Source organism: Odontesthes bonariensis, chromosome 2, assembly GCF_027942865.1.
Source record: "Odontesthes bonariensis isolate fOdoBon6 chromosome 2, fOdoBon6.hap1, whole genome shotgun sequence".
In the NCBI taxonomy this organism is placed as follows: Eukaryota; Metazoa; Chordata; class Actinopteri; order Atheriniformes; family Atherinopsidae; genus Odontesthes; species Odontesthes bonariensis.
This window is the reverse complement of record NC_134507.1, coordinates 35,661,380-35,799,832: the sequence shown is the minus strand read 5'-3', so window position 1 is coordinate 35,799,832 and position 138,453 is coordinate 35,661,380. Positions and strand designations below refer to the sequence as shown.

The following is a 138,453-nucleotide window of genomic DNA, read 5'->3' as shown; positions in this document are numbered from 1 at the left end:
ATGTACTGTACTGAATATTAATATCACTATGACTATAGTATACAGTTTAATCTACTATTAAATGGGACAATAATTAATCACTGTCCTTAACTATCCTCTGCAGAGATGTGACTGAGCTCCTTGGGGGTGAGAATTATGTGTCATGCTCAGTTGTGTTACCTGCTCTCCGCCACCTAACCCGCACCATGGAGGCCTCAGATGACGACCCAGCCTATGTGGTGAAGTTCAAGGCTGAGTTTGAAAAGGACCTGTCTCAACGCGAGGATACCCTCAACCATGGATGGCTCAGAGTGGCTACAGCACTCGACCCACGTTTTAAGGGAACATGTGTAATGGTCTTCTTTTGTTTTTCTCTTTTCTTGCTTGTTGAACCCGTTTCCCTTGCCCCCCTTCTCCCCTCCCCCTCTTTTATTTCTATGGAATAACAACCAGAGGAAGCCAAGGGAAACCTGGCTTATTCAGAATTCTATAAAATGGCAATAACAAACGTCACATGCCCTATTTGGGATTCCCCACTCAAAATTGTAACGCAACGCTACTAATAACATGATGGAAACCATGTATGCCAATGAATTTCACCTAGCTTTTACTCTGTAAATCTCTGACGTGGCAATAAACCTGATTCTTATTCTGATTTTAAAGTGATACTCCGGAGTAAATTCAACCTGGGGTCATATGAACGGTGATATCCAGCCAAGTAGCCCATCCGCAGTTTTTTCGATATTGGCTGAACATCAGCTGAGTTACTGAGTTATCCCGAATAGCTTCGTACAAGGGTTAATGGATCCAGGTCCGTATCTCCAAAATTACCACACTAAAATCACATGCCATGACACCAAACTTCTACAGTAGTACAAATATGGTCTGTACTCACAAAGCGATGCATTTGGAAGTTTGAAAATAGTCCAGGAGTTTATTATTATCAACACAAGCCTGATAGCTTCTCTGCAGCTAAAGCTGCGTCGACGTCACTCCAAGGCGCCGGGAGCTTCAAAGTAAGATGAGGGTTGATCTACTACTGTAGACAACAAAGTATATGCTATATTTTACATGTTTTTTAATGAATTTTTATGTTGTAGAGTTGTGAAATTATTTTATCAATTGAGAAATTGAGCAGCCTTGCTTTGTTTTGGCCAATGTTATTTAGAGTTGGACTGAAATTTATTTGATTTCTCTTTTCTTTAAATCATTTAAACTGTTGTTGATGAATCAAAAATCTGTAATAGTCTCTGAAGCAACATAGAGATGATAATCTAATCTAGATTCTCAGGGTTTACATTCTTCTGAATGCACTTGAAAGTATTGTGTTTAACAAAAAAAAGTGTTCTAGTTTACAGGTCTACCTATAAAGCTACCTGAATTTCTGAAATTTACTTTCCTAAGTATGCTGAACTTTATGGCAAAATATGCACTGGCCTGTTCTTGGTTTTGAAAAAAATAAAAATAAACAATATTTTGTTGATTAAGCTTATGTATTGTCATTCAAAATCCATGTGAAAAAAAACAACTTCTCACTGGTCTCAACAGTGGAAGCCAAGGGAAACTGCAGCTTAACATCCAAGATTCTATATACTGTGTTTTCATGCATGCTACATTCAGATTTCAAATAGGGATATGTTCTGCGTTTGTTGAAATATTGTTGAAAATGTTAATTTTCTAAAGGATAAAGTATATGCGATTAAAAAATTTCAAAGCCTGTAGTTAACTCGATTAAAAATTTTAATCGAGTCACAGCCCTAGTAAAAAAAAAAAAAAAAAAATCAAAAAAAAAAAATCGCGATTTTCATTTTTCATAATCGTTGCGGCCAAAATCGCGATTTTGATTAAAATTCTATTAATTGTGCAGCCCTGTAATGAGCTATGACGCGGTTCGGCGAAAACCAATGACAATCCACAGATTGTAGGGGTCCGACAATCCGCGGGGTTCGCAGAAACAGACGTGTAAACTTTGGTTCCTATCCAAACAATAGTCGTTTAATCCTGAGACTGTTGCAATTGCCGTGTCGAGTGCTTCAATACAATAGTGTAGTAACCCCACGCATACCTTTCTCACTGCAATTAAGTTTTATTTCGGATTTTATTTAGAATTTAGTTTATTTTTCACAGCTGCCTCTGCTATTTCTGCTCTTCTCAGGTGTACCTAATGTAGTTTTACATAATTTGTAACGTGATGTATATCTTGTATAACAAATTGTAAATAACAACATGTTTATTCGTGTCCCTGCCCTCTCTGGTTCTGCTCCTATTTCAACTTTTCAAATAGTGCCCTCTGCTGGATGAAATCATACCTCTCGCACAGGAAACAGGCAGTTCAAATTGGTGATTTACCATCTTCATACCTCACTTCTTCGGCTGGAGTACCACAGGGCTCAATATTGGGTCCTGTTTTATTCAGCCTAAATGCCCATAACCAAATGTTACCAAATGTCTGTAGAAATATAAAGATGCAACCATATGCTGACGACACTGCATTATACTGTCATGCCAATTCAATTCAAGAAGCTGCTGCAATTCTCTCAGGAGCCACAGTGCCAGTGTCCCATTGGCTCCAAAACTGTTGTTTACATTTGAATAAAAAAAATAAACAGTCTGGATGTTTTACTCCCGGCAGCCAACAGAGGGACAGCAACCATCAGTCATGGTGGATGCAGAGACACTTGATGTGGTTCAACACTTTAAGTACCTCGGGGTAATCTTTGATTCTAATCTCAATTTTAAGCAACACGTTAAAAAAGTCACAAATACAATTAAATTGAACTTATCAAATTTCAAACATGCGAGACCCTTCCTGACTATGGAGTCAGCGAAGACTTCTACGCATGCAGTGATACTTCTTCGTATTTCCTGCTGTTATACAACATGGTCACATACATCAGAGTGCAAAATCTTGGACTTTGATAGCTATCAGCTGTTTTTGGATGTCTGTCTCATCTTTAAGGTTTCCAAAGGATTAGCCCCTCCACTATTACAGGATTTCATAAAGACAGAATCCTCTAGAGTCTAGAGTAAACACCAGAGCACTAGAGGAGACTGATGTGCAATGATGCAGGACTAAGTTTGGCCAAATGGTCCATCAGAGGAACAGTGCTGGAACACACTGCCAACTCGTGTTAGAAACTGGGAAAATTTCACCACCTTTAAAAAGACCCTTAAAGCGATACAATGTAACTTCTCAAAAAGCCCACTATGGAGCTCCCCCTACAGGCTTGGAGGTAATGTACGGTTACACTGTCGTAAATACAACACCCTTTCGCTTTCACGTTTGTTGACGAACCGGCGAGGAGTCAGAAGGTGCAAGCTATGTCGACCGAGAAGGTAAGAGTAGTCAAATGTACCTGGGAGCGTGAGAGGGGTCTATTTGTTTTTGCGGTAGGTGTGCCAGAAAGCAAGTCAAAGTACTTCCACTCAGCTCCCGGGCCGGTCCAGCAAAGTTACATAGCGCAGTTTTTCCAACTCAGACCCCCGAAGGGCATAGGAGACAGGCCAATCGTAATATTAAAACTCATTCCAGCCGCACAATTTTTTTCAAGCTGTTATTTTAAGGTAGAAATGTTACATAGTATTGCTTTAAACAGTGGTTGAAAACAGCCAGAGCTGCTCTCATGGGTCACCTCTCCGTCTTTTCCCTTTTGTGTACGGACTCTTAACTTTTATGTGAATCCTTCAAAATATTTTCTGTTTGTTTGTTTTTTAGTTTTTTGTCATGGTGTATTGTCTGTATGTTTTTATGATACCTGCCTGAGGACAACGGATGAAATTTAGATACATAGATGCTTTGCTGATATGTTGTTTAATGTGCAGTGTCCTAACCAAATAAATAAGAAATAAAATAAAAACGTCCTCCACACTGACCTGTGGCCCGGGGGACCCAGAGGATGAGCGGGCTCGTTTCCTGGTGGAGGGGTTCTGCTCCTGGTTCTGCTCCTGCTTCAGTTCCTGGTTCAGCTCCTGGTACTGCTCCTGGTACTGCTCCTGGTACTGCTCCTGGTTCTGCTCCTGCTTCAGCTCCTGGTACTGCTCCTGGTACTGCTCCTGCTCCAGCTCCTGGTACTGCTCCTGGTACTGCTCCTGGTACTGCTCCTGGTACTGCTCCTGGTACTGCTCCTGCTTCAGCTCCTGGTTCAGCTCCTGGTACTGCTCCTGCTTCAGTTCCTGGTGCTTCAGCTCCTGCTCCAGCTCCTGCTCCAGCTCCTGCTTCAGCTCCTGCTTCAGTTCCTGGTGCTCCAGCTCCTGGTTCTGCCCCTGGTACTGCTCCTGCTTCTGCCCCTGCTTCAGCGCCTGGTTCTGCTCCTGGTTCAGCGCCTGGTACTGCTCCTGGTACTGCTCCTGGTACTGCTCCTGGTACTGCTCCTGGTTCAGCTCCTGGTTCAGCTCCTGGTTCAGCTCCTGGTTCTGCTGCTCCATTCTGGTTCTCCGATTGATGGACTCTACAACAGTCAGCACATACGATAAGATCCAGCTGTGGCGTGCAGCGTGTTAAACCACACCCACTTTTCTTCTTCTCTTGATAACCTTTCTGCACAGTTTTTAACCATCCAGTCACATTCCATTAAACTCATTACTGTGCTTTTTATTTAAATCCTGTGAACTTTAAAATGTTTCTTTAAAGACCCACTAAGGTCACAGTTAAAAATATTTGTAGCTTTTTGATCAAATTCAGAAAAAAAATGTAATAATAGACTGACACCCACTGTGTGCAATATCCAATAAATCTCATCTGAGTCAGTGTAAGGCTTTGCAGTAAGACGTATTGCATCACTTCCTGTTACCTTGCTTGTGTACTGTGGAATTTCTTGCTCCTCTTGGACTACTGATAATCACTTTATTTCTACCTATAACTTACACAATTTTGCATAGTTAACTCTATAGCTTACCATTCTTTTCTAACACACTCCTACAGATCTTTATTCTCACTTTTTAGCGGTGTGTCTGGTTCTCTAGCTTAGCATGGCTACCAGTTCTCTCCCTCCATCTCCTGCTTTCACCTGCTCTGTGTGTCAGATGTTTAGTTACTCCTCTGCCTCCTTTAGCGATAATGCTACATGTAACAAATGTAGTCTTTTTGTAGTTTTGGAGGCGAGGTTATCTGAATTGAAAGTTCGGCTCTGCACTGTTGAAAATCAACCGATAGCGAGCCAGGATCCTTTAGCCAGTGTGGAGCCACCTAGCGCAGCTAGCTCAATTAGCCTCCCCCTAGCAGAACCTGAGCAGCCAGGATTACAGGGTGGCTGGGTGACTGTCAGGAAGAGGCATAGCTCTAAAGTAAAGCCCGTTGTTCACCATCGACCTGTCCACGCTTCTAACAGATTTTCCCCACTCAGCGACACACCCGCTGAGGACAAAACCCTGGTAACTGGCAGCTCTATAGTCAGAAACGTGGCATTAGAGACACCAGCGGCCATAGTCAAATGCATTCCAGGGGCCAGAGCGGGCGACGTAGAATCCTATTTAAAACTGCTGGCTAAGGATAAACGTAAATATGGTAAAATAGTTATTCACGTCAGCGTTAATGACACCCGGTTACGCCAATCGGAGGTCACTAAAATTAATGTTGCATCGGTGTGTAATTTTGCCCAAACAATGTGGGACTCCGTAGTTTTCTCTGGACCCCTGCCAAATCTGACCAGTGATGACATGTTTAGTCGCATGTCGTCCTACAATCGCTGGTTGTCTAGATGGTGTCCTGCAAACAACGTGGGCTACAGAGATAATTGGCAATCTTTCTGGAGAAAACCTAGCCTGGCTGACGCGTCCACAATCTCTATGAGATGGTGGTCTGGGAACTAGGTGTGCATTTTCTCGTATTTGAGGCGTGGTTTAAGAATGCCTAGAGCCGTTTATTGGGCGCTACGAATGTCTATCAAATGGCGTCTGGTTCTTCCCATGCTGCTTTGAGCGCGATTCATAGCCAATTGTATCACTTATACCAGATGGCGACATAAATTCGACGAGGAAGAAGAAGAAAAAAAAGTAAACTTATTTTAAAACTTACTTAAAACACTTTCTAAGGCTGCATCGAACGGTAACGTTGTGTCCGCTGCCATGTTGGATTAACACTCTACAAGCTACCAGAGGACAGCTACCTAAACTTTACTCCAGCAACACTTGTGACTCTTGTTGACAGCACTATAGTTTCAATGCGTACAGCACTGGACAATGTTGCCCCTCTGAAAAGGAAGGTAATCAGTCAGAAGAGGTTGGCTCCCTGGTATAATTCACAGCTGCGTGCTTTAAAGCAGACTGCAAGAAAGCTGGAGAGACAGTTTTTTTGTGCTAATTTACAATTAACACAAAAGGAGCAAATCCTCCTAATATCCTAATATTCTCCTGCCAGTTTGGGAGGCAGAGCCTTCAGTTAGCAGGCCCCTCTGTGTGGAACCAGCTGCCAGTTTGGGAGGCAGAGCCTTCAGTTATCAGGCCCCTCTGTGTGGAACCAGCTGCCAGTTTGGGAGACAGAGCCTTCAGTTATCAGGCCCCTCTCTGTGGAACCAGCTGCCAGTTTGGGAGGCAGAGCCTTCAGTTTTCAGGCCCCTCTGTGTGGAACCAGCTGCCAGTTTGGGAGGCAGAGCCTTCAGTTATCAGGCCCCTCTGTGTGGAACCAGCTGCCAGTTTGGGAGGCAGAGCCTTCAGTTATCAGGCCCCTCTGTGTGGAACCAGCTGCAAGTTTGGGAGGCAGAGCCTTCAGTTATCAGGCCCCTCTGTGTGGAAGCAGCTGCCAGTTTGGCAGGCAGAGCCTTCAGTTATCAGGCCCCTCTGTGTGGAACCAGCTGCCAGTTTGGCAGGCAGAGCCTTCAGTTATCAGGCCCCTCTGTGTGGAACCAGCTGCCAGTAAATGTCCGGGAAGCAGACACCCTTTCCACTTTTAAGACCAGGCTTAAAACTTTCCTTCCTGATAAAGCTTATAGTTAGGGATGGCTCAGGTGACCCTGAAACATCCCATAGTTAAGCTGCTATAGGCCCAGCCTGCTGGGGGAGCTCATCTGTCACACCTTTCCTCTCTTTATGTATATGTGACATTATTGTGGTCATTAACTCGTGTTTCCCTGTTCCAACAGGTATCCTTTGAATGGTGTTACAGTAACCCCCCCCCCCCCCCCCCCCCTTTCTTTCTTCTCAAACCCCTGCTGGTGGAGGCGGATGGCCACCCTTCCTGAGTCTGGTTCTGCCAGAGGTTTCTTCCTGTTCAAAGGGAGTCGTTCCTCTCCACAGTCGCCTCAGGCACACTCAGGACGGGAGATTGGACTAAACACAAGTTTAGGTGCAATCTGTTGGTTTCCTTAGCTAGGAAATTGTTTTTGAATTGGCTCTATATGAATGAATTGGATTATTTTATAAATAATTATGATTACAATGAATTGAATTCCAATTGGCTTGAATTGGACTTTATTATTTAAGTGCCTTGAGATGACATTTGTTGTATTTGGCGCTATATAAATAAAAATGAATTGAATTAACACGATCAACTTAAATCATTTTACTACATTAAAGGTGGGGTAGGGGATCTTTTTCTGGAACATTTTTTTTACATATTGCTTGAAATACTCTTCACAACCCCATTGCAACCAATTAATTAAAAGTTTTGATACAAATATGAAAAGTTTTAGTGGCCTCTAGAACGTACAATCTAGGAAAAACACTATCCAATCATACTGAACGGACCGTTCACAATGATTGGATACTGATGCCGTCTATCAAACTGCAATCTGCTCTTCCCTCCCCCTCCTCCCTCCCCCTCCTTCCCCCTGTGCACGTACCCTGCTCCGTCAACGAATTACGTGTCCAGAAGCTTGGCAGGAAGCTAAACTAGAGCCAGCTTGGCTAGCACCTAGCATTATTAAATGTAGTTATCATATACTAAATACGGCAACGATCGATGCTTGCTGTCAGAACAGCGCTCGTGCACGTTCATGTACTCTAGAGGCGTGCCTTCGGGGGGAAAGTGAAGAAAAGGGTTGGGACTTTTTACCTGTGTATTTTCAAAATGCAGCTTCGCTGGACTCAAAATCCAGGATCTCCTACTCTACCTTTAAGACAATGATCCTGTTTGAGGAAAGGGTCCCAATATCATCCCAAAGACTGAGGTTCAGATTCTCTCCGTTTCTAAACCTGTTCTCATTTCCAGAACCTTTTTATCATGTGCTCAGTCCTTGTTGATTCGTGGATAAAAGAAAATATTGGATATGTAAAGGAAACTGAATAATGAAGCTTTCATGAGACACTTCTGAAGAGGACAGTCAGACTGTCTTTTAATGGGCTTCTGAGTGTAAATCTGAGAAATCACACACTGATACTGAGGAGAACTGGATTTCTACTGCTCCTGTGATACTTTCCTGGATCACCCACAAGTCTTTATAATAATGCTATGACTCCTCTTCACACAACTTAAACTCTTAATGTAATTAAAGTATTTATATTGACCATAATTAAAGTGGAATTCACCTTTAGCCATCGTGCACTATTAACATGGATAATGTACTCTTACTTGGTATTTTACTTTAAAAAAAAAAAAAAAAAGATTTTGCGTTATTTTGTAAAATTGTATACAATTGCGTCTTGAGCCGTAATTTTCACTACTGTATTGATTGGCTCAACTAACCAGAATGCATTGCGTGTAACCAGGCCGTTGCCATACCAACGCGACAAGCCGAAGCAACTTGCAGAGCGGAGAGACAGCGATAGAGACAGCTATAGAGAGAGAGACTATACGACTATGACTATACGCCGGCCCCTCTCAACTTCTATGAATGGAGAATAGGGTGAGCAGAGCGGCTGGCGTATACACTTCCCATGTAGTGCTAACCAAACCAGCACACCGCACCGTGTAGCAAAGTAGGATTACAACAAAGTAAATTCAAGAATACATTATTAAAGTTGAGTTTTACCGTAGAGTTGCGCACAGTCATCACGGTGCACTTAGGAGAAAGATGGGGATGAAACTTTGGTCATTTCGATGGCGAGATGATATTGCCTGTGTTCGATGGACGAGTAGCCTACGTCAAGTCAAAATGTGAATTCATTGTGCTCCTCCGCGATCTTGTAGCCATTTTCGGCTTATTTATTTGAGGCAAAAATGAACCATTGTCATCCTCCACAACCACAACAGTTGGACTATACACGCATCAATGCGAATTGCACACACAAATATCCGACTACGGATAGTCCAGTGTGTCAAAATACATTACCGGTATGTACATCCATACTGCCATCATTTGTATGTGTTCTTGCGCCCTCTTGTGTCATCAAAGTGACATAACCGTTGTAGTTTGTTATTTTTTCTTCCGGTGATTTCATGACGTGTCAAATCACCATTTCTAAAAAATGAAAAGGTTTTATATTTAATATGAAGACATAATACCCAGTGGCAGCACAATTCACTATTATATTATGGTCAAATATAGTGATTGGGCACGATGTTGTTTAAAGGGTGAATTCCACTTTAAGTCATTTTAAGATCCAATCATGAAATATGGCATATTGTGTACGTTAAACACATCTAATCACATGTTTTGGCTGCACACTTCTATCAAAAAGCCAAATGATACTCAGATAAGTCTGGAAAGAACCATTCTATATTTGACATTGATCATCAAACTTTTTAAATCACAAAAGATTTCAGCGAAACTGCAGAAAGAAGTAAAGAAAACTGCAGCTTTAGTGGACCGGAACGATTTGCCGAAAATAGAGGCTGTGGACATAACGAGCTACCTGGTTCTTCAGACTTCTTACTACACCAAGCAACAGATGAAGGCCCACAAAAGTTTGGAGGCATACAACTATTACCACAGCGGACGGATCAGCAAACTGGGAGTAAAACGTCTACAGAATGATTGTGTTTTGGTGTTGGCCAGGGTAAGCTTGTTTTCTGTGTTGTTTATGGTGCATTATCCCAATGGGAAATGCAGTGTGTAGTGCAGGTCTGGGCAGTAAAGCAGAACTTAACATGTTGAAGGCCGAGCTGTGAATGTTGGCACTCAAATAACAATAAAAAAATGTTTATGTTTTGATAAAATGCCGAGATCCAAATGCTGACATTGTGTCTTTGTTAGCCTAATGCACGAGGCAGAGAGAGAGAGAGATTCTGTTGGCAAGAACCTGGGAGCTAATGTGCGCTGTTAGCACTTAAGCACTTCGTGGATACTACTGAAACGTGAAGATTGTGACGACGTGACAAATTTGTTTTGTTTAGATCAGCCACTCTCAGAGATCGCATGAAACAGCGATGGCGGTGTCTTAGCTCTGTGTTTGGGTAACCCATCTTGACCGTCGGAGCCCAGTCCACTGACTCAGTAGCTAACAACACGCTGGGAAAGCCTTCAAAACAAAGCCCAAACGTAGCCCGTATTACATTACTGTTGAATGGCATTTAACAACATATTACTTTACTGCACTACTACAAAACAGTTAGATTTCGCACATACCTTTGACGAAGTGGTCACCGCATATCCAGCCCCTCCAGTCTGTAAACGTATGTTAGCTATCCACTTTTTGCGGCGTTGTTCTGTGAGTTTTTTTCCATTTCTCACCTCTATGGGCGATTACCTTAGGTACTCGATAGTAACCCTTTCCCTTCTCTCGGTTAGACCGATTGCTACATCCACAAAACTGAGGGATTTTGGGCAAAAAAGTGGCAGACAAAACACAGTGTTTTCAATGGGCTCCAGCTCAGGTTGCCCACCACCACTCGCGCGCGCTCTCTTCTTCTTCTTCTTTTTTGAGTTTATTGGCGGTTGGCAACTCAACGTTTAGGTGCATTACCGCCACCTGCTGAACTGGGGTATGGATGCAAGAGCCCTAGCTGATATCCTGATACTTAACAAAGAAAAATAAAAATAAAAAATAAACGGGGAAAAGGGAAAAGGAAAAGGAAAATTAAGAAGATGTCACTAGACCCTGTGGATGAGTCCTGTATCCCTCAGAAATCTAAACACATAGTTAAAACAGATGTGACCAGAACTTAACTTTAATATATCCTTCACGTTCAGTGTCAGCTTGGCCTTTCTCAGCTGCCTTTTTAGCGTTTCTCTTTCTGAGTGATACTTAGGACAGTGACAGATCACATCCTCTACTGATTCTATCCTGTCACAAAAGTCACATTTCCCATCTGTGTGTTTTTTCAATATTGCCAGGGTGTTGTGAAGCCTAGTGTGGCCAAATCTCATTCTTGACACAACATCCTCCTCTCCCTTACTCCTGTTTGATGACCTGCATTGCTCTATTTTCCCTTGGATGTCATGTAAGTGTCTCCCTGTATTTCCACTGTCCCATAGGGATTGCCATTGCTCTCTTATTTTATATTTTACTATGCTTTTAATTTCAGTCTTGCTGTAGTCTACCTCCAGATCTACACTGCTGTTACCAGCTGCCGTCTTGGCACAGCCATCAGCAAGCTCGTTGCCTACTACACCTATGTGCGCAGGCACCCATACAAATGACAGTTTGGTACCAGCTTTTAGCAGCACATTAGAGACTTGCGCTATGTTCCACACAATGTCTTGTCTGGAATTTGATTGCCATGACTTGATACTGACCAGCGCTGCGCTGGAGTCTGAAGCAATAACTGCCTTCTCAGGCCTATTCTCCTCCACCCACTGTAATGCAAGCCACACGGCTATTAGCTCAGCTGTGTAGACAGCTAGGTCATCATTAATTCTCTTTCCCATTTTTACTCTGCGTTCAGGGATGACATATGCTACTCCAACTCTCTTGTCAGTCTGCTTTGAGGCATCTGTAAATATTTTCACGTCTTCTCGATACTTCTCATTTATGTACCCCTGTACCCTGTATTTATCCAGTTCATTGTTCTGTTTTTCCTCTATCAGCAGCAGATCAGTAGGCACCCCTTCCATAACCCACGGCGGGGTAGGGGGAATGAACACAGTTGGACTTATTTTCAGGTCGTAAATATCCATGCCTTTTACTCGGCCACTAATTGTCCACCCATAGCTTCTAATTTGTGCATTCAGCCTTTCTTGGCATGACTGTAAAACACTCTGGCACATGTGGTCAGCTCTATGGCCTTTCAGATTTGCCCAGAACACTGCTGCTAGCTGATCCCTTCTCAGATGAAGGGGCATATCCTCCATTTCGACTTGAATGGCCGCCACTGGCGTGGTTTTCATAGCCCCACAGCACAGCCTCAACGCTTGGCTCTGTACCACATCCAGTTTCTTCAGCAATGTTTTGGCTGCTGAGCCATAAACAAAGCTTCCATAATCAAAGATTGACCTTATTAGGCCTGTATATATAGTTCTTAGAGCATGTCTGCTTGCTCCCCACTCTGTTCCACGAAGGCACCGCATCACATTCAGGACTTTTTTGCACCTATCCACCATACTTTGAATATGCAGCTTCCATGTCAGCTTTTGATCTAGCCATATTCCCAAATATTTAAAAGAGTCAACCCTTTCAATCTCTAGACCAGATATTGTGAGTTTTAGATTCTCTGTGACCTTCTTTTTAGAAAATACCATTGTTTTAGTTTTTTGTACTGATATTCTGAAGCCCCATCTAATGGCCCAATTATTCACTGTAGTTACTGCTTGTTGAATTTTCTTGCCCACAAACTCAACATTTCTCCCTCTCTTCCAGAGAGCACCATCATCAGCATATAGGGCAACCTCCCCTTGGTTCTCAACTCCACTAAAAATCCCATTAATCATGATGGCGAACAACATTGGGCTGACTATACTTCCTTGTGGGATACCATTTTCTGTTGCGTATCTCTGACTTGTCACTCCGTTTATTTTCACTTTAATGGTTCTACCCGTCAAGAACTCCCTGATCCAGCTGAAAGCCCTTCCTTTAAAACCCATATTATTTAGCTTTATCAATAGACCCTCCTTCCACATCATGTCGTAGGCTTTCTCAATATCAAAGAAAACTGCTACAACAGCCTCTCTATTTGCCTGCGCTCTCCTTATTGCGTCCTCCAACACCACCAGTGGGTCCATTGTGCCTCTGCCCCTTCTGAATCCACTCTGGTAACTTTGTATCAATCTCCTTGACTCAATTATATAGCTCATTCTGTCATTTATCATTTTCTCCATCGTCTTTCCCATCTGAGAAGTTAGAGCTATCGGCCTGTAGTTACCTGGGACTTGCGGGTCTTTACCAGGCTTCTTGATAGGAATTATAATGGATTCCTTCCACGCTTTTGGAATAATTCCCTCTACCCAAATCTTATTATAAAGGGCCACTAAAACTTCTTTTCCCTTGTCAGTCATGTTCTCCAACATGGCATAGCATATTCCATCCCCCCCAGGAGAGGATTTGCCTAATTTCCTGAGAGCATTATTCAGTTCAGAGATTGTGAACAGTGCATTCACTTCCCATCCAGTCACTGCTGCATTACTATTTGCCCTTACACCGTCCTGCTGATATTTCTTAACTGTCTCAGCTCTTGCTGCCCTTTCCTGTTGTGAGAGGTTGTCAGAGCTGTGAACTTTGATTAGCGTCTTTGCTATAATCTCTGCTTTCCCAAGGTTACTTGTGATTACAACATCCCCATCTATCAGTCCAGGATATCCATATAGCTTCCCATTCCCTTTCATCCTCTTAACCATACTCCATACTTTCCCCACTGGGGTGTCTCTACCTATAGAATCACAGTACCTTCTCCAGCATTCTCTCTTGGCATGCTTAATGGTTCTCCTCACCATTGCCTGAGCCTTCTTAAATGTAACCAGATTCTGGATGTTATGGGTTCTCTTTAATATTCTAAATGCCTTATTACGGTTTTTAACTGCCTTTCTACACTCATTATTCCACCAAGGAACAATCCTGCCAAGGCTCACAGGCTTAGTTTTGGGAATTGCTGCTGTCGCTGCGCAAACTATGCCAGCACTTACATGTAGACAAAAATCTTCAATGTCTCCATTCGTGTCTACAGAGGTCAATCGGGAATCACTGATCTCTCTGAACTTATCCCAATCAGCTTTTCCTAGTTTCCATCTCTCACTGTGAATTTCTTGCTCCACTGAAACATCCATACCTATTTCTATTTTTATTGGGAAGTGATCACTGCCCACCGCATTGCTTTTCAATACCTCCCATCCACACTTGTCTGCTAGTGTTGCTGTGGCCAGCGTTATATCAATAGCTGACTCTGTCCCTCTAGCCATGTCCCTTCTGGTACCTGACCCATCATTTAAACATACCAGCTCTTCCTCATCCATGAATTCTAAAATTACATCACCATTACCATCATTCTTATCGCCCCATAATGAGCTGTGCGCATTGAAATCACCACACCATATCACTTTCCCTTTTGTGCCCTCCCATATTTCTTCCAACTGGTTCATTTGCAGCTGCTGACATGGATTGTAAAAATTAATAATTTCAATACCTTCATTCCCTAGCCAAACTTCTACCACTAAATATTCCAACTGCTTCCCTCTTTTGACCTCTCTATGCTGAATACCCGACTGTACAAATGTTATGATACCCCCACCCCTGCCACTATCTCTATCTCTCCTAACTGAGGAGTATCCTTTAATGCAGAAGTCAAGTTTAGGGATCAACCATGTTTCTTGTAAGCAAATAACACTGGGTTTAACGCTGAGGTTGTCAACATATTTCTTAAATTCTTGTCCATTCCTAATCAAGCTCCTTGCATTCCATTGCAGTATGACAAAACCCATTAACCAGATCCACCACATTCTTGAGATTGGGTTATGCTGTCATTCAAATTCAGAGTGTCTCTGACTGCTTCCCACTGCATATCATGAATATTCAGATATTTACTAGCGCCCTTAAGGATATACTGAATTTTCTTTGTACGTTTGTCAGTTTGTGCTGTGCAGTTGACTACAAATGCCATAAACAAAACAAAGTCCTTCTTTGACACAATAAGTGTTTCTTCTTTGATGGCTTCACATTTCGTGCACTGCCCGCTTGGCTTAACTCTTTGCATTGGTTCTATTTCAACCCGTCGCACTGGTTCTGTTTCCACCCTTTTGACAGTTTTTGCCGCTTCTGCGTATGTAATGCCACGGGTAACTTTAATTCTCTGTACTTCCTGCACCCTCTTGCTCACTACACACCCTCTGTATGCTGAGCTGTGCTCGCCCCCGCAGTTACAGCACTTTAGCTTTGCTTCCTTATTACATTGGCCATATTCGTGTTCTCCACTACACTTGCTACACCTTTGTTTCCCCTTACAAACCGCCGCTACATGCCCAAACCGTTGGCATTTAAAGCACCTGAGGGGAGGTGGAATATAAAGCCTCACTTCGTAACTTATAAATCCTATAAACACCCTCTTGGGAAGTAATGGTTCCTCAAATGTTATCAAAACTGATAGACTGTCAGTAAGAACGCCATCTCGCTTTGTTTTCAGCCTCCTTGCTTCCTTCACCTTGGCATTTTTAATACTCGACTTAATGACATCCACTGATTCTGTTAACGGGATGCCTGAGATTACGCCTCTCTCCTGCTTTTTGTCATATGCCATCGAACACTGAATTTTATGACCATTTAACTTAATCACCTTGACTGCGCGTTTTTGTTGCTCTTCATTCTTGCACATTATTATTAGCCCACTTCTTACTTTCTTTGCACTCACCTCCCCAAACTCTTTTTGTAGTGCGACAGTAAGCAGCGATGGACTCCATTCATCAAAATTAGTTCCCTCCTTTAGCAGCTTCACAAAGACTTTGTACTCTGCTCCATTTCTATTGTCTACTCTGGCTTTCTTTTCTCCATCGCCACCATTATACACTTTCCCATTTTTCCGTTTACTACCCCTTCCTGAAGAAGATTCTGTACTCCATGGACCATCCAAACTTATCAAACTATCAGTTTCAAACCTCCCGCTATCATCCATCCCTTCCTCTTCCTCACTGCCTGATGCATCACTTCCTACCTCCTGACCATTCCCAGCCCAGCTGCCACCAACCGCTCGTACGTCACCACGTCCACCACTCCTCTCAGCCATCTCCAGCCCTGACAGGCTTCCGACCTCCGCTCTCTTCTTCTTCTTCTTTTGAATTTGACTGGCGGGTTAGACGCCAACTGGCGTATTACCGCCACCTACAGGATGATCAGGATCACTACTGATGCGTCAGTCTCTTAAATTCTGGCATAGAGGCCAGAGGATTTTAAGAACTTCACTAAACTGGAGGTAACTTTATAGTCCTTCAGTTGCAACAGAACGGGGATGGAGACAGTGGCAACACCAAGATCGAACAATTCAGTAAAAAGTATACGCCTAAACATTCTATAATTCACACACACTAATAATACATGGGAAACTGTCTCGGGTACCCTGCACACGTCACAGAGTCCATCTCTGTGTTTATGAATCAAGTGTAAATTAGAATTCAGGGCGCAATGCCCAAATCTGAGACGTGTTAGCACTACCTGCTGAGACCTAACTCCAGGTACAATACACGGAGTGTTTATAGACGGCTGAATTGCATACAGATGTCTTCCCTTTACATCTCTGTCCCACTGGAGTTGCCATGACTGGAACACTTCCTTCATAAGCTTACTCCTCAGTTCTGTTCGACCAGGCCTGACAGGCAAACTAACTGCATTGCTCTCTAAACTTTCTTTGGCACATTGGTCGACTAGCTCGTTTCCCTCAATACCCATGTGAGCTGGGACCCACAGAAATGAGATGTAACAGCTTCTCTTGTAAAGGTCATTCAACAGTAGAAGAATATCAGAGATTAAATCAGGACGAGCATTAGAAGAATAAACTTGAAGACAGCGAAGGACTGACAGGGAGTCGGAGCAGATCAACACGAGTTTAGTTTGCGCCTCTACCACCCATTGCAGGGCTTTTAAAATGCCCATCGCCTCTGCAGTAAATACAGACATATTGTCACTTATCCTGTACCCTTTTTTAATATTGAGCACTGGGATACAAAAAGCGCAACTTACTCTACCGGAATCAGGGTCTTTAGATCCATCTGTGAATATTTTTAAAGAAGAGTTCCAGTTAAGATGGATGTATTCCACAGCAGAATCCCTAGAGAATTCTACTTCTTCATCGTGTTTATCTTTGTGCAACCCAAGATCGACTTGTACAGAGGGGAGGAGCCAAGTAGGGACAGGTCCCCAATATGAACTCTGAACTGGAACCAAGTCAACTAACTTAAATTCCTTGGCCCATTCCATGCATTGTTTTAAGAAAGGCTGATTTCTTGCCTGCTCGGGGCCAAATTCATAGCAGTCCGTGAAGATATGACTAGTAGGGCAGGTAGACAATCTTTCTCTGAGTCTATTCCAGTTGTGTAACGAGAGTTGGATTCTCCTTAGCGTTAGAGGCTTCTCTCCCATTTCGACAAGGAGCGCAGAGGTAGATGTGGAGGAGAACGCACCAAGGCAGACCCTAAGGGCCTTTGACTGCATAATATCAATCTTTTTTAAACAAGAAGGTGCAGCTGCCCCATATACCTGACACCCATAATCAAAAATAGACCTTATCATAGCTTGGTATACGGTTAACAGGGTGCCCTTATCCGCCCCCCAAGAAAACCCAGTCAAACATCTCAAAACATTTAACACCTTGTCAGATTTAGCAATTATATTGGAAATATGGTTGTTCCAATTAAGTTTACTATCGAGCCACATACCTAGGTATTTGAAAGATTCCACCTTCTCTATGGGGGAGCCATAAAGAGACAAAGACACATCACATATTTTCCTTTTTCGACTAAAAACCACAAATTTAGATTTAACCACAGATATCTTAAAACCCCATTTCCTAGCCCAATTTTCTACAATATTCAACTCGTGTTGCAACTTATTTGAGATAAAAGGGATATTCCTGCCCTTGACCCAAAGGGCCCCATCATCTGCGTACAAGGACTTCCCGGTCCCTTGGGATAGGTCTAAAAACATGTCATTGATCATAACGTTGAAGAGAATCGGGCTGATTACGCTTCCCTGCGGAGTGCCATTATCTATGTACGCTACGTCAGAGAAGGCTTGCTCTACTTTAACCTGAATAGTACGACCTTCTAGGAAGTTCTTAATCCAACTAAAAATTCGTCCACTAACACCATGTCTCAAGAGTTTTAAAAGGAGGCCTTCCCGCCATATCATATCATAGGCCTTCTCTATGTCTAAAAACACAGCAATGAGTGATTCCTTGTTAACAAAAGCTCTCCTTATTTCATAGTCAAGAGCAACCACATTGTCCATAGTACTCCTTCCCTTCCTAAACCCACTCTGGTAATCTACCAATGCTCGCTTTATTTCCAAAAAAATGGACCAATCTATCAGTCACCATTCGCTCCATTAACTTGCACACAACAGAAGTAAGGGCTATGGGCCTATATGAAGAGGGGGAGCTAGGGTCTTTCCCAGGCTTCAACACAGGGATAACAACTGCATGCTTCCACGCCTTTGGCAGCTTACCTTGCCTCCAGCTTTTATTCATGAGGCTAAGCAGTTCATCCAAAACGATGTCTGAGACATGGTTGAACATTTCATAATGCAGGTTATCCATCCCAGGAGCTGTCTTCCTACCTGCAGCTATGGCTCGCTTTAATTCATCTATAGAAAAGAAAACATTAACGTTAACATCATCACATACTGAATCTTGGGGAAACACAGACTGACTCACAAGCTGATCCCTCATGTCCCTGCTTTCTTCATCCAAATTGTCCAAACTGTGCACCTTTCTAAATGTCTCCACTAAAAGATTGGCCTTCTCTGCAGGAGTCACTGCTACCTTAGCATCATCTACAAGTACAGGGACAGTCGCCTTCCTACCTACACCGTTCATCCTCCTTACAGTGGACCTCGCGCGCTCTCTCTCTCTTTCGGTTTTTATATTGGCGGTTGGCAAACAACTTTTAGTAGCATTACCGCCACCTACTGATATGGAGTGTGGATCACATGACATTTATCTATATCCCTATATTTATATATACCCGTTCAATATATATTTATATATATACATATACACACACACATATATATATATATATATACCTATACATAAACACACATCTATACACCCATATATCTACTTATGCCTACACTTTTACATATTCCCTACTCATATACCCTCATTTATATACTTTATCTATACTATATTCTATTATATAACCTACACCGTTTTAAATAATAAAAAATTACCTGATAACATCTGTTTCCTGATTCTTTTTGCAATAAATCTACTATATCTAATTTCATTTTCATCCTACTAAGCTTTCTAATTAAATTATTTCTCTGAACCTGATAATTCCTACAATATATCATAACATGTTCTATTGTCTCATCTTCCCCACACTCACATTTCCCTGATTGATGTTTTCCTATCATATATAAGTTTTTATTTAATCCATTATGTCCAATTCTAAGTCTTGTTATAATGATCTCCTCTCTCCTACTTCTTTCTGTTCTTCTCATTTTCCCTATTTTCCTTTGTATTTTAAACAACCAACGTCCTTTTCTTTCTTCCTCCCATAACTTTTGCCATCTCTCTTCCATTTTTTGTTTTATAATACCCTTTACCTCTTTTACACTCATTCTTACATTAATATCAATCATTACTCGTTTTACACTCTGTTTTGCCATTCTATCTGCCATTTCATTTCCCTCAACTCCATAATGCGCTGGTACCCATATAAAATGAACTATAAGCCCCATCATATTAATTCTATATAGCGTTTGTTCCATTTCTATTAATACATCTGGTCTACTTTCTGACTTACTATTTTGAATACTAACGAATGAAGAACTTGAATCTGAACATATAATTGATTTTAATGGTTTAACCTCTTCTATCCATTGAACTGCTAAAAGTACCGCAATCATTTCTCCAGTATATACTGATACTCCATCACTTACCCTTTTCCCCACTTTAATTTTAAATTGCGGTACAATCATACCTATCCCTATCCTATCATCTAAAGTTTTGGATGCATCAGTATATATATGTACATAATTATAGTATTGATTTATATGTTCCTGTACAATATATTTATTCAAAGTAAAATTATTTCTATTCTTCTTTTCTAATAATGATAAATCTACTTTTGCTTCCGGTATTATCCATGGTGGAACTGTGTGTAATGGAATCGTTTGACTTATATCTATTTTATCTAAATATTTTTCCCTAATTTTAGCATTTAGTATTGTTCCATAACTTTTAATTTTTCCTTTTTCCCACCCTGTTTCTAACACTTTTACTGTTTGATTATCTTTTTTCTGACCTTGTAATTTTGACCAGTAGTTTAAGGATAATTGTTCCCTTCTCATTTTTAGAGGCATTTCACCCATTTCCACCTGTAATGCTGCCATAGGAGATGTTTTAAAGGCACCTGTACATATTCTTAAAGCCTGATATTGAATAGTATTTAACTTTTGTAAATTAGTATCTGCAGCTGAATTATATACTATGCTCCCATAATCCAATACTGACCTAATTAAACCTGTATAAATAGCTTTCAATGACCTTCTATCAGCCCCCCACTCAGTACCAACTAAACATCTCATTATATTCAAAACCTTCCTACATTTATCTATTATTTTCTTAATGTGTACACCCCAAGTCATTCTTTCATCCAACCATAACCCAAGAAATTTAAATTGCTTAACTCTTTCCAATTCCTGACCATATATTTTCAACTTAATTTCTCCATCCACTCTTTTCCTTGTAAAAAACATTATTTTAGTTTTTTCCACAGAAAACCTAAATCCCCATTTATATAACCACTTTTCCACCATTGAAATTGCTTCCTGTAGCTTCTTTACAATAAATTTTAAATTCCTTCCTCTTTTCCACATTGCGCCATCATCAGCAAACAGTGAACAACCCATTCCTCCTTCTGATTCCTTAAACATATCATTTACTATCACAGAAAATAATACTGGACTTACTATGCTTCCTTGTGGTGTCCCATTTTCTATATTAAAATTTTCAGAATATTCCTTCCCTATTCTCACTTGTATTTTTCTTCCTTCTAAAAATGTTTTAATCCATTTAAACATGTTACCACTTATACCCATTCTTCTAATTTTAACTAATAACCCTTCCCTCCACATCATATCATACGCTCTTTCAATATCAAAAAATACTGCTACTACACTCTTTATTTACTTGAGCCTTCCTAATTTCATGCTCTAAACCTATTACTGGATCCATTGTACTCCTCCCTTTTCTAAATCCACTTTGAACCTTTGATATATGTCCTTTACTTTCTATATAATATAACAATCTTTCATTTATCATTCTCTCCATTATTTTACATATATTGGATGTTAAAGTTATTGGTCTATAATTTTCTGGTTTTGATTCATCTTTCCCTGGCTTTCTAATTGGTATAACCACAGCTTATTTCCAACTTTTTGGTATTTCTCCCTCCTCCCAAATTCGATTATACAATTCCAATAATATGTTTTTAGAAAATTCACTTAAATTACTTACCATTACATAACAAATCTGATCTTTCCCTGGTGCTGTTAATTTATATTTTTTAAGTGCCCTATTTAATTCCATTATTGTAAATGACATATTCAATACATCATCCGATTCTACCATTTTTTCCAATAGCTCCTTATTTTCCAGAATTGTTTTTTCTCTCCCTTTTTTCCCGTCTACACTGATATTTTCAGAACTATGAATTTTAACAAACACTTTTGCTAACATCTCTGCCTTATCTTTATCTGTCACTGCTGCTATTTCTCCATTATTTAATACTGGATATCCAGTCACTCTATTAATTCCTTTCATTCTTTTAATCATTGTCCATACCTTAGATATTTCTGTCTCCCTCCCTACTGAGTTACAAAAACTCCTCCAATAATCTCTTTTTACATTTTTAATAGTTCTTCTTACCATCGCCTGTAATTTTTTGTATTCATTCAAATTCTGAGGGTTATGATTTTTCTTTAATACTTTAAACGCTTTATTTCGTTTCTTAATAGCTGCAGTACATTCCATTGTCCACCATGGTACCAACTTCCTTTCCTTTTTCCCTCCTTTTATCCTTATAGTTTGATGCGCCGCTTCTACTATAGCATTACATATATTAAGATTCAAATCCTCAATACTACTATTTAAATCCACTTTTCGTATTTTTAATTCACTATTATTCCTAAAAATTTTCCAATTTGCAGATCTAAAACACCATTTTTCCATCTCATTTAGACAATATTTCTCTATATGCATTTTAACTTCTATCATAATAGGGTAATGATCACTTCCTATTGTTGTTTCATTAAGTACTTTCCATAAACTTTTACCTGCTAAAGAATTTGACACTATTGTCAAATCAATGGCTGACTCTGTATTATCTCTAAAATGAATTCTTGTTCCACTCCCATCATTTAATACTTCCAAATTTTTAACATCCATTATTTCTTCAATTACTTCCCCATTATGATCATTATGACTGCCCCATAATGAGTTATGCCCATTAAAGTCCCCACACCAAATCACCTTACCCTCTAAATACTTCCCAAATTCCTCCATTACCTCTAAAGATAGTTTTTTACATGGATTATAAAAATTTATTATTTTAATGTTCCCATTTATTGTCCAAATTTCAATAATAATATATTCTAATTCTTTTCCTTTAGCTATTACTCAAAATTGAACTCCATTTTTTATAAATATTATACAGCCTCCTCCAGACCCTCCCTCTCTATCTCTTCTAACACTTTCATATCCTTTAATAACAAAATCTAAACTTGGTTTAAGCCAAGTTTCCTGAATACATATGATATCCAACTCTTTTTTAAATTCTTTAATAAATCCCTTAAACTCCTGTCCATTAGCAATTAAACTCCTGGCATTCCACTGCAGGATGAACATTATGTTCTGTCTTCCTGTCCTCCTGTCTTCCCTTCTCCCCCCAACTTTTTATTTATGTGCTCCCAAGATATGTCCTTTATCCCAAAGAACTTCTCTGCTCCTTTCACTATTATTTTGATTTTTTCTGTTTTATATTTTACTTGCTCTGTACAGTTAATTACATATGTAATGAACAACATAATCTTCTCAGCTGTCAACCCTGTATCTGTTCTTATCTGTCTTTGTTCTGCTGTTGTATTCATCTCAGCTGTCACCACTGCATCTGTTCTCATCTGTCTTTGTTCTGCTGTTGTATTCATCTCAGCTGTCATCACTGTATCTGTTCTTATCCGTCTTTGTTCTGCTGTTGTATTCATCTCAGCTGTCACCACTGTATCTGTTCTTATCTGTCTTTGTTCTGCTGTTGTATTCATCTCAGCTGTCACCACTGTATCTGTTCTTATCTGTCTTTGTTCTGCTGTTGTATTCATCTCAGCTGTCACCACTGCATCTGTTCTCATCTGTCTTTGTTCTGCTGTTGTATTCATCTCAGCTGTCATCACTGTATCTGTTCTTATCCGTCTTTGTTCTGCTGTTGTATTCCTCTCAGCTGTCATCACTGTTTCTGTTCTCATCTGTCTTTGTTCTGATGTTGTATTTATAATAGTTTCCCCTGACACCTGTCTTGGCTTCTTCATTCTCTTTGCAGCTTCTGCATAGCTTATATTTTGAGTAACTTTAACCTGTTCTATTTCCACTGCTTTTCTTCTAACTTCACATCCTCCATAAGTCACCCTGTGTTGCCCTCCACAGTTACAGCAAATATCCTTTTCATTTTTACACTCTTCATATCCATGCTCCCCTCCACACTTTGGACATCTTTGTTTCCCCTTGCATGCTGCTGCTACATGTCCATATCTCTGACATTTATAACATCTTAGCGGAGGAGAATTGTATGGCCTAACAGGAAAGACCATACATCCAACTCTTATCTTTTCCGGAAGAACTTCTCCTTGAAATTCTAACATCACTGACAGGCTTTCCACTCTCTTTCCTTCCACTGTTCTCATTAATCTTTTAATGTTGCTTATCTCATTTCCACTAATACTACGTTTTAACTTTTCTAGATCTTTATCCACCGGTATTCCATAAATTACTCCTCTAGCTATTTTAGCTTCTCCCAATATCTTTATCTCATTCACCATTTTTTTGCAAATGTTCTGACTATTCATCACTTTGTTTTTCTGCTCTTCACTCCCAACTATAATCAACAGATTTCCATCTCTTAGAATCTTAGCCAGAATCAACTCACCAAACTTCTTTTTTAGTTCCCTCGATAAATTTAATGGACTTAGTTGAATACCCTCATCTTCTTTCCTGAATTTTATAATTATTTTGGTTTCCTCCCTGACAACCTTCTTACACACTATATTATTTTCGTCTGAGCTATTTCCTTCTAAACTTTGCTTACTACTTTGCGTTCCCCTCATATTATCTTCCTTTGTCCTTCTCTCTTTTCCTGACCTACCACTACCACATACATGACTCCAATCTCCATTATCCATTTCATCATCTCCCTCGTCTTCACCCTGAGACGCCATACAATCCAGTCACAAATCAGTTTATGCCAACCGCCACGTCACTCCAAACCTCCAACTCCTCCGAACTACGAATTCAAATCCCCACCACGTCACGTCCGTCGACCAGCTAGCTCCGCCGACTGTCAGTCCTAACCTGAAGCTAGAGGAGCTGCTTTCATATGATCCTCAGTGCAGAGGGAACTGATTGCTCAGCGGTAACAGCTGCTGCTGAAAGGTGCAAGGCTGCAGTTAACTGGCAACAATGGACTCACATATGGAGCATCTCAGTGATATGTCAATAAATAGATAATAATCAGGACCTCTTGTGAGTATTATGTATTTTATTTACATGTATAAATATTAAATTATAAATATAAATGATCAAATAGTCTGAACTGCTGATATACGTGATAATAATAACAATAACAATGGAAGTCGCTCTCAACACGTGAAATGCCTCTCATAGTTCATTATTAGTAGGCTAATTGATGAATAAACATCCTGCTGCTGAATATGTGTTTAAAAATAAATAAATCAGAAGGAAACCTGCAGAAGAAAGTCTTCTAACAGCTGTCTCTCTGTGTTTATTGGCATACAGCACGGTTAGTGAGATCCAGATCCATGTGGGCACTCAGGACGGATTTAAATAGCGACTCTGAATGGACGGTAAACCCGCACTGAAGGCCCAGTGAGCCAAAGCACGGCCACTGAAAAATATATTTGAAACCTGTCAATATGTTAACTTTGCGTGTTTACCTCTATAACTGGTGTTATATGTAAAACAGAGCACATGGTCAGATAGCTTTTTAAAAATCTTTAAAGTTTTTCTGGAAGAGATTTAAATAAGTTCTGAATATGCATAGAAGAGAGGTTACATTTGAGTCTATTTTCTTTGTTCAAAACTTAAAACAAAAAGCTGAATTCTGCACACTGAGAAAAACTGCTTTTGAGGATATTTCTGAAATTTCCTCCTAATAACCAACTTGGGTGGGTCACCCCAGTGGAACGTTTTATTTGTAGGATGCAGGTTTCATGTTTTCAGCTGGAGATGGATGCTTTTTGTTCTGTATGTTACATATTTTTATCTTGATCAGGACATTCAGAACGCTTGCATGCACAGGTAAGTCCAGCTTCAGTTCCAGGTGTACTCGTCCATTTAACTGGACCACCATGTTGTCCCAGCGTACATGCACGGGATAGACTGTGCAGGAAACCTTCATGACATTCTGCTGCCTCTAACTTTCTCTGTGGGACATCACGCTGCATGTAAGCACAGCTGAAATCGCTGCCAACATGTTGTCTTTAAGTCACCTGAAGGGGGATTTTCTCACATGAGGCTGCGGTTACAAAATCAGGATTTTATTAGAGCAGAGCGACAGTCTGGACATGCTTTAAGTGACCACGAGTTGACCCGTAGTCTTAATGGGCTGATTTTCAGTTTAGCCGTCTGACAGAAGAAACAGAAAAATATGTGGATGAGAGCAGCTTTATTGGGAATTTGGCTGGAAATATACACTCATTCTTTCCTGTTTTTACTAAAAGATGCAGAAATATTAAACTCTGTAACATGTGTTTAGTGCACCAACCCATGCCAGCTCAGTTAGCATACATACAGTTATAGGAACAGTTTACTGAATGTCCCATCTTGTAGACAGCCTCAGTGTTGCATTTCCAGTCCAGTCTGCTGTCCAGGTGAACCCTCAGGTATCTGTAATCCTCAACCACCTCTTCACCGAGGATGGAGACGGTGTTCAGCTGACTGCTGCTCCTCCTAACATCCACAATCATCTCTTTTGTTTGTATTCCAGATGAGGCCATAGTTTATTTTCCTATAGATGTGATAGTTTCATGTAGATGTGCTGAGGTGTGACAGGGAAGCTGTTGGTACATGGAGGATGTGAGGTCTGTAGCAGGAGGCAGCAGCATGCTGAGTTTGTCTGAACTCTTCCATCTGTCTGATCCCACATTATCCCAAAGCCTGTGAGCTTTTCCATTCCTGACCACACATCCCTCACACTGTTCTGCTGCAGATAGTTTCCCACCGACTTGCTCTCTTCCTTTTTTCTTCACACTCCTCCTTAACTCCCTGTTTCCCTCCATGAAGGCCTTCTTCTTTATGCTCAGCGGCTGCAACACAAGTTCACATCAACCAGGCATTTGTTCAGAAAACAGCGTCACAGCTTTGGACTCAGGAAGTGTTTCAGATGTGAGCTGTCACTCAGACACACTCTCATAGGGCCTGGATAGCTCAGCTGGTAGAGCATCAGACTTTTAATCTGAGGGTCCAGGGTTCAAGTCCCTGTTCAGGTGGAGAAATGTAATTTCCCATTTAACGTGTACTTCCCTCTATGCCTGTACTCTGTTTCTACACTGTCACCTCTGACAGAGCCTGGCTGATGCTTTTCCTTCTGTGTAGCTTATTGTTAGCTTTGCTGTTAGCTGCATTGTTATATCCTCATTTGTAAGTTATAGAAATATATAAATAATATATATAATATATAAGTTATCTAAAATACATTGTTGCTCAGTTTTCCTCTGAGCCACAGAGATGGTCAGCTCTCATTGTGTCCAATAACTGCAGCTTCTAAAGTGGATTTCATAGCACTGCTGCATCTCTGACAGTTATCAGATCATTTGGGTGGAAAAACATACATCACAACCCTCTGAATCTGCTTTCAGTCCCACTTGAACAGTCTCTCACAGTTTCAGACACAAAATGTGTCTTTTAGTTTGAATCTCAGCTGATATCTACAACAACTGTAGAGGGACTCATATCATTTCACCAGCTGGTGTGATAAACTCACAGAAACACCTCAGGAGCAGCACCTGGGATCTTTTGGGAGAAAAGGGGATTCTCTCCATGCTGATAGAGCTGGTAATAAATGAGTTTATGGATCCTACATATTACACAGTAAAACAATGATAAAGGTGCTTTTTGAGCCTTGACATCTTTTTCTTTTATTAGGAAAATGTTCCAAATTTGAATCCCATGGAGGGAGCCAATGAAGTAAAGATTGATGCATAAAAGCATTAAAAACCTCTCCTGTAAGTTCTCTGTTCAAGTTTTATTTAGGTTCAGCTGCATGTTTCTCTTTGTTGAATCTTTAACCCTCTGGAGTCTTAGGCCTTTTCAGAGACTTTGAGGCAGTGTCACCACCTTGACATTTTCAAGTATTTCAGCTAACTGTAAACATCTATGCAAAAGTGACACATATGGTTGTATTCTGAAAAGCCTGACAAAAAACAATATGAGAGTGAAGTGAATGTAATACAAACAAGTTTTATTTAAATTGAGGGGAAACACAACTGTACAAAAAAACAAGTTTTAGAGGTCTTCAAACAGTGCAAGAAAACACACTATAAATATATCTAGCCAAGACTTTTGAAGGTTGAACCTTGTAAACAAAAGTGTTGGCTGCATAAAAGTAAAAAGTGCAGTCAGAAATGTTTTTTTGTTTTCACACTAACTGTAAAAAAAGTAATTGTAACTCCAGGCAGTGTTTCTGTTAGTTGAATACTAATTAGATGGGTGTGTAACACCCCTGATTGCTCCAACCCCCCTGTCACTCTCCATGTGATAATTGTCTGTCACTGGCAGGACATTGCTGCCTTCCCCCACACTCTATTGTGTCAGTGCAGTATACAAAGTGTCTTCAAAGTACAAAAAATGTAAATACACAGTTTGAAAATATAAAGTATAAATCAGATAAATAGTTACACAGTGCAGATGCAAAGTAGGGTTAGTTTTTTTTTTTTTCTAGTAAAGTAGAGTACACACACATACACATCATGACAAAGAGTCTGCCCTGGGACTAGGGCAGCTCAAGCATTTGTGTAGATCTCCAGTAAGATTCAGTTCCAATCAGCTGTGCCAAGCAACATAACAGTTTCTGTCTGGTTGAAGGCAGAGGTAGACAGCACACACTGTGCACTTCCAGAGAGTTTTCATTGCTTTGCCCTGCTGTATGCAGTACACACAGCGTCTGCGACCATCACTGGCTCTCTTCCCATCTGTGGATGATCCAGCCCCGCAAACTGGCAAGTGTAGCCTGCCATCTTCCTTTGGTGGAGCCTTTGGTTCCTCGCAATGCAATGATACACCACACAGCTCTGCAGTAAGCTTCTCAATGAACTGCTTGTGGGTCATGCTTTTCTTGTGCATGCTTTGCGTGAGCTCTTTGTGGAGAATGTAGGCATTTGTTGAAACGATGTCCAAGAAGTGAAGAAAGAGCTTCTTGTACCACTTTACAGTTTTATGCTGTGTTGTGTAATACTGGAGCAACTGGTTAGATAAATCCACACCACCCATGTGCTCGTTGTACTCTATCACAGGTTTGGGGCATGGAACAGATTTTCTTGACCAGAGACCCTGTTTGCTCTTCACTCTTCGCTGCACTGCATCTCCAGTGTAGGCTGCGTGGATGGTGGAGCAGACAGACACCTATCGTGTATCCATCCACTTCACATAGACAACAGGACCATCTCTTATCCAGCGCATTTCTCCTCTAGGTGAATGCTTTGCCAGTGCATTGATGCTACTGCGTGGGCAGTCCCTCCAGGATTCTCTGTAGGTTCCGCAAGCACCAAACTTGGCATCATGCAAATCCTTGAAAAGCTTTGGGCTCGTGTAAAAATTGTCCATGAAGACATTGTATCCAGATCCCAAATATCCTTTGTCAGTCAGTGTCATGACAGAGTCATAAGAGAGTCCATGGCCCATGGGAAAATTGTTCTTTCCTGTGTATACAGAAAAGTTGACAGTGTATCCATTGCTGGAGTCTGCAAGCACAAACAACTTGAAGCCCCACTTAGTTGGTTTGTACATTACATTACATTACATTACATTACATTACATTACATTACGGTCATTTTGCAGACGCTTTTAACCAAAGCGACTTACAATAAGTGCGTTCAACATCGGTAGGCAAAAGAACTTCAGGTCACAAGAAATCATAAGTGCATTTCATTCCACTACCAAACAGCTAAGAGCAAAACTAGTGCTAGAGTAAGTGCGATAACCAACCAGCCTCTCACCAACTGCACACCAGTCACAGCGGGGTGGGGATGCAAACCCTGGTTCGGGTAGGGGAAGAAATAAAAGAGGTAGAAAAAGCAGGAATGGGATGCAAACCCTGGTTCGGGTAGGGGGTAATGAAAATATAGAGGGTGCCAGTGGTGGAGGAAACAATAAGTGCGTAAGGAACTAGGACGGCACAGGTGCTATCCTAAGAGGGCGGACCAGGGAAGTTTTTCTTGAAGAGGTGGGTTTTCAGCCTACGGCGAAAGATGGGCAGCGACTCAGCTGTCCTGATATCAGTCGGGAGATCGTTCCACCATCGGGGTGCCAGAACAGAGAAAAGCCGTGATCGTGTCGATCGTGCGCAGGGACCCCTGAGTGACGGGGCAGCCAGGCGCCTGGTGGCCGCAGAGCGAAGTGGTCGGGCGGGGGTGTAGGGCTTGACCATAGCCTGGAGGTATGAAGGAGCTGTTCCTTCCACTGCCCTGTAGGCTAGCACCAGAGTCTTAAACTGGATGCGAGCAGCTACAGGGAGCCAGTGTAGAGAGCGGAGAAGGGGAGTGGTGTGGGAGAATTTGGGGAGGTTGAACACCAGACGAGCAGCAGCTTTCTGAACCAGCTCCAGAGGTCTGATGGCAGAAGCCGGGGCGCCAGCAAGGAGGGAGTTGCAGTAGTCCAGGCGGGAGATGACAAGAGCCATGATGAGCACCTGTGCTGCCTTGTCGGTGAGGAAGGGGCGAATCCTCCGGATGTTGTAGAGGAGGAATCGGCAGGAACGGGTCACTGAGGCGATGTTTGGCGAGAACGACAGTTCATCGTCCAGGGTCACACCCAGATTCCTCGCGGTCTGGGTTGATGTCACCACAGAGGCATCCATGGTGATGGCCAGGTCTCTGAATGGGCAGCCCTTCCCCGGGAGAAACACCAGCTCAGTCTTGTCCAGGTTGAGCTTAAGGTGGTGCATCGACATCCACCCCGAGATGTCTGCCAGGCACGCAGCAATGCGTGCTTCCACTTGGGTGTCAGAAGGGGGAAAAGACAGAATCAGCTGGGTGTCATCTGCATAGCAGTGGTAGGAAAAGTTATGGGAGTGGATGACAGAACCAAGAGATGATGTGTAGAGGGAGAAAAGAAGAGGACCCAGGACCGAACCTTGGGGAACCCCGGTGGTGAGCCTACGTGGCTTCGACACAGACCCTCTCAGTGTGACCTGGTAGAAGCGATCTGTCAGGTAGGATGAGAACATGGAGAGTGCAGAGCCAGAAACCCCCATTTCCTCCAGGGTAGAGAGAAGGATGTCGTGGTTCACTGTGTCAAATGCTGCAGACAGGTCCAGGAGAATCAGGACAGAGGAGAGAGAGTTAGCTCGAGCAGTTTGGAGTGACTCAGTTACTGCTAGGAGGGCCGTCTCAGTTGAGTGGCCCAGCTTGAACCCGGACTGGTAGGGATCCAAGAGGTTGTTCTGGTGGAGGTAAGAGGACAGTTGTTTGAAAACAGCACGTTCAAGAGTTTTGGACAGAAAGGGTAGAAGGGATACCGGTCTGTAGTTCTTGATCTCTGAAGGGTCAAGAGCTGGTTTCTTTAGAAGAGGAGTGACTCTGGCAGTCCTGAAAGCAGAAGGAAAAGAGCCTGATGTCAAAGATGTGTTAATGAGGTGGGTCAGGTAAGGAAGAAGATCAGGTGCAGCAGAATGAAGGAGAGGGGAAGGGACTGGATCAAGGGAACATGTGGTGGGGCGGCTGGATGTTACAAGGTGGAGGACCTCATTTGCAGAGAGGGGAGAGAAGTGGGACAGAGAGGGAGGAAGACAGGTGAGGGAGAAGGTGGTAGGGAGGAGTGGGAGGGCGACAGGTGTGGGTGGTGTGGACAGCTGGGAGGTGAGGGAAGGAAGATCGGATATCGTTAACCTTCTTATCAAAGAAGTCGGCGAAATCGTCAGGGAGGAGGGAGGAGGAGGGGAGGGGGGATGGGGGTTGGAGGAGGGTTGCGAAAGTTTGGAAGAGTTTTTTGGGGTTGGAAGCAGAAGTTTGAATTTTGAAACTTTTGAAACTTCTGAATTTTGAATTTTGAAACTTCTGCTTCCATATACTGTCTCATAGCATGACATCTGGAAGCCACCATGCGTTCACCCACAGAAATGTTCCTGCGGGGGTGGTAGAATGCTTTGCAGACATTTCTGATGGTGTCCATAAGTGGTTTGACACAGAACAGCTTGTCATGTGCTGAGGTTCCCTTCTTGGCATCATTTTCTCTGTCTTCATCTGGGTCACTTAGGTGCAGATTCCAGAAGATTGTTCTGTATCTGTCCCTTGCCATAGTCTGTGCTGGAAAAGGGATAAAGAAGATGGTGTTTCTCCTCCAGCAGTCAGTGACATGTTTCACCTTGAGCATGCTCGTGTAGAACATCAGCCCAAGGAATTGGTAGAATTCTGCAACTCCAACATCAACCCATCTGTACTTTGCACCTCTGGCAACCTTCGCGGCAGCTTGCTTGTTGGTGTTGCGGCAGAGGGTTTGCACAACATTCTCTGAAAAAAACAGCTTGAAGAGGTCCATAGGAGTGTGGTTGTCCTCTGCCCTCAGCTGAACACCAGGCTCCCTTGCAGGAAGAAAGCGCTGTGGTGGCGGCGGAGCATCTGCATCACGTTCTGTCTTCCATGAATGTGCACGCTGTTTGGTTTGACGCTGTTTGGTTTGTGCTCTCCTCCTGGCTGGTGCAGGTGGGATGTTTTCCACATCGCTCCGTGCTCTCCTCCTGGCTGGTGCAGGTGGGATGTTTTCCACATCGCTGTAAATACAATAATAGAAGAGACATTGTTTAGAAATTGGTCCTACATTATCTTCACCTAACAACTATGACACACATTAGCATTTGTATACCGTGCTTGGCATTCATACATACCAATTGCTGTACCACAGAAAGAACGGCAGTACTCCTGATACACAATGCATTATTTTTTGCGTAAGGGAATGGTCAAAAGTTCTCATGCAATTATGATGCAAGTTTTCTGATGCCTACATTTTACACGTTCCACATATACAAAATTAGCAGAGGAGATAAACCATCGCTAGACAGCACCTCCGTAGCTGTTTAGATTCTCCACAGCTAACTGATAAATCATGACAACAGCTAGTAAAACACACAAGCCTACTTACTCTTCAGCAGGATCGATACGAAGCTCAAAATGCACGTCTTCATCGTCACTGGATAGATCTGACAAGGCGTCATCAGACTCACTCTCCAGAGCAAGTTGTTCCTGGATCAGCTGTGCAGCTTCAGCAGGCGACATCTTCCTTGCATTGGTCATAGTCTCTCCTCCAAGTTGGTGTGTTGACAAGTGAGTAGAAGCGTGGCTTTGTTTATGCTGGCTGAATGGGGTGTGTTCTCCCCTGTGAATAGCCACTCAATCACCTGGTACTTTACATGGGAATAATAGCGATAGGTGTGGCCTGGAAGCTGCTGCAGTCAGAGACTACAGAAAATCCAAAGAGTCTGTTCACTCTCTTTAAAAAGGGCCAGCTATATAATTTATTTTAATTTATATATATTTGAAAACTACAAGTTTCAAGGTTTTTAATGGTGTCACTCATATGTTTGAATGACAAAAACTGTTTTTTTTTTAGATGTGTCAAAAGAAACCACCAGTGGGTTTTAGACTCCAGAGTGTTAAGAGCTCCTCTACTGTCCCACAATGGTTTCACACATCCTCCCACCTTCAGATCAGTTTGGGGAGGGAACAAGGAAGTTTCCTTCACTGAAAGGGACAGTGCTGGTTTCACCTCAATCCTGCAGTAAAGTCAGGATTGTTCAAGGGTTTGTTAAATTATTCTTATTTGTTTTCTGTTGAAGGGAAAGATTCATTCATTAACCTTCCACTGAAAGTTGAACATGAAGAAAATCTGTTTTCTCTGCATCTATCAGACCAACATTGTTAGATACGTTTAGCAGGCAGCTGTATAGGATATGTAAATGTTTCTGAATATTTTCATGCTTTTCATTTATATTTATATAATCAGCTCCGCTCTGCGGAGGTTGATATTTATAAATCATGATCTTCTGCTGATAAGCTCACCTAAATCTTCTGACTGATGCATTCAAGTGCATGAAATGAAACATGAACTCTCGTTGTTCTGTTCCACGTATTGTTTAAGGGTCGTCATAGGTACGAGTTTGGGTGGAGCAGGTAACAGTAAGGTGGAGTTTCCAGCTGACTCCTCAGTTTCAGTCGGCTTTGGAGGCTGCAGATGGAGAGGTAACTGTGCTGTTTAATCTGCCACTTATTGATAAGTTAAAGTTTACAAAAAAAATAATGATAAAAGGAAGAAGTTCCCTGAAAGCAGCATCAGTGTTACAGGTTGTGAGTCCTGTGAACAAACTGACACAGTGTTATGTTACACATATTTAAACTTCTCTTTCCTCATGTTGTTGAATCTGCCAAAGCCTCAGTGAAGCTTTCTCATGTCTCCCTGCAGTTTCAAAGCTGAAATCTGAAAACTAACACAAGAGGGCGCCTTCATCCTGCTCACAGGGATGCAGAGGAGGTCAAAGCTCCTGTTCTGTTCATTTACACTGAACTCTGCCTGTGTTCTGGCCACTTTGACCCAGAACATCCTGGTTTATTTTAAATCCGTAATACATAAATATTACCTAAAGTCTCTTTCAAGTATTAATGCCTTGTAGGCCTCATTGACCTGAGTTCATACAACTAATTTCAGTAAACCCAAGAACACCCTCAGACAGAGAATGCTTCACCCAAAGGATTAAACACCCAAACACAAACTGGGTGGTGTCATGTATGCAGTGCAGCAAAGACTGTGCAGACCTCTTTATAGGAGAGACCAAACAACAGCTGAACAAGCATATGGCACAACACAGGAGAGCCACCTCTTCAGGTCAAGACTCAGCAGTGCACCTTCATCTCAAGGAGAAGGGACACTCTTTGGAGGACGTAATGTCCACATTCTAGACAGAGAAGACAGGTAGTTTGAGAGAGGAATCAAAGAACCCATCTATGTAAAACTGGAAAAAACATCGTTGAACAGAGGAGGTGGTCTCAGGTTTCACCTTCCCAGCACCTACAATGCAGCATTGTCTCTCCTCCAGAGGCAGTTTGAGAATCATTCTCACCTTGGATTCTGTGACCAAAACTCACTCTGTCAGGCAGGTAGACAATTCGGAGGTGATAAAGACACTAACGACATGCAGATTGGTGGGTATTCAGTGACACATGTGACTGTAACGACCCTCAGCGTATAAGCTTATACATGTAGTTCAGACAAAAGAAGTTGGTGTAACTCACACAATGTTAAAAGCCATTCAGTCCCTCCCTCCTTTATTGTAGGTGACCTGGGCTCAAATCCCCTACATGAAAGCTAATACCTCCAGTTGGGGTCCTTAGGAAAGACCCCCTTAAGCCTGATTTATGCTTCAGGCGCAAAGCCTCTGACGCTCGGACGCAGAGCCTCTGCGAGCGTCAAAATCTTGACCACTCCCCCACGCAGAGGCTCTGCGCGCGTCGTCGTGCACCTCAGAAAAATCCTGACTACACGTCGGACGGACGCAGACCACCAACGGAAGTGCGCAGACAAAAGCGGCTGTGATTGGTCCTCGGTGTGCCTTTCCGGTTGTCTGTGTGGCTTCCACCTTTGCATTTTCGCCAACTCCAAAAAAAAAAGCTGTTCTTCTTCGATGTCGAGCAACTCCAGATCCATATCTTGCATACACTTTTTTTTTTTTTGTAAAAACAAACACTTCCGCCAGCGCCGCCGAAGTTCCCGTCACCGCCCACCGAAATTCTCGCGAGGGGAAACTGCTGTGCGTCCAGAGAAATTCCAGACTGAGGTTGCAGAACCATAACATGAAAAGTTGTTCGCGACCAGAGCAAAGCAACACGTCAAGACGATAGACGCAGAAGTATAATCCGCCCTTGAGCCTACCTGTAAGTTGCTTTGGATAAAAGTTTCTGCCAAATACATATGGTCACAAACTGGGCAGTGATAGAAAGAACTACAAAATTTTTGTAGAAATTTTGATGGATGCCAATGAAGCTACTACCCGCTGAGAGACAGAGGCTGTCATGCTATTGTCATGTTGTATTGTGAGTAGACATAACACAGTGGCTGGCATAAACCTGTTAAAACAGATGAACAAAGTTCATTTGAGAGGAAACCGTGAGGCCAAGCACAATGAGGGGAATATTTGGTGAAAGAGGACAAAAATACCTACATTGTGAAGTATATTTTGTCTAGGTGCAGCAGACATTTTGGAAGTGAGAGAAGTTTATTTGAGTTATTTTGGTATTAATTTCGAGCTTGTGTAAAAATTGGCTTTGTTCTTAGACATTATAAATGAAATAGTCTCTGTACTTTTCCATGATGACCTAAAGTGATCCAGGAATGGGAAGACAAAACAATTGGGAAAGCAAGGCCAGATTCACACACACACATTGTTTTGGCTGATCCAGAGAATATGACGAAGCATGTTGAACCTACTCATGTCCAATCATACTCGGTCGAGTGTGAGTCCAACCTATGAGGCTATAAATACAAATGATACCCGGAAATCGCGGCTCGGTCTGACAGACTTCCTGCGGGAGCTCTGTTCCACTGAGCCCAGCGCTGATATGCTTGACATGTGACTACCAATAAACACTTTATTTAACTTGAGATTCCTCCGGCTTGTTATAGAGCTGCCATTGAAAGAATCGATCTAACAGGAGGCAGATTTAGTTTTCAGACAGCTCAACTCTGCAGGTTTTTTACCTCTTCTGAAGTCCAACAACTGTACGAGAGTTCATGTCTCATGTCATATACTTAGGCTAGGCGTCCACTATTCCGGCACGTCAACGTAACTCGCCGGATTGGATGCCTAGTTGTCGCCGTGTTGCTACTACAGTGGGTGTGTGGGGCGTGTAGAATGGCTCCGGGGGAAAGTAAATAACTTGTGATTTTAACCAACCGAAGTTTCTCCCTCTAAAAATTTGAGTTTTGGAGGGAAATTAATGTGTATAAATCGTCAGCAATGGAACATTATTTCATATTGTACCATGGATCCGGATCTGCGAGCGAGGAGAGCTGCTGTGCTGCTGCTGCTGCTGCTGCGACACAGGAGAACACATGATCTACTGTCATTGGATAACGCACTCCGTCTGCCGTGGCAAATTTGCATAAAGTCCGGCCGAGCCCAATTTTTTGACGTGCCGCGGGTCCGCCGCTCGCCGTGCCGGAATCCCAGCATGCTTTGCGAGCACAGCGACAACGATCGGCCGGATTTCATTGAAAATGAATTGAATGCGTTGGATACGGCTTGACGTGCCGGAATAGTGGACGCCTACCGTTACTCTGCTCTCAGAGGTCATTTGAGGGGAAACTGTGAGGCCAAGCACAATAAAGGTGACATTGGGTGAAAGAGGATAAAAATACCTACATTTTGAAGTATAATTTGTCTAGGTACAGCAGAAATTTTGGATGTGAGAGAAGTTTGTTTGAATTGTTTAGGTATTAATTTTGAGCTTGTCAAAATAGAGTGTGAGACCCCATGACAGCAGAGTGAGAGGAGTCCTGATTTTTCCTAAAACTTAAACTGCCATTGTGTCAAAGCTATAAAATATATCAACAAACCCCTTAGTTCAATTAAAGTTGAGTCTTTCTTGGCCTGTTTAAACTTTGAATGATATCTCTATGATAAATTATGGCTGAGTTATGAGCCCTCCAAATAAGGCTACTTTTGTTGCATTATATATGAATTTTAATGCATTTCCAATGGGCCAAAATTCACAGTATTTCCCAATTTTCGAGGAATCTGTTTGAGTAATGAGAGAAAAAAGTCATAGCACACTAATCCCTATCGGTGGACACGTTGGGATATGCTATTTATCCCGGTCGGACCGACCGCGCGGGACTAGTTCTTTGCCAAATTCCTGACGGAAACAGGAGAATAATAAGTTTGCACAATAGAAATATGTGTGCCTTGATGACTTTGGCATTGGCACCCATAATAATTGTCTTTATTTTCACTGAGGCTTGTGTAAACCACTGATTCTATATAGTTTAAACTGGGTTTTCATTACTGAGCTGATCTCATTCTTCTGATGACACTCCTTAACTGTCACTGTTGAGAATGAGATTAAAGTCCCTAAAATTATTTATAGTTTAGAAAGAAATTGTTAGATTGTTAGAAATGGTTGTTTTTAATGTTCATCGTGAGGAGTCATTGTTGTGCTGAAGGAGTTTGTCCAACTTTGGGGTTGAGTTAATGTCTGAAAACATGGGGGATGGATGGGGACATCAGCGTCCTTTTGTCTTTCAGATCAGTGCAACTGATTCAGGTCTTTGGCTGCATGGATGTGATTATCATGCAGGAGTCTTTAGGTCAGTCTGTAATCTGTCTGAAGCCTCAGTTGAAAGAAACAGTCGTTAGCAGAGATGTTCCTCAGAGTACAGCTGTTTATCTTCTATCACCACTTTTTGTCTTCTACACCTTTGTCTGTCCCCACACAAGTTCCATTTCAAACCTCAACCATCTGAGCTGTGAAACATCTTCTGCTTCAGATACTGATCAAAGATAGAAGTTCTGATATCATCTCCCACTCCTCCATTATAAATATACTGAAATCCCTGCGGTGGTTTAGAGTTCAGGTTTTTTTTGGCATCAGATGGACCCTGATGTTGTCAGAGTACCGTCACATTATTCTGCTGTTTATGTTGTTTGTGTTTTCAGTGTGAACAAGAGTGGACAGAACACCAAAGGAACTCCATCTTAAGATGCAGCTTCTTTTATACACAGTGACAAAGAGACAAAGAGGGTTTCTATCAGGCTCGACCTGAAGACGCCAGTCAGTATACAGAGCTCGAAAGATAGATGATGATCAAACATGTCTGATGCAGTCTTAAGGAACCTTTAATCAGTAATATCTACATCTACATACGACAGTTCATGTTTCATTTCATGCACTTGAATGCATCAGTCAGAAGATTTAGGTGAGCCTCTCAGCACAAGATCATGATTTATAAATTTCAACCTCTGCAGAGCGGAGCTGATTATATAAATATAAATGAAAAGCATGAAAATATTCAGAAACATTTACATTTACATTTCCTGTACAGCTGCCTGCTAAACGTATCTAACAATGTTGGTCTGATAGACAAAGAGAAAACAGATTTTCTTCACGTTCAACTTTCAGTGGAAGGTTAATGAATGAATCTTTCCCTTCAACGGAAAACAAATAAGAATAATTTAACAAGCCCTTGAACAATCCAGACTTTACTGCAGGATTGAGGTGAAACCAGCACTGTCCCTTTCAGTGAAGGAAACTTCCTTGTTCCCTCCCCAAACTGATCTGAAGGTGGGAGGATGTGTGAAACCATTGTGTGACAGTAGAGGAGGTCTTTAGTGAAGATCAGCTGCAATAAAAGGAGGTGGAATTTGTTTTGTAAGACAGCACAGACGGTGTTTCTGCTCTGAGAGTCACACACTGCTCTGCCAAATGGAGGAAATGGCAAAGAAAATGGTTAAACTGGACCTGGAAAGCTTCTCTTGTTCGATCTGTCTGGATGTGCTGAAGGAGCCGGTGACTATTCCCTGTGGACACAGCTACTGCATGAACTGTATTAAAGACTACTGGAATGGAAAGAATAAGAAGGGAATTCACAGCTGCCCTCAATGCATGAATACTTTCACACCAAGACCTATTCTGGAGAAAAGCACCATGTTAGCTGATTTAGTGGAGCAGCTGAAGAAGACTGGACTCCAAGCTGCTCCTGCTGATCTCTGCTATGCTGGAGCTGAAGATGTGGCCTGTGATTTCTGCTCTGGAAGAAAGCTGAAAGCCATCAAGTCCTGTTTATTCTGTCTGGCCTCTTACTGTAAGGAACACCTTCAGCCTCATTATGATGTGGCTCCATTCAAGAAACACAAGCTGGTGGAGCCCTCCAAGAAGCTCCAGGAGAACATCTGCTCTGTTCATGATGAGGTGATGAAGATGTTCTGCCGTACTGATCAGAAGTCTATCTGTTATCTCTGCTCTGTGGATGAACATAAAGGCCACGACACAGTGTCAGCTGCAGCAGAAAGGACTGAGAGGCAGAGAGAGCTGGAGGGGAGTCGACAACAGATCCAGCAGAGAATCCAGGACAGAGAGAAAGATGTGAAGCTGCTTCAGCAGGAGGTGGAGGCCATCAATCAGTCTGCTGATAAAACAGTGGAGCACAGTGAGAAGATCTTCACTGAGCTGATCCGTCTCATCCAGAAAAGAAGCTCTGATGTGAAGCAGCAGATCAGATCCCAGCAGGAAGCAGAAGTGAGTCGAGTCAAAGAGCTTCAGAAGAAGCTGGAGCAGGAGATCACTGAGCTGAAGAGGAAAGATGCAGAGCTGAAGCAGCTCTCACACACAGAGGATCACAGCCAGTTTCTGCACAACTACCCCTCAGTGTCAGCACTCAGTGAGTCTACACACTCACCCAGCATCCATATCCGTCCTCTGAGGCACTTTGAGGATGTGACAGCAGCTGTGTCAGAGCTCAGAGATAAACTACAGGACATCCTGAGAGAGGAATGGACAAACACCTCACTGACAGTCACTGTTGTGGATGTTTTACTGTCAGAACCAGAACCAGAACCAAAGAGCAGAGCTGACTTCTTAAAATATTCATGTGAAATCACACTGGATCCAAACACAGCAAACACATATCTGTTACTGTCAGAGGGGAACAGAAAAGTGACATTAATGACACAACCTCAGTCTTACTCTAGTCATCCAGACAGATTCAGAGATCGGTTTCAGGTCCTGAGCAGAGAGAGTCTGACTGGACGTTGTTACTGGGAGGTGGAGATGAGAGGGGGAGGAGCTGACGTAGCAGTCGCATACAAGAACATCAGCAGAGCAGGGGATGAAGGTGGATTTGGATTTAATGACAAATCTTGGGCATTAGATTGTTATCAAAACAGTTGTGAATTTTGGTTCAACAACATGAAAACCTCCATCTCAGGTCCTCAGTCCTCCAGAGTAGGAGTGTACCTGGATCACAGAGCAGGTGTTCTGTCCTTCTACAGCGTCTCTGAAACCATGACTCTCCTCCACAGAGTCCAGACCACATTCACTCAGCCGCTCTATGCTGGAGTTTATGTTTATGATACTGGAGACACAGCTGAGTTTTGTGAAGTGAATTAAAGGTATTTTGTTGCTGGGAGTTCATTGCTGTGATGTATCTGCACTGCTGTTCTGTTGTTTATTTGCTGCTTTTTCCTGTGTCTGTGCAGCCATGGAGGATATCACTGCTAATGATAAGTTTGATTCACAGAAATATTTCTCTATTCTCTAAATAGAGATAGATTCTCTAAAATATTAACTTCTCTGAGCTATAAATATCAGTTGGATCCTTGTGTTGATGTATTTTTTTGTTGTTGTTTCTCTTCCACATCATGGAGCAGAACATAGAAATCAACAGACCTTCCTTTATTACAGATTCTTTTCAATTCATCACTTTGCAAATGTAAAAATAATTCTGGACTTACAATTTGATTTGTTTCAGAGATCAAATGTTTTTGTTGTTTTCTAAATCAACCAAGAAATGATAAAGTTTGTTATGAGGTGTTCAGAAATTAATTTCTAGGATCAGGAGATCAGTTATCATGTTTATTGTGAGAGCAAATTAAAGTTTTTATAAGAAATACCATTTTATTGTTCTGACATTTGTTCTTTAAAAGTGAGGAACTATTTGTATATGACTCATTAGAAAAAACAGCAGGGACATTATGAACAAGAAAATTTCTGAAGAAATTTTGATGGGTGCCAATGGAGCTTCTGCCGCTGAGAGACAGACGCTGTCATGCTATAGTCATGTTGTATTGGGAGCAGACATGACACAGTGGCTGGCATAAACCTGTTATAACAGGTCAGCCATCTTGGCTGTGCCCTCAGAAGGAATATCAGCTGTGTGATCAGAGTGGGTAAGAGGAGAGTGCCAGAAGGGACGGCAGAAGCCACTGGTGTAAGTTTTATTCTGCTCCTATGTATGGTATTTTTTTATTGCCAGTTTTAAAAACAGCCTTCACATTGATTTGATAAGGAGATGAGGTTACCTGGCTATAATGGCCGTCAATGGCAGCCCGAGTGGTCGTTCTCTCCGCTCGGAGGTCATTTGAGAGAAAACCGTGAGGCCAAGCACAATGACAGGTACATTGGGTGAAAGAGGACAAAAATACCTACATTTTGAAGTATAATTTGTCTAGGTGCAGCAGACATTTTGGATGTGAGATAAGTTTATTTAAGTTATTTTGGTATTAATTTCGAGCTTGTCAAGATAGAGTGTGAGGCCCTAGGACAGCAGAGTGAGAGAAGTCCTGATTTTTCCTGAAACTTAAACTGCCATTATGTCAAAGTTATAAAATATATCAACAAACCATTTAGTTCAGTTAAAGCCGGGTCTTTCCTGTCCTGTTTAAACTTTGAATGATGTCACTATGATTAACTACGGCTGAGTTGTGAGGCCTCCAAATAGGGCTACCTTTGTCCCATTATATATGAATTCTAATGCATTTCCAATGGGGCAAAATTCACAGTATTTCCCAATTTTCGGGAATCTGTTTGAGTAATGAGAGAGAAAAGTCATAGCACTCCAGTCCCTATCGGTGGACATGTGGGGATATGCTTTTTATCCCGGTCGGATCAACTTTGAGGGAGTAGTTCCTTGCCGAAATTCGTGACGGAAACGGGAGAACAATAAGTATGCACATTGTAATATGTGTGCCTTGATGCCTTTGGCATTGGCACCCATGATAATTGTATTTATTTTCACTGAGGCTTGTGTAAACCACAGACTGTATATAGTTTAAACTGTGTTTTCATGACTGAGCTGATCTCATTCATCTGATGACACTCCTGTCACGATTGAGAATGAGATTAAAATCCCTAAAATTATTTTTAGTTTAGATAGAAATTGTTAGATTATTAGAAATAGTTGTTTTTAATGTTCCTCCTGAGGATGTAGCGTCATTGCTGTGGTGAAGGAGTTTGTCCAAGTTTGGGCTTGAGTTAATGTCTGAAAACATGGGGGATGGATGGTAACATTCCCGTCCCTGGCAAACATGGGTTGTATGAATGCTGCATGAGATGTAAATGAAAACAGAAGCAGTGATCCTTTTTATATATGTGATTAAAAATGGGACAACAGTAACTGAACCTGAATGCATCATTGTCCATGTCAGTAATAATGTATTTAGAGTACTGGGACTTTTCCGGGTGGGCCGGTGGGTCAGTGGGCCGGTAGAGTTTTAATGTAGTTGGGCTGGCCTTTGATGTGATAACCAATGTTAACAGTTCCTCTAGTGTCTGGCTAATCAACATTGGAGGGCCCAGGGTATAGGCCCTCCTCCTCTTCATCTGTCAATTCATCAATCAATCAGCAGTGCAAAAATGGAGAAGAAACGTAAAGGAGGAGCGCAAAAATTGAGAGAAAAGAAAAGGCACGCACTACAAGCAGATGTGGCCAAGTGTCAGAAAATGACGTGACAGGGAGGAGGATGCTAGTCAGCTGTAATGTGATGACGGGCGCTGAATGGCTGCCCACCGCTCCAGGTTGGCATCTGTCTCTGAGTGTGTGACCCTGTGCATGTGCATGTGTGTGTCAACAGGTGCCAACCTGGACGGGTTAAAAGCGGAGGACAAATTTCGTGTGTATGCATGTATGCATGACCAATAAATCGGATCTTAATCTTAATCTTAATCTTAATTATTTTGCTAGCTTGCTAACTTTTAGCACAACGCATTTCGGATAGATTGGCTGTAAAAACGTCATTATCGTGTGTGGACTAGGCCCAGGCGTGAAACATAGATATCAAACAACACGATGTAGGAGAATGTTCAATACATTTAAAGGCATGGTGGGTAATCCAGGAGAGCTAGCAAGATTTGAAAGTAGCACCTCCGCTAAGCGGGATGGATCAGTGCTCCATGGAAAGCCACGCCCCCACAAACTTGAACGCGCATCTCACGGTGGGACTCATGTCTCATTTGCCTGTACATATTTCATGAATATAACAAATCCCCCCAAAGCAAAAAATAATAATTACCTGCCAACAGGTTTCATGTCCTCGGCCAGAGGAGTTTGGATTGGTCAGCTTTTTGTCAGTCCTGCAGCTGTCTTCACACTATTAAGCAACTATTGCAGACTATTCTAAGTAACTATGAAAACTATTATATATTAATTCTAATCAAGGCCTCAGATGGAATTATGTGTCATTATCTCTTCAATAATGTTTACATGCATATTTTTTTGTCTCCCACAATCAACATATTTGTTCCACCTTCCATCATCCACCTTCCATCATCCGCCTCCAGTATTCGCCACCATGCTCTGCTGCCCCGGCCCCTGAGTGGGCCAGTCAGGTAGTAAATTCCCGGGCCACTTTTTTGCCCCAGTCCGCCCCTGATTGTATGTTACGGTGCTCACAGCTGCTTTCTTCACGCCTCACCTGGAAGTGTCTTTGAAGCTGTTTTGTATGTTGTCTCCACTGACTGTGAAGCAAAAGTAACACAACAGCCACATCTGCAGCTTGCTCTCAGTGTTTACAGCACAATCATTCAGCTGTTTTCATGCATCAACATAATACAGTAATAACAGTGTAGTCATGCTGGTTTCTATTAAGAGCTGCTTACAAGCAGAATGGGATTATTTCTACGTGTCAGCATACAGTGTATAACATGGATTCTAGTAAAAATCTGACTTTGAAAGACAGAATCAACATGTAAATGATAAAGTGTCTTCCTGTGGATGTTCTCAGATATGTACAGCATGAACACTGTGATCCTTTCCCACATGTCCCAGTATCTCTGATTGTGTTCCAAGTGAGGGTCAGACTGGAGAAAGTGTCATGAAGCTGCCACCCTTAAAGAATCAATAAAAGCTCTGAATACCAAAGCATCTCAGTGTCATTCCAGTGTCATCTCTCTAAGTAATGATGGAAGAAGCAGAAGCTTCAGCTGCTCCTCCTGAGCTCTACTTTCCATATTGTCCACACTGACTGTGAATCAGAAGCAGCACAACAGCCACATCTGCAGCTTGTTGCTGAAAAGCTGTTCTGACAACATTCACAGCCCAATAAGCAGCACAGTGACAGCAATGTAGTTGTGTTTGTGAGTCAGAGGAAATCTCATGTCCCCACCATGTGAGTGAAGGACAGACTGCAGCACTGATAAAAATGAATTCCCAGCATCAGTGTGTCAGTGGAACTGAAGGTGAACTGTCTGAGAGCTGAACACTGACAGCACTTTGTTCTCTTCTGGATCGATGATGACGGATAGAAATAAAGCCTTCATGAGATCTGCCACCTTCTTTTCTTGTGTCTTTGTTGCCTCCTCCTGTGCTGTTAGTCTGGAGGCCAGATTAATATCGGCGGCAGTCTTTTCTTTCAGTTGCTCTTTCCAGCTCTCTGCCTCTTTCAGAACTGACTGATATTCAGTTTCTGCTGCTGCTGCTTTCAGAGTTTCACACAATCCTGCAGTGACTCGGTTGCACTGCTTGAGCTCCTGCTCACACTTTTGACGGAGATGACGCTCACGCGTCAAACAGTTTTCCACCTTCTTTAGTTTTTCCTCAGTCATGGAGCAGCCGCTCTCTGCTGCCACTCTTCTGTCTTTTTCTCCTGTCAGAAAGAAATGTTTCTTCAGCAGCTTTGTCCTGAGAATATCCATCCCATGCTATAAATAGCTGATCTAGTCATTCTTCTGTGGGTAAGAGTTCTGTCATTTCTCTGATCCATAATCTCGGTCGGCAGCAGAGGCGCTAGATGGAATCCCCTCGGTTTGTGAAACTGGAAACTTCCACTTGACGCGAGGAACTACGGAGGCCTGGAGATGATCCTGCAGGAGCTGGACATCCTCTGAGTGAGGAGTCCCAGCTGCAGCAGAGACCTGGGATTGTTCTTTTTCCAACAGGTTGGTGGGCTCCTCATAACTTTCCTTACTGCCAAAAGTAATGGGACACGTGTAGAAACCCTCGGGCAAATCGTCGTCTGCCATGTCACACCACTGAAGTGGAGGAGATGATTTGAGGAGATGTCTGGCCTGTATAAACTTTGTGATTCAAATTCAATTCAAAAATACTTTATTTATCCCAGAGGGAAATTAAATGTTGATGTAGCTCAATTAAATCAAGGAGTTATTATAGATGCTGATGGCTGTGGGGAGGAAAGATTTCCTGTAGCGGTCAGTTTTGCATCCAAACTGAAGATGATGATGTCAAACAAGATCAGAGAGACATCGATTGTGATGTCACCACAGTAATGACATCACAGCTTTGTGAAGGCTTCTGTTCTGTCTCTTCTGGTCTGTGGTTCCAACCACAGATTCTGGATGGAACTGAAGTCCGGATTCCAGAATGCTGATTTGTGTTCTCTGTTAATCTCTGGACGACTTCAGCTGATTACTTCCTGTCACTGTCACGTTGGAAGGTCCACTTCTGCCAGTTTTTCAGCAGCCAGTATCATGTTTTCCACCAGCAGTGTTTTCCAAGACAGAATAATGTCAGTTTGTTTAAAATGTTGCCAAAATAAACTATTACAATTACAACAAATGTCATCTCAGGGCACTTCAGTAATAAAGTCCAATTCAGGCCAATTGGAGTTCAATTCATTGTAATTATAATCCAATTAATTCAATTCAGAATGAATCCAATTCATTCATACAGAGCAATTCAAAAACTATTTCCTAGCTAAGGAAACCAACAGATGGCACAGAACTGGCACTATTTCTAATTAGATATAACTTTTTAATAGTTCTAAGATCATATCTTTCTGGTTTTATTTGCATTTTACAAAGAGTCCCGAGTGATTATGAAAGTTGGGTTTTAATTTGAAGAAAAAGCCTCAAAATAAAGTGATTTTTAGGAGTAAAATATTTGGCAGTGACTAAGTGCCTTTAGCACAGACAGGAGGGTGGAGGCGAGAGGAGACAATGAGGCTGATACCAGACCAACCAGATGAGCCTCCAGCGTCCACCTGTCCTGATAGTCCCTCACAAGCAGCTGTCTGTTGTTAGCACGTTAAGCTTTGATTGGTCTGGGCTGCTCTGTGGCATTATTTTAAGTCCCACAGGCTGTTCAGACGGGTCCAGCATTGAGCAGCTTGAGCTCTGGCCTGCCTGCAACAGGATACTCTACTGTCACTTATGTGCCTGTTGACGTAGGATCTGGCGCTCTGCAACCTGGAGCTGCCCAACCTGGACCACAAGGTAAATCTTCTGCTTGGAGTGTAGATGGCCCAAAATATGTTTGGAGTGGAGCTTTTAACTTTACATCCTAGGAAACTGGGATGTTAAGACTCTGTGCTATCAGAACTTCTGCTGTGAAAAGGACTAATGATGAAATGTCTCCACACAGAAACCCAGTGGGCCATTGCTCCCTCAGTCTTTGAGGATGCGTCAGCCCAAGCCCTCAGCCTCACTGACATTCTCCCTGCAGCCCCTCTGTCACCACCTGGCCCTGTCCTCCAGTCAGGGGAGACCTCCAGTGTCACGAAGGAAGCCGAACTCGGGAATTACCAGCAGCAGACGGAGGAATTCGGCTACCCGGGTGACCGCCAAGGGTCTGGACCGGGATCCGCAACCGTACTGGTGCCACGCTTTGGTGTAGGTGGATCTCCTGACTTTGACTACAGGCTTTTGTACGGCTTGTACCCCTCTGGAACCTACAGCACCTTCAGCCAGCAGCATGAGAAGGGCAAAGACTACTTTCAGGATGTCCACTACTTGAAGGAGCATATTACTGACAGCCATGGTTCTGGGCAGCAGAAAAAGTTCATCCCAAGTGCCCGCTAGAGCTGAACATGATGTGCAGAGGGTATGTTGAAAGTGGTACCTGCAAATGATGTCTTAATCGCAATGCTCTAACTAATCTGGTTCTGTTTCAGATTGGAAAGCTGAATCCAACGGCATAAGATTCTTTTTAGTCTATGAATAAAGTCTTGTCAAATGATCTCGCTTCAGAATGATTAAGAGAAACGATGTCCTGTGAACACCATCTGGGTTCAAGGCAAATGGCAGGCATCACATGTCATATTTGACTCGGACGTTCTGCTTTTGGTTTCAAACATGGCTTCTCAAAGCTCTGCATCTTGAGAGGAATTGCTATGGAGTGTTATAGTTGCACACTTTGCTCAATTGACTATAGCAATCAGCTACAGCTGATCCATTTACAACCATTTCTCTACACCTGTACATGGCAGCCAGACACAACCCCTACTATGCAATGCATGCTTCAAATTGGTACAACTTTGTGCCACCACGTAACTCTGGGCACAGATTGCTGAGTGCACGGTAGCCAACCTGAAGGCTTACCAAAAAACATTGTGCTTGAAATACTTGGCTGGATACTCCTTAATGTCTTGTAAAGTGCCCTTGAGCGTTGAAAGGCGCTTTTTTTTTTTTTTTTTTTAAAATGTATTATTATAGTCCTTGCTGCAGCTGGCCCCGGTTCGAGTCCCGCATTGGACGGCCCTGTTCTGCGTGTCGTTCCCCCTCTCTCTGCCCCCTGAGCAATAACGCTGATCTCAGACACATTCAGTGGCATGAAATCCCTTCCGTAGAGTAGGTCCAATAAAGTTGTCAAGCTTTTCAAAAACTAAGCAAACGTGACCCATGTATTTGAAAGGTAACCAAGTTCTTTTCAAGATCAAGCTATCTGACTTTAAGATGTTATGTTCTCTTCTTCCCATGTCGCGTCTGTCTCTTCTCACTATTTTGACTGCCACAACTTCTTGTGTGTGCAGATTTCTACACTTGGCCACTTTCCCATAAACACCCTCACCCAAGAATTCGTCTGACATAACCACCGCTTTCAGTGGGCATAAACATGTTTTTTTTTTTTTTTTTTTTTTTTTCAACGTATTTTTTTTAAACAGGGCATTAAATGATAAATTGAACATTCCGGTCGCCATTTCTGTTCAATGTTGTATGTCTCCAAAAAAAATGGCTTCAGTATAATCAAATTTAAAGGGGCACTAGGTAGCATTTTCACCTAAAATTATAGCCTTCAGGAGTTTACCAAAGGTTAAACAAGTCAATAGTAAGCGAATGAAGCCTGTCTCGCTCCCAACAGGGGTCTGTATGCTGAGAATCCCATATGTAACTTCTGCAGGAGCGACCCGCTTCTGAAGTCTCGCGATGCGCGAGAAGAGTCGTTTGTGTTTACGGCACTTAGCTAGGTACTGTATGCTAGTTGTAGGCTATGTGTTTGCTTGCGTTGAAGAGCCAACACCAAGCGTTTCATATTCTGCCTTTCACAGACTGAATATGAAACGTTCGATGTTGGCACTTCCCATCTTTGTGAAATTTTTCCAAGCGTGATCTTGTTCATCTACCATAGTGATCGTTAGCGTTTTAGATCGTAAAGAGACAGGTTAGCCTGGCCCTTCTGATGATGGTGCTCTAATTCCTCCTGAGTTCGAGACGTAGCCTAGCTTCAGAAATACACGGACTGACCTGATTAGAAAAAGAATAGCGTTTTGATCCGAACAAGAATTGTTATCTACACATGAAAATGGATTCATTTGTTCGGATTATGATTGTAATCGGAATAGTCTAGAGCTAGTCTGCGTTTATTGCGGCGTGTATGTTGGTAGTGCCTGCGCGCATCTGTCTGAGATGTAACTTTTGTAAGTGTCTGCTAATACAAAGGAATCACTCCACAAATACACCATGTTGAGGGAAGAATCCCATTCAAGATCAGCAACAGTCCATCCATCCGTCATCTTCCGCTTGTCCGGGGATCGGGTCGCGGGGGCAGCAGCCTGAGCAGAGAAACCCAGACGTCTCCGTCCCCGGCCACTTCCTCCAGCAACAGTATTATAGCATATTATCTTGAGTTCTCTCTTTAGAAAATCTCTGATTATAGTATCTTACGTGGGCAGTCTACACTTGTGAATCAGATGACCTAACTGCACTGACTAAATAACACAACGGCAGCATTCGCCCCGATGTTTAGTTAGTGGATGTGTATAATACAAACAAGCAAAACAACCAAATTATCATAGGGAAAACGGACAATGTATAGAAGACATCGTTTATCTGCCAGGTTGCACGAATAGGTCAGAGGTCTCATACATTCATTGTGCTTTGGGGGGGAGGGAGGTGGGCATTTTTTACGACAGTGTAGAATTTCAGGTTGACCAGTAGAGATCGCTATACTGCCGCTAAATTATCTTGTATCCCTTTAAATCTTCTCCAAAAAAGTTCGAGAACAAACTGAAACAGGACACACAGAAATCAAAGTGACACCTCTGAGAAGGGCGTTCCTACCAATGACGTCACCCTCTTACGCACGTGTTCTGATCTCGATTGAAAAAAAAGTCGAATTCGAAGGTGGATTATAAGGCACAGAGCACGCAACTTTTCAATATCATCTCTGGTCTTAGAAAATCAAGCAGCCAAAAGCTTGAGCTATTGTTGCTGAAATTTGGGAATTTATGATGAGGAATTAGAGGGAAAAATACAAAAGGGAAAAAAAAAAACGGATCCGAGACCTTCCATAAACGCTGCCTGACAGGATCAAGAAGCTCATTTGTTACTAACAAAATGCCCCATTCCAACTTTGTGTCTATCTGTACTGTTATTCTCTTATCGGTTATCCTCGGTTATTGTAAAGATGTTTGCGCATGTTGCATGTAATTTATTAGATATTGGGATCAAGGGAGTAGGGTTTCAGCAGAACCACGGACAGCGCTGTTTGTTTGCGCTGTCCATAGTACTGAAAGCTGAAATTGAATAACCTCTCAGAAAGCCGCTCTGAAGCTGCTTTTAAAGACTTCCCACATATATGTTTGTTCTGTTAAGTACTGTGTTAAGGCACGTATTGTATGGCATATGTGGTGTAAAGTTGGCTAAGCATTTGGGTGAAGTTCTTTTGATGGGAAAACTCAGTAGTACTGAGTCTGCACTACTGTGTGGTTGTCGCTTGGGTTTGTCATTGTCACAATTCATGCAACACAACTCTTTATCAGCAGTGCATTTCTGATATCTGCTTTACAGTAGCTCTTTTGTCAGCTCAGTGAAATACTAAAAATATTGAACTAAAATACAATCATGACTAGTATTTGTAGTCGTAAAGATCCGGCTAACTTCATTGCAATGCCAATTCATCATCACGCTTCAATTATTGTTCAGAAGACTCTTAAGTCCACTCTTAAGTAAGACCTCTCACGTTTTATTTGTCATTACAACAATTATCACTCAAATCAGAGAACTGAGAAAATGAGTCTGTTTTCCTTAAGGCCCTGTCACACTGTTGCGTACGAGAGTTGCGTATGAAAATTAATCATACGCACGAAAAGTCCTTGAAAATAAAGAATGACTAGCGTATGAGTAGCATATGAACTGCGCATGCCCAGCGTACGTTTCAACGCGCCTATTGAGAATGAGGAGTCACGTGACTCCGGTCGGCCGGTCGGCCATGTTGGCAGAAGACGCTATTGGTTGCCAGGGGCAACGCCATTAACTCAGCAGCCTTTCCACATTGCTCCATTATTGCAGTAGACGACGCGCTATCAACATCTCTCGAGACATTCATCTCGATCATGCCTCCCAAGAAGCAATCGTCGTTTGCCCGGGCCCTGGGCCGAGGAAAAGGCAAAAAAACACAAGAATCATTCACACCCAAACCTGCTGAAATGCCTGATGCACCTGCGGCTGATGAGTTACATGCTTCTGAGCGATCAAGGTCCCCAACTCCTCCTCCTGACCGCTCCCGTGAATCGTCGGTTGCCTGCCGCCTCCATCTCCGCCCGTCTTGCGGAGATGGAGGCGGCAGACGGGCGGAGGCTATAAATACGCTAGCTGTACGGTACACCTTCATGCCAACATATGGCAATTTATGTCCAGCGTTCTCGACCTATCAGTAACGTACCTATATCGTACCTCTAGCGTATTCAGCGTATGCCTAGCGTATGCTTAGCGTATGCTTAGCGTATGCTTAGCGTATTAACCATACGCACAAAAGTTTTGAGCATGTTCAAAAATTTATTTCTGCCTTAACGTATGCCAACGTATGCCAACGTATGCCAACGTATGCCAACGTATGCCAGCGTATGCCAGCGTGCTTGAAACATATACAACCTATGCCTAACGTTCCCCTGGCGTATGTCAGCGTATACCAGCGTATGAGTGATAATTTTCATACGCTAGTGCCATACGCAACAGTGTGACAGGGCCATTAATGTTACTTTTTGAATTTAGCTTTGAGCATCTTTATGGTCTTCACTGTTATAAAGTCTTCTATTGTTATAAAGACAAAGCCAAGTATGTCCTCGTAAACTTTGTTTTTCTCTTCATAAAACAACGATCAGCAGGATGGTTTTATTTGGATAGCCGTGTCGTATTAGTATTTCTGTCTGAAGGTGACTGAAAGTGGCTTTTCTTGTACAAAAGCCATTCAATCTGTGATCATTCTGACCGTACCATGTTAGGATACAGGTGGCTTATCATCTCACCTATTTGGTCATGAACTTTTATTCTTTTTCTTTTCTTCTGTCTTGCTATTTTCCACCTAAAAGAGGTCTTCATTGTCCTTGTCTCCTTCCCCTGTCCCCAGGTGCCGCTTCCCTCACTTTTTACATGTTCTGAAATCAGCATGCTTGCATCCACGTACCTGATCATCCCCAGTTGTATTCAAACTTCCAGCTTTCTATCAGTCCTTTGTGCAGTTTCCTCCTGGCTACCCAGTTTTGTATTGAAATGGAATGCAATAGAATGAAATAGAATAGAATGAAATTATATTTTATCAACACAAGAGTGAAATTCTAATGTTGTTGTTTCATTGCATGGAATTATTGCTGTTGGCAGGAAACACCGCCCCTATCGTTCCATGTTGCAGCAAAGCTGAAGAAGCCTCTGACAGAACACACGTGACTCTTTAATTACTATGAAGAGAGCGTGTAGCGTTGTTCTTTATGTTGAGCAGCTTTTGCAACATTCTCCTGTGCACAACCAGCTCCAGGGCAGTACCCAGCACAAAGTCAGTCTTCTTTATTAGTTAGTTCAGTTTCTTTGAGCCACTGGCTCGGACATTCAAGAGAAACTAATTGTTTCCATGCCATGTATGGGACGACCAGTTCACAGTACTCAGCCTCTTGTCCATCACCAACACATTCCCATGACTGCAACTTTTTTTGGATTAATGAGCCCTTGACATGATTTCAACGATACATCTAGTATCGTACCTCATCCAGGCATAAATATCTGTCCTCATCGAAATTGAGACTACATTTACCCCTAAGCAGTTTACTCATTATTTCTTCTTCATGTAAACCATGTTTCAATCATAAAATCTTTTTCATCCACTTTTCAGTCACCAAAATTAGATAAGCAGACAGTGGTAACCAAGCAGCCTGTGGAAGTGAATGAGAGGACGGCAACTCATGCATCTTGGTCATGCTTCTGTAACTAAGATGCCGAAGCAAACTGGAAAAGTGTTTCTTTGTCCACGTTTCTGTTTAGAATGTAACTACTGTTCACTTTGTTGTCACTGCAGTCTGTGGCCGCCAGCATGAACTAGAAATTGACCGCTACTAGGTCTTTTTTGGATGGTTATAAACAAAAAGCAGAGAGGATGTAACTTTATTCTTTCAGTTAGTGTTGTGTGTATCTTGGGCGCATAAAAGAAGTTAAACTCATGTCTTTATTAGCAAAGGTGGAATTGATTGATATGCTCACAATTCTGTAAGTGGGTGACATTCCTTCTTCATCTATTATATTTGGAATTGATATTCTTCAAAGTATATACATATATGTACTGTTTCTGTATGTTTTCAATTTAGTTCCACAGCTCGTCGGAGGTGTCCATAAATGTGATGTGCTGAATTTGAATGAACTGGAATTTTACAGCAGTACCTTTACTTCTACGCAGGTAAAATATCAGCAAAGAAAGATACTGCAAGCAGATGGTGGTTCCAGGTTTGACTTCATGGTGACACCTCCTGACAGGAACTGCAGCTTTCAAATAATCAAAGCCTAAGAGATTATTTTACAGTATAATAGGGACACACAAAAGAACGTAGATATGTCAATTTTGTTTGTTCATTTCACCAGGAAGCCCAACTAAGATGTAGTTTGTGCCACAGACTGCAGTACTAAGCGCGTCAACAGTAGGTGGCGGCAGAGTACCGCACAATCTGCTGATAAAGAGAAAGAAACTAAACTACAGTACTTTCTTGTCAGTGGTTGGATCAGGTCCTGCATTTGGCAGGGATACAGGTACTTGGCCTCTGCCAAGTGTTCACTAGTCTTATACTTGGTCCTTTTACTGACCCATCCAAAAAAAAAGATTAAGTTTATTGCTTACTTGCTATCTAAAATGAGTTAAACTTATTTTTACAACTGTAAGTTAAACATTAATAAAAAAATAACCAATGTTTTAAATAACTGATGAATATATAGAAGTCTTTTACATGAGTTGTACACTTAAACGCCTAAAAGTCATACTTAACATTGGGTTTTATTTTGCATCACTTATCCAAATGTAGCTTTCAGCCTGCATCACAGCCATTTTGTTGAACTATCAGGGTAGGGATTTCTGACACTTCATTTTTGCTTCAGATTTAGTTCAAACAGATTGATTTGAAAGCTTTGACAAAGTGCATCACTTAATCTAGTAAAGTAAAGTAGTGGGCATAAAGGCTTAAATGACAAAACACTTGATATTCAACTGAGATGTACAATGTGTGTATGTAGAGTCTGCAGTATGAACTATACCCCACATAAACCTCACAAGTTCAGAGGCCCACTGACACATGTCTCACATTCACAGCTCACACATTGCGTCAATCAAACAAAGCCGACGTTTCATCTTCTGCAGAGCGAAGCAATGCTGGTCGGTCAGTGAATATCCAGAATCACTGTCTAATAATATGAAAAGATGGTAATAATGTTAACAATCAAAATTGTAAGTTGTGTCCCGTAATGGCTTCTGTGTAGCACCAGAGGGCATCACAGACTCAATTGTCAAAGCTGTGTCTTCTTGCTGAGGGAGAATTAAGTCTTATCTCTTATTTGTGTGTGTGTGTGTGTGTGTGTGTGTGTGTGTGTGTGTGTGTGTGTGTGTGTGTGTGTGTGTGTGTGTGTGTGTGTGTGTGATTTTTAGACTTTGTATCATCAGCAAAACCTTAAATGAATACCACATATTGTTAAAATCTATCAGAATGACTGATTTACTGAGTCACTAATTTCAGTCCTTGGTATTACACTGAAATATCTCCTCAAAGGATATCTGGAGAAACACACCAGTCTGACCCATAATGGGGGGCACACATTAGCACACTCTTCCATCCTGTGGCACTGTGGCAGGTAGACATATCCACCACACACTTGCACTGTGCACCGGCAGACCAGCCCGTCTGGCACCAACAATGCCATGCCACGTTCAAAGTCCCTTTAATCCCCGTTCTTCTCCATTCTGATGCTCGGGTTGAACTTCAGCAGGTTGTCTTGTCACCTCTACATGCCTAAATGCACTGAGTTGCGACTGTGGAGGCCATTGGAGTACAGGGAACTCATTGTTATGTTCAGGAAACCCTGAGCATCCCTGGTGCTTGAGTTCAGGTGAGTGTGCCTGGACCAGGCAGCCTGGTGATTTTAAACATTTTCAAAGTGTTTCATAGTACCAGGGGCGCGGAGCTCCGGCGGGTGCGGACTGGAGTGTAAGCCGGGGAGGGGTGCTTAAGTGTGGGTACACAGGGCCGGCTGGAGGGCCTGGAGCCTCTCGGGCTGGATGTGTGTGCGCACAGGGCACGAGAGCCTGGATGTTGGGAGAGGAGAGCAGCTGTGAATGCAGGTGCTTATTGGAGTTCCTGTTGCCTTCCTGTCACCTGGAACCAGTCTGCCCATTCTCCTCTGACCGCTCACATCAACAAGGCGTTTTCACTGGATATTTTCTGTTTTTAGGACCATTCTCTGTCAACTCCAGAGATGGCTGTGGGTGAAAATCCCAACAGATCAGAAATGAACACGTTCAATTTGACATATTTATAGAACGTGCGCACGTCAATCATGTGTGAAAAGCTCATTTTTCGTAAAAATGGTAAATTTCAGTTCATTTGTTTTGAGTTTGAGACCCCCCAGTGGTCCCAGCATTGAGCCCTCAGACAGTCCTCCACTAATAGGTCTAATTAACTTTTAACATTCACTGTGTCACAAGCTTCATGTAAACCTAGAAAAAGGGCTGCAAAGTGTTGCTTGTTGTCCAAGGATTCTATTATTTCATTCTTAGGCCAGAAATATACCTGCTTTTGATCATGGATACACGTGTTTATCCTGGCTGCCTCTTTGTTTGGAGCATCCTTTGCGCACATCCTCAACAATTAGCGCTACGCGCTTACGCTCATTTTTATGTAAAAAGGGTAAAAAAAAGGGTTTCAATTTCAGTTATTTTGTTTAATTGAGAGCCTCCACAGGGGTCTCACAATGGAACAAACTAACCCGGTAGCTGCATCGACCCAAAAAAAAAAAAAAAAAATTTAATCCGTCAGCGGAACTATAGCGGAAATATCATTTTTCCGTTCCGCCACTAAATCGACTGCGACTGAAATGGAGACTCGTCAGGCCAGGCAGTGTTTTTCCAATCTTCTACTGCCCGGTTCCAGTGAGCCTCAGTGTCCTGCTGTCAGCTGACAGGAGCAGCACCCGGTGTGGTCTCCTGCTGCTGCAGCGCAGCTTCTTCTGCCTTCCTTGGTTGGAACGAGCGCTTATTGGAGTTCCTGTTGCCTTCCTGTCACCTGGAACCAGTCTGCCCATTCTCCTCTGACCTCTCACATCAACAAGGCATTTTCACTGGATATTTTCCACGTGGAGTACCCCCCAAAAGATTTGTCTCAATGTTTGAATCTTTATCTAATTAGGCTCTAACCTCCTTAGTAGACACATGTGCATATGTCTATGATAATCGCTGATAGACGCTCACTTTTCTTGTACTCCCACAGCTCGTGCACAAATCTAAACTATCGAAATGGTGCTTGTTTAGCTACTACTGACCATCATTAAGAGAAATAGCATACAAATCAAATAGTGAGACACTTGCAGTCGGTCTGTTTTTTATAGTTGCGTTTCAAATATGTGCATTGAGAAACCACCTTGAACAGTGCAATTGACAAGAAACAACATTACAAAAAAAGACAATGGTGAACAAACATCAAAACAGCTGCAGCTTTCTATATTTCTATAGCAGTAAAGTATACATATCTCAAAATATTTAAATAGTCTAATATAAATACCATAATATAATGACTCAGTATTATGTGTGATGGAATAACACATATATGATATACATATACATACAATATAATATAATTTAAATATAGGTATATATATATATATATATATATATATATATATATATATATATATATATATATATATATATATATACAATCATGCTCATAAGATTTTCACATCCAAGCAACAGTGCAATTGACAATAAAAAGTCATTTCACAAACAAAAACTTCTGATACAGAAGACAAATGTAAACAAACATCCAAACACCTGCTGCTATTATAAATACCATGATATTTCAATAGTTTAATTCTAATACACATATAGTAATATAAAATATAATATAATAATTTAATATAATTTAAATATGTATGTATATTGTGACGACCCCTCCGCTCCACTAGATGTCCCGGTTCTCTTTAGTGCTTCTTCCCTTCTGCAGAGAGTAAGGAGTGCTTGTCAGACTGATTGAGCACACCTGGGGCTTGTGCTTCAAAAGCTCCTGTCTTGCCAGTTTCGATCCCTCCTGACTTGCCTTTGACTTGCAGGGCGGCGGCTATTTTTGTTGCTTTGTGATAGCTTACACATTCACACACTCAGGCATGCATACACAACTGACAACTGACTTCCACGTTTCTTAGTGATGGCAAAACGAGGCTTTTTGAAGCATTGAATCATTTTAAACCATTGTGTCATAAAGTGGTTCACTACTCAAAGCTTCATTCAATTCCCTTGGGTGACATCTACTGGCGTAGCGATTGTTGCACCATATGAAGCCCTGCGAATGTGATGCATATAATAACACGATAATAACACGTATGTATGTGTGATGTACATATGGGTTTGTAGTACCTCATTAAAGATTGATTAATTTACCCATGAAATAATAATTTGCCCTCTCCGGGTCAGGAATGAGATCCTTCCCCAAGTGGAGGAGTTCAAGTATCTCGGGGTCTTGTTCACGAGTGAGGGACGAATGCAGCGGGAGGTTGACAGGCGGATCGGTGCGCCATCAGCTGAGCCAGAAGGAAAAGCTCTCGATTTACCGGTCAATCTATGTTCCTATCCTCACCTATGGTCATGAGCTGTGGGTAGAGACCGAAAGAACGAGATCGCCAATACAAGCGGCCGAAATTAATTTCCTCCGCAGGGTGTCTGGCTCTCCCTTAAGGCTGAGTTATACCTCTTTTAACTGCCCTTGCGCTTGCGTCTTGCGCTTGTGTTAATGGCTCGAGACGTTTATGCTTCATTTTGCTTTGCCGGCGGTTGCGTGTGCTGCGTGGCGATTCACCGCCAGGACAGGTGGATAGGGTGAGAAGCTCGGTCATCCGGGAGGGGCTCGGAGTAGAACCGCTGCTCCTCTGCATCCAGAGGAGTCAGATGAGGTGGCTCGGGCATCTGGTTAGGATGCCTCCTGGACGCCTGGTGAGACACGTCCCACTGGGAGGAGACCCCGGGGAAGACCCCGGACACGTTGGATCTCTGGCAGGGGAACGCCTTGGGGTCCCCCCAGAAGAGCTGGAGGAAGTGGCCGGGGACAGGGACGTCTGGGTTTCTCTGCTTAAGCTGCTGCCCCCGCGACCCGACCCCCGGGCCAGCGGAAGATGATGGATGGATGGATGGAATAATAATTTAAAAACAATGTGAAAATCTTTGGTTTGTCATTCATATTTTCTTTGGGAGTGTGCTTGGTGTAATAAAGAGGGTGCTTGTGTTATTTCAGGTGTTTTTATTCAAGAAAACAAGTTTTTGCACAGTAGAAGGGCTCAAACGGTTTCTTTTTCTTTTTTAGTCAATTTCTCCAGCTTTGGAAAATACTCTGTCACAGGGAACAGAGGAGGCTGGTGTGCTGAAGGAACTGTTTGGGTCGAAATATTCCCACACTTAAGAACGCTTCCTCGATGGTTGCTCCATGAGAGAATAATCCAAAACTCCGAATATCAAAAAACGTGAGCTGTTCGTAACGTATAATACGTGTAGAACGGGGACATGAACCGGGGCTTCAGCCATCTTGAATACATTGAATCACAGCAAATGTTCAAAGCTCCGCTGTCAACTCGAAGCAGTCAGCTGACTCGGTTTGAATGAAGCAGTGAAGTGGTTCAAACGTCATCAGTGACGTCACATGAAGCAAGCTCCGGCACACTGCTTCACTATAACTACCCTGTCGAGTTTGAAGCGTGCTTCGGTGTTGGAGGTAACATCACTACACCCAGGACGAGGCTCAGCCATTGCACACCGGTTGTGCTGACCCTTGCGAATTCCCCAAATGTGGGAATCTCGACTGCATAATTTCTGGTAGTGGGGGACTGCGTTCGCGCTCTCCCCTGATTTGACTGTATAACGTGAATATCCCTGGGCAACTCTACCTTGGTTTTTGTCCTGGCGTTGCTGCTTTAAGGACACCTTTCCATCTTTAAAACCCATGTTTTGCAAGGTTTGCTGAATGCTGCGGCAGGTCTGCACAGCTGATATGCAGCTGCGCAGTTGTCAGGTGAGGTCATACAGTGCAGTCACCCCAGGCAGGTGGGCGTTGCCTTAGTGATGGCAACAATGAGATGAGAATACGGCAGCATTTCTGCACTGGAGATATGAAGCCGTGAGGGTTTGCCTCAACTAAGAATTTTCCCAGTGTGGGTGGGTGTGGCTCTAGAGACGGGGAGAGTGGAAAAACTAAATCAATTTGTGCTCCAAGTTCCTTGGTTGTTGAAACAAGAACTGATCAGAAAGATGAAGAAAAGCCAGACTGTTTTAATCTGCAAGCTTTTCAGATTCAGGTTAGCTGCTGTCATGGCACTGCAGACAGTTGAATTTGCTGCACCGTCCGGCCGAGTGAGGCATCTGGAAAAGAGGTGTCAGCCTCTGACAGTTCCAACTCATACTTACCTGGCAGGGGAGATACCATGATCAAGAAGGTGGTTCACCCAGGACGAGGCTCAGCCATTGCACACCGGCTGTACTGACCCTTGCGAATTCTCCAAATGTGGGAATCTCGACTGCATAATTTCTGGTAGTGGGGGACTGCGTTCGCGCTCTCCCCTGATTTGACTGTATAACGTAAATATCCCTGGGCAACTCAACCTTGGTTTTTGTCCTGCCGTTGCTGCTTTAACGACACCTTTCCATCTTTAAAACCCATGTTTTGCAAGGTTTGCTGAATGCTGCGGCAGGTCTGCACAGCTGATATGCAGCTGCGCAGTTGTCAGGTGAGGTCATACAGTGCAGTCCCCCCAGGCAGGTGGGCGTTGCCTTAGTGATGGCAACAACGAGATGAGAATACGGCAGCATTTCTGCACTGGAGATATTAAGCCGTGAGGGTTTGCCTCAACTAAGAATTTTCCCAGTGTGGGTGGGTGTGGCTCTAGAGACGGGGAGAGTGGAAAAACTAAATCAATTTGTGCTCCAAGTTCCTTGGTTGTTGAAACAAGAACTGATCAGAAAGATGAAGAAAAGCCGGAGTGTTTTAATCTGCAAGCTTTTCAGATTCAGGTTAGCTGCTGGCATGGCACTGCAGACAGTTGAATTTGCTGCACCGTCCGGCCGAGTGAGGCACCTGGAAAAGAGGTGTCAGCCTCTGACAGTTCCAACTCATACTTACCTGGCAGGGGAGATACCATGATCAAGAAGGTGGTTCACCCAGGACGAGGCTCAGCCATTGCACACCGGCTGTGCTGACCCTTGCGAATTCCCCAAATGTGGGAATCTCGACTGCATAATTTCTGGTAGTGGGGGACTGCGTTCGAGCTCTCCCCTGATTTGACTGTATAACGTAAATATCCCTGGGCAACTCTACCTTGGTTTTTGTCCTGCCGTTGCTGCTTTAACGACACCTTTCCATCTTTAAAACCCATGTTTTGCAAGGTTTGCTGAATGCTGCGGCAGGTCTGCACAGCTGATATGCAGCTGCGCAGGTGTCAGGTGAGGTCATACAGTGCAGTCACCCCAGGCAGGTGGGCGTTGCCTTAGTGATGGCAACAACGAGATGAGAATACGGCAGCATTTCTGCACTGGAGATATTAAGCCGTGAGGGTTTGCCTCAACTAAGAATTTTCCCAGTGTGGGTGGGTGTGGCTCTAGAGATGGGGAGAGTGGAAAAATAAATCAATTTGTGCTCCAAGTTCCTTGGTTGTTGAAACAAGAACTGATCAGAAAGATGAAGAAAAGCCGGACTGTTTTAATCTGCAAGCTTTTCAGATTCAGGTTAGCTGCTGGCATGGCACTGCAGACAGTTGAATTTGCTGCACCGTCCGGCCGAGTGAGGCATCTGGAAAAGAGGTGTCAGCCTCTGACAGTTCCAACTCATACTTACCTGGCAGGGGAGATACCATGATCAAGAAGGTGGTTCACCCAGGATGAGACTCAGCCATTGCACACCGGCTGTGCTGACTCTTGCGAGCGGCCCTCAGCGCGTACAAAGTGCAAAATCGGATGTAGACTGTAAGACATATAAGGCATATTAATGGCTAAAAGATTTGTCAATCAAATCCATGGAGAGGGAGGGATGGGAAATCATGGGCATGCTGTACTATTGGTCAATTAGCTGTCAAAAGCTGCCAGGCTATGAGGTGAAGTTTTGTTTCAGGGTGAATCTAGGGAAATGTACAAAATACGACTTAAATGATTGTTTTATACAAGTGTTTTGTCTAATTGGGAGTGTTGGACATTGAATCATGTTTTAATGCTTGCATTGCTGTCTATTGATCACTTCATTTGAGTGATTTATTTATTTTCACCCACCAGCTGGTACTTGGTATTGTATGAAAAAAAGAAAAAGGTGGTTAAAAAAAGACACGAGACTAATTGGTGTGGCTATTTTTAGAAACATGTGGATGTGAACGTAAACAAAACCTCTAAAGCTCTTATTTTTGTCTTCCCATTGGTCGACCCGCTGGTTTGAGGCCTACATGGTGATAGAGACATTGATTATGGGGGAAATGACACACTGTTACCTCTGCAACATTGTCTATTAAGTCAATAAACTTTTTTATTTCTTCACAGTTGTATGCTGTTCATGTGTTTATTATTACAGATGATGGTATATCATGAATGATTATAATTACTGGTAGGTTACATTATAATGAATAGATTGAAGGAGAACATTGAAAGTGTTGACTTGGAATAAGAAATGACACAACACACTGCTACTGCGATTCAAGGCACTTTAAGGGCTGAAGTGCATTTATTCAAGTGCATTCTCATTTAGTAAACAAAGTTAAGACATGTATAGTGCACATTTTTCATGACAAGACATTTGAAATTAAGTGTGTGAGGGGGAGAGAGAGCGAGAAGGGGGGGGGGGGGGGGGGGGGGGTGAGGTGGAGGTGGAGGGAGAGTGTGTGTGTGTGAGACAGAGACAGACTGACTGACCAGGAGCAGTGGGCAGACAGGAGAGAGAGCCATGTGCAACAGCAGATATGGGAACAAACAAGTTGCATGCTCATTTGGTAAACAAAGTGAAGACATGTATAGTGCACATTTGTCATGAAAAGATATTTGAAATTAAGTGTGTGTGTGTGAGAGAGAGAGAGACAGACAGACTGACTGACCAGGAGCAGTCGGCAGACAGAAGAGCCATGTGGAGTATGTGCCACAGCAGATATGGGAACAAACAAGAAATCAAGTGTAAGTGAACAATAAAAATGAGAACTGTATACATGTGCATGTAGGAGTGCAATCAGGAAACTATATACACAAACAACAACATAAAGTGACATCAAAGATAAGAGAAAAAAAAAGTTCAGACAAGTCAAGATCAGTCACTGGGCCTCAGTATCAGTCATTTACCAGCCGTTGATGTCACAGATGGGCCTCACCTTGTTGCCGTAGCCACAGCGGTACAGGAAAGCCTTCGGGTTGTCCTTGGCAGGGCAGCCGGGCTCGGTGCAGCGGACGCTGTAGCGCCACACACCAACTGGCCTCCAGAAGAAGACGCGGTGTCGGAAGAAACTGTCTGCCACGGGGACCGTGCTGCCATCCACCACACCGGGCATCTCGGGAGGGTGGAACCACATCTTTTCACTCTCCAGGACCTTCCTCCACCTCTTCCTGCCGTACATGTCAGAGAAGGGCCGTGGCTTCAGAAAGAGCCCCCTCTCCTCATCCTCCTTCAGCCACTTAATGTCTTGCTCGGGCAGCCCGCTGTCCTCAGCCTCCCAGGATTTGTGCCATCCTTCAAACAGGATGGCGTCTTCACCACCAACTGCCTCCTGTGACTGGCTCTCTGTAAATACAAAAAAACCCAAAACACATTGATTATAGTATATCCACACTGTGGAATGAGGCTTTTCATTACAGCAGCCCACTGGATGTGACATGCACGATCTGTGTGCTATTAGCCAGTAAACTAATACAACTTGTGTTAAATGAATATGTACCTTGTGTTTCGTAGGTGGACAGAGCCTCCACAAGCAGAGCGTCGTCTTCCCAGCTGGGGTCTGCTGAGCTGGCAGTGGTGGCTGATGGACGGGGCGCAAAGAAGGAGGGTACCGGTGAAGAGGTGGGCACAGCTGCACGGGATGCTGGGGTGGCAGGCGATGGTGTTGGGGCAGCCGACTTGGAGGAGGCCTTCTTCTTCGGTTTCGCGGTGGTGGTGGGGGATGCTGCTGCTGCTGCTGGTGCTGAAGGGGGCTTTGTGGTGGAGGTAGGTGTGGCTGATGGACGATTCTTGCTGGTGATAGAGGGAGGTGCAGGAGGAGGAGGTGATTGAGGGGCCTTGCTGATGGTGGCAGTGGGTGCTGCTGCTGCTGCTGCTGCTGCTGCTGCTGCTGCTGCTGCAGATGCTGCTGGGGCCTTGCTGGTGATGGAGGGAGATGCAGGAGGAGGAGGTGATGGAGGGCCTTGCTGGTGGTGGGTGGTGCTGCTGCTGCTGCTGCTGCTGCTGCAGATGCTGCTGGGGGCTTGCTGGAGGAAGCAGATGCGGTGGAAGGAGTGGCTACACCCTGCTGAGGTATTAGGAGGAATATTACATTTCAGTTGTGCTCAATACATTTGTTATGTTATTTCTTTATACACATGTTCACCTGCACACATACCTCCTTGTCCATAATGTACTTTCTGAACCTCTTCAGGGCCTTTGAATTGGTGTCATCTTCCTTCATGATGAGCCACTGTGTCACCGACGTGTAGGCCTCCTGCGCCCTCTTCCTCTCAGCGTCGCTGCCAGCCTGAGGATCCGCCAGGAGCCTCTTGTGCAGGCTGTACCACTGCCACATCTCCAGGGAGGTGAACGACTTGAACCTCCCCTGTCCATAGATGGCCCGGTCCACATTCACCTCCAGGTGGCACGAGACGGTGGTGAAGAGGTGCGCGTACTTGACCAGCTGCTCCTTCAGCCACTCGTCGTTGATGGTCTTCCTCTTCTCAGGGTGCCTCATCTCCTTCATGTGGCGGTCGACGATGCTGAAATGGCATAGTAATGTAACATAGTGATACAGTACTATTAAGTTATAACACTATTCACATGGCGATCACATTTAGTGTACCACACTTACTATTTGCAGTAGCCGACATCATTCTCGACCAGCCACTTGAAGCTCTTGCTGGTGTACTGGCCAAAGGTCATCACCAGCTGCCCCAGGACATGCGCCTCAGTTGGAGAGGGTGTGACGATCTGGCATTTCTTCAAAGCTGTAGACAGATAAATAAGGGGGAACAAAATTAAAGTAATCATGTCTAGACAGTAGTGCAGTTGTAAGCACAGGGTTGTGCATGCACTCTTCTCACCTTCTTTGTAAGCCTTGTCTTAGTCTCTCAGCCTACTGTCCACTGTCTCACGGTCCCGTGCATGTGCCTTAAGGAAGTCCTTGGCCTCCTTGGTCATCCCAAGCACACACTGCTGCCTGTCCTTAGGGAAGCTTGTGTCCAGGATGGACAGCACAGGCATCAGAGGATCCATTTGCTTCTGTAAACACACACAGACAGACACACACACACTAACACACACACACACAGCCATCCTGTATAGTATAACCAGTTGTTTAGTTTACAAGTTATAGAGGGGAAAAAAGCACAGAGGCTGACACGGTTGCATTACTGTAGTTATAAATCTGTATAACTATGGGATATTAATAGAAAATTGTTCCATGTAGTAATGGCATGAGACTAGTATAAAAGCTTTGTATTAGAATAGGATGCATATTATTCAGAAATATGTGTCACAACAGATGTTTCAACAAAAGACATGCAGAGAGAAGAGAAAAATGCTTACAGCACCTGGTATTCCCAAGCGGTCTCCCATCCAAGTACTAACCAGGCCCGACCCTGCTTGGCTTCCGAGTTCGGACGAGATCGGGCGTGTTCAGGGCGGTGTGGCCGTAAGCCACAGTCCCCGTGACAAATATGTGTTACATAGGTGCTGGAACCATACGTTGCCCCTATTTTACCAGAGAGTTGGCTTGAGAGGCTGATGTTGAGCCTGCACGTCGACTTCCCTGATGTGATTGTTCTCTGCAGCTGAAAATGGGACTCTCAGATAACTTAGTGTGTGTCTGTCAAGCTCCTCTGTTCTCTGTGTGTAGTTTGGTGTTCATGGTCATACAGAGAAACCAGGGAACGCAGGGACGCAACCAGGGACGCAGTTTATGAGCACGTCGTGGGACGTGCTCATAAACTGCGTCTTTTCTAAAGATTATAGTTCCATTTTAGAAGTCAGAATACAATGGCTCCCTGAAACTACCACCATGTACCGCTGGTTTTGTTATTTCACAAGAGTTGGGAAGAGTGCACCGTTCCCGGCGGCACTGCAGTACCGGGTCGATGCGTGGAGCGAACGGAGCAAGCCCCTTTTTCAACCCCTGTGTCTAAAAATCCATTTAATATGTAGTCCTCATATAGAGGACGTATCAGATATTAAACTGATAAGAACAGATACTACACTTGATCTTAGCCAAAAGGCCGAGAAGCGATAACCCTCCACTGTTTCACGTCCGAGAGCCCTTCCTGGCACAATGCGCACTTGTGGCGGTGCTCTTGTTTTGCCTACAAAGCGTCACTTTGCACCTCCGCCCACCCGCTGCAGTGAGCACTCTTCAGCCGTTTCAGATGGTACAACTTTGCACTCCCGTCCGCTCCACTGAGCACCATTCAAACAACAACAATTTAGCGCTCCAGCTTTGAACATGGGCACGGTCTCAAGAAATAAGGTGACTCTACTCCGAGAAGTCACTTGGCACAGCAAGAAGATTTCCTTTGCACAGACAGAATGGGCTTCACCCGCAAAGGTAAAGCCTTCCAAAAATAGAAACAACTCATTAATGCTGCTCTCCACGGAAGTCTTTAGTAAAAGGCGAAAGACTTGTACGTTATGAAGAGAAACCAGAGTACGAGTATTTGACACTGCGGGAGCAGTGCATCAGGCTAGTTGGCATAGCCACCTTCCCCACGGTGAGCTTTGCTTGGTTGAGACGCTGGCTCCTCGGCCGACCAGGTAGGAACAATCGGGCCCTATTCAATGGCTGCTTTGTCTTTTACTCTGTGCAAAAGACTAGGGGTCTTGAGGCTTTGTTCTGACCGCTCATTGGGTGTGGAGGTTTTTTTCAAGCAATTCTCCCAGTCGGCCCAATCCCAGAGCCATCTCAAAGTGGAGTTCACTTTCACTCTCTTTTCGCAGACTAAAAAGCCAGAGTTTTATCTCAGAAGCTAAGCAGAGTCGGGCCTGGTTAGTACTTGGATGGGGAGACCGCCTGGGAATACCAGGTGCTGTAAGCCTTTTGGCTTCTCCAGGCGCATGCAGTTTGACTGCGTCAAATGCAAAGGCAGTCCCTGTTTGACTTTTTGGAACTGCTCCTTTGTCAGGACAAAGTTAAATGTATGAGGATCAAAGGCAACCATGACCTGGGACACCTTAGCAGATCCAGGATCAGCAAGATGGATCACAGGGTGATCAACAGATGTTTCAACAAAAGACATGCAGAGAGAAGAGAGAAAAATGCTTACAGCACCTGGTATTCCCAAGCGGTCTCCCATCCAAGTACTAACCAGGCCCGACCCTGCTTGGCTTCCGAGTTCGGACGAGATCGGGCGTGTTCAGGGCGGTGTGGCCGTAAGCCACAGTCCCCGTGACAAATATGTGTTACATAGGTGCTGGAACCATACGTTGCCCCTATTTTACCAGAGAGTTGGCTTGAGAGGCTGATGTTGAGCCTGCACGTCGACTTCCCTGATGTGTTTTTTCTCTGCAGCTGAAAATGGGACTCTCAGATAACTTAGTGTGTGTCTGTCAAGCTCCTCTGTTCTCTGTGTGTAGTTTGGTGTTCATGGTCATACAGAGAAACCAGGGAAGCTCAATCCCACGACGTGCTCATAAACTGCGTCTTTTCTAAAGATTATAGCTCCATTTTAGAAGTCAGAATACAATGGCTCCCTGAAACTACCACCATGTACCGCTGGTTTTGTTATTTCACAAGAGTTGGGAAGAGTGCACCGTTCCCGGCGGCACTGCAGTACCGGGTCGATGCGTGGAGTGAACGGAGCAAGCCCCTTTTTCAACCCCTGTGCCTAAAAATCCATTTAATATGTAGTCCTCATATAGAGGACGTATCAGATATTAAACTGATAAGAACAGATTTTTTCTTTTGAAAAAAAATTTATTGACACTAATACATCACATTTTCATAAAAACTTCATATTTAAGACATATGTTTTACCTATGAATAAAAACATCAATAAATAAGTGTAATCTGTATAACCACATTTAAAACAAACAACAATAAAACAAGTTTTTCATGGGATATTACAGATAAGGTCAATGTTGTCTAAGGTAAAAAGTTACATTTGAAGTAGTTCTCATGCGAGTAGCAGTTTGTATTGAGTGTCTTTAAAAAGGAGTGCATTAGTTAAAATGTTCTCTTCCAAGTCCATTTTTTGTGCAGGAGCGCAGTGAGTCCCTACCCAGGGAAACTCATTTCGCTCCCCCAAACAGTAGGTCTCTCGGGATCCTGTCGTGGTGCTCAGAGGAGATCCCCACCCTGTTGCTCCTTCCCACCTGCCTCACCCGGAGAGCCAGGCCGTCGCTGCTTTGACCTTTTTGTGTGTAGCTCCGGCTCCTTCATCCGAATGGGCACAGAGGCGATTCTTCTTTGTGGATGTGTCCTAGGCCCACCGCCTGCAGCTCCGGCCGCTTGAGCCGCCGCTGCGGCCATCCGGATCACAGCCACGGGGGGGATCTGCATGCGCTTCCTCACCAGCAAGTTCCTGGAGGTCCACATGGCGTCTTTCATAGCGGCTAGGGTGAGCCACTGCTTGGCAAAGTCATTCTTTTTTATTTTTGTTTGGCTCACCCCATAGAGCACGAGTTGTGCTGTGAGGACCTCCCTTGCTGGCAAGTACGGGAATTGCAAGGAGCCGGCTGTTGCCCACTGGTCTGCAGCAGCGCTGCACTCCCAGAGCAGGTGCCTCACCGACTCGGGCGCGCCACAACCAGGTCGCGGGCAGGTTGAGATCGCTGACATGCCCCGGGAGTGCATAACGGACCTGACTGGGAGGATCTCATGAGCCACCATCCACGACAGGTCCCGGAGTCTGTTTGAGAGAGCGGAATGGTTGACGTTGCACCAAACTGTTGAGGGCTCGCCGAACGCGAGCCCACGCACTGGACTCACTGGTTCCCGCTCCTGCACAACAGAAATCAAAGAGCGGTGGTTTGTTAAAACATGCAACTCCTCTGCCTCCAAGTTAAAATGCTTTAAGAACGTCTGGATAAAAGCATAGGATGGTGGCAGGCTAAAAGACACAGGCACTTTTAGGTCGGTGGGTAAAATCTTCAGTCTTCTGAGGTAAGAACCCATCCAGAATCGTGTCATTGCTTTAGTTTTGGGGTTTCCGGATGGGTCTGTGGCCTGTAGGATGTGCAGTGTAGTGTATCTGCTTCCTAAAAACAAATAAAAATCAGGCACTCCTTTTCCTCCTTTCTCTTTTTGTTTCTTCATTACATCTCTCCTCAGTCTTTCCCACTTGGAGCCCCACAGAAAATAAAAAATGGCTCGGTCCAGGTCTAAAAGCACTTTTCTAGGTGGGATAAAAACAGAACTGATTAGTAAAAGCAAAGGTAAAATCACGGCTTTGATGATTAAAACCTTTCCTTCAATGGTCAGTCCTCTAAGTCCCCAGTATCCTAGTCTTTGTTTTACTTTCCCTACCACGTCTGGCCAGTTTGATGTCCCTCCCCCTTCCTTGTCAAAATTAATCCCCAGTATTTTCTGTTTTGTCTGGGTTATAGTCACGGGGAGTCCTGCAGTCTCAGTCGCTGTCCATGGCCCGTAAAATTGGGCTTGGGTCTTGTTTCTGTTTAGTTTTGCCCCAGAGGCCCTTCCATACCAGTCAGTCAAGTCCAGAGTCCTGTTGATGGATATTAGGTCTGTACATAAAATGTTCACGTCGTCCATATATAAAACACACTTTGTCGATAGTCCCCCGCTCCCCGGGACTCTCACCCCAATGATTCGGTGGTCCCTTCTCAAGCTCTGTGCCAGTGGTTCCACACAGATGATGTAGAGGAGGGCAGATAACGGACAACCCTGACGGACACCGCAGTGGATGTTTACTGCTTTTGTCAGATGCCCGTTAACAAGGAATTTGCTGGTAATGCCCCGGTACAGCAGACCCACCCAAGCTATAAACCTTTCTGGGAACCCCATTTTTTGCAGTACCTGGAAAAGGTACTGGTGCGAGACCCGATCAAAGGCTTTCTCAAAGTCTAAATTTAGGACTGCTAGCCGAATGTTTCTGTCTCTCGCATAACAGATGGTGTCTCGGATCAGTACGAGGCTGTCGGTTATCTTCCTCCCCGGGATGGCACAGGCTTGATCCGGGTGAATCAGGTCTTCTAAAAACAAGGACATACGTGAGGCTAAAAGTTTACTAAAAAGTTTACAGTCAAAGTTTAAAAGTGTAATCGGTCTCCAATTCTTCAAGTCAGTCTTGTCTTTTTTTTTGTGAAGAAGAGTCACTATCCCTGCTCTAAAACTGTCAGGAAGTCGGTCAAGTTGCTCAAATTCCATAAAAACAGTAAACAAGTCAGGTGCTAAAATATCCCAAAAGGTCAAATAAAATTCCAAGGGAAGTCCATCTTGTCCTGGGGACTTCCCTTTCTTAAAATTTGTAAAACATTTATTTAACTCTGAAATTGTAAAATCTTGGGTTAAAAGCACACTGTCTTTTACTGTTTTTTCTATGAAATTTAAAACTTCTGTCATGGTGTCCATTTCAACAGGTTTTTGCTCGTACAGTTCACGATAAAATTGTTCAACAGCTTCTTTAATTTCTTCCATTGAATCAACTGTGCACCCGTTCTCTTTTGTTAGCTTTAAAATTGCCCCCCCTTTATTCACAATTTTCTTAAAAAAAATACCTTGTGCACTTCTCTCCTTCCTCTATTTCTCGTTCCCTGCTTCTTAAAATGACACCCTTACTTTTAATATCTGCTAAAATCGACATCTCTGTTTTCACTTGTTTAATTTCATCTTTAAAATCCATCCCTTGTTGGTTTAATTTAAAATAGCGCTGTAGTCGCTTCTGCAGTCCCATCATGCGTCTGTTTTCCCTATTCTTTTTTCTCCTACCTGCCTGTCTAAAGAAAGTCTGGGTCTTTTCCTTCACCATTTCCCACCAGTGTGCACGTGTATCGTAAAAGTCTTGAAGGGTCTGCCACTCGTGGTACTGCTCCCGGTACTGACTAACTATTTCATTTTCTTCTAAAAGGGAGCAGTTTAGTTTCCACAGACCACTTCCGGAAGTCACACCCGAAGAGAGTGATAGGGTGCAGGAAAGCATCAGGTGATCAGAGAAGAAAACGGGGGTCAATCTAGCATCGGTTGGTGGGCAGTCCCGTGTAAAAAGGTAGTCTATACGAGAGGCTTTGGTGCCATCACCACTGAACCAGGTGAAGCCCTCCTCTCTGGGATGCATGGTCCTAAAACAGTCCTGAAGTTTAAAATCCTTGCATATGCCCTGTAATAAAACCGATGTTTTGTCAACTTTAAAAAATTCCCCTGCTCTTTTTCTGTCACTCCTGCTTAAAATACAGTTAAAATCACCCCCTAAAACTAGTGGTGCCCTACCTAGCATGTGGGACTGCAGGTCTTCTAAAAGGTCATACCGGTCATTTTTTTCGTTAAAGCCATAAATATTTAAGAGGTTAAAATCTTGTCCCATAAAAGTCAAATATGCTAAAAGTGCCCGTCCGTCTCTCACCACAGTGCTGCCCTTCACCAGAACCTGAGGGTTTTTGATCAAAATGGCCACTCCGTCATTTTTGTTTTGGTTGGATCCACTCCACAATGATGTCTGTGGCCACATCTCCTCCCACTGTCTGTAGTGCTTTAAAAACGGTAGGCCGCATTCCTGTATTAAAAGAACATCTGACTTAAAAGAACTAAGAAAGGATAAAACACTGTGGGCTCTAACTTTCGACTTTACACTTCTCACATTAATAGTTGAGAGAGTGAGTGTCATGAGTATGGTTAAAAACAACAGGTATGACATCTTAAAAGACTAAATGAGGGTTAAAACATTTAAAATGTCTTAAAAGCAGTTATGTAATTTCTTGTGAACGGAGCTCTTCCTTCACTTCTACAGGTGAGAGGCGAGGGTGTTGAGCTCTATTTCCCGGTCGGACTCTGGGGGTTGGCCTCTGTTGCAAGGTTTTGTTAAACTTTGAGTCTCTAGGGGTTGATTGCAGAACTACATTTAAAAAAGAGACCTCATTTGGTGAATTGGAGGGGAAGACTCTGGGCTCCTCCACAGATGAACTGTCTGAGGTAGTCCCAGCTCTTCCCCTCTTCTCTGAGACTATAGGAGAATCAGAGGAAAATTCTGATGCAAGCCTCTTTGTTTGCTGGGCATCGGGGAGGGAGGCATCCTCGCTATCATCCTGTGATTGGACTTCTTCACATTCTGAACTAGCTCCGCCTTCTGCCTGCACCACCTCCTCCTCCTCTCCAGAGCTCTCCATTGGTGGGGGTGTAGCAGGCCCCTCCCCCTCCTCGGCCTCACCTGACTGCTGTCCACCATTCAGGGATTTTGGCGGGAAGTTTGAATTTTCCAGCCCAGCTGTTTCAAGTAGCTCGTTAACTGCCTCGGTCTGCCCTCCATTTCCTTCTCGCGGTTTTTTGGATTTCAATTTGTTGGCAAAAGATTTTGGGCAATCTCTGAAGAGGTGGTTTGATTCTCCACAGAGATTGCACTTTCTGCCATTTGTACACTCTTCGAAGGTGTGACCGATTCCTCTACATTTGCCACAAAACACCTTCGTGCAGGCCTCCACCAGGTGCCCGTGCTCCCCACACTTGCGGCAGAGTTTGGGCTGTCCCTGGTAGTGGATGTAGCCTCTGTTTTCTCCCAAGACAATCATTGATGGGAGATGTCTCAGGCCCTGGAAGCCCTGGGGGTCTTGCCATTGTTGGATGGGGACCCTCCAGGCGCAGTTCCAGATGCCGTCGACATCCCTCACCTTCATTGCCTGGCCTTTAACAGTGCAGAATCTTCCCAACCATATACAGATATCTTCTGCGTTCACCATTTCATTGAACATTCTGACAATTACTGTCTTCAGAGTATTGTCAGTAAGTTTCTCAATAGTAAACGCAGAAAACTGGGCTTGCACATTTTCAAATCTTGTCCAAAACTCCTGCAGCAAAGCTGCAGTGCGAAAACTGACATCGAAACCTATGTTAAAAGGCAATGACAGGATGCAATTTAAATCGTCTGGCTTAAAGTTCAATGTTTTTTGGATTAGCTTCCGAGAGAAGTCCAATCTGGACATCTCTATGAGCTTTCCTTCATTTTCTTTAAACAAAAATCTAGCGCTGTGGTGCCTCCTCATGCCAGCATAGTTTGCCGACATGATGGAGGCACCACAAACAGTTTTTAAATAAAATGCTTAAAAGAACACTAATAAATATCACACTAAAACCCAATAAAAGAAAAAAAAGTGGATTAAAAGGTACTAAAAATGGATACTTACCTTCCTCTAAAAAAAAACGGAACAAAGCCACTGACCTTGTTTCAGCTGAAACTCTTTCAAAAAGTAAATACCTGGGAAAAAAGGGTAATACAAGAAAATTTAAATACAAAGAACTCCAACTACAATAGACTTGGAATACTTTGATCAAACGCAAAGAAGAACCTCCAAAGCGAGAAAATTTGATGCCAAAAAGGCATAAAATAGTCCACCCAAAGGAGGCGATCGCAGTCTTAGCCAAAAGGCCGAGAAGCGATAACCCTCCACTGTTTCACGTCCGAGAGCCCTTCCTGGCACAATGCGCACTTGTGGCGGTGCTCTTTTTTTGCCTACAAAGCGTCACTTTGCACCTCCGCCCACCCGCTGCAGTGAGCACTCTTCAGCCGTTTCAGATGGTACAACTTTGCACTCCCGCCCGCTCCACTGAGCACCATTCAAACAACAACAATTTAGCGCTCCAGCTTTGAACATGGGCACGGTCTCAAGAAATAAGGTGACTCTACTCCGAGAAGTCACTTGGCACAGCAAGAAGATTTCCTTTGCACAGACAGAATGGGCTTCACCCGCAAAGGTAAAACCTTCCAAAAATAGAAACAACTCATTAATGCTGCCCTCCACGGAAGTCTTTAGTAAAAGGCGAAAGACTTGTACGTTATGAAGAGAAACCAGAGTACGAGTATTTGACACTGCGGGAGCAGTGCATCAGGCTAGTTGGCATAGCCACCTTCCCCACGGTGAGCTTTGCTTGGTTGAGACGCTGGCTCCTCGGCCGACCAGGTAGGAACAATCGGGCCCTATTCAATGGCTGCTTTGTCTTTTACTCTGTGCAAAAGACTAGGGGTCTTGAGGCTTTGTTCTGACCGCTCATTGGGTGTAGAGGTTTTTTTCAAGCAATTCTCCCAGTCGGCCCAATCCCAGAGCCATCTCAAAGTGGAGTTCACTTTCACTCTCTTTTCGCAGACTAAAAGCCAGAGTTTTATCTCAGAAGCTAAGCAGAGTCGGGCCTGGTTAGTACTTGGATGGGGAGACCGCCTGGGAATACCAGGTGCTGTAAGCCTTTTGGCTTCTCCAGGCGCATGCAGTTTGACTGCGTCAAATGCAAAGGCAGTCCCTGTTTGACTTTTTGGAACTGCTCCTTTGTCAGGACAAAGTTAAATGTATGAGGATCAAAGGCAACCATGACCTGGGACACCTTAGCAGATCCAGGATCAGCAAGATGGAGCACAGGGTGATCAACAGATGTTTCAACAAAAGACATGCAGAGAGAAGAGAAGAGAAGAGAGAAAAATGCTTACAGCACCTGGTATTCCCAAGCGGTCTCCCATCCAAGTACTAACCAGGCCCGACCCTGCTTGGCTTCCGAGTTCGGACGAGATCGGGCGTGTTCAGGGCGGTGTGGCCGTAAGCCACAGTCCCCGTGACAAATATGTGTTACATAGGTGCTGGAACCATACGTTGCCCCTATTTTACCAGAGAGTTGGCTTGAGAGGCTGATGTTGAGCCTGCACGTCGACTTCCCTGATGTGATTGTTCTCTGCAGCTGAAAATGGGACTCTCAGATAACTTAGTGTGTGTCTGTCAAGCTCCTCTGTTCTCTGTGTGTAGTTTGGTGTTCATGGTCATACAGAGAAACCAGGGAAGCTCAATCCCACGACGTGCTCATAAACTGCGTCTTTTCTAAAGATTATAGTTCCATTTTAGAAGTCAGAATACAATGGCTCCCTGAAACCACCACCATGTACCGCTGGTTTTGTTATTTCACAAGAGTTGGGAAGAGTGCACCGTTCCCGGCGGCACTGCAGTACCGGGTCGATGCGTGGAGTGAACGGAGCAAGCCCCTTTTTCAACCCCTGTGCCTAAAAATCCATTTAATATGTAGTCCTCATATAGAGGACGTATCAGATATTAAACTGATAAGAACAGATTTTTTTCTTTTGAAAAAATTTATTGACACTAATACATCACATTTTCATAAAAACTTCATATTTAAGACATATGTTTTACCTATGAATAAAAACATCAATAAATAAGTGTAATCTGTATAACCACATTTAAAACAACAATAAAACAAGTTTTTTCATGGGATATTACAGATAAAGTCAATGTCGTCTAAGGTTCAAAGCTACATGTGAAGTAGTTCTCATGCGAGTAGCAGTTTGTATTGAGTTTCTTTAAAAAGGAGTGCATTAGTTAAAATGCTCTCTTCCAAGTCCATTTTTTGTGCAGGAGCGCAGTGAGTCCCTACCCAGGGAAACTCATTTCGCTCCCCCAAACAGTAGGTCTCTCGGGATCCTGTCGTGGTGCTCAGAGGAGATCCCCACCCTGTTGCTCCTTCCCACCTGCCTCACCCGGAGAGCCAGGCCGTCGCTGCTTTGACCTTTTTGTGTGTAGCTCCGGCTCCTTCATCCGAATGGGCACAGAGGCGATTCCTCTTTGTGGATGTGTCCTAGGCCCGCCGCCTGCAGCTCCGGCCGCTTGAGCCGCCGCTGCGGCCATCCGGATCACAGCCACGGGGGGGATCTGCATGCGCTTCCTCACCAGCAAGTTCCTGGAGGTCCACATGGCGTCTTTCATGGCGGCTAGGGTGAGCCACTGCTTGGCAAAGTCATTCTTTTTTATTTTTGTTTGGCTCACCCCATAGAGCACGAGTTGTGCTGTGAGGACCTCCCTTGCTGGCAAGTACGGGAATTGCAAGGAGCCGGCTGTTGCCCACTGGTCTGCAGCAGCGCTGCACTCCCAGAGCAGGTGCCTCACCGACTCGGGCGCGCCACAACCAGGTCGCGGGCAGGTTGAGATCGCTGACATGCCCCGGGAGTGCATAACGGACCTGACTGGGAGGATCTCATGAGCCACCATCCACGACAGGTCCCGGAGTCTGTTTGGGAGAGCGGAATGGTTGACGTTGCACCAAACTGTTGAGGGCTCGCCGAACGCGAGCCCACGCACTGGACTCACTGGTTCCCGCTCCTGCACAACAGAAATCAAAGAGCGGTGGTTTGTTAAAACATGCAACTCCTCTGCCTCCAAGTTAAAATGCTTTAAGAACGTCTGGATAAAAGCATAGGATGGTGGCAGGCTAAAAGACACAGGCACTTTTAGGTCGGTGGGTAAAATCTTCAGTCTTCTGAGGTAAGAACCCATCCAGAATCGTGTCATTGCTTTAGTTTTGGGGTTTCCGGATGGGTCTGTGGCCTGTAGGATGTGCAGTGTAGTGTATCTGCTTCCTAAAAACAAATAAAAATCAGGCACTCCTTTTCCTCCTTTCTCTTTTTGTTTCTTCATTACATCTCTCCTCAGTCTTTCCCACTTGGAGCCCCACAGAAAATAAAAAATGGCTCGGTCCAGGTCTAAAAGCACTTTTCTAGGTGGGATAAAAACAGAACTGATTAGTAAAAGCAAAGGTAAAATCACGGCTTTGATGATTAAAACCTTTCCTTCAATGGTCAGTCCTCTAAGTCCCCAGTATCCTAGTCTTTGCTTTACTTTCCCTACCACGTCTGGCCAGTTTGATGTCCCTCCCCCTTCCTTGTCAAAATTAATCCCCAGTATTTTCTGTTTTGTCTGGGTTATAGTCACGGGGAGTCCTGCAGTCTCAGTCGCTGTCCATGGCCCGTAAAATTGGGCTTGGGTCTTGTTTCTGTTTAGTTTTGCCCCAGAGGCCCGTCCATACCAGTCAGTCAAGTCCAGAGTCCTATTGATGGATATTAGGTCTGTACATAAAATGTTTACGTCGTCCATATATAAAACACACTTTGTCGATAGTCCCCCGCTCCCCGGGACTCTCACCCCATTGATTCGGTGGTCCCTTCTCAAGCTCTGTGCCAGTGGTTCCACACAGATGATGTAGAGGAGGGCAGATAACGGACAACCCTGACGGACACCGCAGTGGATGTTTACTGCTTTTGTCAGATGCCCGTTAACAAGGAATTTGCTGGTAATGCCCCGGTACAGCAGACCCACCCAAGCTATAAACCTTTCTGGGAACCCCATTTTTTGCAGTACCTGGAAAAGGTACTGGTGCGAGACCCGATCAAAGGCTTTCTCAAAGTCTAAATTTAGGACTGCTAGCCGAATGTTTCTGTCTCTCGCATAACAGATGGTGTCTCGGATCAGTACGAGGCTGTCGGTTATCTTCCTCCCCGGGATGGCACAGGCTTGATCCGGGTGAATCGGGTCTTCTAAAAACAAGGACACACGTGAGGCTAAAAGTTTACTAAAAAGTTTACAGTCAAAGTTTAAAAGTGTAATCGGTCTCCAATTCTTCAAGTTAGTCTTGTCTTTTTTTTTGTGAAGAAGAGTCACTATCCCTGCTCTAAAACTGTCAGGAAGTCGCTCAAGTTGCTCAAATTCCATAAAAGCAGTAAACAGGTCAGGTGCTAAAATATCCCAAAAGGTCAAATAAAATTCCAAGGGAAGTCCATCTTGTCCTGGGGACTTCCCTTTCTTAAAATTTGTAAAACATTTATTTAACTCTGAAATTGTAAAATCTTGGGTTAAAAGCACACTGTCTTTTACTGTTTTTTCTATGAAATTTAAAACTTCTGTCATGGTGTCCATTTCAACAGGTTTTTGTTCGTACAATTCACGATAAAATTGTTCAACAGCTTGTTTAATTTCTTCCATTGAATCAACTGTGCACCCGTTCTCTTTTGTTAGCTTTAAAATGGCCCCCCCTTTATTCACAATTTTCTTAAAAAAATACCTTGTGCACTTCTCTCCTTCCTCTATTTCTCGTTCCCTGCTTCTTAAAATGACACCCTTACTTTTAATATCTGCTAAAATCGACATCTCTGTTTTCACTTGTTTAATTTCATCTTTAAAATCCATCCCTTGTTGGTTTAATTTAAAATAGCGCTGTAGTCGCTTCTGCAGTCCCATCATGCGTCTGTTTTCCCTATTCTTTTTTCTCCTACCTGCCTGTCTAAAGAAAGTCTGGGTCTTTTCCTTCACCATTTCCCACCAGTGTGCACGTGTATCGTAAAAGTCTTGAAGGGTCTGCCACTCGTGGTACTGCTCCCGGTACTGACTAACTATTTCATTTTCTTCTAAAAGGGAGCAGTTTAGTTTCCACAGACCACTTCCGGAAGTCACACCCGAAGAGAGTGATAGGGTGCAGGAAAGCATTAGGTGATCGGAAAAGAAAACGGGGGTCAATCTAGCATCGGTTGGTGGGCAGTCCCGTGTAAAAAGGTAGTCTATACGAGAGGCTTTGGTGCCATCACCACTGAACCAGGTGAAGCCCTCCTCTCTGGGATGCATGGTTTTAAAACAGTCCTGAAGTTTAAAATCCTTGCATATGCCCTGTAATAAAACCGATGTTTTGTCAACTTTAAAAAATTCCCCTGCTCTTTTTCTGTCACTCCTGCTTAAAATACAGTTAAAATCACCCCCTAAAACTAGTGGTGCCCTACCTAGCATGTGGGACTGCAGGTCTTCTAAAAGGTCATACCGGTCATTTTCTTCGTTGAAGCCATAAATATTTAAGAGGTTAAAATCTTGTCCCATAAAAGTCAAATGTGCTAAAAGTGCCCGTCCGTCTCTCACCACAGTGCTGCCCTTCACCAGAACCTGAGGGTTTTTGATCAAAATGGCCACTCCATCATTTTTGTTTTGGTTGGATCCACTCCACAATGATGTCTGTGGCCACATCTCCTCCCACTGTCTGTAGTGCTTTAAAAACGGTAGGCCGCATTCCTGTATTAAAAGAACATCTGACTTAAAAGAACTAAGAAAGGATAAAACACTGTGGGCTCTAACTTTCGACTTTACACTTCTCACATTAATAGTTGAGAGAGTGAGTGTCATGAGTATGGTTAAAAACAACAGGTATGACATCTTAAAAGACTAAAAGAGGGTTAAAACAATTAAAATGTCTTAAAAGCAGTTATGTAATTTCTTGTGAACGGAGCTCTTCCTTCACTTCTACAGGTGAGAGGCGAGGGTGTTGAGCTCTATTCCCCGGTCGGACTCTGGGGGTTGGCCTCTGTTGCAAGGTTTTGTTAAACTTTGAGTCTCTAGGGGTTGATTGCAGAACTACATTTAAAAAAGAGACCTCATTTGGTGAATTGGAGGGGAAGACTCTGGGTAGTGATGTGGCGTTTGAAGCGAGGCCTCGGAGCATGTGTCGAGCAAAAAGGGGCGAGCCAGATGAAGCGTTGGTTCGAGGCTTGTATCGTTTCCATAAAAATCACGTGACTGATGACAAACGAGGCCTCGGATTCAGTGTACACGTCACTGATTCATTTTGAGCGTCACTATCGCATAAAAAGGGTTTGAACCTTGCGGCACTTGTATCAGAGTTAGTGGTTAAGTTCAGTTATTATATCAGTCATATCAGTCATATCATCTATTATTATTATTATACTGCATTAGAATATATCGTAATTAGGTTAGAATAGTGTTAGAATAGTTATATAGGATATGAACCCTCGTTTTTCGCGGGGGTTACGTTCCAAAAAGAACCCGTGATAGGCGAAATCCGTGAAGTAGTAACCTTTATTTTTTTTTACAAATAACTACTGTAGGCCTACTGTAAAATAATAATTTGAATCAATACGAACTGAAGGCTTCAAATTGCGGAGATCAGCACCGCGACCCGAGTCATTGGATTAGAACGGGAGAAAATGAAAAATGATTATGAAAAAAGAATAAAAAGTAGGCTACAGTAGGACAAATAGTGACTCGCGTGTATTTCACTGCTCTTCTGATTGAGCCGCTGCATCCTGACTCAGCGTTTTTTTTTCCTTCTAAAGCCCGCGGTGCAGGTGTGTTTCTTCGAGAGAAGAACATAGTTATCGGTAGTTGTTGTCGCTCTTTTTTCTTCTGGGCATATTAAACCGCAACGTTATTGACACACATTTTTTAAAATAAAAACCAATAACTTATGTTTGTCTTGTTGCCCATACTGCTCTGTTACAGTTTATTCCTGACTCCCGGTCCCATGGCACTTTAGTTCCATAAGCACTGTAGTCAGTGTACATCATTGATATATTTCATTTGAGTGATCAACACCATAGCACTCAATAATACTTCCATATATGCAGTTTTCACACATTTATTTTCATTGAGACACAGTGACAACAATTGTTTATTTTATATTGCAGGATGCTCTAACTCAGGGTTAATTTAGTCTGTCATCTATTCCTTTTGCACAGCAGGTGTCACTAGAGAGACCGTTTCAATGAGGCTTCGGGTAATGAACCTTTTGGCGAACCTTTGGGCTGGAAAGCCTCATTGGTTCACAAAGCCTCATTTTGCCATCACTAACTCTGGGCTCCTCCACAGATGAACTGTCTGAGGTAGTCCCAGCTCTTCCCCTCTTCTCTGAGACTATAGGAGAATCAGAGGACAATTCTGATGCAAGCCTCTTTGTTTGCTGGGCATCTGGGAGGGAGGCATCCTCGCTATCATCCTGTGATTGGACTTCTTCACATTCTGAACTAGCTCCGCCTTCTGCCTGCACCACCTCCTCCTCCTCCTCCTCCTCCTCCTCTCCAGAACTCTCCATTGGTGGGGGTGTAGCAGGCCCCTCCCCCTCCTCGGCCTCACCTGACTGCTGTCCACCATTCAGGGATTTTGGCGGGAAGTTTGAATTTTCCAGCCCAGCTGTTTCAAGTAGCTCGTTAACTGCCTCGGTCTGCCCTCCATTTCCTTCCCGCGTTTTTTTGGATTTCAATTTGTTGGCAAAGGATTTTGGGCAATCTCTGAAGAGGTGGTTTGATTCTCCACCGAGATTGCACTTTCTGCCATTCGTACACTCTTCGAAGGTGTGACCGATTCCTCTACATTTGCCACAAAACACCTTCGTGCAGGCCTCCACCAGGTGCCCGTGCTCCCCACACTTGCGGCAGAGTTTGGGCTGTCCCTGGTAGTGGATGTAGCCTCTGTTTTCTCCCAAGACAATCATTGATGGGAGATGTTTCAGGCCCTGGAAGCCCTGGGGGTCTTGCCATTGTTGGATGGGGACCCTCCAGGCGCAGTTCCAGATGCCATCGACATCCCTCACCTTCATTGCCTGGCCTTTAACAGTGCAGAATCTTCCCAACCATATACAGATATCTTCTGCGTTCATCATTTCATTGAACATTCTGACAATTACTGTCTTCAGAGTATTGTCAGTAAGTTTCTCAACAGTAAACGCAGAAAACTGGGCTTGCACATTACCAAATCTCATCCAAAACTCCTGCAGCAAAGCTGCAGTGTGAAAACTTACATCGAAACCTTTGTTAAAAGGCAATGACAGGATGCAATTCAAATCGTCTGGCTTGAAGTTCAATATGTTTTGAATTAACTTCCGAGAGAAGTCCAATCTTGACATCTCTATAAGCTTTCCTTCTTTTTCTTTAAATAAAAATCTAGCGCTGTGGTGCCTCCTCATGCCAGCATAGTTAGCCGACATGATGGAGGCACCACAAACAGTTTTTAAATAAAATGCTTAAAAGAACAATAATAAATATCACACTAAAAACCCAATAAGGAGTAAAAAGTGGATAAAAAGGTACTAAAAGGGATACTTACCTTCCTCTAAAAAATGGAACACCGACACCGACCCTGTTTCAGCTGAAACTCGTTCAAAAAGCAAAAACCTGGAAAAAAAAAGGGTAATACAAGAAAATTTAAAGACAAAGAACTCCAACTACAAACGACTTGGAATACTTTGATCGAACGCAAAAAAGAACCTCCAAAGCGAGAAAAATTGAATGCCGAAAAGGCATAAAATAGTCCACCCAAAGGAGGCGATCGCAGACTTAGCCAAAAGGCCGAGAAGCGATAACCCTCCACTGTTTCACGTCCGAGAGCCCTTCCTGGCACAATGCGCACTTGTGGCGGTGCTCTTTTTTTGCCTACAAAGCATCACTTTTCACCTCCGCCCACCCGCTGCAGTGAGCACTCTTCAGCCGTTTCAGATGGTACAACTTTGCACTCCCGCCCGCTCCACTGAGCACCATTCAAACAACAACAATTTAGCGCTCCAGCTTTGAACATGGGCACGGTCTCAAGAAATAAGGTGACTCTACTCCGAGAAGTCACTTGGCACAGCAAGAAGATTTCCTTTGCAGAGACAGAATGGGCTTCACCCGCAAAGGTAAAGCCTTCCAAAAATAGAAACAACTCATTAATGCTGCTCTCCACGGAAGTCTTTAGTAAAAGGCGAAAGACTTGTACGTTATGAAGAGAAACCAGAGTACGAGTATTTGACACTGCGGGAGCAGTGCATCAGGCTAGTTGGCATAGCCACCTTCCCCACGGTGAGCTTTGCTTGGTTGAGACGCTGGCTCCTCGGCCGACCAGGTAGGAACAATCGGGCCCTATTCAATGGCTGCTTTGTCTTTTACTCTGTGCAAAAGACTAGGGGTCTTGAGGCTTTGTTCTGACCGCTCATTGGGTGTAGAGGTTTTTTTCAAGCAATTCTCCCAGTCGGCCCAATCCCAGAGCCATCTCAAAGTGGAGTTCACTTTCACTCTCTTTTCGCAGACTAAAAGCCAGAGTTTTATCTCAGAAGCTAAGCAGAGTCGGGCCTGGTTAGTACTTGGATGGGGAGACCGCCTGGGAATACCAGGTGCTGTAAGCCTTTTGGCTTCTCCAGGCGCATGCAGTTTGACTGCGTCAAATGCAAAGGCAGTCCCTGTTTGACTTTTTGGAACTGCTCCTTTGTCAGGACAAAGTTAAATGTATGAGGATCAAAGGCAACCATGACCTGGGACACCTTAGCAGATCCAGGATCAGCAAGATGGATCACAGGGTGATCAACAGATGTTTCAACAAAAGACATGCAGAGAGAAGAGAGAAAAATGCTTACAGCACCTGGTATTCCCAAGCGGTCTCCCATCCAAGTACTAACCAGGCCCGACCCTGCTTGGCTTCCGAGTTCGGACGAGATCGGGCGTGTTCAGGGCGGTGTGGCCGTAAGCCACAGTCCCCGTGACAAATATGTGTTACATAGGTGCTGGAACCATACGTTGCCCCTATTTTACCAGAGAGTTGGCTTGAGAGGCTGATGTTGAGCTTGCACGTCGACTTCCCTGATGTGATTGTTCTCTGCAGCTGAAAATGGGACTCTCAGATAACTTAGTGTGTGTCTGTCAAGCTCCTCTGTTCTCTGTGTGTAGTTTGGTGTTCATGGTCATACAGAGAAACCAGGGAAGCTCAATCCCACGACGTGCTCATAAACTGCGTCTTTTCTAAAGATTATAGCTCCATTTTAGAAGTCAGAATACAATGGCTCCCTGAAACTACCACCATGTACCGCTGGTTTTGTTATTTCACAAGAGTTGGGAAGAGTGCACCGTTCCCGGCGGCACTGCAGTACCGGGTCGATGCGTGGAGTGAACGGAGCAAGCCCCTTTTTCAACCCCTGTGCCTAAAAATCCATTTAATATGTAGTCCTCATATAGAGGACGTATCAGATATTAAACTGATAAGAACAGATACTACACTTGATCTTAGCCAAAAGGCCGAGAAGCGATAACCCTCCACTGTTTCACGTCCGAGAGCCCTTCCTGGCACAATGCGCACTTGTGGCGGTGCTCTTTTTTTGCCTACAAAGCGTCACTTTGCACCTCCGCCCACCCGCTGCAGTGAGCACTCTTCAGCCGTTTCAGATGGTACAACTTTGCACTCCCGCCCGCTCCACTGAGCACCATTCAAACAACAACAATTTAGCGCTCCAGCTTTGAACATGGGCACGGTCTCAAGAAATAAGGTGACTCTACTCCGAGAAGTCACTTGGCACAGCAAGAAGATTTCCTTTGCACAGACAGAATGGGCTTCACCCGCAAAGGTAAAGCCTTCCAAAAATAGAAACAACTCATTAATGCTGCTCTCCACGGAAGTCTTTAGTAAAAGGCGAAAGACTTGTACGTTATGAAGAGAAACCAGAGTACGAGTATTTGACACTGCGGGAGCAGTGCATCAGGCTAGTTGGCATAGCCACCTTCCCCACGGTGAGCTTTGCTTGGTTGAGACGCTGGCTCCTCGGCCGACCAGGTAGGAACAATCGGGCCCTATTCAATGGCTGCTTTGTCTTTTACTCTGTGCAAAAGACTAGGGGTCTTGAGGCTTTGTTCTGACCGCTCATTGGGTGTAGAGGTTTTTTTCAAGCAATTCTCCCAGTCGGCCCAATCCCAGAGCCATCTCAAAGTGGAGTTCACTTTCACTCTCTTTTCGCAGACTAAAAGCCAGAGTTTTATCTCAGAAGCTAAGCAGAGTCGGGCCTGGTTAGTACTTGGATGGGGAGACCGCCTGGGAATACCAGGTGCTGTAAGCCTTTTGGCTTCTCCAGGCGCATGCAGTTTGACTGCGTCAAATGCAAAGGCAGTCCCTGTTTGACTTTTTGGAACTGCTCCTTTGTCAGGACAAAGTTAAATGTATGAGGATCAAAGGCAACCATGACCTGGGACACCTTAGCAGATCCAGGATCAGCAAGATGGATCACAGGGTGATCAACAGATGTTTCAACAAAAGACATGCAGAGAGAAGAGAGAAAAATGCTTACAGCACCTGGTATTCCCAAGCGGTCTCCCATCCAAGTACTAACCAGGCCCGACCCTGCTTGGCTTCCGAGTTCGGACGAGATCGGGCGTGTTCAGGGCGGTGTGGCCGTAAGCCACAGTCCCCGTGACAAATATGTGTTACATAGGTGCTGGAACCATACGTTGCCCCTATTTTACCAGAGAGTTGGCTTGAGAGGCTGATGTTGAGCCTGCACGTCGACTTCCCTGATGTGATTGTTCTCTGCAGCTGAAAATGGGACTCTCAGATAACTTAGTGTGTGTCTGTCAAGCTCCTCTGTTCTCTGTGTGTAGTTTGGTGTTCATGGTCATACAGAGAAACCAGGGAAGCTCAATCCCACGACGTGCTCATAAACTGCGTCTTTTCTAAAGATTATAGCTCCATTTTAGAAGTCAGAATACAATGGCTCCCTGAAACTACCACCATGTACCGCTGGTTTTGTTATTTCACAAGAGTTGGGAAGAGTGCACCGTTCCCGGCGGCACTGCAGTACCGGGTCGATGCGTGGAGTGAACGGAGCAAGCCCCTTTTTCAACCCCTGTGCCTAAAAATCCATTTAATATGTAGTCCTCATATAGAGGACGTATCAGATATTAAACTGATAAGAACAGATACTACACTTGATCTTAGCCAAAAGGCCGAGAAGCGATAACCCTCCACTGTTTCACGTCCGAGAGCCCTTCCTGGCACAATGCGCACTTGTGGCGGTGCTCTTTTTTTGCCTACAAAGCGTCACTTTGCACCTCCGCCCACCCGCTGCAGTGAGCACTCTTCAGCCGTTTCAGATGGTACAACTTTGCACTCCCGCCCGCTCCACTGAGCACCATTCAAACAACAACAATTTAGCGCTCCAGCTTTGAACATGGGCACGGTCTCAAGAAATAAGGTGACTCTACTCCGAGAAGTCACTTGGCACAGCAAGAAGATTTCCTTTGCACAGACAGAATGGGCTTCACCCGCAAAGGTAAAGCCTTCCAAAAATAGAAACAACTCATTAATGCTGCTCTCCACGGAAGTCTTTAGTAAAAGGCGAAAGACTTGTACGTTATGAAGAGAAACCAGAGTACGAGTATTTGACACTGCGGGAGCAGTGCATCAGGCTAGTTGGCATAGCCACCTTCCCCACGGTGAGCTTTGCTTGGTTGAGACGCTGGCTCCTCGGCCGACCAGGTAGGAACAATCGGGCCCTATTCAATGGCTGCTTTGTCTTTTACTCTGTGCAAAAGACTAGGGGTCTTGAGGCTTTGTTCTGACCGCTCATTGGGTGTAGAGGTTTTTTTCAAGCAATTCTCCCAGTCGGCCCAATCCCAGAGCCATCTCAAAGTGGAGTTCACTTTCACTCTCTTTTCGCAGACTAAAAGCCAGAGTTTTATCTCAGAAGCTAAGCAGAGTCGGGCCTGGTTAGTACTTGGATGGGGAGACCGCCTGGGAATACCAGGTGCTGTAAGCCTTTTGGCTTCTCCAGGCGCATGCAGTTTGACTGCGTCAAATGCAAAGGCAGTCCCTGTTTGACTTTTTGGAACTGCTCCTTTGTCAGGACAAAGTTAAATGTATGAGGATCAAAGGCAACCATGACCTGGGACACCTTAGCAGATCCAGGATCAGCAAGATGGATCACAGGGTGATCAACAGATGTTTCAACAAAAGACATGCAGAGAGAAGAGAAGAGAGAAAAATGCTTACAGCACCTGGTATTCCCAAGCGGTCTCCCATCCAAGTACTAACCAGGCCCGACCCTGCTTGGCTTCCGAGTTCGGACGAGATCGGGCGTGTTCAGGGCGGTGTGGCCGTAAGCCACAGTCCCCGTGACAAATATGTGTTACATAGGTGCTGGAACCATACGTTGCCCCTATTTTACCAGAGAGTTGGCTTGAGAGGCTGATGTTGTGCCTGCACGTCGACTTCCCTGATGTGATTGTTCTCTGCAGCTGAAAATGGGACTCTCAGATAACTTAGTGTGTGTCTGTCAAGCTCCTCTGTTCTCTGTGTGTAGTTTGGTGTTCATGGTCATACAGAGAAACCAGGGAAGCTCAATCCCACGACGTGCTCATAAACTGCGTCTTTTCTAAAGATTATAGTTCCATTTTAGAAGTCAGAATACAATGGCTCCCTGAAACTACCACCCTGTACCGCTGGTTTTGTTATTTCACAAGAGTTGGGAAGAGTGCACCGTTCCCAGCGGCACTGCAGTACCGGGTCGATGCGTGGAGTGAACGGAGCAAGCCCCTTTTTCAACCCCTGTGCCTAAAAATCCATTTAATATGTAGTCCTCATATAGAGGACGTATCAGATATTAAACTGATAAGAACAGATACTACACTTGATCTTAGCCAAAAGGCCGAGAAGCGATAACCCTCCACTGTTTCACGTCCGAGAGCCCTTCCTGGCACAATGCGCACTTGTGGCGGTGCTCTTTTTTTGCCTACAAAGCGTCACTTTGCACCTCCGCCCACCCGCTGCAGTGAGCACTCTTCAGCCGTTTCAGATGGTACAACTTTGCACTCCCGCCCGCTCCACTGAGCACCATTCAAACAACAACAATTTAGCGCTCCAGCTTTGAACATGGGCACGGTCTCAAGAAATAAGGTGACTCTACTCCGAGAAGTCACTTGGCACAGCAAGAAGATTTCCTTTGCACAGACAGAATGGGCTTCACCCGCAAAGGTAAAGCCTTCCAAAAATAGAAACAACTCATTAATGCTGCTCTCCACGGAAGTCTTTAGTAAAAGGCGAAAGACTTGTACGTTATGAAGAGAAACCAGAGTACGAGTATTTGACACTGCGGGAGCAGTGCATCAGGCTAGTTGGTATAGCCACCTTGCCCACGGTGAGCTTTGCTTGGTTAAGACGCTCGCTCCTCGGCCGACCAGGTAGGAACAATCGGGCCCTATTCAGTGGCTGCTTTGTCTTTTACTCTGTGCAAAAGACTAGGGGTCTTGAGGCTTTGTTCTGACCGCTCATTGGGTGTAGAGGTTTTTTTCAAGCAATTCTCCCAGTCGGCCCAATCCCAGAACCATCTCAAAGTGGAGTTCACTTTCACTCTCTTTTCGCAGACTAAAAGCCAGAGTTTTATCTCAGATGCTAAGCAGAGTCGGGCCTGGTTAGTACTTGGATGGGGAGACCGCCTGGGAATACCAGGTGCTGTAAGCCTTTTGGCTTCTCCAGGCGCATGCAGTTTGACTGCGTCAAATGCAAAGGCAGTCCCTGTTTGACTTTTTGGAACTGCTCCTTTGTCAGGACAAAGTTAAATGTATGAGTATCAAAGGCAACCATGACCTGGGACACCTTAGCAGATCCAGGATCAGCAAGATGGATCACAGGGTGATCAACAGATGTTTCAACAAAAGACATGCAGAGAGAAGAGAGAAAAATGCTTACAGCACCTGGTATTCCCAAGCGGTCTCCCATCCAAGTACTAACCAGGCCCGACCCTGCTTGGCTTCCGAGTTCGGACGAGATCGGGCATGTTCAGGGCGGTGTGGCCGTAAGCCACAGTCCCCGTGACAAATATGTGTTACATAGGTGCTGGAACCATACGTTTCCCCTATTTTACCAGAGAGTTGGCTTGAGAGGCTGATGTTGTGCCTGCACGTCGACTTCCCTGATGTGATTGTTCTCTGCAGCTGAAAATGGGACTCTCAGATAACTTAGTGTGTGTCTGTCAAGCTCCTCTGTTCTCTGTGTGTAGTTTGGTGTTCATGGTCATACAGAGAAACCAGGGAAGCTCAATCCCACGACGTGCTCATAAACTGCGTCTTTTCTAAAGATTATAGTTCCATTTTAGAAGACAGAATACAATGGCTCCCTGAAACTACCACCCTGTACCGCTGGTTTTGTTATTTCACAAGAGTTGGGAAGAGTGCACCGTTCCCGGCGGCACTGCAGTACCGGGTCGATGCGTGGAGTGAACGGAGCAAGCCCCTTTTTCAACCCCTGTGCCTAAAAATCCATTTAATATGTAGTCCTCATATAGAGGACGTATCAGATATTAAACTGATAAGAACAGATACTACACTTGATCTTAGCCAAAAGGCCGAGAAGCGATAACCCTCCACTGTTTCACGTCCGAGAGCCCTTCCTGGCACAATGCGCACTTGTGGCGGTGCTCTTTTTTTGCCTACAAAGCGTCACTTTGCACCTCCGCCCACCCGCTGCAGTGAGCACTCTTCAGCCGTTTCAGATGGTACAACTTTGCACTCCCGCCCGCTCCACTGAGCACCATTCAAACAACAACAATTTAGCGCTCCAGCTTTGAACATGGGCACGGTCTCAAGAAATAAGGTGACTCTACTCCGAGAAGTCACTTGGCACAGCAAGAAGATTTCCTTTGCACAGACAGAATGGGCTTCACCCGCAAAGGTAAAGCCTTCCAAAAATAGAAACAACTCATTAATGCTGCTCTCCACGGAAGTCTTTAGTAAAAGGCGAAAGACTTGTACGTTATGAAGAGAAACCAGAGTACGAGTATTTGACACTGCGGGAGCAGTGCATCAGGCTAGTTGGCATAGCCACCTTCCCCACGGTGAGCTTTGCTTGGTTGAGACGCTGGCTCCTCGGCCGACCAGGTAGGAACAATCGGGCCCTATTCAATGGCTGCTTTGTCTTTTACTCTGTGCAAAAGACTAGGGGTCTTGAGGCTTTGTTCTGACCGCTCATTGGGTGTAGAGGTTTTTTTCAAGCAATTCTCCCAGTCGGCCCAATCCCAGAGCCATCTCAAAGTGGAGTTCACTTTCACTCTCTTTTCGCAGACTAAAAGCCAGAGTTTTATCTCAGAAGCTAAGCAGAGTCGGGCCTGGTTAGTACTTGGATGGGGAGACCGCCTGGGAATACCAGGTGCTGTAAGCCTTTTGGCTTCTCCAGGCGCATGCAGTTTGACTGCGTCAAATGCAAAGGCAGTCCCTGTTTGACTTTTTGGAACTGCTCCTTTGTCAGGACAAAGTTAAATGTATGAGGATCAAAGGCAACCATGACCTGGGACATCTCAGCAGATCCAGGATCAGCAAGATGGATCACAGGGTGATCAACAGATGTTTCAACAAAAGACATGCAGAGAGAAGAGAAGAGAGAAAAATGCTTACAGCACCTGGTATTCCCAAGCGGTCTCCCATCCAAGTACTAACCAGGCCCGACCCTGCTTGGCTTCCGAGTTCGGACGAGATCGGGCGTGTTCAGGGCGGTGTGGCCGTAAGCCACAGTCCCCGTGACAAATATGTGTTACATAGGTGCTGGAACCATACGTTGCCCCTATTTTACCAGAGAGTTGGCTTGAGAGGCTGATGTTGTGCCTGCACGTCGACTTCCCTGATGTGATTGTTCTCTGCAGCTGAAAATGGGACTCTCAGATAACTTAGTGTGTGTCTGTCAAGCTCCTCTGTTCTCTGTGTGTAGTTTGGTGTTCATGGTCATACAGAGAAACCAGGGAAGCTCAATCCCACGACGTGCTCATAAACTGCGTCTTTTCTAAAGATTATAGTTCCATTTTAGAAGTCAGAATACAATGGCTCCCTGAAACTACCACCCTGTACCGCTGGTTTTGTTATTTCACAAGAGTTGGGAAGAGTGCACCGTTCCCAGCGGCACTGCAGTACCGGGTCGATGCGTGGAGTGAACGGAGCAAGCCCCTTTTTCAACCCCTGTGCCTAAAAATCCATTTAATATGTAGTCCTCATATAGAGGACGTATCAGATATTAAACTGATAAGAACAGATACTACACTTGATCTTAGCCAAAAGGCCGAGAAGCGATAACCCTCCACTGTTTCACGTCCGAGAGCCCTTCCTGGCACAATGCGCACTTGTGGCGGTGCTCTTTTTTTGCCTACAAAGCGTCACTTTGCACCTCCGCCCACCCGCTGCAGTGAGCACTCTTCAGCCGTTTCAGATGGTACAACTTTGCACTCCCGCCCGCTCCACTGAGCACCATTCAAACAACAACAATTTAGCGCTCCAGCTTTGAACATGGGCACGGTCTCAAGAAATAAGGTGACTCTACTCCGAGAAGTCACTTGGCACAGCAAGAAGATTTCCTTTGCACAGACAGAATGGGCTTCACCCGCAAAGGTAAAGCCTTCCAAAAATAGAAACAACTCATTAATGCTGCTCTCCACGGAAGTCTTTAGTAAAAGGCGAAAGACTTGTACGTTATGAAGAGAAACCAGAGTACGAGTATTTGACACTGCGGGAGCAGTGCATCAGGCTAGTTGGTATAGCCACCTTGCCCACGGTGAGCTTTGCTTGGTTAAGACGCTCGCTCCTCGGCCGACCAGGTAGGAACAATCGGGCCCTATTCAATGGCTGCTTTGTCTTTTACTCTGTGCAAAAGACTAGGGGTCTTGAGGCTTTGTTCTGACCGCTCATTGGGTGTAGAGGTTTTTTTCAAGCAATTCTCCCAGTCGGCCCAATCCCAGAGCCATCTCAAAGTGGAGTTCACTTTCACTCTCTTTTCGCAGACTAAAAGCCAGAGTTTTATCTCAGATGCTAAGCAGAGTCGGGCCTGGTTAGTACTTGGATGGGGAGACCGCCTGGGAATACCAGGTGCTGTAAGCCTTTTGGCTTCTCCAGGCGCATGCAGTTTGACTGCGTCAAATGCAAAGGCAGTCCCTGTTTGACTTTTTGGAACTGCTCCTTTGTCAGGACAAAGTTAAATGTATGAGTATCAAAGGCAACCATGACCTGGGACACCTTAGCAGATCCAGGATCAGCAAGATGGATCACAGGGTGATCAACAGATGTTTCAACAAAAGACATGCAGAGAGAAGAGAAGAGAGAAAAATGCTTACAGCACCTGGTATTCCCAAGCGGTCTCCCATCCAAGTACTAACCAGGCCCGACCCTGCTTGGCTTCCGAGTTCGGACGAGATCGGGCGTGTTCAGGGCGGTGTGGCCGTAAGCCACAGTCCCCGTGACAAATATGTGTTACATAGGTGCTGGAACCATACGTTGCCCCTATTTTACCAGAGAGTTGGCTTGAGAGGCTGATGTTGTGCCTGCACGTCGACTTCCCTGATGTGATTGTTCTCTGCAGCTGAAAATGGGACTCTCAGATAACTTAGTGTGTGTCTGTCAAGCTCCTCTGTTCTCTGTGTGTAGTTTGGTGTTCATGGTCATACAGAGAAACCAGGGAAGCTCAATCCCACGACGTGCTCATAAACTGCGTCTTTTCTAAAGATTATAGTTCCATTTTAGAAGTCAGAATACAATGGCTCCCTGAAACTACCACCCTGTACCGCTGGTTTTGTTATTTCACAAGAGTTGGGAAGAGTGCACCGTTCCCAGCGGCACTGCAGTACCGGGTCGATGCGTGGAGTGAACGGAGCAAGCCCCTTTTTCAACCCCTGTGCCTAAAAATCCATTTAATATGTAGTCCTCATATAGAGGACGTATCAGATATTAAACTGATAAGAACAGATACTACACTTGATCTTAGCCAAAAGGCCGAGAAGCGATAACCCTCCACTGTTTCACGTCCGAGAGCCCTTCCTGGCACAATGCGCACTTGTGGCGGTGCTCTTTTTTTGCCTACAAAGCGTCACTTTGCACCTCCGCCCACCCGCTGCAGTGAGCACTCTTCAGCCGTTTCAGATGGTACAACTTTGCACTCCCGCCCGCTCCACTGAGCACCATTCAAACAACAACAATTTAGCGCTCCAGCTTTGAACATGGGCACGGTCTCAAGAAATAAGGTGACTCTACTCCGAGAAGTCACTTGGCACAGCAAGAAGATTTCCTTTGCACAGACAGAATGGGCTTCACCCGCAAAGGTAAAGCCTTCCAAAAATAGAAACAACTCATTAATGCTGCTCTCCACGGAAGTCTTTAGTAAAAGGCGAAAGACTTGTACGTTATGAAGAGAAACCAGAGTACGAGTATTTGACACTGCGGGAGCAGTGCATCAGGCTAGTTGGTATAGCCACCTTGCCCACGGTGAGCTTTGCTTGGTTAAGACGCTCGCTCCTCGGCCGACCAGGTAGGAACAATCGGGCCCTATTCAATGGCTGCTTTGTCTTTTACTCTGTGCAAAAGACTAGGGGTCTTGAGGCTTTGTTCTGACCGCTCATTGGGTGTAGAGGTTTTTTTCAAGCAATTCTCCCAGTCGGCCCAATCCCAGAGCCATCTCAAAGTGGAGTTCACTTTCACTCTCTTTTCGCAGACTAAAAGCCAGAGTTTTATCTCAGATGCTAAGCAGAGTCGGGCCTGGTTAGTACTTGGATGGGGAGACCGCCTGGGAATACCAGGTGCTGTAAGCCTTTTGGCTTCTCCAGGCGCATGCAGTTTGACTGCGTCAAATGCAAAGGCAGTCCCTGTTTGACTTTTTGGAACTGCTCCTTTGTCAGGACAAAGTTAAATGTATGAGTATCAAAGGCAACCATGACCTGGGACACCTTAGCAGATCCAGGATCAGCAAGATGGATCACAGGGTGATCAACAGATGTTTCAACAAAAGACATGCAGAGAGAAGAGAGAAAAATGCTTACAGCACCTGGTATTCCCAAGCGGTCTCCCATCCAAGTACTAACCAGGCCCGACCCTGCTTGGCTTCCGAGTTCGGACGAGATCGGGCGTGTTCAGGGCGGTGTGGCCGTAAGCCACAGTCCCCGTGACAAATATGTGTTACATAGGTGCTGGAACCATACGTTTCCCCTATTTTACCAGAGAGTTGGCTTGAGAGGCTGATGTTGTGCCTGCACGTCGACTTCCCTGATGTGATTGTTCTCTGCAGCTGAAAATGGGACTCTCAGATAACTTAGTGTGTGTCTGTCAAGCTCCTCTGTTCTCTGTGTGTAGTTTGGTGTTCATGGTCATACAGAGAAACCAGGGAAGCTCAATCCCACGACGTGCTCATAAACTGCGTCTTTTCTAAAGATTATAGTTCCATTTTAGAAGACAGAATACAATGGCTCCCTGAAACTACCACCCTGTACCGCTGGTTTTGTTATTTCACAAGAGTTGGGAAGAGTGCACCGTTCCCGGCGGCACTGCAGTACCGGGTCGATGCGTGGAGTGAACGGAGCAAGCCCCTTTTTCAACCCCTGTGCCTAAAAATCCATTTAATATGTAGTCCTCATATAGAGGACGTATCAGATATTAAACTGATAAGAACAGATACTACACTTGATCTTAGCCAAAAGGCCGAGAAGCGATAACCCTCCACTGTTTCACGTCCGAGAGCCCTTCCTGGCACAATGCGCACTTGTGGCGGTGCTCTTTTTTTGCCTACAAAGCGTCACTTTGCACCTCCGCCCACCCGCTGCAGTGAGCACTCTTCAGCCGTTTCAGATGGTACAACTTTGCACTCCCGCCCGCTCCACTGAGCACCATTCAAACAACAACAATTTAGCGCTCCAGCTTTGAACATGGGCACGGTCTCAAGAAATAGGGTGACTCTACTCCGAGAAGTCACTTGGCACAGCAAGAAGATTTCCTTTGCACAGACAGAATGGGCTTCACCCGCAAAGGTAAAGCCTTCCAAAAATAGAAACAACTCATTAATGCTGCTCTCCACGGAAGTCTTTAGTAAAAGGCGAAAGACTTGTACGTTATGAAGAGAAACCAGAGTACGAGTATTTGACACTGCGGGAGCAGTGCATCAGGCTAGTTGGCATAGCCACCTTCCCCACGGTGAGCTTTGCTTGGTTGAGACGCTGGCTCCTCGGCCGACCAGGTAGGAACAATCGGGCCCTATTCAATGGCTGCTTTGTCTTTTACTCTGTGCAAAAGACTAGGGGTCTTGAGGCTTTGTTCTGACCGCTCATTGGGTGTAGAGGTTTTTTTCAAGCAATTCTCCCAGTCGGCCCAATCCCAGAGCCATCTCAAAGTGGAGTTCACTTTCACTCTCTTTTCGCAGACTAAAAGCCAGAGTTTTATCTCAGAAGCTAAGCAGAGTCGGGCCTGGTTAGTACTTGGATGGGGAGACCGCCTGGGAATACCAGGTGCTGTAAGCCTTTTGGCTTCTCCAGGCGCATGCAGTTTGACTGCGTCAAATGCAAAGGCAGTCCCTGTTTGACTTTTTGGAACTGCTCCTTTGTCAGGACAAAGTTAAATGTATGAGGATCAAAGGCAACCATGACCTGGGACACCTTAGCAGATCCAGGATCAGCAAGATGGATCACAGGGTGATCAACAGATGTTTCAACAAAAGACATGCAGAGAGAAGAGAAGAGAGAAAAATGCTTACAGCACCTGGTATTCCCAAGCGGTCTCCCATCCAAGTACTAACCAGGCCCGACCCTGCTTGGCTTCCGAGTTCGGACGAGATCGGGCGTGTTCAGGGCGGTGTGGCCGTAAGCCACAGTCCCCGTGACAAATATGTGTTACATAGGTGCTGGAACCATACGTTGCCCCTATTTTACCAGAGAGTTGGCTTGAGAGGCTGATGTTGTGCCTGCACGTCGACTTCCCTGATGTGATTGTTCTCTGCAGCTGAAAATGGGACTCTCAGATAACTTAGTGTGTGTCTGTCAAGCTCCTCTGTTCTCTGTGTGTAGTTTGGTGTTCATGGTCATACAGAGAAACCAGGGAAGCTCAATCCCACGACGTGCTCATAAACTGCGTCTTTTCTAAAGATTATAGTTCCATTTTAGAAGTCAGAATACAATGGCTCCCTGAAACTACCACCCTGTACCGCTGGTTTTGTTATTTCACAAGAGTTGGGAAGAGTGCACCGTTCCCAGCGGCACTGCAGTACCGGGTCGATGCGTGGAGTGAACGGAGCAAGCCCCTTTTTCAACCCCTGTGCCTAAAAATCCATTTAATATGTAGTCCTCATATAGAGGACGTATCAGATATTAAATTGATAAGAACAGATACTACACTTGATCTTAGCCAAAAGGCCGAGAAGCGATAACCCTCCACTGTTTCACGTCCGAGAGCCCTTCCTGGCACAATGCGCACTTGTGGCGGTGCTCTTTTTTTGCCTACAAAGCGTCACTTTGCACCTCCGCCCACCCGCTGCAGTGAGCACTCTTCAGCCGTTTCAGATGGTACAACTTTGCACTCCCGCCCGCTCCACTGAGCACCATTCAAACAACAACAATTTAGCGCTCCAGCTTTGAACATGGGCACGGTCTCAAGAAATAAGGTGACTCTACTCCGAGAAGTCACTTGGCACAGCAAGAAGATTTCCTTTGCACAGACAGAATGGGCTTCACCCGCAAAGGTAAAGCCTTCCAAAAATAGAAACAACTCATTAATGCTGCTCTCCACGGAAGTCTTTAGTAAAAGGCGAAAGACTTGTACGTTATGAAGAGAAACCAGAGTACGAGTATTTGACACTGCGGGAGCAGTGCATCAGGCTAGTTGGTATAGCCACCTTGCCCACGGTGAGCTTTGCTTGGTTAAGACGCTCGCTCCTCGGCCGACCAGGTAGGAACAATCGGGCCCTATTCAGTGGCTGCTTTGTCTTTTACTCTGTGCAAAAGACTAGGGGTCTTGAGGCTTTGTTCTGACCGCTCATTGGGTGTAGAGGTTTTTTTCAAGCAATTCTCCCAGTCGGCCCAATCCCAGAACCATCTCAAAGTGGAGTTCACTTTCACTCTCTTTTCGCAGACTAAAAGCCAGAGTTTTATCTCAGATGCTAAGCAGAGTCGGGCCTGGTTAGTACTTGGATGGGGAGACCGCCTGGGAATACCAGGTGCTGTAAGCCTTTTGGCTTCTCCAGGCGCATGCAGTTTGACTGCGTCAAATGCAAAGGCAGTCCCTGTTTGACTTTTTGGAACTGCTCCTTTGTCAGGACAAAGTTAAATGTATGAGTATCAAAGGCAACCATGACCTGGGACACCTTAGCAGATCCAGGATCAGCAAGATGGATCACAGGGTGATCAACAGATGTTTCAACAAAAGACATGCAGAGAGAAGAGAGAAAAATGCTTACAGCACCTGGTATTCCCAAGCGGTCTCCCATCCAAGTACTAACCAGGCCCGACCCTGCTTGGCTTCCGAGTTCGGACGAGATCGGGCATGTTCAGGGCGGTGTGGCCGTAAGCCACAGTCCCCGTGACAAATATGTGTTACATAGGTGCTGGAACCATACGTTTCCCCTATTTTACCAGAGAGTTGGCTTGAGAGGCTGATGTTGTGCCTGCACGTCGACTTCCCTGATGTGATTGTTCTCTGCAGCTGAAAATGGGACTCTCAGATAACTTAGTGTGTGTCTGTCAAGCTCCTCTGTTCTCTGTGTGTAGTTTGGTGTTCATGGTCATACAGAGAAACCAGGGAAGCTCAATCCCACGACGTGCTCATAAACTGCGTCTTTTCTAAAGATTATAGTTCCATTTTAGAAGACAGAATACAATGGCTCCCTGAAACTACCACCCTGTACCGCTGGTTTTGTTATTTCACAAGAGTTGGGAAGAGTGCACCGTTCCCGGCGGCACTGCAGTACCGGGTCGATGCGTGGAGTGAACGGAGCAAGCCCCTTTTTCAACCCCTGTGCCTAAAAATCCATTTAATATGTAGTCCTCATATAGAGGACGTATCAGATATTAAACTGATAAGAACAGATACTACACTTGATCTTAGCCAAAAGGCCGAGAAGCGATAACCCTCCACTGTTTCACGTCCGAGAGCCCTTCCTGGCACAATGCGCACTTGTGGCGGTGCTCTTTTTTTGCCTACAAAGCGTCACTTTGCACCTCCGCCCACCCGCTGCAGTGAGCACTCTTCAGCCGTTTCAGATGGTACAACTTTGCACTCCCGCCCGCTCCACTGAGCACCATTCAAACAACAACAATTTAGCGCTCCAGCTTTGAACATGGGCACGGTCTCAAGAAATAAGGTGACTCTACTCCGAGAAGTCACTTGGCACAGCAAGAAGATTTCCTTTGCACAGACAGAATGGGCTTCACCCGCAAAGGTAAAGCCTTCCAAAAATAGAAACAACTCATTAATGCTGCTCTCCACGGAAGTCTTTAGTAAAAGGCGAAAGACTTGTACGTTATGAAGAGAAACCAGAGTACGAGTATTTGACACTGCGGGAGCAGTGCATCAGGCTAGTTGGCATAGCCACCTTCCCCACGGTGAGCTTTGCTTGGTTGAGACGCTGGCTCCTCGGCCGACCAGGTAGGAACAATCGGGCCCTATTCAATGGCTGCTTTGTCTTTTACTCTGTGCAAAAGACTAGGGGTCTTGAGGCTTTGTTCTGACCGCTCATTGGGTGTAGAGGTTTTTTTCAAGCAATTCTCCCAGTCGGCCCAATCCCAGAGCCATCTCAAAGTGGAGTTCACTTTCACTCTCTTTTCGCAGACTAAAAGCCAGAGTTTTATCTCAGAAGCTAAGCAGAGTCGGGCCTGGTTAGTACTTGGATGGGGAGACCGCCTGGGAATACCAGGTGCTGTAAGCCTTTTGGCTTCTCCAGGCGCATGCAGTTTGACTGCGTCAAATGCAAAGGCAGTCCCTGTTTGACTTTTTGGAACTGCTCCTTTGTCAGGACAAAGTTAAATGTATGAGGATCAAAGGCAACCATGACCTGGGACACCTTAGCAGATCCAGGATCAGCAAGATGGATCACAGGGTGATCAACAGATGTTTCAACAAAAGACATGCAGAGAGAAGAGAAGAGAGAAAAATGCTTACAGCACCTGGTATTCCCAAGCGGTCTCCCATCCAAGTACTAACCAGGCCCGACCCTGCTTGGCTTCCGAGTTCGGACGAGATCGGGCGTGTTCAGGGCGGTGTGGCCGTAAGCCACAGTCCCCGTGACAAATATGTGTTACATAGGTGCTGGAACCATACGTTGCCCCTATTTTACCAGAGAGTTGGCTTGAGAGGCTGATGTTGTGCCTGCACGTCGACTTCCCTGATGTGATTGTTCTCTGCAGCTGAAAATGGGACTCTCAGATAACTTAGTGTGTGTCTGTCAAGCTCCTCTGTTCTCTGTGTGTAGTTTGGTGTTCATGGTCATACAGAGAAACCAGGGAAGCTCAATCCCACGACGTGCTCATAAACTGCGTCTTTTCTAAAGATTATAGTTCCATTTTAGAAGTCAGAATACAATGGCTCCCTGAAACTACCACCCTGTACCGCTGGTTTTGTTATTTCACAAGAGTTGGGAAGAGTGCACCGTTCCCAGCGGCACTGCAGTACCGGGTCGATGCGTGGAGTGAACGGAGCAAGCCCCTTTTTCAACCCCTGTGCCTAAAAATCCATTTAATATGTAGTCCTCATATAGAGGACGTATCAGATATTAAACTGATAAGAACAGATACTACACTTGATCTTAGCCAAAAGGCCGAGAAGCGATAACCCTCCACTGTTTCACGTCCGAGAGCCCTTCCTGGCACAATGCGCACTTGTGGCGGTGCTCTTTTTTTGCCTACAAAGCGTCACTTTGCACCTCCGCCCACCCGCTGCAGTGAGCACTCTTCAGCCGTTTCAGATGGTACAACTTTGCACTCCCGCCCGCTCCACTGAGCACCATTCAAACAACAACAATTTAGCGCTCCAGCTTTGAACATGGGCACGGTCTCAAGAAATAAGGTGACTCTACTCCGAGAAGTCACTTGGCACAGCAAGAAGATTTCCTTTGCACAGACAGAATGGGCTTCACCCGCAAAGGTAAAGCCTTCCAAAAATAGAAACAACTCATTAATGCTGCTCTCCACGGAAGTCTTTAGTAAAAGGCGAAAGACTTGTACGTTATGAAGAGAAACCAGAGTACGAGTATTTGACACTGCGGGAGCAGTGCATCAGGCTAGTTGGTATAGCCACCTTGCCCACGGTGAGCTTTGCTTGGTTAAGACGCTCGCTCCTCGGCCGACCAGGTAGGAACAATCGGGCCCTATTCAATGGCTGCTTTGTCTTTTACTCTGTGCAAAAGACTAGGGGTCTTGAGGCTTTGTTCTGACCGCTCATTGGGTGTAGAGGTTTTTTTCAAGCAATTCTCCCAGTCGGCCCAATCCCAGAGCCATCTCAAAGTGGAGTTCACTTTCACTCTCTTTTCGCAGACTAAAAGCCAGAGTTTTATCTCAGATGCTAAGCAGAGTCGGGCCTGGTTAGTACTTGGATGGGGAGACCGCCTGGGAATACCAGGTGCTGTAAGCCTTTTGGCTTCTCCAGGCGCATGCAGTTTGACTGCGTCAAATGCAAAGGCAGTCCCTGTTTGACTTTTTGGAACTGCTCCTTTGTCAGGACAAAGTTAAATGTATGAGTATCAAAGGCAACCATGACCTGGGACACCTTAGCAGATCCAGGATCAGCAAGATGGATCACAGGGTGATCAACAGATGTTTCAACAAAAGACATGCAGAGAGAAGAGAAGAGAGAAAAATGCTTACAGCACCTGGTATTCCCAAGCGGTCTCCCATCCAAGTACTAACCAGGCCCGACCCTGCTTGGCTTCCGAGTTCGGACGAGATCGGGCGTGTTCAGGGCGGTGTGGCCGTAAGCCACAGTCCCCGTGACAAATATGTGTTACATAGGTGCTGGAACCATACGTTGCCCCTATTTTACCAGAGAGTTGGCTTGAGAGGCTGATGTTGTGCCTGCACGTCGACTTCCCTGATGTGATTGTTCTCTGCAGCTGAAAATGGGACTCTCAGATAACTTAGTGTGTGTCTGTCAAGCTCCTCTGTTCTCTGTGTGTAGTTTGGTGTTCATGGTCATACAGAGAAACCAGGGAAGCTCAATCCCACGACGTGCTCATAAACTGCGTCTTTTCTAAAGATTATAGTTCCATTTTAGAAGTCAGAATACAATGGCTCCCTGAAACTACCACCCTGTACCGCTGGTTTTGTTATTTCACAAGAGTTGGGAAGAGTGCACCGTTCCCAGCGGCACTGCAGTACCGGGTCGATGCGTGGAGTGAACGGAGCAAGCCCCTTTTTCAACCCCTGTGCCTAAAAATCCATTTAATATGTAGTCCTCATATAGAGGACGTATCAGATATTAAACTGATAAGAACAGATACTACACTTGATCTTAGCCAAAAGGCCGAGAAGCGATAACCCTCCACTGTTTCACGTCCGAGAGCCCTTCCTGGCACAATGCGCACTTGTGGCGGTGCTCTTTTTTTGCCTACAAAGCGTCACTTTGCACCTCCGCCCACCCGCTGCAGTGAGCACTCTTCAGCCGTTTCAGATGGTACAACTTTGCACTCCCGCCCGCTCCACTGAGCACCATTCAAACAACAACAATTTAGCGCTCCAGCTTTGAACATGGGCACGGTCTCAAGAAATAAGGTGACTCTACTCCGAGAAGTCACTTGGCACAGCAAGAAGATTTCCTTTGCACAGACAGAATGGGCTTCACCCGCAAAGGTAAAGCCTTCCAAAAATAGAAACAACTCATTAATGCTGCTCTCCACGGAAGTCTTTAGTAAAAGGCGAAAGACTTGTACGTTATGAAGAGAAACCAGAGTACGAGTATTTGACACTGCGGGAGCAGTGCATCAGGCTAGTTGGTATAGCCACCTTGCCCACGGTGAGCTTTGCTTGGTTAAGACGCTCGCTCCTCGGCCGACCAGGTAGGAACAATCGGGCCCTATTCAATGGCTGCTTTGTCTTTTACTCTGTGCAAAAGACTAGGGGTCTTGAGGCTTTGTTCTGACCGCTCATTGGGTGTAGAGGTTTTTTTCAAGCAATTCTCCCAGTCGGCCCAATCCCAGAGCCATCTCAAAGTGGAGTTCACTTTCACTCTCTTTTCGCAGACTAAAAGCCAGAGTTTTATCTCAGATGCTAAGCAGAGTCGGGCCTGGTTAGTACTTGGATGGGGAGACCGCCTGGGAATACCAGGTGCTGTAAGCCTTTTGGCTTCTCCAGGCGCATGCAGTTTGACTGCGTCAAATGCAAAGGCAGTCCCTGTTTGACTTTTTGGAACTGCTCCTTTGTCAGGACAAAGTTAAATGTATGAGTATCAAAGGCAACCATGACCTGGGACACCTTAGCAGATCCAGGATCAGCAAGATGGATCACAGGGTGATCAACAGATGTTTCAACAAAAGACATGCAGAGAGAAGAGAGAAAAATGCTTACAGCACCTGGTATTCCCAAGCGGTCTCCCATCCAAGTACTAACCAGGCCCGACCCTGCTTGGCTTCCGAGTTCGGACGAGATCGGGCGTGTTCAGGGCGGTGTGGCCGTAAGCCACAGTCCCCGTGACAAATATGTGTTACATAGGTGCTGGAACCATACGTTTCCCCTATTTTACCAGAGAGTTGGCTTGAGAGGCTGATGTTGTGCCTGCACGTCGACTTCCCTGATGTGATTGTTCTCTGCAGCTGAAAATGGGACTCTCAGATAACTTAGTGTGTGTCTGTCAAGCTCCTCTGTTCTCTGTGTGTAGTTTGGTGTTCATGGTCATACAGAGAAACCAGGGAAGCTCAATCCCACGACGTGCTCATAAACTGCGTCTTTTCTAAAGATTATAGTTCCATTTTAGAAGACAGAATACAATGGCTCCCTGAAACTACCACCCTGTACCGCTGGTTTTGTTATTTCACAAGAGTTGGGAAGAGTGCACCGTTCCCGGCGGCACTGCAGTACCGGGTCGATGCGTGGAGTGAACGGAGCAAGCCCCTTTTTCAACCCCTGTGCCTAAAAATCCATTTAATATGTAGTCCTCATATAGAGGACGTATCAGATATTAAACTGATAAGAACAGATACTACACTTGATCTTAGCCAAAAGGCCGAGAAGCGATAACCCTCCACTGTTTCACGTCCGAGAGCCCTTCCTGGCACAATGCGCACTTGTGGCGGTGCTCTTTTTTTGCCTACAAAGCGTCACTTTGCACCTCCGCCCACCCGCTGCAGTGAGCACTCTTCAGCCGTTTCAGATGGTACAACTTTGCACTCCCGCCCGCTCCACTGAGCACCATTCAAACAACAACAATTTAGCGCTCCAGCTTTGAACATGGGCACGGTCTCAAGAAATAGGGTGACTCTACTCCGAGAAGTCACTTGGCACAGCAAGAAGATTTCCTTTGCACAGACAGAATGGGCTTCACCCGCAAAGGTAAAGCCTTCCAAAAATAGAAACAACTCATTAATGCTGCTCTCCACGGAAGTCTTTAGTAAAAGGCGAAAGACTTGTACGTTATGAAGAGAAACCAGAGTACGAGTATTTGACACTGCGGGAGCAGTGCATCAGGCTAGTTGGCATAGCCACCTTCCCCACGGTGAGCTTTGCTTGGTTGAGACGCTGGCTCCTCGGCCGACCAGGTAGGAACAATCGGGCCCTATTCAATGGCTGCTTTGTCTTTTACTCTGTGCAAAAGACTAGGGGTCTTGAGGCTTTGTTCTGACCGCTCATTGGGTGTAGAGGTTTTTTTCAAGCAATTCTCCCAGTCGGCCCAATCCCAGAGCCATCTCAAAGTGGAGTTCACTTTCACTCTCTTTTCGCAGACTAAAAGCCAGAGTTTTATCTCAGAAGCTAAGCAGAGTCGGGCCTGGTTAGTACTTGGATGGGGAGACCGCCTGGGAATACCAGGTGCTGTAAGCCTTTTGGCTTCTCCAGGCGCATGCAGTTTGACTGCGTCAAATGCAAAGGCAGTCCCTGTTTGACTTTTTGGAACTGCTCCTTTGTCAGGACAAAGTTAAATGTATGAGGATCAAAGGCAACCATGACCTGGGACACCTTAGCAGATCCAGGATCAGCAAGATGGATCACAGGGTGATCAACAGATGTTTCAACAAAAGACATGCAGAGAGAAGAGAAGAGAGAAAAATGCTTACAGCACCTGGTATTCCCAAGCGGTCTCCCATCCAAGTACTAACCAGGCCCGACCCTGCTTGGCTTCCGAGTTCGGACGAGATCGGGCGTGTTCAGGGCGGTGTGGCCGTAAGCCACAGTCCCCGTGACAAATATGTGTTACATAGGTGCTGGAACCATACGTTGCCCCTATTTTACCAGAGAGTTGGCTTGAGAGGCTGATGTTGTGCCTGCACGTCGACTTCCCTGATGTGATTGTTCTCTGCAGCTGAAAATGGGACTCTCAGATAACTTAGTGTGTGTCTGTCAAGCTCCTCTGTTCTCTGTGTGTAGTTTGGTGTTCATGGTCATACAGAGAAACCAGGGAAGCTCAATCCCACGACGTGCTCATAAACTGCGTCTTTTCTAAAGATTATAGTTCCATTTTAGAAGTCAGAATACAATGGCTCCCTGAAACTACCACCCTGTACCGCTGGTTTTGTTATTTCACAAGAGTTGGGAAGAGTGCACCGTTCCCAGCGGCACTGCAGTACCGGGTCGATGCGTGGAGTGAACGGAGCAAGCCCCTTTTTCAACCCCTGTGCCTAAAAATCCATTTAATATGTAGTCCTCATATAGAGGACGTATCAGATATTAAACTGATAAGAACAGATACTACACTTGATCTTAGCCAAAAGGCCGAGAAGCGATAACCCTCCACTGTTTCACGTCCGAGAGCCCTTCCTGGCACAATGCGCACTTGTGGCGGTGCTCTTTTTTTGCCTACAAAGCGTCACTTTGCACCTCCGCCCACCCGCTGCAGTGAGCACTCTTCAGCCGTTTCAGATGGTACAACTTTGCACTCCCGCCCGCTCCACTGAGCACCATTCAAACAACAACAATTTAGCGCTCCAGCTTTGAACATGGGCACGGTCTCAAGAAATAAGGTGACTCTACTCCGAGAAGTCACTTGGCACAGCAAGAAGATTTCCTTTGCACAGACAGAATGGGCTTCACCCGCAAAGGTAAAGCCTTCCAAAAATAGAAACAACTCATTAATGCTGCTCTCCACGGAAGTCTTTAGTAAAAGGCGAAAGACTTGTACGTTATGAAGAGAAACCAGAGTACGAGTATTTGACACTGCGGGAGCAGTGCATCAGGCTAGTTGGCATAGCCACCTTCCCCACGGTGAGCTTTGCTTGGTTGAGACGCTGGCTCCTCGGCCGACCAGGTAGGAACAATCGGGCCCTATTCAATGGCTGCTTTGTCTTTTACTCTGTGCAAAAGACTAGGGGTCTTGAGGCTTTGTTCTGACCACTCATTGGGTGTAGAGGTTTTTTTCAAGCAATTCTCCCAGTCGGCCCAATCCCAGAGCCATCTCAAAGTGGAGTTCACTTTCACTCTCTTTTCGCAGACTAAAAGCCAGAGTTTTATCTCAGATGCTAAGCAGAGTCGGGCCTGGTTAGTACTTGGATGGGGAGACCGCCTGGGAATACCAGGTGCTGTAAGCCTTTTGGCTTCTCCAGGCGCATGCAGTTTGACTGCGTCAAATGCAAAGGCAGTCCCTGTTTGACTTTTTGGAACTGCTCCTTTGTCAGGACAAAGTTAAATGTATGAGTATCAAAGGCAACCATGACCTGGGACACCTTAGCAGATCCAGGATCAGCAAGATGGATCACAGGGTGATCAACAGATGTTTCAACAAAAGACATGCAGAGAGAAGAGAGAAAAATGCTTACAGCACCTGGTATTCCCAAGCGGTCTCCCATCCAAGTACTAACCAGGCCCGACCCTGCTTGGCTTCCGAGTTCGGACGAGATCGGGCGTGTTCAGGGCGGTGTGGCCGTAAGCCACAGTCCCCGTGACAAATATGTGTTACATAGGTGCTGGAACCATACGTTGCCCCTATTTTACCAGAGAGTTGGCTTGAGAGGCTGATGTTGTGCCTGCACGTCGACTTCCCTGATGTGATTGTTCTCTGCAGCTGAAAATGGGACTCTCAGATAACTTAGTGTGTGTCTGTCAAGCTCCTCTGTTCTCTGTGTGTAGTTTGGTGTTCATGGTCATACAGAGAAACCAGGGAAGCTCAATCCCACGACGTGCTCATAAACTGCGTCTTTTCTAAAGATTATAGTTCCATTTTAGAAGACAGAATACAATGGCTCCCTGAAACTACCACCCTGTACCGCTGGTTTTGTTATTTCACAAGAGTTGGGAAGAGTGCACCGTTCCCGGCGGCACTGCAGTACCGGGTCGATGCGTGGAGTGAACGGAGCAAGCCCCTTTTTCAACCCCTGTGCCTAAAAATCCATTTAATATGTAGTCCTCATATAGAGGACGTATCAGATATTAAACTGATAAGAACAGATACTACACTTGATCTTAGCCAAAAGGCCGAGAAGCGATAACCCTCCACTGTTTCACGTCCGAGAGCCCTTCCTGGCACAATGCGCACTTGTGGCGGTGCTCTTTTTTTGCCTACAAAGCGTCACTTTGCACCTCCGCCCACCCGCTGCAGTGAGCACTCTTCAGCCGTTTCAGATGGTACAACTTTGCACTCCCGCCCGCTCCACTGAGCACCATTCAAACAACAACAATTTAGCGCTCCAGCTTTGAACATGGGCACGGTCTCAAGAAATAAGGTGACTCTACTCCGAGAAGTCACTTGGCACAGCAAGAAGATTTCCTTTGCACAGACAGAATGGGCTTCACCCGCAAAGGTAAAGCCTTCCAAAAATAGAAACAACTCATTAATGCTGCTCTCCACGGAAGTCTTTAGTAAAAGGCGAAAGACTTGTACGTTATGAAGAGAAACCAGAGTACGAGTATTTGACACTGCGGGAGCAGTGCATCAGGCTAGTTGGCATAGCCACCTTCCCCACGGTGAGCTTTGCTTGGTTGAGACGCTGGCTCCTCGGCCGACCAGGTAGGAACAATCGGGCCCTATTCAATGGCTGCTTTGTCTTTTACTCTGTGCAAAAGACTAGGGGTCTTGAGGCTTTGTTCTGACCGCTCATTGGGTGTAGAGGTTTTTTTCAAGCAATTCTCCCAGTCGGCCCAATCCCAGAGCCATCTCAAAGTGGAGTTCACTTTCACTCTCTTTTCGCAGACTAAAAGCCAGAGTTTTATCTCAGAAGCTAAGCAGAGTCGGGCCTGGTTAGTACTTGGATGGGGAGACCGCCTGGGAATACCAGGTGCTGTAAGCCTTTTGGCTTCTCCAGGCGCATGCAGTTTGACTGCGTCAAATGCAAAGGCAGTCCCTGTTTGACTTTTTGGAACTGCTCCTTTGTCAGGACAAAGTTAAATGTATGAGGATCAAAGGCAACCATGACCTGGGACACCTTAGCAGATCCAGGATCAGCAAGATGGATCACAGGGTGATCAACAGATGTTTCAACAAAAGACATGCAGAGAGAAGAGAGAAAAATGCTTACAGCACCTGGTATTCCCAAGCGGTCTCCCATCCAAGTACTAACCAGGCCCGACCCTGCTTGGCTTCCGAGTTCGGACGAGATCGGGCGTGTTCAGGGCGGTGTGGCCGTAAGCCACAGTCCCCGTGACAAATATGTGTTACATAGGTGCTGGAACCATACGTTGCCCCTATTTTACCAGAGAGTTGGCTTGAGAGGCTGATGTTGAGCCTGCACGTCGACTTCCCTGATGTGATTGTTCTCTGCAGCTGAAAATGGGACTCTCAGATAACTTAGTGTGTGTCTGTCAAGCTCCTCTGTTCTCTGTGTGTAGTTTGGTGTTCATGGTCATACAGAGAAACCAGGGAAGCTCAATCCCACGACGTGCTCATAAACTGCGTCTTTTCTAAAGATTATAGCTCCATTTTAGAAGTCAGAATACAATGGCTCCCTGAAACTACCACCATGTACCGCTGGTTTTGTTATTTCACAAGAGTTGGGAAGAGTGCACCGTTCCCGGCGGCACTGCAGTACCGGGTCGATGCGTGGAGTGAACGGAGCAAGCCCCTTTTTCAACCCCTGTGCCTAAAAATCCATTTAATATGTAGTCCTCATATAGAGGACGTATCAGATATTAAACTGATAAGAACAGATACTACACTTGATCTTAGCCAAAAGGCCGAGAAGCGATAACCCTCCACTGTTTCACGTCCGAGAGCCCTTCCTGGCACAATGCGCACTTGTGGCGGTGCTCTTTTTTTGCCTACAAAGCGTCACTTTGCACCTCCGCCCACCCGCTGCAGTGAGCACTCTTCAGCCGTTTCAGATGGTACAACTTTGCACTCCCGCCCGCTCAGGACAAAGTTAAATGTATGAGGATCAAAACCAACAATGGCCTGGGACATCTCAGCAGGTCCAGGATCAGAAACATGGAGACTGAGGGCCAATAGAAACAGAGGTGTCTGCCAACCAATCAGCAGCAGCCGAAGCTGGTTAACTTCCTCGTGTCTGTGTGTCTGTGTGTGTGTGTGTGTCACAGTGTGATCGGCAAATTTTTCAACACAAGACATGCAGGACGCAGAAGTAAATATAACTGTATTTTTTTGAAGAATTGGAAAGAATTGTCCTTGTGGATAAAAATGCCGATGGATCACTATTGTCTATACCTGGGTGGTAGAACACAAACAGTTATACACATAGATTATATAAACCACCCCAGTCAGAACATCACCTGAGATGTCTACCCTGTAAGGGACATTTGTTTTTTGAGGTGTGGGAGTTAGAGGCAGCTGGAAGCTCTAACAGTCAACCAGCCACAGAGGATGAAGCTCTGATCACTTTTTTCTCATTCTCATGAGAAAATCTCAGCAATCTCATTGCTTTACAACTTCACCGCTTGACTAGGCTCATGGATTATCTATATACAATACATCTTCACTGTAAAGTCCAATAGCTGCCCTGACATACATACATTCGTTAACTTTACTAGGTTAATTACCATATGCACTTATGACTGATATTTATGAAGTAAAAGTTAGTTGCATGGTGAAAAATGCAAAAAACTTAGTGTTTAGAGTGAAGATGACTTTATTTAGAGTGAAGCTCACTCAACAATAAGTAGCAACACAGTCTCACTCCCACTGCGGATTCAAAGAAGAAGAAGTGTGCATGGTGCGACATTCAGTCTCTCCCGCTCAGCAAAGTATATTAGGTCTATGTCAGCAACGCAGCAGTCCAGCACACAGGCCGGGGCACTGAGGGCAGCCTGCTGAGTCCACTTTTTTTAATTCTTTTGAAGAAGAATAAATAAGGTAAGTTATCAAGCAAGTATGTTTGTTAATATGTTTTAATTACTGCTCTGACAGTTAGCGTTCACTAGCTAACGTTAGCATTAGTTAGCTAGCTAACGAACCAAACAGGCATAACGTTAGCCTGTTCAGGCCATGGTTAAGGCGAGTTTGGGAGGTTTCCCAGTCCTGTGATTATCTTAAAACCTTCGAAAAGTTCCAAAGCCTAATTACTTTGAAAGTGTCACATTTGAAATGTTGTAGCATGAGTTTTCCGTTTTCCCCAAATTGACAGCGATGGCATTTTGGCCTGACTTTCAAATTTGCAACGTGGAAATGACAGTTTTCAGTTAAGGCAGCATGAATGTGTTTGATGCAGAGAGGAGGATAAATGAGGTTCATAATGCACTGGCGCTGTCTTTCCTTGGGGAAATGGTGAAGGCTGGTGTAGTAGCATAGATGCTTTCGCATCCTATGAGTCATGACGGCCCTAATTGCACACCGCAATAAGGGTAAATAGCCATTGACTGCTGGTGGGATGGACTATATAGCCCAGTTACCTCCTCATCTCGCTCTTTTTGCGCTCCGTGCCCATATTATTTCCCAGCAGAGTGGCTGAGCTCAGGTGTCTTGCTCCGTGTGCTACACATAACCAAGTTGGTTTGAGGTGGTATTACTATTTTCAAAATAAATTGGCAATTGGCAACAATTTATCAAGAACCCATTTTAAATTTGGAACTTCATACCAATATTGCTCCATATGTAGTATCTCTGTGGGGGAAAATTATGTTTGCAGATCAATGACCAAGAAAGAAGCATCTGTTTATGAAAGTAGGATAGTTTTGAGGGGATTTTTTCAACATTATAATTACAAAGTAAAAAGAAATTTAGGCCTCCTAATTTAGAGAAAATTAAATTCGGTATGAAGTTCCAAATTGAAGATGTGTTCTTGATAAATTGTTTAAGCCAATTTATCCATAAGGTCACTGTGAGTGTTCATAATGGCCAAATGTGTTAGTCTCTCCTGCGTCATGGTGCTGCGCAGCCAGGTTTTCAGGCTGAGAAAGAGCGCTCAGATGCTGTGACAGATATGGGCAGGGCCAGGGAAAGCCTAATGATCTTCTCCACCTCTGACAGCATGGAGCGGGGTTGGTGCTGCAAGGTTTGCAGGATGGACCCCTTTGCAGGAAAGCCCTCCTCTGTCCCCCGTCCCTACACACAACTATAAAGAATGTGAAGGGGACAAAGGGCCTCCTCACACTGGAGGGCAAAGTTGTTCAGGTATGCTGATTTGTCTTCATCAGAAGAACACACTAATACACTCAGATAAATGACCGTGCTTAATTGTAATTCAGAGATACAAACATTTTAGGTAGACAAAGTAATGCCTACCAGTATTTGAAATGTTTTATTACAGAAAAGCTGTTGCAATGACATGTTTAGGTCTAATTAGATCACTAAGTGATTGAACTTGTTCTTATTTAGCTCTCAGCTGTGAAAAAGGTCCGCAGTGGGAGAGAGGAGGTCCCGCTGCGTGAGGTGAAGCTGCAGCAGGTAAGACCAGAGAACGGGAGGATTGGAGAGGAGGGACAACCTCTGTGGTTTCTAGATAAGGGAAGATAAAATAAGATAACTTTCATATTCTGTGAGTACCTTAGTAGTCTATGGGAGTGTGCTAACTGTCTCTTTCTGTGGCGCTGGTTGTTTATATGTTCACTGTGGTCACTTGTAGGCTGCACATTACAGAGTAATCTCTGGTGCCTTTATAGTTCTGACATCTCATACTGTGTTCTGTACAGGATAAAGCTTCTGCCTCCCTCACGCTGTGGCGGGAAGCTGCAGTCCAGGAGCTGGACCTCGGCAGCCAGTGCAGGATTACCCACTTAAAGTCCAACATGGATGCAGGAGGGGACTTCCTGCACACAACACCCTACAGCAATGTAGAAGTAAAAAGCATTCTAATTCATCTAATCTAAAAACACATTCTAATCAGGATCAGAATGAGCTTTATTTGCCAAGTCGGTAGGCACATACAAGGAGTTGTTTTCTCTGGTTTAAACATGTAAAAGGCCACATGAAGTTTGGAGGTCTGCAGCAATTGACTCTGCAGACAGGTCGCCAACCTTCTGCAGAGTCCATTGCTACAGACCTCCAAACCCCGCTCTGTCATTTTACGTGGCCGACCACTTGGTGGCTGAGCTGCTGGCGTTCCCAGTCGCTTCCACTTTGTTCTAACACCACTGACAGCTGACTGTGGGACATTTAGGAGCGAGGAAATGTCTCCACTGGACTTGTTGCACAGGTGGCATCCTATCATGGCACCACGCTGGAACCCACTGAGCTCCTGAGAGCGAGCCATTCTTTCACAGATGCTTGTAGAAGCAGTCTGCATGCCGAGGGGCTTGCATTTCTACACCTGTGGCCATGGAAGTGATGGGAACCCCTGAATTTAATTATCTGGATGAGTGAGTGAATACTGTTGGCAATCTAGTGTATATTATACAGACATAAAATGGCAAGTGATCTGACACAATTGAGAAAGAGATTAAAGAAATAAACAAGGAGTAAGAAAGGGGTTTAATATCTAGCTGCAAGGTATTATGGGACATAAGTGCTGTTTGTTTTGGCAGGTGCTGATTGTGACTGATGAGGCAGCTGGAGTGGAGGTGATGGGCGTGATGGAGAGCAGCACAGGGGGGTGCTGGAGCTCCTCATGTCCAGCACCGAAGTCTTTTATATTTCCCAGGACTTGTGGGAGCCCTGGAAAAGGGTAAAGTCTTTCTAAATATAAAATATATTGGGAACAAAATCATTAACATTGAGGCAGTGGAAAGACCCTGCCCTCTGGCAGAATAAATTTCATATATATGTATATAGTTTACACATAGTTAATATTGTTTTATGTTCTATTTTTATTAATGAAGTTTCTTTGAAAATATAATGAAAATGAATTTAAATCCAGCATTTGGCTCAGTTGTATTGCTGTGGTAATATAGTCTGTGAAGATGAAGTGAAGATAAAAACTCTCCCAACCAAGGCTCAGCTCTGAAATACTACTGAGAGGAATTTCAGATGTGAGATGGGGACAGAGGGAGGACACCTGGAAGAAACCCTGGACAGAATCAGACTTCAGATTTATTCATCTATTCAATAAAGATATATTTCAGTACTCTGTTTTAACGTAACATATAACAGTACAGATGTACATGTTCATTTATTTGTCATTTCAGTTCAGTTTTATTAACACAGACACAATTAAAAGAAGTAGCTTAGCTAAGGAATCCTACAAAATGCACCGTAACTTCTGTTCAATCCCGAGCATGCACAGAAGTGTGGGAAGAAAAAACTGAGTTTTAACAGGAAGAAAGCTCCATCAGAACCAGAACCAGGAAGGGCGGCCATCTGCCTGGAGCAGCTGGGGCTGAGAGGACAGAAAAGAGGGGACAACAAGCAGCGTAACACCAGGCCAGGGACACCTGCTGAGAGAGGAACAAGTTAATGACAACAATGATGTCACATGTACATGGAGAGGAGAGGTGCATCATGGGAGCTCCCCCAGCAGGCTGGGCCTATAGCAGCAGAACTATGGGATGTTTCAGGCTCAGCTGAGCCATCCCTAACTATAAGCTTCATCAGAAAGGAAAGTTTTAAGCCTGATCTTAAAAGTAGAGAGGGTGTCTGCTTCCTGAAGCCAAACTGGCAGCTGGTTCCACAGAGAGGGGCCTGATAACGGAAGGCTCTGCTCTGCCATTTACACAAAAGGCTGAGATTAACATTATGCAGGACAGGTCCGATCCCTCGGTCAGTATATAGCTCATGCAAATTTGACTGTATCCATTGAACTAATGATAGAATCATGCACCGTATTAGTCATTTTGGGGAACTCTGATTAAAGTTTTAATAATGTCTCTTGCTGAGATTACATTTTATAACATTTAAGTCTAAACACAGTACAGAACACAGGCCCGACACTCTGAGCCTTGTTCAGCACAACACAGAGGGACTGCCATCTCACATCGGTGACATCAGGAGACATCATGAGCTGTGCCTGGCAGATGTCCTGTGTCTGACAGAAACTCACCTGCAGGGCTCCTTTGTTGCAGACAGGCTGCATCTGGACGGCTACAACATGTTCAAGCGCAACAGACACACGTCCTACACTCAGTATCCTCAGATGGCCAGCAGAGCAGGTGGCGGGGTTGCTGTCTATGTGAGAAAGCACATTCAGGTGCGTGAGAGACAGTATTTGCAGAATGTGACTGATCTGGAGTTTGTGGCTTTGAAGGTTGAGGCTCCAGTCTGTGCAGTGATTGCAGCTGTGTACAGACCTCCTGACTACAGTCTGACACCGTTCCTGGAGAACCTGGGAAGCCTTTTGGATGGACTGTCACCCTGTTATTGTGTGTGGAGACTTCAATGAGAATCAGGTACTCAGGTCAACAAAGCCAGTTGTAGATGTGTTTCAGTCTAAGGAGCTGATCACCTCTGCCACCACAGACAGGAACACGCTGCTTGACCTTATTTTCATTTCCCAGCCACAGCGATGTCTCCACTCAGGTGTCATGAGAACGTATTACAGCTATCACAACCCAGTGTTCTGTGTCCTGTCCACCAGGGAACCATGAAGAGGTCGCTGAGTCTTAAAAATCATGACAAATGTAAACAATTACTGCCTGAAGTTCGTAGTTTTGGTGAAGAGATAATAATGTTTTCTTCAGAAAAGTATAAGAAAAGTTTTATCACAAAATCTGAAGAGCTGAAATATGCTATTAATATTTAACTGAATCGGATAATGACTTTTTCCAAATACTTTATTTTTTCTCAATATTGGACGTTTCTCCTCATAAAATATTATTGACAGCTAATATAATACTTATAATATAACCATCATACCTGATTTAAAACACAACTTAATTTCTGAAAAGGGACATTTTTGTCCACTTTTAAAACCACTTAAAAACATCATATATTAATATTTTTTTCCACTTTATTTTTCATAAATCTTTTATTCCACTTCAGTTCTAATCATAACTACCAAGTTTTCAATTATTTAAAAAAAATGAACCCTTTAGATGCCAATTTGAACTTTTTAGCCCAAATTTTCAGCCTTTAGGTGCCAGTATTTTCAAAATATGGAATGCAAAGTGGAATTATTGAGTAGGGATAATTATGGTCTGGGATATAGCTAAAGCGGAACAAGTCAAATATTCTCTCTGCCTTCTGCTTCTGCACAAGAGAAACAACAAAGAAAGCAGAGCGCTGCTGAGATAACAGCAGCTGAGTCCAGAACTCATTAATACAACATGAATAACAGGAAAGTCTCTGAGGACATTAAACAGCTTTGGCTTGTTGTCAGATTCTGATCCATTCATGAAGCTAAACTGGTGGTTTGGTGCAGCAAACTGGTCCCAGCAGCTGGACATCAGTGGTTGGACTGGTGGACTACCTCAGTGAAGAGTAGAGGACATCTGGCTCTGCTGGAGACTCTGAAAACAAACACACACAGTTCCAGCTGCAGGAAACACAACTCCAGGAGAAAGGATTGAAGCTGATTATCTCTGGGACGTTCAGGATCAGAGGCTCCCGCACACCTGCAGCTGCCCCTTTCATCCAGGCAGGAAAAGTCAAAGGACAGAGGCCAAAATACATCAGATGTTGCTGCATACTTGAAATGAAAGTGTTTCTGCAGCCAAAGACATTTGTACTATATTTGCACTTTATATAACTGGATGAGAATCGATAAGCGACATCGATAATGGAACCGGAATTGGTCAATTTCTAACATTTCCCATCCCAAGTCCTGGGAACCTGGTGAGTGTGAAAATGATGCACTGATGGTGGATAAAGCAGTGGGACACGTCCAGCAGTGGAGCTGCAGCAGAGCTGGAGTCCGGTTGGGTTATCTGAGCATAGAGGCTGGAAGCAGGGTGAACAGCTGAGCTGCTTCTGTGCAGAGTTGGGAATAAAGAGCAGCTGTACCTCTGGTCCTGTTGGATCTGATGACTGTTTGTCCAGAAGTGAGGTGGTCTGTCCTGACTGCAGAGTAGACTGCAGCTGTGAGAAGTCTCAGCATCAGAGAACAGACGGGCATCTGCAGGAGGAAGCTGCAGCTGTGCTTTCACATGCACACTTTCTAACTCCACAGGACTATTCTGGCAAAGTTCAGAATACAACTTTAGGCAATACAGTAACATTTGCTTGTTGTGTGGAAATAAACCGTCTAACATGGTCCCAAACCAGCTCAAACTTCATCTCCAAACTAAACATCCGTCACTTCAGAACAAGAACACCAAGTATTTGGTTTGCCTGCATCAACACGCTGAGGAACAGGCAACTTTCATGAGAAAAACCTCTGAGGTTTCTCTGAATGTTTGCTACGTGGAAGCTGAACTCAAAGCAAATAAAAGCAGCCACACAGGAGCAGAGGCGTGAATACTACCTGCCTGCAGAGCCTTTGTAATGAGATGCTCGGGCCTAACGCTGCTTAACAAGCAGCTAAAGTTCCTCCGTCAGAGAACACAGTTTCAGACATATTGATGATGGAGTTTTAGAGCATCTGAATGAACTGAACACTGACATGAAAACCCGCTCACAAGCACGACACTGGATTCTGCCCAAAGATGCACCTCTGGAAACAACACCTGGAACGGGCCAACCTTGACATGTTCCCCCTCTGAAATGACTGAAATGAAGTGTTGCAGCACTTTGGGGGATAATCAGGTCAGGCCTAGAGAAGGAGCTCACCTCCCAGGAAGGTTTACTCCAGGAGCCTCCAGCCCACTGTTGATCCTGCGGTTCAGAGGAACAACGGACCAGATATTCATCAACGCAGTTACTGAAGGGGTCGTGGGAGTTTGAACACACAGTCCACATGTTTTTGTTGACTTAGAGAAGGCGTATAACCACGTCCCCCGAGGGATCCTGTGAGAGGTGCTGAGTGTGACGTCATGAGGGCGAGTAGAAAGCATGATTTACAGACTAAGACGTGCTGTGTGAGTGTGGCTGAATGTGGCAGGTAGTGTTGAAGCTCTGAGTGCTCATTAAGATCAGAAAAGTGCTGTACAGGAACAGTCCATTTCTACTTTCTGATAAGGTTCTGTGTGGGCGTGGCCTAAAGCCCATCTCTATCTGACACCACCGTCTCTTAGAGTTCCTCAAACATTTCCTGCTGTCGACTTTAGCAGAAAACACCTGAGCTGAAACAAGGTGGGGCGAGCAGTGGTAAAGCCCTGCTGCCCCCCCCACAGACCACTCACACCGTTTATTCTTTACACGCTCAGCTGCAGGAGTTTGGATCAAACTGAGCATTTATTTTGCATTCTTTTCACTTAGTTTCTGTCCGCTCTGAGTTGTGTAAAGTTCCTCCTGAAGCAGCTCATCATCATGTGTTTTCCATCCGACCTCAGCCTGACCTGTTTTAATGTCCCCTCCACTATCAGAAGTTCTCCACAGAGCAGGAACAGTTAAAGGATTTCAGCTGAAGCAGAAAAACACAGCTTCTCTACTTACAGAGCAGCTGCTGAACACTTGTTTCCAGCGTTGTGTCTCTCACTCATTTGGCCAGTTTGAGCTGGTTGTTGAAGCCCCAAATAAAGCCCGCCCTCTTCCTGAGTGGGTCCCTGTGGTTTCTTCTTCTCTTCATACACCAGGGGGCAAAGTTTTTAAAGATACAAGCCATAAACCATTAATTCCAGAAATATGTCCAAAGCTGAATGAACATGTTGTAAATAATCAGATCAGATAAATCATCTACCTTTAACTGATGTATGACTGAGCATCTGGACGCACGGCTTGGGCTGCGAGCTGAAAGACAGCTGTGACTCAGAGCATCTGAGGGAACTGAACCCATGATGAGTCCAACCCCAGGCAGCGTCCCATCATCCTGAGCTGCTCCTTGTGAGCAGCGTTGTTGAACTTTAAAAGTCGTCTGGTCGTAGTTTCCACGTTCTCTGAGGCTCAGAGCTTTCAGCCGACAGCCTGAGCTGTTCAAGGGTTGGATCCTAAAGTTTCTCTTTTCATTTTGGCTTGATAAATCCCAGCCTGCTCTGAGCTGAACAACCTGCCCTTCCTTTCCTAACAACCATCAGCATCCACAGGAGCTGAAGCCCCTCCCTCTGCTTCCAGAAGCTGCTCTGCATCTGCCTGAACCGCCCAATCACAGCTTCAGCCTCCTTTCTGAGGTGCTTCCATTCTTCTGTTGGGATGCTGAACTAAAGACTTTATTTCTTTAGGAGCTTTGATCCCTCATCCTGACAAACTAAAAGCTGCTCAGTACCAGTTTGAGCCATTAAATCAAAGAATGAAACTTTCCACCTTAAAGCTTTTCACTCTTTGCTTTGGCCTCTAAAACCTGGAGACATTTAAACTCTTTAAGCAGCTCTCACAGGACTTGAACATATGATCTCCGAGTCCCAAAGCAGTTTATTGACCCTCTGAGCGATGCCTCTGCTGCTTTGTGCTGCTTTCTTGGCACTTTTTACCTGAGACTGATGACTACAGACACTATCTTTTAGTCTTCCAACATGTTTCCTGTGAAGCAGCTTTGCTCATCAACTGTCTCTGGTTTGTTCAGCTGCTTGGTGTTCTGTCTCATGCTCTGTATCCCAATAAAGTCTCCGACTTGTTGGTTTCAAACTTTGAAGACTGAAAAAATTGAGTGGAATCTGGAAAAGGCTTGAACTTAGTCCCTATGAAAAGAAAATGAAAATAGAAAGTTTAGGATTCAACCTTTCAGTGTGTAGTTGATCCATGTAGTTGTCTTATCCACCAGTGACCTCACATTTCCCCTGATGATCGAGGTAAGAAATGCTTTAAACTTCCTCCTGTTCCTCCAGTTTGTTCCTGCTCTGCATCCTAAACGTCTCCTCTTCAGCTCATCCAGATTTGGGGTATTTTTCCAGCCATTTCTTGGGCTTTTGTGAAGCTCAGTTAGCTGCACCAACAGGTGAACAACTTTCCCGTTGCTACGGTTACACATCATAACAGATGTGAAAAACTACCAGAGTGACCAGCAGAAGTCCTTCCAGCAGCATCCACACCAGCTCAGAAACATGTTTTAGAAGTCTCTGTTTTTACAGAGAAAATCTGAAGAAGATGCAAAGAATTCTGGAATAATGGTGCTGACCTGGTTCGGTTCCACCTGAACCCAAAACATTTCATCCAGAGCCAAAAGCTTCCATCCAATATGCATAATCAATCTACATTTATAAATAACTAAAGCTGACATATGAGTTTATTATTTTATTTTTTTAACTAGAATTATATTACGGTGGAATTCTGCAGTTAAAGAAAGAGAAAAACCTCCATTTAACCAGGAGTTACAGCAGATTAAATCTATAAGTTAGTGTAAATATAAATATATATGGTGAAAAACACTAACTTCATGGTCGCAATGGAGGAAACTCAGGTATTCTGCAGAAGCACAGGAGTTCATCCCCTTCAGATCATGAATATCTGACATTGATTCCTGCTTTTAAAAGAATCAATGAGAAATCCCCAGTGAGACGACACTGCCACCAGGAGGTCAAATTGGAACATTACACTATTGTTTGGATCCAGCACTGTGTTCTTCAACAACCTTCAGTTTTACAGATCATTACGGAGGTGGAAAAAGTGAACACAAACTACTGAAAAACACTGAAGCACAGAAGCAGCGCTCAGTGTGCTTTGGGAGCAGGAACCCCAGAAAGACTTCTGGGGACTGAGGGTATTTTCCTCATTTTTACGTCCCTTCATTCATTTGCCTTTTTCCAGCACTTGTTATTACTTCTTTGAATTGGCTGATGAGACAATTCTTCATGCTGCTTCCTGATTTTGATTAGTTTCAGGTGTAGTCTGAGTAAGAGGAGAGAATAATGCAAAACAAGAAACTGCAGCACTGATCAGACACGGCTGGATCTCAACAGGAAACACTCACTGAGAACCAGATCTAACGTGTGACTTCCACTGTGAGTCAGCTCAGTTACAAACTGGGTTTAACTTCTGAGGTTCGTCTCTGACTGAGGGACTGTCTCTGTCACGCTAACAGCCCCCCGGCTGCCTCGCCATGTTTTGCCACATATACACAACATGACGGGGTTCATTCGGGGGAGGTGACTTCACTGATGACCATCTGCATACAGGAAGACAGTCCTGCGTAACATTCAGTCGCTACAGCGACTGTCTTGCATTTCTGGTGGCTACTTCCTGTTCAGCCAGGACCGTAGCGCCAGTCGCTAACACACAAAAGTCACCGCTGATCACATCTTTAGGCCAAAGTGGGATTTGTCAGTGAGATTCTCCCACTGTGAGCGGCACAAAGCGCTTTCTAAGAAACTCTTCAGGACATAATAGCTGTGGGGACGTAGTTACCACAAGAACACAATACACCTCCAAGTCTGTGCTGAACATTTTCCACTGAAATGCTCAGGGTACGCCAAACACAGTCAGCTTAAAACTAAAGGGAACAAAAACAGCCGAAGCAGGTTTAAATCATCAGCATTTGAGTTTGTAGATACAATCCAATAAAGTATAAGGGTGTCATGTGCACACTCTGCCACCAGGTGTTCTGGGTAAGTTGTGTAGCCGTCGGGACAGAAGAAGAAGAAGAAGAAGAGTTGTGGACTAAAACAATGTGAGCAGCGCGACTGAGCGCATCTGAGATTACAGCAGAATGTCTGTTTGGTTAATCTACTCAGTGCCTGATTGTGTGAGTAACTGAGCAGTTGTAGAAGCAACAAACAGATCAGTTCAGCTTTCTCGTGTTAAACGGTTCAATTCAAAGTACCGTTAGCCTGCTTAGCTGCCTTTTCCCTCAGTGCAGCCATGACGTTTGGACTAAAATCCGTTCACACGTCTGATTCCAACACAACAGACATTTGAAAGAGTTCCACAGCTTGAAGTTGAGCCTCGTGCCCTTTTAGTGTTGGAACAGCCTTAACTTTCAGCTTTAGTCATGAGCATCATGCAGCTGTCTGGGAAGTACAGAGAACAACTCCAAACCTTTTTCAGACTGAGTTAAAGATTTCTGGGTCTTTGGGGAAGATGATAAGGGTCAACTTTCCCTTGTAACCAAACACACATTTTCTTCAAAAATATCAGTGTAGCAAGAACAGGAAAAGCATGAGAAAAGTTAACATCTGACCTTTAATGAAATGCAGAACAATAAAATACAGAGGATACATAAGATTTGTAATCTGAACAAATGCAAGGCTTCTGATTGGTAGTTCCTGTAGCTGCTCTCAGGTGAATGTTTGCTTATCTGCCGTAAAAATTGTTGTTGATTTAAGCCAATCATTTCTCTGCAGTGTGACTACGTTGGTGTCTCTTTAGACGACCTAATCCAGTGAAAGCTGCCCCACACTGACCACAGATGAAAGGTTTCTCTCCTGTGTGAATATGTTGGTGTGTCGTTAGATTACCTAATCTAGTGAAAGCTGCCCCACACTGACCACAGCTGAAAGGTTTCTCTCCTGTGTGAATATGTTGGTGTGTCTTTAGATTACCTAATCTAGTGAAAGCTGCCCCACACTGGTCACAGCTGAACGGCTTCTCTCCTGTGTGAATACGTTGGTGTGTCTTTAGATTACCAAACTGAGTGAAAGCTGCCCCACACTGACCACAGCTGTATGGCTTCTCTCCTGTGTGTATACGTTGGTGTTTCTTTAGAGTAGATAATTGAGTGAAAGCTGCCCCACACTGACCACAGCTGAACGGTTTCTCTCCTGTGTGTATACGTTGGTGTTTCTTTAGAGTAGATAATTGAGTGAAAGCTGCCCCACACTGACCACAGCTGAACGGTTTCTCTCCTGTATGAATACGTTGGTGCATCTTTAGACTACCTAATGCAGTGAAAGCTGCCCCACACTGACCACAGCTGTATGGCTTCTCTCCAGTATGAAGCCTCTGATGATACCTCAGATTTGATCGTTTGATAACTTTCCCACAGTCCTTACAGCAGTGCCATCTGGATCCCTCTTGGGCTCCATGTTTCTGCAATGACAGAGAGGAAGACTTGGATCCTTTTGAAGTTCACACAAAAGATTTCTCTAAGCTAACCAACATATTCTAACTGGACCTGGACAGACCGAGCCACACAGGTCTCAATATCACAAATCAAACGTGAACGCTGAGGGTGCGTTTATAACTGCCCTCAGCTATCAGCACTGTGCTCTGATGTGTTCTGCACACGTTCAGCTTTTTAAGCAGTAAACGCTTGCTTTTTGCTCTTTCACTAATTCTTTTTGTCATGATGAAACTGAAAAGGAACTGGAGCTACAATATTTCTAAATGATGGAAGGAACCAGAGTCTTGTCCAAGTTGTTCACTTAAACACCATGTAGAGGTTGGGCTGAAAAAGGTTGATGGCCGCTGGTTTAAAGGAATAAAAGTAACAGTGGTGGTAATACATGACATTCTTTACACTTAACCTACTTGATGTGGTTCAACACTTTAAGTACCTCGGGCTAATCTTTGATTCTAATCTTAATTTTAAGCAACACGTTAAAAAAGTCACAAATACAATTAAATTTAACTTATCAAATTTCAAACATGCGAGACCCTTCCTGACTATGGAGTCAGCGAAGACTTCTACGCATGCAGTGATACTTCCTCGTATTTCCTGCTGTTATACAACATGGTCACATACATCAGTGCAAAATCTTGGACTTTGATAGCTATCAGCTGTTTTTGGATGTCTGTCTCATCTTTCAGGTTTCTATTATTTTACTATTATTTTAATCTTGTCTCTAGCTCTTATTCTAATCCAGCAAAATTCTGGAAGGCTGTTACTTATAAAAACAGTAAATCTGTTACGCCCATGCCTTCTTCCATTAAATTTGATAATTGCCTATTACAGGACAAATCTGACATTTGCTGTGCTCTAAACAAACACTTCTCTTTAGCCAGTCAAATTTTCGATAATAGCAATAGTCATTCCTGTACATCTCAGGCTGGAAATGTCTCTGCAAATGATGTACATATCACCAGAGACAATGATCAGGAATTCAAGATTCAGCCTGTTTCAAAATATACAGTGCTATCTGCTTTACTAGCAATTGATAGTCGCAAAGCAACTGGAGAAGACCACCTAGATCCTTTTTTTCTGTGCACTGCGGCACACATAATAGCAGAGCCATTATTGCACATTTTTAACTTTTCCATGTCCACTGGGGTTGTCCCTTCACTATGGAAATTTGCTCACATCACCCCTCTGCACAAAGGGGGTGATAAGACTGACCCTGATAACTATCGACCAATTTCTAAGCTATCATGTCTCTCAAAAATATTAGAGAAGCTGGTGAATGATCAGCTAAAAGAATTTTTAAATGCTTTTAATATCCTAAGCCCTCTCCAATCAGGCTTTAGGCCTAAGCATAGTACAGTCTCTGCTGTTACTAAAGTAATGGATGATATTGTCACTTCTCTTGACAAGAAAAAACATTGTGCTGCCATGTTCGTAGACTTGTCAAAAGCATTTGACACCGTGGACCATTCTCTGCTCCTGCAAATTTTGCCTGGTATTGGTTTTAGTGCAAGTGCTTGTAGATGGTTTCAGAGCTACCTATCCCACAGACATCATACTGTGAAATTGAGTAATACACAATCTGACCCCCTTTTAATAACTAAGGGGGTCCCGCAAGGCTCAGTTTTAGGCCCGGTACTCTTCACCATCTACATAAATAGCATAGTCCCTCTTCTCTCCAAATGCTCTGTGCATCTTTATGCAGATGATACAATTCTGTATTGTGTTGCAGATTCTGTTCACCTGGCCCTGGAACAATTACAGCAGTCTTTTAATATCCTGCAAAATGCCTTAATTGGTCTTAAGCTTCTGCTCAATGCAAGTAAGACTAAGTGCATGGTTTTTACTCGATCTAAGGATTGTAACAGAAATGATCTGAATATCTCCACTCTACATGGGTCTGTTATTGAAAGAGTTTCACATTATAAGTACCTAGGGATCTGGCTGGATGACAAATTCACATTTAAGAAGCACATTGACTGTCTTGTGACTAAGCTTAGACAAAAGCTATGTTATCTACACAGAAACAAATCTTGCTTTCCAGTTTTCTGTAGAAAAAAGATAATCGAAGCTACAATTTTGTCTTGCATTGATTATGGGGATGTGATCTATAGGGATGCACCACTCTCTAATCTTAAGGCACTCGATACTGTTGATCATTCAGCTCTTCGGTTCATTACTGGAGATCCCTACATTACTCATCATTGTTTGTTGTATGACAAAGTTGGGTGGGCTCCACTTTCTCAAAGAAGGGACATGCATTTATTTATGTTTATTTATAAGGCCCTTACTGACAAGCTTCCACTCTATATATCCTCTCTTTTAGTTAGGTATGCAAATCCATACCAAACCCGTAACAGCAATTTGCTGGAGGTACCGTATGCCCGCACTGAGCTGGGCAAAACTGCTTTTAGTATCTGTGGACCTTCAGCATGGAACACTATGCAACAAAGGGTGGGTCTTGATACTTTTATGTCTCAAGACCATTTTAAAGAAATGCTCAGAGGTTTTTTATCACATTCATGTACTTGTTTTAATTCATAGTTTGTTTATTTAATACTTTTTACATGATATATGTTGTGTATATGTTGCTTTATATATGTCTTATATATGTTTATTTTATATTTTTATATTGTTATATTTTATATGTTTGTCTTTTTACTCGACATCATTGTAAATGAGGGTCAGGCCCTCAATGATTTTTCGAGTTTAAATAAATAAATCAAATCAAAAATCAAAAGGTTTCCAAAGGATTAGCCCCTCCACTATTACAGGATTTCATAAAGACAGAATCCTCTAGAGTAAACACCAGAGCACTAGAGGAGACTGATGTGCAATGATGCAGGACTAAGTCTGGCCAAATGGTGGAGTCCATCAGAGGAACAGTGCTGGAACACACTGCCAACTCGTGTTAGAAACTGGGACAATTCCACCACCTTTAAAAAGACCCTTAAACAGTGGTTGAAAACAGCCAGAGCTGCTCTCATGGGTCACCTCTCCGTCTTTTCTCTTTTGTGTACGGACTCTTAACTTTGATGTGAATCTTTCAAAAGATTCCCTGGAAGCTTGGAAGCTTGCTAGCTTCAGCGTCGCGTTAGATTAGCTCAACCGAAAGAAGACGGCTGGCGAAATTCACGAAAGGTTGGTATTATGTGCACCTTTATAAAATCACACATTAAAAAGTCCTATAAAAATATTTTATATTTTTAATACAATGTTGTCCCGACCCGACCCATAGCAAACAAGCGATTATGCCTTCTTTATAAAGTTAACTAGTCGCAAGTTTGCCGTAAAAAAAAAAAAAATGTAGTTGGGTTGTCGAGGTCAAAACTCTAGCAGCTGTGAATCAAATGAAGTAGGTTTTTTAAACTCTTACACTGAATGTTTGCTGCTTCAATCCAGATGAGTATTGAAAAATATTTTCCGCGATTGAAAAAGAGACGTGCGTGTTGAGGATGAGGCCCAGCCTGAACCGGAGGTATCAGTCTGAAACAGCTGAACAGTCCGACCTGTGTAATTAGCCATGTTATTCATTTGTTTACAATGAAGATGTGAATATTAATACAATAAAGTTCTGTGTGACCAATTATTAACAAAGGAATTATTTTGAAGAATTGTTATTTCTAAACCCCCCCCCCCGTGGCCCACCACCACACATTGCCTTCACATCTGTGGGAAACACTGAGTGTCCTAACCAGTGGCGGCTCCTGACATTTTTTTTAGGTAGTGCAATTTCCAGTCTGTGAAAGCTGCATCAGAGTGAGCTGTGCAAAGCTGAACTGATTGCACTGATGCAAACCTGTTATGTTCCCACACAGGAAATAAAATGTCCAATCGTCCAGAAATTCCTTGTCTTCCTTAAATAAACACAACGCAGAGTCGAGGGGTTATTTGGTCTGCCAAATAACCAAAGTGACTGCAATTTCCCCCCGTTATGTCCATAAGTACCATAAAAGTCCATAGGACTGAGGTATATTTGTCTAGGTAGCATAATTTATTGTAATCATTCTTAGTTATTTTTTGCATAATTTGCCAATCAGTTAATATTACACCTTATCCATTATTTATTTATTTTCCTCATATTGTTCCAGGATTCTATGAAATAGGTAAACACACAAGCTCTTAATGATAAGATTCATTCAATTTTCATTCTAAAGAATGTAATTAAAATGACAGCATATAAATCCAAGTCAAGTGTTTACTGAAGTTTTGGAAAATATGACTTAGAAAAGCATAACCAGTTGTCAAACATGGTTAAGTGCAGCTTACTTATGTGAGATTTCTCTCTTTTTTAAATGTAATACTGCACCATTAACAATGAATGTGTCATTATACATTCTGCTATCATTGTCAACATTATATAAAAGATTTAAATCATTACAAGTCAATGACTGAGCACAAAAGTTATTTAGCTACATCAAATACTACCTGGAAAAATAGCAGGGTTGGTGGAGCCCTCTGTTTCATCTTTGCTTCGCAAGGCAAGCTCGAAAATCCCGCAAAATTCTTCCAAACTTCTTTGTAGAATGTTTTTTTTTTTTCTTTATTGAAAACCACAACGTTACAACAACAACATAGTAGGGCCGACACGGTATATGTATTCGTACCGAACCGTCACGGTACGGGGGTCACGGTTCGGTACGCGCATTTCCACGCAGAATACACACGGTACGAAAGTTTTCTGAACGCGGAACTGTTATTTTGCAAGAGTTTCCTTCAGGACCCATTTAAACACTGCCACATGCAAGCTCTGATTGGTCCGTAGAGATATACGCTTTCGGACAGAGTAGTTATAAGAACGCAGTTATCAGAACTGTCCTACTCGAATTTCGTTCTGATAACTGTCCTTCCCCAGCGGAGCTGTTTCAGTCTGCATTCGCACATGAGTCGGGACTGATGCGGCGCGCGCAGCCGTCTGCGTCAGTGACGTGTTAGCCGTTAGCCGTTTAGCGCTACATTAAAAAACAAAACAAAACCGGTAAATGTAGAAAAAACACCACCCAGAAGCTAATATGGAGAGCGGGGAGGCCACCGTGTTCATGGTCTGCATGATGGTGATATTAATCATGGACGATCACATCAGGCGTCTAATATCGAGGCTGGAAGAGCTCACAGAGTCTCAGGATCAAGCGCAGGCGATACTTCTTCGTTTCACGAAGGAAGAAAGGAGAGCAGCGCGCCGCAGACAAAGGAGACCAGTGTAAGTTTAACTTATTAAACACGCGCCGGTTCTGTCTGTGTGGTATGATGAAACATTTCAGCCGTGATAGCATGACATGGGGCGTAGCTACCGACCACCACACACCTACGTCAGATGTGTATGTGTTCTATAGAACCATGAAAAGACCCGACCAATTACGTCTCCCAAATGTATTACAGTAACCCCTGGATAGAATACATGCAGAGCAGAAGCAATTGGAATTTACATCTTATCTGCTATGCGCCCATATTCCACTGTAGAAGAGGCAGGATTCAGATATCTATTACATGTGCTCGAACCTCGCTACACGCCTCATTCGGCACTGTACCGAAAATGTACCGAACCGTAGGGTCCGTACCGAGGTACGTACCGAACCATGAGTTTTTTGTACCGTTCCACCCCTACAACGTAGAATGTTTTTTTTTTCAACGTAGAATGTTCATGGTCCCGCGCAACAGACATATGACGAAAGCACGTTGTGCGTCGTTTGTGCGAGCACATAAACCCTCATAGAAAATGCATTGGGAGCAGGATTTTTGAAAAAAACTGACGGACCATTCATGTCAATGGGAACTTCCTGGTGCAAATTCGACCCTGACAGAAATCGCACAAAATGGGCGTAGCAACACCAGGCGGGACCTTAATCTGATTGGACAATGACATATACAACCAGTTTGCCTACAGTAGATCAGTCCCGCCTTAGCAGCTAGATTAAAAAAAAAAAAAAACTCCGTGTTTGGTAGTGCGTCGCACAAATCGCCCCTATGGAGGTGCCGCCACTGGTCCTAACCAAATAAATAAGAAATAAAATAAAAACGTCCTCCACACTGACCTGTGGCCTGGCGGACCCAGAGGATGAGCCGGCTCTGTTCCTGGTGGAGGGGTTCTGCTCCTGGTTCTGCTCCTGGTTCTGCATCAGCTCCTGGTACAGCTCCTGGTTCTGCTCCTGGTTCTGCTCCTGGTTCTGCTCCTGCATCTGCTCCTGGTTCTGCTCCTGCTTCAGCTCCTGCTTCTGCTCCTGCATCAGCTCCTGGTAGTCCTCCTGGTTCTGCTCCTGCATCAGCTCCTGGTAGTCCTCCTGGTTCTGCTCCTGCTTCTGCTCCTGGTTCTGCTCCTGCTTCAACTCCTGCTTCAGCTCTTGGTTCTGCTCCTGGTTCTGCTCCTGGTTCTGCTCCTGGTTCTGCTCCTGGTTCTGCTCCTTGTTCTGCATCAGCTCCTGGTTCTGCTCCTGGTTCTGCTGCTCCATTCTGGTTCTCCGACTGATGGACTCTGCAACAGTCAGCCCATACGATAAAATCCAGCTGTGGCGTGCAGCGTGTTAAACCACACCCACTTTTCTTCTTCTCTTGATAACCTTTCTGCACAGTTTTTAACCATCCAGTTACATTCCATTAAACTCATTATTTTGGTTTTTATTTAAATCCCTGTTAACTTTAAGATGCTTCTTTAAAGACCCACTAAGGTCACAGTTCAAAATATTTGTAGCTTTTTGATCAAATTCAGAAAAAAATGTAATAATATATAGAGGTGCACCGAAATGAAAATTTGTGGCCGAAACCGAAACGAATAATAATTAATCACTTGGCCGAATACCGAAACCGAATATTACAGTTCAGTTAAGTTAACAAAAGTTAGATTTTTCACCATTTTTAAATATTGCTTAAATCTACACCTTACAATAAATGTTTAGACATGTTTTTCAAAGAAAATAAATGTTTATTTGAAATCTTCAAAAGTTATTACTAGTAACTAGAGATAAGTTTAATTAATTCCCATTTTCAATTCATTCTGGGTTTTTTTTCATTCATTTCATACAACAACAAAAAATACAACATATTATAAACGCGTTCCAACACAAAAATGTAAAAACATGCAATATAACAAATTATCTGAGTGTCCTTTTTGGCATAGAGTCTAGGTAGCCTGCTCCTTCAGGAACAGTGGCGGCATTTTTTGTAGTTTGTGTGTTTTGCCTTTTAGTGATATTTTAGACTGAAACTACTACGGTGAGAAGACAATTCAACTTGGCTGTAAATGCAGGAGTTTTTTAAAAATGTATTTTGAAATACATGCTTTTATGTTGAAACAAGTAAAACAGGAAGTAGCGCCGGTTAGCTCCGTTAGCGTCACACAGAGACCGAGGAGCACCTGTAGCGTGATGTTACCTGCTAGTTTATTTTTATTTCATCACTCCATACTTCGTGGTGTTTGCTGTAACTGTGTGAATGTGATGCATAGGAGAAGTGTAAGTTAAAGAATCCTAGTTCTGACCCCGCAGATTGCCTCTGGGGAATGACTCTGCCGTTGGTTGAGAAGCAGACTAAAGTGGCCAGTATTACTTTGATTATTTATTGGTACCAGCGACAATGCTAAGAATGCTATTTCTTTAATGATTACAACAACTAATGTTGTCTTTTATTTTGTTTACTCGAACATTTAGTTCTACGGTGTTGATGTGGCGTTTGTGAAAAGAACCGGAGTCTCGCATTGAATCAATGGGCGGCATATTGGCAGAGTTTACAGATGAGTTTGGTTCTGTCGACTCCGCCGTCTGGAAGTGGATAATTTTGCGTAACCACTATTCGGCCTCCAATTCGGCCACTCATTTGGCTTTCGGCCGAAAGCCGAATGTGTTTTTTTTTGCGTTTTCGGCCGAATATTTTCGGTTGCCGAATATTTTCGGTTGCCGAATATTCGGTGCACCTCTAATAATATACTCTGTAAACTGACACCCACTGTGTGCAATATCCCATAAATCTCATCTGAGTCAGTGGAACACCATCAACTTAAAACATTTTACTACATTAACACAATGATCCTGTTTGAGGAAAGGGTCCCAATATCATCCCAAAGACTGAGGTTCAGATTCTCTCCGTTTCTAAACCTGTTCTCATTTCCAGAACCTTTTTATCATGTGCTCAGTCCTTGTTGATTCGTGGATAAAAGAAAATATTGGATATGTAAAGGAAACTGAATAATGAAGCTTTCATGAGACACGTCTGAAGAGGACAGCCAGACTGTCTTTTAATGGGCTTCTGAGTGTAAATGTGAGAAATCACACACTGATACTGAGGAGAACTGGATTTCTACTGCTCCTGTGACACTTTCCTGGATCACCCACAAGTCTTTATAATAATGCTATGACTCCTCTTCACACAACTTAAACTCTGAATGTAATTAAAGTATTTATATTGACCATAATTAAGTCATTTTAAGATCTAATCATGAAATATGGCATATTGTGTACGTTAAACACATCAAACACATCGCTGCACACTTCTATCCAAAAGCCAAATGATACTCAGATAAGTCTGGAAAGAACCATTCTACATTTCACATTGATCATCAAACTTTTTAAATCACAAAAGATTTCAGCAAAACTACAGAAAGAAGTTAAGAAAACTGCAGCTTTAGTGGAAAATGTGACAGGATGGTCAAAAACTGCCCCAAAAGGTTAGAAAAGAGGAAGAAAAGAGCCCAGAAGTATGTTTCACACACAGCTAAAAGGATAAAGCTCCATCTTATTTGGCGGTTAACGGTAACGATCGTTAGCATTAGCATTAGCGGGACGTGCTAACTGCGAATAGCAGCTAGGTTTTTTGAACTTTTTACTCTCTGCTGCATGTTCTGACTGCCCGTGTCCAGGAGCTGGAATCAAACCAATGACACAGAGCAATTTGAAGACCTTTCTTCTAACGTCTAACCACTAAATTCATCCTTTTTCTGGACTCACCTGCTTGTAGCTTTCTGTTGCTATTTTCATAGGTATAGAATGGCTAGATGTCTCGTCCGCGTTGCTGGGCAACGGAGTGGAACGTCTGCAGATGGCCGCCATCTTACCACTGACAACATTGTGTTGATGGTGAAACATTCAAACGTTCAAGACATAACTTGCTTAATTCTCAAATGTTTAGGTTATTATGAACATCAAAGTAGTAAGCTAATTATCACACTACAGACGAAGTCCATATATTTTTTTTAATAAAAAGTAAATATTTCACGTTTATTTGCCCCATGACTCAACTTTATTTATCCCTTGGGATGACTCCCTCAGGGAAATTCAAGTCCCCAGAAGCTCCAAACACACACATATGATCTCTGTAAATCTAAATTACAGTATAATATAGAATAATTAATATAATATATAATTAATATAGACTAATCTAAAACAAAGTGTAAATAAGAATATAGGCTATACAAGATATACAAAGTAAAGAGAGTTAAATAAAATAAGTTATAGCACTATGTTTGAGTTATTGCCCAAATTGCACTACACTTGTGTTAATTACACATTGTATGCACATAGTCTGACCATAAATTGATAACCCAGATAGCAAGCTGACATTGAAATGATATTGTTTTTCCATCTGAATCATCAGAATGGTTGACATTGAAATCTTGATGCAAAATAAATGTTGAATCACTATTGGCAAACTGATGAAAACCCGAGACAACATAATGTTGACCTCAGTGATATTGAAACAACATTGATACATAGTTATCCTTAGTATGATTGATGCATCATTGATATTTGGTTTACTGGGTGATAATAGTAATGTTGAAAAGTCATTGATTTTGAGTTGATCGGGAAATCAGGAAATGTCGAAAAGCCATCGACTTATAGTTGACCGGGAAAGATGATCGAAAAGTCATGGATTTATAGTTGACCGGGAGACCATCATGTGGTAGACCGGCGGTACTGCACCCCATCTCATTATTTTCGGAATCAATTTCAGGTAAGAAAGCACTTTGATTTAATCTTTTGAATGCTGAACTGCACTACACAGTTAAATGTATAGTTTACATGGTGCATAGGCTAGATACTGTCATAGCATTCTGTTATAAATCAAGCAGAATTCCTCCGATCAACAACACTGCAAGTTGTCAAAAGCAAGTTAACTGCAGGCTTCATAAACACCCTGAAGAAATAGTCAGTTAGCTAGCAATGCTTTATTCACCGGTTTATTTCCCAGCAAGGGGTGTTACAGTATATCTGCATATCCTTGCCCTACCTTTAGCTAGGATCAGCGATCAAAGAGGCAAGGTGTCTAAAAAAACGATTGAATAGGCTACACAACTATCAGAAGATTGACGTGAATTCAACGTTGTCTGGATGAATAAGTTAGCATGCGCTAGCAACACGTCAGCTTGCGTGATGCCTGGATAGTGGCTGTCACTATCTTCTCGTCGTTTTTTTATTAATTAGTGGTTTATTATTTCAGAATTAAATTGCTGTTTACTGACACTGTGATTTACTTTTTCTCTTTTTTCAGATCATTAATCCACATCGTCAAGTAAGCAAGTCCTCAGTTTAATAAGCTTCATCTTAAAATATGGATAGGATATTCTATGTCTATGTTTGAGGGAAAGATAGCTACCACACACACATAATGTTTCTGTCTACATGGCCTATATGCTTATATCCTTCACAGGCAGAAGTCTGCTATGCTAAACTGAAATGTATTTTTTGCTTTTTTTTTTTTTTATTTTAGATGCCCTGACTCAACGACTGAGTACAGTGAACCCTCATTTTTCGCAGGGGTTACGTTCCAAAAAGAACCCGTGATAGGCGAAATCCGTGAAGTAGAAACCTTTATTTTTTTTACAATTTTTATACAATGAAATACTGCATAATGCAATGAAACCAAATAACAAAACCTTTTTACAGGCCCAAGCATTTGTTTAACAAATAAAAGTACTGTATAAACGTTTTTTTTGTTGTTTTTTTACAAATAACTATACTGTAGCCTACTGTAAAATAATCATTTTCATCATCAATAGGAACTGAAGGCTTCAAATTGCGGAGATCAGCGCCGCCTCACCGCGACCCGAGTCATTGGATTAGAACGGGAGAAAATGAAAAATGATTTTGAAAAAAAATACAAAGTACAGTGGGACAAATAGTGTCTCACGTGTATTTCACTGCTCTTCTGACTGAGCCGCTGCATCCTGACCCCGCTCTGTAGCGTTTTTTTCTTCTAAAGCCCGCGGTGCAGGTGTGTTTTTTCGAGAGAAGAACATCGTTATCGGTAGTTGTTGTCGCTCTTTTTTCTTCAGGGCAAAAAGATTTATATATACCGACATGCCACCATCGATTATGTTTGAGAACTGTAATGAACGTGTACGTGTACATATTAAACCGCAACGTTATTGACACACAGGTAGAGAAGAAGCGAGAGACTGTTTAGCCAATCAGAATGCAGAACACAATGCACGATGCAAATCCGTGAAGCAGTGAGACCGTGAAAGATGAACCGCGTTATAGCGAGGGTTCACTGTACTGCAAATACATGAATTCGCACAAGCTGTGCAGAAGTGGCTGCGCTACGCTCCAGACCGGGCGGGGGGGTCTGGACGACGGCCACTGCAGGAGAGAGCCTCGCGCATTAAAAGAAAAATGCAATAAAAACAATTGTTTGAGTGTTTAAAAAAATGGATGGGGTGTTATTTGTGCTAGGCGATATAGCCTACAGGCTTAGTCTGCTGTAGTTTCTATATTTTGCTCAAGCCCATCCAGGCTGTAGATAGCAGGATTAATAATAATAAATTTGTTTTATATAGCGCCTTTCATGGTACTCAAGGTCGCTTTACAAGATATTAATGTTAATAGTCTAATAATAATGTTTTTAATATATTAATTTAGACCTTTTTAGATTAAACCTGTGGTATAGGCATAGGTTACTAAAATACCATTGAAGTTTTGTTGATGTGCTGGGATGTCAACATTGTTTCAATATCCATTGTAATCAAAATATCAGTGAAATCCTGTTGATCTCTAGGTATGATTTCAATGTTGTTTCAATGATAATGGAGGGAGCAAAATGTTGTTGAATCAACATCAGAGTTCGACGTTGATTCAATGGGTTTATTGTTGACAGCGGGATGTTGATTTAACATCGTTTCAATGACTATTTGCTATCTGGGTAGTCTTCTGAGGAGGAAGTCTACAACTCACTAAATAATGAGCACTTGCAGAGATGTTTCCAGGTTCAACAAAAGGTTTGAATTCATTTGCATAAACAGAAATATTCTCCGTGGTTGACTTCAAACAATGACGGAATAAAGACTTAATTTAGTAGTTGACAAAACTGTGTCACTCCTTCAACACAAAAGGCAGACAAAGGAAAATCAGCTGTCCTCTCTATCCTATCATGGAGGATGGCCTGACTGGGGAGAGGGGGGGGGGGGGAAGAGAGCGAGAGCCTCCTGGAGGGGACACTAGTTGTAAAAGATTTTATTAATACATAAAGATGCTTATTTTATAAGACTGAAACATCCTTGAATAGCAGATCACTGTAAAAACATACATATAATATTGTGATTATGTCAGTGGGTCAACAATTTTGTAAAGGCAACTTTACATTTCTTTTAAAATGTTCAAAAAATCTAATGTAAACATAAAGAGCAACCTGAAAACAAGACATAGCATGTTACCTGGATGGAAAACCATGTGTCTCTATAGCCTGAAGGAAGAAATCTTGGGTTGTTGATGCCTTATTGTCAGAGATGTATAGTAACGAAGTAGAACTACTTCACTACTCTACTTAAGTACTAAAATGCTGTATCTGTACTCTACTGGAGTATTATTTTTTTCTCCTACTTCCACTTTTACTTCAGTACATATTTTCAATGAGTTTAGTACTTTTACTCCGATACATTTTTTATGTGCTGCATCGTTACTCGTTATTATAAACACACACACAAACACACACACACACATAAAAACGTACACACATTCATGCACAAACACACCCACACGCATACAAACACGCAAACATACATATAAAAACACACACAGAGAGACACACAAGCATGCACACAGTTTAAGAAGGGGAAAAGTTGTAGAAAAAAAAAAGCACAAGCAGGAAAGAGAGGGGAGGGATGCTTTAAATGGAGAGGGGACATGCTTGATCTGTTTGTTCACAAAGAGTTAAGCCCAGTGTTTCAAGGTGCTCTTGTACATTCCGCTGTACTGCTGTTACAGCCAAACATTTTGAATAATATAAACAATTTGATTTTCAAACTTTCGACTGATTTCTTTAATAACTACACTACACAATACTTTTACTTTCAGTACTTGAGAAGTAATTTTAAAAATAAACTACTTGCAATATTTAAATACAAAACATGTTTAAGACTTTAGTACTTCCACTTAAGTACGGTTTTTAAAGAGCACTTCTACTTCTACTCAAGTCACTTTTTTGATAGAGTACATGTACTTCTACTCAAGTCTGAATCACTAGTACTTTATACATGTATGCTTATTGTTATTGGCAGCATATAGGTACATGATCTTTGTGAGGATTTGGAAAACATAAACACCACAGAAATACATTATTAAACATTAAATACAATAATTTATAAAAACAATAAATGAATGAAATGTTGGGAAGCTGGGAATGACGTCACAGCCGAGTTATCAGCGTTCCAGTTACCGCGTCCACCAAAGCTATTCTTGCGCTCGCCTTGTCCGAATATAAACAACTTGTGATCTACCAGGCTAATGTTAGCACGGCCTGCTTTGTAGTTTACGTGTACCCGACTCCCGAGTACAACTTGAACACACCATGAGCAGAGGGAGTGAAACGGGGAGGGAGGTGGGGACCAGTGACGCGCGGGTCGACGAAAAAACATCCCGCAACCAACCGCTTTTTCCACTAACCCGCCCGTTAACTCAGACCGCAAGAAATATTTCTGAAAAAATGTTGACCCGACCCGCTTTTAAAAAAAGTGGCCAATGGTCTTAATGAACATCCTAGTGTCATTGGCAACGCACAACGGACCTCATATAGCCTACCTGCATTCATTTTTAAGGTGTTAAAATTGTAAGATGGCATTGCTTGTAAGTTTATGTTGACAAACTTTCCCTGCTTCAGCATTCAAGTTAAATTAGCACTCAGCATCTAAAAATAGAGGTAGCCTTCCCACAACAATTTGCTATAGGCAACTTCACAGGAGGTGCACATGACAAAGCCTGCACTTTGCTCATCATCTTTGATGATCTCGGCGAATGAGTCCCAAACCTTACTTTTTCTGCGTGTGTGTTTGCGGAGCTTCCACTCTCCCAACTTGACCTTCTCTCTTGCCGTCTCCATACCTACTGTACTTCTGACCACGTACGTCATCTCTGCGGAAGTTATTCAGCCGATAAAGTGTATTTATTTAATAGAATATTGTGTCTACTGTTTGAATTACAAACGTTTACCACGTTATTTTTTAATGTTTATCTCAAACGACAAAACGACCCGACCGATTGCAACCCGAACATCATTAAAAATATTTTTTTATGACCCGCAACTGCGGGTGACCGCGGATGCCTGCAGGCGCCCGCTGGCTTTGGGTCAGCCCGCGCATCACTGGTGGGGACGGATGACAGGCAGGAAGCTCGGCAAATCATTTTATTCGGTCCAAATAAAATGATTGGTCGGACTTTTATCAGAAATATATGAGAATTGAATATTGACGAGTTTCAACATATGGTGGATTGCTTTTACATTTTAGTGTGCCATAAGCTTATTAGGAGCATTTTAAGATTACAAAAGAAAAGTGTAAAAATGCCAGAAAGGTAAGTATAGCTTTAAGGAAATTACATTGAATATTATATCACACACTTTAATCTCCATGGGGACACTGACCTTTCTTGAAAAGCCATCTATTCCACCAAACATTACCACACCATATCTTCAAAATAAAAATGTATCAATTGTTTAATGCAGCTACTGAACATCGTGGTCCATTACACCAGTAGCACTGCATGAAAAGAGGGATTTGTGGGTGTATGTGGCCCCTTACATGTCCGCATACGTTGAGCCCCTGCATTTGCGGTGGTAAAAGTGAAAACTTGGCCCAAATTGTCGCAAATTGACCTGGCAACTGCTCCCCCATGCCCCCATCCCCTCCCCTACTTAGGAGAGCCTTTAATATGTAAATGCAAGTGATCAGGTCAGGAGCTGCCACAGTCATTTTCAAGTGGGGTGGGGTGAGGTGAGGTGGGGGGTGGGCAGCCCTGTTTCTACATGTTCACCATCACCTCCAACTCCAGCCAAGTTTGTTGCTGTGTTGTCTTGAAAAAGAAGAGGTGCACGCTGTCTGCTGGTGACAGGTGATGCATATCTGTTTTTTTTCTCCCAAACACCTCTTTTGTAACCGCTTTTTGTGGGCAAAATTCAAGGATTCAAGGATTCAAAGGTTTATTGTCATATGTGCAGTTAGAAACGTGTTTCCCTGAACAAAGAAATTATTTTCTTTATTGCCCGCACTGGATGTCCAAATGTATAATAATAAAGATAAGATAAAGATAAAATAAGCATGCTACAGCAATATTCTAAAAGGTTTCTTAAATAAAATAGAAATAAAATATAGAAATCTGGCCTGTATACATAATGTGCAGTGCGCTCAGTGTTTTATTGTGTATGGCTTAATTCGGTGTCACAATGGTCACAATATCGCCGAGGTCTTTTCTTTGTCCTTGCAGAGTCCATTTTTGTGTCAAAACAGTGCAAATTGCCAGCTGTGGTCAGACAACATTAAATAGCAAAAGGACGGGAGGTTGTCTCGCGAGTATTCCGTGTAATGACGTATACGCATATGATTGGTGGAGCTTAACGGCTCGCATAAGCTCTCGTTCAATCACGTATGAGAAACATTGTGTCGTGCAGTGTAAACAAAAAGTTTAAGGAGCAGATCTGGCGGCAGAAAGGCAGACAGACAGAAAGGCAGACAGAGTCCCGTGCTGTGAAAACTGCCCTGGTTTGTGGAATACAATGGGCTGGAAGACGACTAGCTTTCAACTCCCCAGCAACTCTCTGCGGGTCTACAGGTTTGTGTGTTTTTTTCTACTTGCACATGACCATTTGATTGTTTAATTTTAGTCTTGTTGACACTGTACAGCACTTGGGACAGTTCTCGCTGATTTTAAATGTGCTGTATATTAAACTTACTTACTCACTTGCTTACAGGCAGATAAAATGAAAGTCCTGTTGAATGCTATGACCGGGATTTCTCGTATGGTGGCCAGAGGGTGCTGGAGGGAATGGACCAGAGATTCGCTAGGTTGGAGGCAAGATGGCCGTCGAGAACGCACTGGAGTTACATTCCAGAGAAGTTGAAGAGCGCACAAGAGAAGGCGGATACAGAATCCGAAAATCGCGGTAAGAGTAGGTTATTGACTGTGGCTTTAGGCTAAACTCAACTTAATTGTGTCCATCACGTGAAAACCAGTGTGAGTTGCTTTATTTAAAAAAATGAATTTCGTGTTTTCAATTTATAGGAAGCAGTTCGCCGCCTGCATAACTCACCGTGGCATTATAATCCAGGTCAAGGGTAAGAATAAGTGAATGTTCTCCCAATATCTAGTTGAGTTGGACCCGATGTTACGTTACGTCAATGCAGTTTTTTTTTTTATTAACCATAGGCCTTTTGTTTTTACAGGCTACTGTCACCTCACAATATGGATGTAACGAGTCGCTTGAAGGAGGCGGTGGCAAACAGTCCGAACTTCAGAGAGGCAGACGGGGACACTATCGAGGGTGAGCGGCGCTGACTTTTACCACGGCTGGCACTGACACTTTTAAGCACTGGTCATTTTATTCATTCCTATTGTTTGTTTTTTTTTTTAGCTGCGTGACGGACCTGTGTGCTGTGCTACAGGCGCGTCTTGAAGCCAACCCGAAATACTCACAGTCTCACCACAGAAGAGTGAAAGGGAGTAAGAACATATACGCTGTCAATATGACTTTCGTTACTTTATAGACAAGTTGTCAATATGCTGTGCAAGGATAGACTATGTTTTGATTATTTATTGGTAACAGCTCCCAGAAGCCAGCTTCTGATCCAGGATGAGGACGTCTGACAACTCCCGCAGACCCTGCAGGGACCGGAGGAATGCGAAGAATGCGGATTCCAAACGGCAGCGTTTAGGCTTATTGTGTATATTGTAGGCTACAGCAGTGTGTGTATATAGTTTTCAATTCTTTATTATCAATATGGTTCTTATTACAATGTAAGCTATGTACATTGTGTGGTGTGGCAATAAAAGCGCTTTAAAAAAGAAAAGTTTCCTGTTTCATTTCCTCAATAGATTCACGTCATTCATGCCTGCATTCATAGCCTAGTCATAGTGCAGCTTATAAGAATGGCGTGAATATATGAAGTACACAAACATCCCAGGAATATTAGTAATCATAATCACAATTATTAATCATAATTACTGAATGATATGCCCATATAAAGTATGCATATATTAACCTTTGTGAGGGACCACGTCAAACCAAGAGAGGAGACAGGAAAATTATTAGAAAATAGGGTTTCTTTATTTAACCCAAAAATACTGAGCACATAAAAGAGGTCAAAGAAACAAAACTGAACTCAGGCAAAAATGTGAACAAAGTAGCTGTACAAACAAAACATAACTGACCTGCACAAAGAAATGACACACAAGGGTAAATGCTGGCTGATCAGACCAGTAACACACACATTAGGGGTAACTAAACAAAATACAATCACTAACTGCAACAAATACCACATTACAGCCACATTAATAAATAAACTAAGCACCCAAAAGTAAGAACAAAGTCTTGCAATTTAAATACAAAAATCACTTAAATAGGAAACTTATTTAACTAAAGAACTCAAAATCTCCTCCACCCTCCAGCAGGAACTGGTGGTTCAGTCCAATCAGTGTTTGCTCAGCTCGTCAGGCAACTCCCACAGAACAGGTAAATACCAGTAAAAGAAACAGAATTAAACAAACAGAAACCACAGGTTGAGAAAGAATACATAAGTAACTAAATGTGCACGCTTACAAATAGAACAAATGTATTTAACCCAAACAATAAACATTTTATTGGAACTAAAGTGATGAAAGTGATGTGTAAAAGAATACTACATAAGAGAGTTGCTGACTAGAGTGTGGCCATGGGTTTGGCCATCACACACCCCCCCACTTCTTTGTCTTCACTCTAGTATCGAGAAAGGTAATCAGCAGTGGCGTTGTCTTTACCAGGGATGTACTGAACCTTGAACCGATATGGCTGCAGTGCGAGATACCATCTAGTAATCCTACCGTTAGTGTCCCTCATTCTTTCTAGCCACTGGAGGGCTCTATGATCAGTTTGAAGAATAAACTCTCTCCCAAGCAAATAATACTTGAATGAGTCAAGGGCCCACTTAATGGCCAAGGCTTCCTTCTCTACAGTTGCATAACGCCTCTCCCTTGGTAACAGCTTTCGGCTGATATAGGCGACTGGATGTCGGTTCTCTGGTGGTCCCTGCAGAAGCACTGCACCCAGACCCCTATCTGAAGCGTCAGTTTGCAACAGAAAATCCTTTGTAAAATCTGGTGAGTGCAACACTGGATTCTTACTCAGGGATTGT

The 138,453-nt window shown here is 43.9% G+C and overlaps 1 protein-coding gene, 53 non-coding genes and 5 pseudogenes across 54 annotated transcripts; 6 read left to right on the top strand and 53 right to left on the bottom strand.

The window, feature by feature from the left end:
* The first annotated feature begins 26,570 nt into the window (after positions 1–26,570).
* Positions 26,571–26,643, top strand: trnak-uuu (transfer RNA lysine (anticodon UUU)). Its single transcript has one exon. It is a non-coding gene; the product is annotated as a tRNA-Lys (tRNA).
* A 12,201-nt stretch (positions 26,644–38,844) lies between these two features.
* Positions 38,845–40,518, top strand: LOC142397853 (tripartite motif-containing protein 16-like). Its single transcript, XM_075481601.1, has one exon. It carries the CDS (start codon positions 38,845–38,847, stop codon positions 40,516–40,518), a length of 1,674 nt encoding a protein of 557 aa, XP_075337716.1.
* Positions 40,519–58,751: 18,233 nt separating this feature from the next.
* Positions 58,752–58,926, top strand: LOC142366537 (U1 spliceosomal RNA; annotated as a pseudogene).
* Positions 58,927–59,474: 548 nt separating this feature from the next.
* LOC142365881 (U1 spliceosomal RNA) lies at positions 59,475–59,638 on the top strand. Its single transcript, XR_012766671.1, has one exon. It is a non-coding gene; the product is annotated as a U1 spliceosomal RNA (small nuclear RNA).
* A 548-nt stretch (positions 59,639–60,186) lies between these two features.
* Positions 60,187–60,350, top strand: LOC142365853 (U1 spliceosomal RNA). Its single transcript, XR_012766666.1, has one exon. It is a non-coding gene; the product is annotated as a U1 spliceosomal RNA (small nuclear RNA).
* A 547-nt stretch (positions 60,351–60,897) lies between these two features.
* LOC142366596 (U1 spliceosomal RNA) lies at positions 60,898–61,040 on the top strand (annotated as a pseudogene).
* A 3,755-nt stretch (positions 61,041–64,795) lies between these two features.
* On the bottom strand, positions 64,796–64,914 carry LOC142373527 (5S ribosomal RNA). Its single transcript, XR_012768514.1, has one exon. It is a non-coding gene; the product is annotated as a 5S ribosomal RNA (ribosomal RNA).
* Positions 64,915–65,309: 395 nt separating this feature from the next.
* On the bottom strand, positions 65,310–65,500 carry LOC142366797 (U2 spliceosomal RNA). Its single transcript, XR_012766880.1, has one exon. It is a non-coding gene; the product is annotated as a U2 spliceosomal RNA (small nuclear RNA).
* Positions 65,501–65,804: 304 nt separating this feature from the next.
* LOC142373338 (U5 spliceosomal RNA) lies at positions 65,805–65,917 on the bottom strand. Its single transcript, XR_012768457.1, has one exon. It is a non-coding gene; the product is annotated as a U5 spliceosomal RNA (small nuclear RNA).
* A 605-nt stretch (positions 65,918–66,522) lies between these two features.
* LOC142373470 (5S ribosomal RNA) lies at positions 66,523–66,641 on the bottom strand. The gene has a single exon (XR_012768502.1). It is a non-coding gene; the product is annotated as a 5S ribosomal RNA (ribosomal RNA).
* A 364-nt stretch (positions 66,642–67,005) lies between these two features.
* On the bottom strand, positions 67,006–67,183 carry LOC142370234 (U2 spliceosomal RNA; annotated as a pseudogene).
* Positions 67,184–73,120: 5,937 nt separating this feature from the next.
* Positions 73,121–73,225, bottom strand: LOC142374165 (U5 spliceosomal RNA; annotated as a pseudogene).
* Positions 73,226–73,839: 614 nt separating this feature from the next.
* LOC142373407 (5S ribosomal RNA) lies at positions 73,840–73,958 on the bottom strand. The gene has a single exon (XR_012768477.1). It is a non-coding gene; the product is annotated as a 5S ribosomal RNA (ribosomal RNA).
* Positions 73,959–74,322: 364 nt separating this feature from the next.
* LOC142370287 (U2 spliceosomal RNA) lies at positions 74,323–74,499 on the bottom strand (annotated as a pseudogene).
* Positions 74,500–81,626: 7,127 nt separating this feature from the next.
* LOC142373324 (U5 spliceosomal RNA) lies at positions 81,627–81,739 on the bottom strand. Its single transcript, XR_012768454.1, has one exon. It is a non-coding gene; the product is annotated as a U5 spliceosomal RNA (small nuclear RNA).
* A 604-nt stretch (positions 81,740–82,343) lies between these two features.
* On the bottom strand, positions 82,344–82,462 carry LOC142373366 (5S ribosomal RNA). Its single transcript, XR_012768463.1, has one exon. It is a non-coding gene; the product is annotated as a 5S ribosomal RNA (ribosomal RNA).
* A 364-nt stretch (positions 82,463–82,826) lies between these two features.
* Positions 82,827–83,017, bottom strand: LOC142367857 (U2 spliceosomal RNA). The gene has a single exon (XR_012767194.1). It is a non-coding gene; the product is annotated as a U2 spliceosomal RNA (small nuclear RNA).
* A 304-nt stretch (positions 83,018–83,321) lies between these two features.
* LOC142373320 (U5 spliceosomal RNA) lies at positions 83,322–83,434 on the bottom strand. Its single transcript, XR_012768453.1, has one exon. It is a non-coding gene; the product is annotated as a U5 spliceosomal RNA (small nuclear RNA).
* A 604-nt stretch (positions 83,435–84,038) lies between these two features.
* LOC142373294 (5S ribosomal RNA) lies at positions 84,039–84,157 on the bottom strand. The gene has a single exon (XR_012768449.1). It is a non-coding gene; the product is annotated as a 5S ribosomal RNA (ribosomal RNA).
* Positions 84,158–84,521: 364 nt separating this feature from the next.
* LOC142367851 (U2 spliceosomal RNA) lies at positions 84,522–84,712 on the bottom strand. Its single transcript, XR_012767193.1, has one exon. It is a non-coding gene; the product is annotated as a U2 spliceosomal RNA (small nuclear RNA).
* A 304-nt stretch (positions 84,713–85,016) lies between these two features.
* Positions 85,017–85,129, bottom strand: LOC142373315 (U5 spliceosomal RNA). The gene has a single exon (XR_012768452.1). It is a non-coding gene; the product is annotated as a U5 spliceosomal RNA (small nuclear RNA).
* A 609-nt stretch (positions 85,130–85,738) lies between these two features.
* On the bottom strand, positions 85,739–85,857 carry LOC142373244 (5S ribosomal RNA). Its single transcript, XR_012768436.1, has one exon. It is a non-coding gene; the product is annotated as a 5S ribosomal RNA (ribosomal RNA).
* A 364-nt stretch (positions 85,858–86,221) lies between these two features.
* On the bottom strand, positions 86,222–86,412 carry LOC142369095 (U2 spliceosomal RNA). The gene has a single exon (XR_012767512.1). It is a non-coding gene; the product is annotated as a U2 spliceosomal RNA (small nuclear RNA).
* A 304-nt stretch (positions 86,413–86,716) lies between these two features.
* Positions 86,717–86,829, bottom strand: LOC142373308 (U5 spliceosomal RNA). The gene has a single exon (XR_012768451.1). It is a non-coding gene; the product is annotated as a U5 spliceosomal RNA (small nuclear RNA).
* Positions 86,830–87,433: 604 nt separating this feature from the next.
* Positions 87,434–87,552, bottom strand: LOC142375227 (5S ribosomal RNA). The gene has a single exon (XR_012768904.1). It is a non-coding gene; the product is annotated as a 5S ribosomal RNA (ribosomal RNA).
* Positions 87,553–87,916: 364 nt separating this feature from the next.
* Positions 87,917–88,107, bottom strand: LOC142367843 (U2 spliceosomal RNA). Its single transcript, XR_012767190.1, has one exon. It is a non-coding gene; the product is annotated as a U2 spliceosomal RNA (small nuclear RNA).
* A 304-nt stretch (positions 88,108–88,411) lies between these two features.
* On the bottom strand, positions 88,412–88,524 carry LOC142373302 (U5 spliceosomal RNA). Its single transcript, XR_012768450.1, has one exon. It is a non-coding gene; the product is annotated as a U5 spliceosomal RNA (small nuclear RNA).
* Positions 88,525–89,133: 609 nt separating this feature from the next.
* LOC142373190 (5S ribosomal RNA) lies at positions 89,134–89,252 on the bottom strand. The gene has a single exon (XR_012768423.1). It is a non-coding gene; the product is annotated as a 5S ribosomal RNA (ribosomal RNA).
* Positions 89,253–89,616: 364 nt separating this feature from the next.
* On the bottom strand, positions 89,617–89,807 carry LOC142369089 (U2 spliceosomal RNA). Its single transcript, XR_012767511.1, has one exon. It is a non-coding gene; the product is annotated as a U2 spliceosomal RNA (small nuclear RNA).
* Positions 89,808–90,111: 304 nt separating this feature from the next.
* On the bottom strand, positions 90,112–90,224 carry LOC142373287 (U5 spliceosomal RNA). The gene has a single exon (XR_012768448.1). It is a non-coding gene; the product is annotated as a U5 spliceosomal RNA (small nuclear RNA).
* Positions 90,225–90,833: 609 nt separating this feature from the next.
* LOC142373144 (5S ribosomal RNA) lies at positions 90,834–90,952 on the bottom strand. Its single transcript, XR_012768409.1, has one exon. It is a non-coding gene; the product is annotated as a 5S ribosomal RNA (ribosomal RNA).
* Positions 90,953–91,316: 364 nt separating this feature from the next.
* Positions 91,317–91,507, bottom strand: LOC142369085 (U2 spliceosomal RNA). Its single transcript, XR_012767510.1, has one exon. It is a non-coding gene; the product is annotated as a U2 spliceosomal RNA (small nuclear RNA).
* Positions 91,508–91,811: 304 nt separating this feature from the next.
* LOC142373283 (U5 spliceosomal RNA) lies at positions 91,812–91,924 on the bottom strand. The gene has a single exon (XR_012768447.1). It is a non-coding gene; the product is annotated as a U5 spliceosomal RNA (small nuclear RNA).
* A 604-nt stretch (positions 91,925–92,528) lies between these two features.
* On the bottom strand, positions 92,529–92,647 carry LOC142373085 (5S ribosomal RNA). Its single transcript, XR_012768393.1, has one exon. It is a non-coding gene; the product is annotated as a 5S ribosomal RNA (ribosomal RNA).
* A 364-nt stretch (positions 92,648–93,011) lies between these two features.
* Positions 93,012–93,202, bottom strand: LOC142367835 (U2 spliceosomal RNA). The gene has a single exon (XR_012767189.1). It is a non-coding gene; the product is annotated as a U2 spliceosomal RNA (small nuclear RNA).
* A 304-nt stretch (positions 93,203–93,506) lies between these two features.
* LOC142373278 (U5 spliceosomal RNA) lies at positions 93,507–93,619 on the bottom strand. The gene has a single exon (XR_012768446.1). It is a non-coding gene; the product is annotated as a U5 spliceosomal RNA (small nuclear RNA).
* A 609-nt stretch (positions 93,620–94,228) lies between these two features.
* On the bottom strand, positions 94,229–94,347 carry LOC142373011 (5S ribosomal RNA). Its single transcript, XR_012768380.1, has one exon. It is a non-coding gene; the product is annotated as a 5S ribosomal RNA (ribosomal RNA).
* A 364-nt stretch (positions 94,348–94,711) lies between these two features.
* Positions 94,712–94,902, bottom strand: LOC142370131 (U2 spliceosomal RNA). The gene has a single exon (XR_012767799.1). It is a non-coding gene; the product is annotated as a U2 spliceosomal RNA (small nuclear RNA).
* Positions 94,903–95,206: 304 nt separating this feature from the next.
* On the bottom strand, positions 95,207–95,319 carry LOC142373276 (U5 spliceosomal RNA). The gene has a single exon (XR_012768445.1). It is a non-coding gene; the product is annotated as a U5 spliceosomal RNA (small nuclear RNA).
* Positions 95,320–95,923: 604 nt separating this feature from the next.
* LOC142375219 (5S ribosomal RNA) lies at positions 95,924–96,042 on the bottom strand. Its single transcript, XR_012768903.1, has one exon. It is a non-coding gene; the product is annotated as a 5S ribosomal RNA (ribosomal RNA).
* A 364-nt stretch (positions 96,043–96,406) lies between these two features.
* On the bottom strand, positions 96,407–96,597 carry LOC142367829 (U2 spliceosomal RNA). The gene has a single exon (XR_012767187.1). It is a non-coding gene; the product is annotated as a U2 spliceosomal RNA (small nuclear RNA).
* Positions 96,598–96,901: 304 nt separating this feature from the next.
* Positions 96,902–97,014, bottom strand: LOC142373274 (U5 spliceosomal RNA). The gene has a single exon (XR_012768444.1). It is a non-coding gene; the product is annotated as a U5 spliceosomal RNA (small nuclear RNA).
* Positions 97,015–97,623: 609 nt separating this feature from the next.
* On the bottom strand, positions 97,624–97,742 carry LOC142372954 (5S ribosomal RNA). Its single transcript, XR_012768367.1, has one exon. It is a non-coding gene; the product is annotated as a 5S ribosomal RNA (ribosomal RNA).
* Positions 97,743–98,106: 364 nt separating this feature from the next.
* On the bottom strand, positions 98,107–98,297 carry LOC142369079 (U2 spliceosomal RNA). The gene has a single exon (XR_012767509.1). It is a non-coding gene; the product is annotated as a U2 spliceosomal RNA (small nuclear RNA).
* Positions 98,298–98,601: 304 nt separating this feature from the next.
* Positions 98,602–98,714, bottom strand: LOC142373269 (U5 spliceosomal RNA). The gene has a single exon (XR_012768443.1). It is a non-coding gene; the product is annotated as a U5 spliceosomal RNA (small nuclear RNA).
* A 609-nt stretch (positions 98,715–99,323) lies between these two features.
* LOC142372891 (5S ribosomal RNA) lies at positions 99,324–99,442 on the bottom strand. Its single transcript, XR_012768351.1, has one exon. It is a non-coding gene; the product is annotated as a 5S ribosomal RNA (ribosomal RNA).
* A 364-nt stretch (positions 99,443–99,806) lies between these two features.
* Positions 99,807–99,997, bottom strand: LOC142369072 (U2 spliceosomal RNA). Its single transcript, XR_012767507.1, has one exon. It is a non-coding gene; the product is annotated as a U2 spliceosomal RNA (small nuclear RNA).
* A 304-nt stretch (positions 99,998–100,301) lies between these two features.
* On the bottom strand, positions 100,302–100,414 carry LOC142373262 (U5 spliceosomal RNA). The gene has a single exon (XR_012768441.1). It is a non-coding gene; the product is annotated as a U5 spliceosomal RNA (small nuclear RNA).
* A 604-nt stretch (positions 100,415–101,018) lies between these two features.
* On the bottom strand, positions 101,019–101,137 carry LOC142372831 (5S ribosomal RNA). Its single transcript, XR_012768331.1, has one exon. It is a non-coding gene; the product is annotated as a 5S ribosomal RNA (ribosomal RNA).
* Positions 101,138–101,501: 364 nt separating this feature from the next.
* LOC142367824 (U2 spliceosomal RNA) lies at positions 101,502–101,692 on the bottom strand. Its single transcript, XR_012767185.1, has one exon. It is a non-coding gene; the product is annotated as a U2 spliceosomal RNA (small nuclear RNA).
* A 304-nt stretch (positions 101,693–101,996) lies between these two features.
* On the bottom strand, positions 101,997–102,109 carry LOC142373259 (U5 spliceosomal RNA). Its single transcript, XR_012768440.1, has one exon. It is a non-coding gene; the product is annotated as a U5 spliceosomal RNA (small nuclear RNA).
* A 609-nt stretch (positions 102,110–102,718) lies between these two features.
* On the bottom strand, positions 102,719–102,837 carry LOC142372769 (5S ribosomal RNA). The gene has a single exon (XR_012768318.1). It is a non-coding gene; the product is annotated as a 5S ribosomal RNA (ribosomal RNA).
* Positions 102,838–103,201: 364 nt separating this feature from the next.
* Positions 103,202–103,392, bottom strand: LOC142369065 (U2 spliceosomal RNA). Its single transcript, XR_012767506.1, has one exon. It is a non-coding gene; the product is annotated as a U2 spliceosomal RNA (small nuclear RNA).
* Positions 103,393–103,696: 304 nt separating this feature from the next.
* LOC142373254 (U5 spliceosomal RNA) lies at positions 103,697–103,809 on the bottom strand. The gene has a single exon (XR_012768439.1). It is a non-coding gene; the product is annotated as a U5 spliceosomal RNA (small nuclear RNA).
* A 604-nt stretch (positions 103,810–104,413) lies between these two features.
* Positions 104,414–104,532, bottom strand: LOC142372705 (5S ribosomal RNA). The gene has a single exon (XR_012768305.1). It is a non-coding gene; the product is annotated as a 5S ribosomal RNA (ribosomal RNA).
* Positions 104,533–104,896: 364 nt separating this feature from the next.
* LOC142367819 (U2 spliceosomal RNA) lies at positions 104,897–105,087 on the bottom strand. The gene has a single exon (XR_012767183.1). It is a non-coding gene; the product is annotated as a U2 spliceosomal RNA (small nuclear RNA).
* Positions 105,088–105,391: 304 nt separating this feature from the next.
* Positions 105,392–105,504, bottom strand: LOC142373249 (U5 spliceosomal RNA). The gene has a single exon (XR_012768438.1). It is a non-coding gene; the product is annotated as a U5 spliceosomal RNA (small nuclear RNA).
* Positions 105,505–106,108: 604 nt separating this feature from the next.
* On the bottom strand, positions 106,109–106,227 carry LOC142372629 (5S ribosomal RNA). The gene has a single exon (XR_012768288.1). It is a non-coding gene; the product is annotated as a 5S ribosomal RNA (ribosomal RNA).
* Positions 106,228–106,591: 364 nt separating this feature from the next.
* On the bottom strand, positions 106,592–106,782 carry LOC142367807 (U2 spliceosomal RNA). Its single transcript, XR_012767181.1, has one exon. It is a non-coding gene; the product is annotated as a U2 spliceosomal RNA (small nuclear RNA).
* Positions 106,783–138,453: the final 31,671 nt, after the last annotated feature.

Coding starts and splice junctions, on each gene's coding strand:
- LOC142397853 (XM_075481601.1), top strand. CDS start 38,845: ATGGCAAAGAAAATGGTTAAACTGGACCTGGAAAGCTTCTCTTGTTCG.